Source organism: Lynx canadensis, chromosome B3 (assembly GCF_007474595.2).
Source record: "Lynx canadensis isolate LIC74 chromosome B3, mLynCan4.pri.v2, whole genome shotgun sequence".
Classification (NCBI taxonomy): domain Eukaryota; kingdom Metazoa; phylum Chordata; class Mammalia; order Carnivora; family Felidae; genus Lynx; species Lynx canadensis.
Window position 1 is genome coordinate 108,462,077 of NC_044308.2, and position 144,179 is coordinate 108,606,255.

Here is a 144,179-nt window from a genome sequence, read left to right on the forward strand (position 1 = left end):
GGGCATGTCTGTACTTACACGTTTCCATAAAAATATCTGCATTCCTCTAAAACCTCTTAAATGGAGCAAATGCTTTATTCATAAAAGCTCTCATAATAATTGCAAGTCTATGTTATTCTGGGCTGGCTGAATGAGGTTTAACAACAAGGTGACAGCTATTCTTTGAAGTGTGTGAAATTAGGAATTCCAGAAATGTTTTGAATCTTACTTTCTTAGTTTTTATACTCCGGGTCTTCAAAACAGTTCTCAATACTTAGGAACAATTAATGCCAGTGATACAGAATGAAATTACTATCTGCTTGAAAATTTTTCTTTTTTGTTTTTCCCCGGTGAGCAATGGCTATAGAATGGTAATTTACAGTTGTCATTCCACAAAAGTCTGAGCCACTTATTGCAAGACAGGGTGTTGGAGAAAACCTTACCTTTAAGGCATCTGAATGTGTATTATTTTAAAATTATCTTTAAACAAAAAATAAATCATGGCATTATAAGGCACATTACAGAAAGTATAGTGAAATTCTCAATGTCTTACCTGGACTCCTTGGCAGAAAGCTCTTTTAAAAAATAAAGCTTTTTTTTTTTTTAAATCTTCCCAATTCCCTCCATCACTTTTCTGCCCCTAAAGAAGTAATGCTTACAAAGCTGTACTCAGTAGCTCATCATTCTATATTGGAAAGATGTCAGACCTTTAAAAATTTGTTATTTTTCTCATGGGTTGGCTTTGTGTCAAAGACCTAAGTTGGTATTAGTTTGAAGAACATCTTAGGGCAAGAGTTCCATTTAGAATTTCCTCCAAAGAACCTAAAACTAACCAAAATGTGTATTTTGTGTGGCACTGTGTTTAGAAATGGGATCCCAATGTGAAATGTCATTTTCCATATCAGTTGGAGTTTTTTTTTTTCATTAGCTGCTCTATTGTAGGACTCCTATTTATACTAGTATGCTTTTTGGAATGAAATGTTAGTATTTCATTACTAGAAAGTAGACTCTCATTCATAATGGGTGATGGTAGTAAATCCTCATTGGACTAAACTGTGCTAACAGAAGACTGCGGGAGTATTTGCTAATCCTCAGCAAGCAAGCTTTCATATCTTTTAGTGAGAAATTGGAAGGATTGAAAGAGAAAGAGAAGAAAAAAGTAAAAGGCATTGTTGGTGTAATAGAAATATAACTAGCATTTTCATTTAAATGAAGAAATACAATCTGTGCAACTATATATAATGCTATAAAATAGATCACACGTGTATGTAGAACTAGTTAAGAACATTTGGATCCACTATTATGCTGGGAAAACAGTGCTTTCCAGTTCTTATGTGAAATTCCCTGCCAGTGGGAAGGGAAATGTGAAAGGAATGTTTTCAAATGTTCTTTGATTGGGGCCACTTTGGCCAGGCAGACCTGAGAGACATTGTGTACCACCCCCCTAACCTACTTGTGTTTGCAACCACAAACATCCCATTAAATGTGCTGCTTTTGATGGGCTCCCAGGGGGAACTGATTATTAATGTTTGTCAGACACAGAAGTATTGACATTGTTGTGTTATTAGCATTACTATTCTAACAGCCCAGTCATCAAGGACCCCAGGAGACCTTGTTTTGATAACCACTAATGAAGGAGATACAATGTGTGGCAGTAGTCATTTTTGTAATGAACAATTTTACTACCTACTTAGTTTGAAGGTTATGTAAACAAATGAAAAGGGAAAACATAAGGAAAAATACTGAACACTTGTTAGCATTGATTTAGGTTATGAATTACAACTCAAGACTATTGATATGTTCATTCATAGACAGAAGGGGGCCAATATAAATAATAATATGAGGCCATGTCCTAAGACCTAGCAGAAACGTGTATAATATAATAGATTAATAATTTGTTCTGGAATGGTTTTCTGGCTATATATGAAAGTTTTCTTAGATATGATTCATCTTTCCTTCATCACAAATATAGTGGGATCAAAATTAAAAGGTGTAATTGTTGGTTTCAGGGTGTCTTTCAGAGATGGAATAACGTCACCAATCTGTGCTGATCATAGCAGTGACAGTTGGGAGTTGTGGTTAGAGACCCTTCTGAGATTCTGCAAAAAGCGTATTCTGATTTTACATCTATTGATTGCCCGTTATATGGTAGTCACTCAACTAGATGCTGAAAACAAGAAAAGGCAAAACTTAACCTGCTACCTGATCTCATGGAGCTTCTAATTTCATGGGGAAGACAGATGTTAAAAGAAATAATTACATAAGTTATCAATAAGCTACAATTATAACCCTTTAAGTCTCCACCAAAAGACTGGAACTGAAAAATGAATTTAGTAAAGTTTCAGGATACAAAATCATTGTACAGAAATCGGTTGCATTCATATACACTAATAATGAAGCAGCAGAAAGTGAAATGAAGAAAACAATCCCATTTACAATAACACCAAAACAATAAAATATCTATGAATAAACTTAACCAAAGAGATGAAAGACCTGTACTCTGAAAACTATAAAATATGGATGAAAGAAATTCAAGATGATGCAAAAAAAAAAAAAAAAAAAGGAAAGACATTCTGCACTCATGGGTTGGAAGAAGAAATATTGCTAAAATATATATACTACTCAAAGCAATATATGGATTTAGTGTAATCCCTATCAAAATACTAACACCATCTTTTTCACGGAACTAGAAGAAACAATCCTAAAATTTGTATGGAACTACAAAAGAATAGCCAAAGCAATCTTGAAAAAGAAAAACAAAACTGAAGTATCACAATTCCAGATTTCACGTTCTATTACAAAATGGTAGTAATTAATACAGTATGGTACTGGCATAAAAATAGACACATTGATCAAGAGAATAGAACAGAAAACCCAGAAATAAACCATCGATCATATGGTCAATTAATCTTCAACAAAGGAAGAATGGATGTACAATGGGAAAAAGACAGTCTTTTTAGCAAATGGTGTGGGGAAACTGGACAGCTACATGCAAAAGAATGAAACTGGACCACATTCTTTCACCATACACAAAAATAAACTCAAAACAGATTAATGACCTAAATGTGAGACCTGAAACCATCAAAATCCTTGAAGAGAACACAGGCAGTAATCTCTCTGACGTTGGCCATAGCAACATTTTCCTAGGTATGTCTCCTGCAGCAAGGGAAATAAAAGTAAAAATAAACTGTTGGGACCACATCAAAATAAAAAGCTTCTGCACAGCAAAGGAACCAGCCAATAAAACTAAAAGGCAACCTATAGAATGTGAGTAGATATTTGCAAATTCTATATCTAGTAGAGGGTTAGTATCCAAAATATATAAAGACTTGATACAACTCCGTACCCAATAAACAAATAATCCAATCAAGGAATGGGTAGAATGGGGTACCTGGGTGGCTCAGTCAGTTAAACGTCTGGCTCTTGATTTAGGCTCAGGTCATGATCTCACAGTTTGTGAGATCAAGCCATGTGTCAGCCTCTATGTGCTGACAGTGTGGAGACTGTTTGGGATTCTTTTTCTCCCTCTCTTTCTTGCTTCTCCCCTGCTCATGCACTTTCTCTCTCTCAAATATAAATAAATAAACATTAAACAAAAAGGGCAGAAGATATGAACAGACATTTCTCTAAAGATATTCAGACAGCCAATAGACACATGGAAAGATGATCAACATCACTCATCATCAGGGAAATGCAAATCAAAACTACAATAAGATGTCACTTCATACCTGCCAGAATGGCTAAAATAAAAAACACAAGAAACAATAAGTGTTGGTGAGAATGTGGAGAAAAAGGAACCCTTTTGCACCATCGTGGGAATGCAAATTCTGCAGCCACTGCAGAAAACAGTATGGAGGTTCCTCAAAAAGTTAAAAATAGAACTATCCTATAATCCAAGAATTGCATTACTGAGTATTTACTCTGCTAATTCGAGGAGATACATGACCCCTATGTTTATTGCATCATTATTTACAATAGCCAAACTGGAAGCAGCCCAAGTGTTCATCGACTGATGAATAAAGAAGATGTGGCATATATATAATATATAACATATAATATGTAATATATATAAATGAATGAATGAAAGAAGATTATTCAGCCATAAAAAGGAATGAAATCTTGCAACAATATGGTAGAGGTAGAGAGTAAGAGAAGTAAGTTATTCAGAGAAAGACAAATACCATATGATCTAATTTATATGTGGAATTTAAGAAACAAAACAAGCAAAAGGGGAAAAAAGGAGAGAGAGAGGGACAAACCAAGCAACAGACTTTTAACTATAGAGAACAAACTGATGGTCACCAGAGGCGAGGTGGGTGGGGGAATTAAAAAAATAAGTTATAATTGTAATACAACAAGTGTTAATAAGAAGGAATCAGAGGTGTTAAGAGAGACTATTTTAGGGGTGCCTGGGTAGCTCAGTTGGTTGAATGTCTGACTCATGATTTCAGCTCAGGTCATGATCCCAAGGTTATGGGATCCAGCCTCGTGTCAGGCTCTGTGATGAGCATGGAACCTGCTTAAGATTTTCTCTCTCTCTCCTGCTGCACCTCTCCCCTGCACAATCAATCAATCAATGAATAAAACAGACTGTTTCAGGGGGACATAACTGAGGCTGGATTATGGGATGCTGGTTATCAGGCTGAGCCCTGAAAGTGGATGGATGGACTTTGGGGGACAAGGGAAGGAAGCCTGGAGGGAGGAGCACAGTCTTAGCTAGTGGGAGGAGCCTGTTGAGGTAAGATGCTGAAGGGAGGAGGTTAGATACTGAAGAACAGAGAGCAAAAAGAGAGTGGTTAAAGACAAGAAGGGATCAAATCATGTATGGCCTTCTAAGTCCTGTGGAAAATTTTGGACTTTGAAGCAATAAGAAGTAATTGTAAGTCATTTCAAACATGGAATGACATAATCAGATATGTTTCTTAAAAAATCATGGAGGCTGGGGCGCCTGGGTGGCGCAGTCGGTTGAGTGTCCGACTTCAGCCAGGTCACGATCTCGCGCTCCGTGAGTTCGAGCCCCGCGTCGGGCTCTGGGCTGATGGCTCGGAGCCTGGAGCCTGTTTCCAATTCTGTGTCTCCCTCTCTCTCTGCCCCTCCCCCGTTCATGCTCTGTCTCTCTCTGTCCCAAAAATAAATAAAAAAACGTTGAAAAAAAATTAAAAAAAAAAATAAAATACATTTAAAAAAAAAATCATGGAGGCCATTCCATGGATATAATAGATGGTCCAAAATATTCAATGGGCTTATGAAATTTAGAGAATATCTTAAAGGTGCTATTTGTTACAATAGCAAAAACATTGAGCAATTTAAAACTCTTGTTGAGCCAAGATCATCTTTTTAAGATCTTTTTGATATCATTATTTATGCTCAAACACAAAGCTGTCTGTTGGATAGTTTGAAAAATATATTTAAAAATAAGTTTTCCTCAGGGGTGCCTGGGTTGCTCAGTCGTTTAGGTGTCCAACGTCTGCTCAGGTCACGATCTCGTGGTTCACGAATTCAAGCCCGCGTCAGGCTCTGTGCTAACAGCTCAGAGCCTGGAGCCTGCTTCAGATTCTGTGTCTCCCTCTGTCTCTATCCCTCCCATGCCATATTCTCTCTCTCGCTCTCTCTCTCTCAATCTGTCTCAAAAATAAATAAAAACATTTAAAAAATAAAAAAAGTAAGTTTTCCTCAACTTAAGCAGTAGTTTAGAAATTTTTAAAACCTTTATTATACTTACTTTGGAAAAGTAATCCCAATAATTTTAATTTTTAAAGGTTTCATTAGTGAAATAGGTAGGAAAGGTGGAGTGGAAACAAAATGAGAATAGACTTTGGAGTCAAACAAACCTGAATTTGAACTCACATTGGCCACTTATGAGGAAAGTACCTTTACATGTTTTATTTTGCAGGTTTCTTATTGACATTTTATGAAGATTTGGAGTAGTGGTTAAAGCAAGAATTTGGAATTCAAAGGAGAATTGGAATGCTAATTCCATTCTTTATTATAAGCATGAACCTTGAGGCAAATCACTTGCCCTTTCTAAGCCTCAGTTTTTTCAACTATAAAATGGGAAAGCTAGTATCTTTCACAAAAAGTTTTTATTGATAGAAGTTGTCAGAAAACATTGCATGTTGTAAGATTCTTGGCAAATGTTAGCTATAATGATAGTATTGTGTTTCTGGGGTCTTGGCGTATTAGGGAAAGGATTACAAGAGTTTAATATGTTTTTACCTTTTAAAATAATAGATTTAGTGCTCGCTTCAGCAGCACATAGACTAAAATGTCACAGATTTGGGTTTAGTCATGAATAACTGATATGAAGTGCCTGTTGTGTACTAGACTCTGTTGTAGGTGCTTTAGAACTGTTGTGTAATTTCATTTCCACAGTGAATTTCAAAACAGGGGGTTGTGCTCCCCATAGTGCAGATGAGGACACAGGTGCACCCCGTTAACATGTTTTGCCCCATGCCGTGGTGTAACTGAGAGATTATCCAACACTGAGCCTTGTTTTGTGTGATTTCAAAGCCATTGCTATTGCTTTTATTCATGCAGTCTCATTTTTCTCAATATCTACTGATGAAAGTATATTTTGATTATAGGGCAATTTCACATTTAGCTTTAAGCTAATTGTCCCCTACCAAAGCCCAATGGCAAAGGGTCTGTTGTATTGCACATGCCCCAGTAATAAAAATATGGCTGTATTATATCCATATTGTTTACATAAATAATCCTCAGTAGTCCATTTTTATATTTAAGATTCCAGCATTTAGAAAACATTTTGGACAAATGCTGTAAAAGTTATTTCATCTCTACCCACATAACAAATTTTCTCTTAACAGAAAACATATTCCTACCCACATAACAAATTTTCTCTTAACAGAAAACACCTGTAGTCTCTTTTGAATCATTTAAAGATGGATTACAGCCCATTTTATAGTTCTTATTTTGACTCCATATATTATTCAGGTTTATAAGTTTTCTTGCTCATATTGTCATAAAAATTATAGACTTAATTAGCCTCATGACCACTCTAAGAAGTCAATAATAAATAACCCACATTTAATAGATGACACAAGGAAGTTAACTGATGGCTGTGAGAAGCCACTTTGAATAAACCCAGTATTTAAAAAAATTTTTTTTATTATTGAAGTATATTTGGCATACAGTGTTATATTAATTTCAGTGTATATTAATACAACATAGTGATTTGACAATTCTTACATTATCTAGTGCTTACCTTGGTAGGTGTAGATGCCATCTGTCACCATACAGCATTATTACAGTATTATTGATTTATTATTGATTATATTCCCTAACTTGTACTTTTCATCCTTGTGACTTACTCATTTTACAATTCGAAGTTTGTACCTCTTAATCCCCTTCATCTATTTCACCATTCCAGTACTCTTGACTTTTATTTATGACTGCCCTACTGATCTTGGTAGAAAATAAGAAGAGTAGACTTTCCAAGGTGATTTCTCCATTAAAAATGGCTAAACATTAACACACTTCAGTAGATGAACTTGTGTAAGATTTTGATTTGGGGCTAGGTTACCTGGGGACCATATTATTGGAAACATTTTCTTTTCTCCCAGAATGTGTTTGACTCTCTCCAGGAGCTCATAATCCTTTAAAAATCACACACGCATACAGACTTCCACTTTTTCTTTCACCAAAATAACATCCATTTTTAAGGCATATCTCCCAGAAGCCAGTATTTCTTCTTAGGTGATAGCTTTCCTCCCTCCCTCCAAACATCTGTCATTAGATAGAAAATGGGGTCAGAAAGATTTAACTAACAGCCTTTAAAGGACCGTGAGCATTATTATTCTGGGTATGGAACCACTCCTTTTCTGCTCACAATTACCCTTGGTGAGGATGGTCAAAATACATGACAAAGCATATGACTCAGGAATTTGATAGTTTCCCCCCCTACAGAAACAACTCTTTACTGTTTAGTTACTTCCTATGTTTAAAATGACCTTAATTAAACACTTTTATAATTAAAATTAATAGAGAAAAATTCTAATTAAAATGCTATTTAAAGAAATGTAATGTAGCCCTAGGAATATATCAATGGTTTTCCTTTCACTTTTATTTATTGGTTGTTACTAATTCTTTAAAAAAAATTTTTTTGGGGGGCGCCTGGGTGGCGCAGTCGGTTAAGCGTCCGACTTCAGCCAGGTCACGATCTCGCGGTCCGTGAGTTCGAGCCCCGCGTCAGGCTCTGGGCTGATGGCTCGGAGCCTGGAGCCTGTTTCTGATTCTGTGTCTCCCTCTCTCTCTGCCCCTCCCCCATTCATGCTCTGTCTCTCTCTGTCCCAAAAATAAATAAAAACGTTGAAAAAAAAATTAAAAAAAATTTTTTTTTGAGTAGAGTTGACACATAATGTTACATTAGTTTCAGGTGTATAACATAATGATTCAATTTCTCAATACATTATGCTATGCTCACGACAAGTGTAGCTACCATCTGTCACCATAAAATGCTATTGCAGTATCATTGACTATATTCCCTATGCTGGACCTTTTATTCCTGTGAGTTGGTTGTTAACTAATTCTTTATTAGATTGCCAGTTTATTCTGAGTATTTTGAGAAGCTGTAAACTAGCCTTGATTATGTTTATGGTAGGAGCTTTTATGTTACACACACACACACACACACACACACCTTTTTTTTTTTTAATACTTGGAATAATGAAGTATCATGAACTTTCAATTTGAATGGTGAGCCTTCTCAGATACCACAGACTTTATCTGTATTTTTCCTTCTAATCCAAGGACCTGGACTGTCTTTTCTTTACTACTTTTCCTATGTGTTTAAAAATAATTATTGTGACACCACACGTCAGTTTGTCTTTTCAGCTGTAAGAAAGTTCCTGAAGAACTAGGATACGAGGTATACATCTGCTATTACCTTTGGTGTGCTCTACCAAGCTAGTTGAGATTTACCCAAGAAACAAAGATATTTCCCTGGTTACTCTGCTAGCACTTAGTTCTTTTGGCTTTATACTGCTTTAGTATAAAATGAAATGTCTCCAGTGTTGCTAAGTAGGTAATTTTTCATGTTCCAGCTTTAGGTGCCCTTTCTTTTTTAGTATTGTAGAATATAACAATTGGACACTGTTTAATATATAGATGGATATTGGATATTTGGCCCCTTTCTAATTGCTCCAAAATCATCTGACAGTGGTTATTGACAAAGGTACAGAACCAATCTTTGAAAAGGCAACTTAATGCTGAATATATCCAGGCTCAATATTATAATGCTTTTTGGCCCACACTGGTAAATTCTTGGGTCTCAAAGCAGAAAGGAACTATTAAGGGTTATCTAGTGAGTTAACTCCACTTTATAGATGAAGAAAATTGTTCATTAGTAACATTCATTCATTCATTCATTCATTCATTCACATAGCAAACATTAGATAAAGAGCCCTTACCCTGTGTGGGTCCTAGAATTATTAATTCTAAATAGTGTCCATTGGAAGAGGAAGATTGACAAATAATTACCATATCCAGTGAAAACTTACATCATAAAGACACATTTAAAGTACTCTGAGGCCACACCTTTGACTGTAGAAGTGTTGACATATGCAATAGGAGTTTCATTGTAAAGAATGAGTAAGTATCTACCAGGCAGGCCAGGGAGAGAAGGCATCTGGGCAGAGCAAACAGAAGTCAGGGAAGAGCACAGTTACTATGACAAGTGCTTAGTGTGTTAGTGTGACTGGAACATAGGACTTTACAATGAGGGGTGGTGAAGAATAGCCAAGTTATCACTGTGGGGCAGTGTTATTGGGAACAGCTCATACAGAGCTAGACATTCTGTCAGGACAAGAGGGATGGCTTTGTGAGTTGTGAAGCAATTGAAATACTTCCAAACTGGTTGATAAATAGCCACTGATCTGAGACTCCACCTCCCAGAAGTCCTCACATCCAGTGATTCATCAGTTAGAGTTGGCAACTTACAGGAGGTCTCTAGGACCCCTCCAGTACTAAGGTTAGTTAGGTAGTGCTGATTGTTCTTTTTTTTTTTTTTTTTTTTAAATTTTGGATAAGAGAGAGCATGCATGTGAGCCAGGAAGAGAGAGAGGGAGAGAGAGAAAGAGAAAGGGAGGGAGGGAGGGAGGAAGGGAAGGAGGGAGGGAGGGAGGATCTTAAGCAGGCTTACACCCAGCTCGGAGCCCTACCCAGTGCTCCAACTCACGAACCCATGAGATCATGACCTGAACTGAAATCAAGAGTCAGATGCTTAACTGACTGAGTCTCCCAGGCACCCCTGATTGTTCATTTTTTGAGCATCTCTTCTCTTGTATGCCATAGTAAAGAATGTGAACTTTATCCTATAGGGTAGGACTTAAAAATTCAGATGCTTCCAGGGGGTCAGGCAGGCTACATAAAAATGAATAAAGCAAGTAGGTACATATAACAGGGAGAGATGAGGACTGTAGTGAATTGGAGGCATCAAAATTAATTTTTAAAGAACTCTGCATCAATAAACACAGAGTTTGGTGATTTTGACAGATGGGCTGCCAATGCTCAAATTCTGCACTATAAGTAATAGGAAAACCTCAGTAGGGTTTCTTTTTTGATTTTCCTTTTAAACTAGGGGAGTGATATAAGCTTTATTTTTTTTAGAAAAATTGCCTAGAGGCTTTGATAGACAGAGATTACAAAAGAAAGAGATATGAGACCCAGAACATGGGCTGTTACATTTGCAACAACGTGGATGGTTCTACTCATGTGGAATTTGAGAAACTTAACAGAAGACTATGGGGGAAGGGAAGGAAAAAAGTAGTTAGAAATTGAGAGGGAGCCAAACCATAAGAGTCTCTTAAATACAAAGAAAAACTGAGGGTTGATGAGGGGGGGGGCAGGGGTGAGGGGAAAATGGGTGATGGGCATTGGGGGGGGCACTTGTTTTGATGAGCACTGGGTGTTGTATGTAAGTAATGAATCATGGGAATCTATGCTGAAATTAAGAGCACATTGTATACTCTGTATATAAGCTAACTTGACAATGAATTATATGTATAAAAAATTATCCTATGGACGTAGAATAAAAGGCTGGTTATCTTTGGGTGATGGAGACTATGCCTTATTACCTCTTTTATTTTTGCTTATCTTTTTTCCCTAAAATTTCTAAAATAAACCTATTTTGTGGGAAAAAAAAGAACAGAGGCTGTTACTAGTTCAAAGATTGGATGAGAAAACCCTGGCTTAAATTAAAAGATTTTGGATTGAATATGAAAATAAAGTTTTCTCTGTGTAATAAAACAATAGAAAGGATTATTAAGGAAGATATGCAATCTCTGTCTTAAAACGTTTCAAGTACTGAAAGACAGTGTTAGAAGCTAAACCCAGTGATTTCTCAGGGAACTTTCTAGGTCTGTGATCATCTGAAGCACAACTGAGGCACAATATTTGTGGAGGAAAAACAAAAACTGTGTGGGTGGTGAAATGGAGTGGAAGAAATGCTGAAAGAACACTTTTATAATACCCTGCAGGGGATTTGTGTGGTGATGTTAAGATGTTTTCAACAATTCTGAGGTCTATTCATCAATTTAGTGAATTTGAGTACACACTTTATGCTACACACTGTTCTAGGCACAATATTAAATAGCACTCATTAGTTCATTTCTTGAGAATTGACTACATACTTAGCACACTTCTAGACATTGTGGATAAGCTAGGGAATAAAACCTACAGTCCCTGCCCTCTAGGAATATCTATTCTAGGGGAGGAGACAGACAATAGACCTGATTGAAGGTCAGGTTATGGTGAGCAAACCTCAAGGGATGGATTGAGGCTGGAGAAGATTTGAGATGGAAACCAACTAGGTATGTAATATCTGGGAAGATTAGAGTGTAGGAAAAGTGATCACTCTACAAACATAATGGAAGAGTCTTCATAGACCTAAAGCTAGCAGAACTTGGAATGTAAGGAATGTAAGGGAGCAGAGGTGAAGAGAGAAAGTCACAGATGTGAGTCTAGGGTGTTGAACCCTTATAGTAGCAAAAGTTATGTGCTAGTTTTGACGGCTGAATTTGAGATTTTGGTGAGACCCCCAAGTGTCGCTCTTTCCTCAGATCAGCATCTCTCAAACTTTGGTGTGTGTCAGAGTCACCTGAGAAACTTGACAAAAATAAAAAGATCCAGGGTGTATTCCTTCAACCAGTCTGAGACTCTTTTCTTTTTTTTTTTTTTAATTAGATTACCAGGTTATTCTCCCACAAAGTTTGTGAACCACTAGCTTAGATAACCAGGGACACAAACCTGTATAGAGGGATTGAGCTAAGGGCTGGAGATGTATATTTTGTATTCAAAAATGTTGAGCCTTATTGGATGGATCAGCTCTCCCAGGTGATGAGTATTGTTTATTGATGAATCAATGCATGTATGAATGGCTATTACAAAAACTAAAAAAAAAAAAAAAAGCTAGAAGGAAAATTTTAGGAGAAGGTAGGCAATCCTATCAATTGCAGTAGCCTGAGGTCAAGAAGACTGAAATATACAGGAGTGCTGGTAGACTGAGTCAGAAGGAAGCTATTGCTATAGAAGAGATGGGGTAGTTAAGCACGATCAGTGAATTTAGGCTCTGCCATCATTTATAGCATTCATCCTGAGCTGTTGATGAGCATTGTTAGGGCAATAAGATATATATAAATATTCACACACATATATATACATAAATAACATATATATATACACACACATATATATATGTATATATACACACATATATATATACACACACACATATATGTATATATACACACATATATACATATATATGTGTGTGTGTATATATATATGAATATATATATGTGTATATATATACACTATATATACACACACACATATATATGTGTGTATATATATACACACATATATATGTACTATATATACACACATATATACATATGTACACACATATATATGTACTATACATATACACACAATACACATACATATGTATATGAATTTATGTATATGTTTGTATGCATGCATGTGTATAAAAGTATAGATGTTTAGCTCTAGAATCTTCGTTGTGCCCTGTTGCTATGTTGATGTCCTTATAGCCCCCTCCTTCAGGTTGTGAATCTTATGGGAAGGAAGGTCTCTCAGGAGTCTTGCAGGCTGTAGAGGGGTGTCTTGGGGAGGCTGGAACACAGACAAAGGCAACCAGATGTGAGGATAATGTCTCCAGTAAGCTGCATACTCCACTTGCCACTCTGTTTTGCAGTGGTTCTTTGCTCCCCAAGAATATAAATGATTTCTAGAAATTGCACAAAAATATAAAATCTTACTTTAAGATCTGTTAAAAGCTTTTTAATTCCAGGCACACATCTCCTTTGAATGGATAAATCTTTGTGTCATGAAGCAGAGATGCTTATTAGCCTGCTCACTGGGATCTGCAGGTTCGTAGATGAAGCATCCAACCTTTCTTGTATTTTGAAATGTCATGTCCAACTGCCTCTTAATGAAGATTCATTTATCCTTTTCACATTGTTAAGTATGGTCTATGGGGATAGACTTCTCTCAGTCCACATGAATAGAGCCCATTACTGCTGATGGAAGTTTTGCACATGCCTGAGTAGGTGAATAGGCATTGAAATAATCTACATTTAGATTTCCACAGTCATTTTTATTTAGCTACTTTCAGACTTCAATGATGATCTCTTTTTGTCTCCAAATGTTGTTTGACATTGATTATAGGTTATCTGGTAATGGGTCTGAGGTTGTTACTTTAATAGGTGTAAGTATTTCTTTCCTCTGTTTCAGCTGAGAAGTTTTGAGAGTGAACTATTCACAGCCATTAAGAGATCTCCAATTTAATTTGTCATCATGCTTATTCTGTAGTTCACATTAAGTCCAGAGTACTGAAGGAACTGAACAAGTGGACTTGTAGACATCAGATAGCTGGCCATGGTGTTGGCCATGGCATCCCAGGATGGTCAGAACTTCTTCCAGCCTCTCTCTTCCTGGATATCCCGGGTTTATGAAGCTCTCCAGCAAGCAGGAGATATGTTATCTGCTTCGCTGGTTAACTTAAACAAGCAAGACTCTAAATTAAGTGAAAAGCTAGACCAGGACTTAGATGATATTCAGATTCAGGAAGCTTACTTTGAAGATGAAGAACAAGGCAATGATTGGCGTCAAGAGGATGAAAATCCCTTGTTTCTTGAAGTGGATCATTTCTCCTGTTGTAATAGTGATTTGCAGGACTCTGCTCAAAGTTCAAGCCCCAGACTTAGCCAACCTGAAAAGGACTCCTGTTCCATAATGTCCCAGTGGCCCAGTCAGACCCTTGACGACCAAAAGCCACCACATATGGTCTCTTCTATTGCTGAGGAACAACGTCACCTTGAAAAGCAAAGAAGTGGTCTTCAGCACAGCTTTGACAGCCAGCTCTCTGGTATTTTAGAAAATGTTAATGGAAAAATGCAAGGTAAGGTAGCCAGTGATTATTTTCTCTGGGTTCTGCCAAAGGACATTTCTACAAATTTTATTTTGACTTGTTTTAGTTATCATATGAATTTTATTTTTCTCTCTCTTTAAACGTTTCCACATACTGGCTTCTTATTGAGAGATATACTCCTTAGGAATATTTTCAATGTATAAAACGTTGGGAGATCTGTATTTGTGGGTTCCATACTCCAGAACAATAGTTCAGAGCAAGCAAAATGGTGAAAACAAGTTTGTGGGCTCTGTTTGAGAAGCCCTTGTGCATATGTCATGCTTTTTAAACGATCTTTTAAAATGTTCTCTTTTTTTCACTTGGTTAGGAATCTCTAGATGTTACTATATTATTCGGTGTGAAATCCTGTGCAAAAAGCCATACTTGTTGCAAAATTTTTAGTTGATAACACTCCAAGAACACTTTTCACAGCGTTTCACTGAGACGTGATGTGAGATGACAGTAGATAGGAAATCTCTGAAATAAGAATAGCTTGATTTTCTTTAAGCCCTGAGTGGAAAGGACACATTTACAACAAACTGTCTTTAGAGCTTTATCCTGTCAGATATGTTGAATATAGTGAAAATGTAATTAACTCTGTAAAAGTAGCTATAGTATGTCCTGGCATGAATTTCTCATGTTTCTAACGCTCTAAGCCTGAAGTAAGAACATTCGACTTGGTTGAGGGACTGAGGTACCTGACAGGCCAAGAAAGGTGTTGGGTGTGTATATGTGATGTGTGCTTGTAATGCATACATATATCACCAAGATTCTTGGATCTTTTATGTGACTTAAAGGTGATGTCACTAATTCCTTTCTTTTTGGGGGAAGCAGACTTTTCTGGAATACTTCACAGCCTCTTCATCCATTTTCAGTGATTCCTCTTAGTTTTATCTTTTTAAGGAAACATTTTATCCAGATACATGAAATCTTAGAAAATGAGGAAACATAATTTCATATTCTTTTTATAGTACTTTCTTGATACTCTTACTTAAATTAATGTTGAAATGCTAGAATAAATTGGTAAAAACAAGGGAGGCTGATATTCTTTCTGAATATGACAAACTTATAAATAAATTCAATTTCAAGCTTTTAAAAATTATCTGTAGAGATAATTTTAGAAACATCTGGGCAACCAATAGGATTTCTTAGATTTGACTTGAAATTTCTATTCCTAATTTAGAAAATTCTTGCTAAAGTTGAACTGTATTTAAAATGATTAACATGAATTTGGCTTAATAGTTGCTTGAAATTGGATTTTTAAAATTTGTGTAATTGTTGTAATAATCTAACGGCAGTAAAACAATGTGTTTATTGGTTTATTCAGGGGATGTTTATTCTGTGGATCATAGCCTCCCAGAAGGCAGGAGCCACATCATAGATTAATTTTTGTATCCCTAACTTCAAGCATAATGCTAGGTATATAATAGGACACCAAATAATAATTAATGATGGAACATCATTACAACAAGGTAAGCTAACAACTCTAAGACATAGATACTATTATTTTTCTCACATCACAGTTGAGAAGATTATGCTTAGAGAACTTGAGAATATACCCAAGATCCATATTTAGAAAGAGGCACAGCTCAGGAAGTCCAATTAGAGAGTTTATACATATTATTTCTCTTTTTTTTCCTCTCCCTTTTTCAAGTTATAATTTGCATATAGTAAAATTCATCCTTGTTAGTATATGGCTCTGTTTTAATACACAGTCTTGTAACCACTGCCACAACTGAGGTATAAACCATTCCATCACCTCAAAAAAAATTCCCCCAAGTCCCTTTGTACTCATTTCTCTACCACCAGCTCCAGGAAATTGCTGGTACATTTTCTTTCTATCATTTTGTCTTCTCCAGAATGCTATATAAATGGAAATATGCAGATGGTAGCCTTTTGAATCTGGCTTCTTTTATTATGTGCCTACAGTAATGCATTTGAGATTCATCCATGTTGCTGTGTGTTTCAGTAGTTTGCTGCTTCTTTTTTTTTTTTTAATTGCTGAGTAGTATTCCACTGCATGAATGCACCACAGTTTGTTGATCCATTCATCAGTTGAGGGATATTTGGGTTGTTTCCAGTTTTTAGCAATGTAAATAAAGCTGCTATAAACATTTGCGAAACAGGTTTGGGTGCAAATGTAAGTTTTCATTACCTAGGAGTAGGTCATATGGGAAGTATACGTTTAACTTTAAGAAATTCTGCTGTTAGCTGAATACCACTTCACATTCCCAAAATTAATGTAGTCACTCATTTTCACTTTACCATAGTGTTATCATAAAATGTTTTTCAGCCATTCTCACAGGTGTGTACTGATAGCTCTTATTGGGAGATCACTCTCCTCTGGTCTCCAGTCTGTCCTATGAGCAAAGTCACAAACAGCCTCTTATTTTAGACTATCTTTTCAAGGATGTTTGTATGACAAAGAGCCTTGGAAGATAGAGATAGCATCTCTCTTCAGAGCAGAGAGAAGATTTGTTTGCCTTTCAGGCTAATAAAGATAATGTCTCTCTTCAGGGCAAAGCTTAGGCAGATTTGCTTGCAAATGGTAGAGATTTCACAAGCTGGGTCTTCCTTGGCTGTGACATGGCTTCCATGCTGGGCATCTATCTGAGCCTGCCTCTGCATCGCCCCCATAGTACTTGGAGAGTGGGGGACTGACGTGAATGTGATGTTCATGTTGTATGTGGTGCTGTAATAAAACATCCTTTGTCTCTGACTCAAGTCTTATGACTTCTGCCAACATCCATAAAAATTGTAGCAGGCAAAGTTGTTAGTGTGCAAGTAGGATAAAATCTCAAGGCCTTTCATAGGTTTTAACTCTTGTTTTGATTTTAATTTTCATTTCCCCAATAACTAATGACTTCGAGCATCTTTTCATGCAGTTATCTATCATCTGTGTGGCTTCTTTAGTAAAGTCTTCAAATCTTTTGCCCACTGTTATTGAACTGCTTTTTAATCTTCAAGACTTGAGTGTTATGTTTATATTCGGAGTATGAGATACTTTTCTGGATCTTTTCTATTGGTCTGCAATTTACAAATATTCTCTCCCAGTTTTGTGGCTTGTCTTTTCCTTCTCTTAATGGTGTCCCTTGAAGAACAGAGATTCTTAATTACATGAAAGCCATCTCATCAAGTTTTTTATTTTTATGAATTGTGCTTTTGTTATCATATTTAAGAAATCTTTGTATAGCCTAAGGTTACAAAGACATTTTTCTGTGTTTTATTCTGGAAATTTTAGAGATATGGGTTTTACATTTAGGGATATACATTTTGAGGTAATTTTTAAATATGATATGAAGTATGGATGAAAGTGTTTCCCTCCCACCCTCAATATAGATGTCCATTATTCCTATCTCATTTGTTGAAATGATTATCCATTTTTCATTATGTGCTTTGGGATCTTTGTCAGAAATATATTATCTATACATGAGTGGGTCTATTGCTGGACTCTATATTTTACCAATAATCTATATTTGTATTCTTTCTCTAATATCACACTGTCCTGATTTCTATAACTTTTTTTTTTAATTTTAGAGAAAGCATGTGAGCAGGGGAGAGCAGCAGAGAGGAGGAGGAGGAGGGGGGAGAGAGAGAGAGAGAGAGAGAGAGAGAGAAAGAAAGAAAGAAAGAAAGAAAGAAAGAAAGAAAGAAAGAAAGAAAGAGAGAATGAATCTTAAGCAGGCTCCATGCCCAGTGTGGAGCCCCATGTGGGGCTCAATCCCATGACCCTTGGATCATGATCTGAGCTGAAATCAAGAGTCAGATGCTTAACTGACTGAGCCACTCAGGTACCCTTGATTCCTATAGCTTTATAATAGGTCTGGAAATCAGGTAGTGTGGGCCATCCAACTTTATTATTTTAAAACATTGTTTTGATTATATTTGCTTCTCCATTTTTTATTTTTTTATCATTTTAATTTAAATTTTAGTTAACATGTAGTGTAATATTGGTTTCAGGAGTAGATTTTAGTGATTCATCACTTATATATAACTTCCAGTGCTCATCCTAACAAATGCCCTCCTTAATACCCATAACTTATTTAGCTCATCCCCTTACCCACCTCCCCTTCGAGCAACCCTCAGTTTGTTCTCTATCATTAAGAGTCTTTTGTGGTTTGATTCCTATATACATTTTAGAATAAACTTTTGATTAAAAAATTATGCTGGGAATTTGATTGGAATTGTGTTGAATCCACAGATCAGTTTGGAGGGAATGATATGTTGATAATATTTGTTTTTCAATTCATGAACATGGTATATTGCTTTATTTAGTGCTTGGATTTTTTTCCATCTGTTTTGTAGTTTCCAGAATAAAGGGTCTCATACATATTTTGTTAGATTTATACCTAAGTATTTCCTCTTTGGGGATGCTTTTGTAAAGAATACTTTTAAAACTTTAAATTTAAAACTGCTGCTTGCTAGTATGTAAAAATGCCATTGACTTTTGTATAATGGCCTTATATTTTGCAATTTCTCTAAACCCACTGTTATTTCTAATTGTTTTTTGTAGGTATTTTGGGATTTTCTACATAGAAAATAATACAGTTAGTGGGAAAAAGGACAGTTTTATTTCTTCCTTCCCAATATCCCTTTCTGTTATTGATTTATCTTAACTGATTATGCTCTATTGAGCACTCTGTTGAATAAGAGTGATGAAAATGGATATCTTTGCCTTGATCTTGAGCTTACTAGAAAAACTTTGTCTTTCACTGTTACTTAGTATTTAGGTGTAGGTATCTGTAGATGCTCTTTATTTTATTGAAGAAGTTCCCTTCTATAGGTTTGCTATGAGTTTTTATCAAAAAGGAGTTCTGTAAAATGCTGTTTTGCAAATATTGAGATGATTATGTGATCTTTCTTGGTTAGTCTGTTGAAATGAATTACACTGATTAATTTTTGAGTGTTGAGGTTGTCTTGCATACCCAGGATAAAATCCACTTGATCATGGTACTGTTCTTTTCATGTATTGCTGGATTTGTTTTGCCATTGTTTTGTTGAGGATTTTGTTTTCCTTCTGTTTTCATTAGGGATAGTAGGCCTTCATTAGGATAGTAGGGATAGTAGTTTTCTTTTCTTGTACTCTTTGTGTAGTTTTGGTATCTGGATAATGTTGGCCTCACAATGAATTCACAATGAATTCTGAAACATTTTTCCTTTCCTGTAGTCTAGAAAAATTTGAATTAAACAAGCATTATTTGTTTCTCAGAAGTTTTCTATAGTTTTCCAGCGAACCCATCTGAACCAGGAATTTTGTGTGTTGAGAAGTAGAGATGGGGAGGGGGAATATTTTCAACTACAAATTCAGTTTCTTTAGTATGTATAGGATTATTCAAGTTATATGTCTTTTTTCTTGAGTGATTTTATGCAGTTTGTGTTTTTCAAGAATTTTTAAAATGTCATCTATGTTGTTAAATTTATAGACATAGTGTTTCCTTGCTATCTTTTAAATGTTTTAAATTTCCTGATATTGGTGATTTTTGTCTTCATATTTTGCAGAGCGTGTGGTCTGTCCGAGTAAATTATTATCTAATTTATATATCTTTTTTTCCAAAGAACTAGTTTTTGGTTTTATTAATTTTTCTCGATTGTTTCTCTGTTCTTGATTTTATTGCTTTCTACTATTATCTTTATTATTTTCTTCTGCTTGCTTTCGTTATAATTTGTTCTTACTTTTTTCTAATATAATTATTAAATGTATACATTTCCCTATAAGAACTGCTTTATGTGCATCCAATAATTATTAATAACTTGTCATTAGAAAATATTTTCTAGTTTCCCTTTGACTTTTTTTGATACGTGGTTTACTTAAAAGTATGTTGGTTATGTTCCAAATATTGGAAATATTTTAGATAACTTTCTGTTACTAATTTCTAGTTTAATTCAGTATGGTCTAAGTATATATTTTATATAATTTTGTGGGTTTTTTTAATTAGTTAAAGTTTGTTTTATCGTTCTGAATATGTTCTGACTTGTTGAATGTTTCCTATGTACTTGAAAAAGACTATGTATTTTGCTGTTGTTGGGCACAGTGTTCTATAAATTACTTCACGTTTTTTGAGGATGTTTTTCTCAGATTTTTTTTTTATATACTTATTTTATCCACTGATTTTGCCAACTGATTTTGTCTTGTTGATTACTGAGAGAAAAGTATTGCAGTTTCTAACTCTTCTTGTGGATTTGGCTATTTTTCTTTCCAGTTCTAGCAGTTTTTGCTTCATGTAGTTTGAAGCCCTGTTATTAATTCCATATACATTGTAGAAATATGTGCTTCCTTGATGAATTGACTTTTTGCTCATTATGTAATACACCTTTTTTATCCCTGAAGTCTATTTTGATATTAATATGACTATTTCAGCTCTTTCTTTTTTTAAATGTTTGTTTGTTTGTTTATTTATTTATTTATTTATTTATTTATTTATTTATGTGTTGAGAGAGAGAGAAAGAGAGAGAGAGAGAGAAGCATAGAGAGGAAGAGGAAGCAGGCTTCGTGCTGTCAGCAGGGAGCCTGATGTGAGGCTTGATCTTACCAACTGTGAGATCATGACCTGACCCAGAATCAAGAGTACAATACTTGGGGCACCTGGGTGGCTCCATCTATTAAGCTTCCGATTTCAGCTCAGGTCATGATCTCTTGGTTCATGGGTTCAAGCAAACATTAAAAAAAAAAAAAAAAGAATATGATACTTAACCAACTGAGCCACCCAGGTGCCCCTCCAGTGTTCTTTTTTTGTTTTAATTTTTTTTAAATGTTTGGTAATATTTGAGAGAGAGAGACGGAGTATGAGCAGGGGAGGGGCAGAGAGAGAGAGAATCTGAAGCAGGCTCCAGGCTCTGAGCTGTCAGCATGGAGCCTGATGTGGGGCCCAAATTCAGGAGCTGTGAGATCATGACCTGAGCTCAACCGGCTGGGCCACCCAGGAGCCTCCCAATATTCTTTTGATTAGTGTTGACATGTATATTCATTAACTTTAAATTTATTTTTATATTTATAGTGGTATTCTTGTGCATGGCATAAAATTGGGTCTTTTTTTTTTTTTCATCCAACCTAACAAATTTTCAGTTAATTGGTCTTTTTTTTCACTGTTTTGTTTGTCTTAATTGTTTATATTTAATGTAATTTTTGATATTGTTGAAATAAAATCTGTCATTAGATTATTCCTATTTGTTTCACCTATTCTTCATTTCTTTCATCCTATTTTTTTTTTCTGCCTTCTTTTGAATTGACTATTTTTAAGATTCCATTTCCTCTCCACTCTGGGCTCATTATTTATATCTCTTTTTTTAATTAAAAAATTATGTATCTTTTTAAAAAATGTTTAATGGTCATGCTAGGATTTACAACATATATCTTTAATTGCACTCTACCTTGAAAAAATGTTTTACTGCTTTAGGTATAGTTTAGTGATGCTACAACAGTATATTCCCAATTTTTCCCTCAAGTCCTTTGTTTTATTGTGATACATTTTACTTTTATACATGAAAGAAATACTCAATACATTGATGCTGTTTTGCTTTAGATGGTTGTCTCTAGATTGGTTGTCTCTCTGATTAAAATAAGAATGTTTGCCTCATTTATACTATTTGAAGTCTTTAGCTTAGGCGTATATGCTGCTAATGAATTATCTTAGTTGTTTGTCTGAAAAATATTTATTTTTGAAATAGATTTCAGCTAAGTATGGAATTCTGAGTTGACAGTTATTTTTTTCCCCAGCACTTGAAGGTTGTCATTTCACTGTCTCATGGCTTGCATAGTTTTCATATGAGAAGTATGCTGTAATTCTTACTTTTGTTCTTCTGCATGTAATGTGTCTTTTTTTTTTTCTATTGGATACCTTCAAGATTTTGTGTTTATCTGTGGTTTTCAGCAGCTATATCTAGGGGTGTGTGTGCATGTGTCCGTGTGTGTGTGTGTTCTGGTGTTGATTTGTCTTGGTGTTCTCTGATCTTTTTGTGTCTGTAGTTTAGTGAGTTTCATTACTTCTGGAAAATTCTTGGCCACCATCTCTACAAATATTGCTTCTAATACATTCTTTTTGCTCCTCTCTCTAGTATTCCAATTGCACAAATATTAGACCTTTTGATACCGTCTCACAGCTCTTGAATGTTCTTTTTCCTTCACTCTTTTTTCCCTTTTTGTACTTCAGTTTAGGTGGTACAATCTAATGACATCTACAAGTTTACTTTCTTTGTGTCAAGTCTGATGATGAGTCCACTGAAAGTCTGACGATGAGTTCATCTCTGTTACCATATATTTTTATTTCTAGCATTCTGATTTGACTTTAAAAAATAATTTCAGGGGCGCCTGGTGGCTCAGTCGGTTGAGCATCCGACTTCAGCTCAGATCATGATCTCACGGTCAGTGGGTTTGAGCCCTGTGTCAGGCTCTGTGCTGACAACTCAGAGCCTGGAGCCTGCTTCAGATTCTGTGTCTCCTTCTCTCTCTGCCCCTACCCCGCTCACACTTTGTCTCACTCTGTTTCTCAAAAAATAAATAAATGTAAAAAAAATTTTTTTTAAATAATTTCAGTCTTATTTGCTGAAATTTCATATGAGTTTATGCATGTTCCCCCTTTTCCCACTATGACTTTTAATATGTTAATTATAGTTACTTTAACTTTCCTGTCTGGTAGTTCCAACATCTGAGTCATCTCTGAGTTTGGGTTTTTTGATTGCTTTGTCTCTCGATGGTATATTTTTCCTTTCTTTTTATTTTGCTTGTCTTGTAATTTTTGATTCAAATCAAACATCATAGGTAGGGAAAGGAAATAGTATTTCCATCTGGAAGTAAGATTAGCCTTTTCTTAAGCCATACAGAGAAAGACAGATACCATATGTTTTCACTCTTATGTGGATCCTGAGAAACTTAACAGAAACCCATGGGGGAGGGGAAGGTAAAAAAAAAAAGAGGTTAGAGTGGGATAGAGCCAAAGCATAAGAGACTCTTAAAAACTGAGAACAAACTGAGGGTTGATGGGAGGTGGGAGGGAGGGGAGGGTGGGTGATGGGTATTGAGGAGGGCACCTTTTGGGCTGAGCACTGGGTGTTGTATGGAAACCAATTTGACAATAAATTTAATATATTGAAAAAAATATTAGCCTTTTCTAATGCTGGGAGAAGGTTGGGTCAATTTAGTCAGAATTTGATCTGGGTATGGGTTTTGCTGTTATTGTTAACCTCAGTGTTACATAGGCTTCAAAATTCTCTATTATTACATTGTGTTTAGGGTAGGGGCTTGTTTTCTACAGATTTTTGTGAAAATCTGCTCTATCTTCAGCTTTGAGTCTCCTCTTTTTGCCTGTGCCTCAGAAAGGGTCTCTCTCTTTAGGCTTTTGTCCCTCTCCTTAAGGAGACTTCTTTCTTCTATATTACTTGGTATTTGCTAATGTGGTGTGGTTGTGTTGGAAATTTCTGTTTTTTGCTGTTTTGGAGCAGCCTATTTTAGGCAGTTCTTATGTCCCTGTGTCACAGGGTTAGGGCCTTCTCAATAATTTTGCCCCTCCCCTGATGGTCTGACCCTAAGAATTCTTTCTGCCCTTTTCCTAAGGTGGAATTTTTAATTTTGTTTTATTCACTCATGTTAATGTGTTTTTATCTGTGGTTTAGGAGTGACAAAATTTGCTTCCCTTCCCCAAGTAGCTTAAAGCCTTTGTTCCATAATATAAATATCATAGAAGAATTTTGGCAAGACTTCTTACCTCTGCTATAGTAGCCACTCTTCCCCTCTTCCAGGACTGCACTATGAGAGAAACTTTCTTTACTCCTGTTGTGCCCTGCCTCCAGTCTTTCTTATGAATTTTGTGGAGAAGAGCTTCTAAATGGGTTTCGATTTTCCTTGGATTTGTGACTCCTATGAGTTCTGTACACTTGTGCTTGTCCATAGTTGGCCTTTAGAAATTCCTTGAAAATATTAGCTTCTTCTTACCATCTTGGTAAGAAGAGTGGAAGCATTATTTCCAATGTTCTACATCCTAAGTAGAAACTGAGACTTAGAAAATACACACTTAAAACTATATTCTAAAATTGAATTGGACATTCTTATTAATAGAGTAGCATGTTTGGGCTGGGAGATAAATGTACAACTAAGATATTGGTTTTCCTATAATGAGTTGTGTAATGCCTAAGAGTTACTCATATGTAATGAGTCCTATAAAAAAAGTTTTTGTAAAGTGACAACAACTAGGTACATGGTAACTCTTGAGATAATTTTATCAGAGATGGTCAGAAAAGGTTTCACAAAGCAGGTGATATAGGACTACAAACTGTAAGCATGAGTCAGAATTTAACAGGTGGATGGAGGGAGAAAAGCATTCCTTTTAGAGGAATGGCATGAACACAGATATGTGGACAAGCCTGACATTTTCAGGGATGGAAAATGAGGCTAGAGCTTAGGTTGCAACCGGGAAGGTCTTTGTTTTTTCTGTGTTAGGGATTTAGCTTTTATTTTGTAAGCAGTTGGGAATCTCAAAAAGATCATAATCATAAGTGACACCAACAGAGCCTTGTTTTAGAAGGATAACTCTAGCATCAGTTTGGAGGCTAAATTGAAGGGAAGAATGTATGTTGTCTCTCTAGGGAGCTACTGTAAGAAGAAATGGTATCTAAAACAATATGAATACATATAGAGAAATAGTTATCATTATTTTCATGACACAGTGAAGTCATCAAAAAGGCATCTCAGAAAGAGACTCTTTGACAGGGCTCTGAGAGAGCAATGGGGGCATTGGCTTATTAGTGGAGGCAGAAGTCCAGGTTTCCCTCTTGGCCTCCTTAACTCTTGAAGGGGTGGTCCTCATTAATGTTGGGTGAGGATGGGAGTTCTATCTTCCCATGTGAGTTCCACTAACATTGAGTTGAGGGTAGCCTTAATACTGTTGGGTGATGGTGAAAATCTTGTCTCCACTAGAGCTCCTCTGATACCCCCCAAGTTGGGAGGGCAGGAATGCCTCAATTCAAGTCTGGGTCCAAGTTCCTCATGTGGCATATTCTGATAGGGATAGAGGATGCTTATTATTGGCTATCAAAAATGAAATTCCTGGATCCCTACTTTGCCTTCTTTGGCACCCTCTGGTGGGGATATTGATCAGGGTGCCTCATTATAGCCTGGTGAGGATGGGAATGTAGGCTCCCCATTTGGACTTTGCTGGCATGGATGAGGGTAGGGAATAGTTTTTTTCTTTCTCTTTTTCTTTTCTTTTTTTATTTTTTTACTGTGCTGTTTAGCTAGAGTAGAACATTGATTATCTGAGTTTTCTGTTTTGCTAGGCTGCCCCTTCCCTGGTCCTTTGCATAGAAAGAGCAGGCTTTTCTTGGGAACTTTTTTGTCTGTGCCTGTTGGCATTTATGGGTTTCCAGCTTCTTCGGCTTCATGTCTGGGCTATGTGTGGCAAAACAACCCAAGAAACTCACCACCATGCTGTTCCTTGAATTTCATGGTCCCTGGCCATTCTACCATCTTCTCTGTACCTTTTAGTCTTCCTATCTTTGTTTTATATACAGTGTCTAGGGTTTTTGATTGTACTTAGGGGGAAGAATAGGGAAAAGTACATCTATTCTATCTTCCTAGAAGTGAAAGTCTTCCATTTAGTCCATAACAGTATTATGACTAAATCTCACTCACTTTTTTTGATTTCACAGTGAAACTAAGAGCAATAGAATATGACAAAGGGAGGCGTGAATGTATAGATCAATATGGAGAGAAAAATTTCTCTAAAAAGAGAGGTTTTGTATGATGGCTTTTCTCACTTAATCAAATGCTTATTGAATGTCTACCATGTATACAAAGCACTATGGGGAGTGGACAAGTATACACACGTATAGATCATGAGCCCCTCCTTCAGATTATTGCAAAGCTTAATGCCATTTGTTTAATATGTTCCAGAAGATGCACAAATGCTTTCAATGTCCTGGCTGTTGGTGGTGGTGGGAGTTGGGAATGCAGTAGAGACCTAAAATGAGACAGTCTCATTGGCCAAACTCACTCATGACTTTATAGGTGGGGGAGCTTTACTAAGTTGCCTTTAGGGAGTTTCCATCTTTGTCTCTCTTCCTGATGTGATATAGCCCACTAATTTACTTCAAATGCCTCTTAACCAGTGAACAAAGACTCTTGTTCCTCTTTCCTCAAAATATGTACATACCCTGAGCCCTCTATGAAACCAGGATAAGGGACTGGACTCTCAGCTGTATGACTATTAAACACTTGGTTTTTTTGGGTCTACCTGCTGGCTAGCAGTCTTAAATTATCATCAGTGCTCAGTTTTCTTTTTATTCCAACGGATCACGGCAGCTGCAGTACATGGCTGCTTTGCAGTCTATTAAAGAGATGTATTTGGAGATACACTAGGAAAAGGCGGCATTTTAATCAGTGATTTATATGCACTTTTTAAAAAGCCTTGTCAAGTCTGCTTTTCCCATTTAACCTTGAATTATTTTCATAACATTGTATCTTGATTTTATGTTCCTTAATGTGCCATATTTTTTCTCTACAATAGATTTTAAGCTAAATTGGCCCAAAACAAGAGGGATGCTGAATGCTTTTTGTAACCATGGAAACATTTCTGGGCACTTACTGAGGATCTGGTTGCCAATAGTAATGTAACAGAGAAAAGAGATACACTTCATTTAGCAGTTGCCTATGATTAAGAGGCAGATAGACTCCTTATAGTGATATCTCAAGATAGGTTTTTTTTGGTTTAAAGACCCAAATCCAAAACACCAACTTCTCAGTCAAGAAGCAGTTATGACACTTTGATATGTGATGGGAAAGAGTTCTAATTGCATTTGAAAATCATCTTTGTTTTCAGTTTTTCACCTCATACTTTTTTTTTTTTTGAGACTGTTTTTTAACCACATGTATTTGTTTCCAAGAAATATGCTCACTATTTCCTGAAATAGCCTGCTAATGGAATTAATGTGTTCCAAGTACACTGGCATATAGAACTTTAGATACACTCCTTGGCTAGATGGAATGAATTAAAAAAAAATAGAACAGCAGGCTTTGAAATCATGGTGACATAATTTGACTTTTCGGTCAGATTATGAGGCTAATATAACATGAAAGGGAAAATCCTACAGTGTTCTTAGTTACTGGTTGGTCTCAAGATTTTATGGATTGGGGGTATTTTGTTCTGTCAATGTTGTTAGGATTGCTTGTGGCAATTGAGACTAAATGGCATCAGGTAATATAATGCAATTGATTTATAAATCATATGGGCTTTATTTCTTTTCTGTAGGACATGTTATGGCACATGAGATGTTGCATCCTGCCTTTCCTTTGTTTGCAATACTTGAACTTTGCTTTTGCATTGACAAAGTGCTTTCTTGAAAGTAAACTTATCTCTAGTTAAATTTGTCTTCATTCATTAGTCCTTCATTTGATAGCATATGCCATCACATTCCTTGGTTATCAAGAATTGGTCATAAAAAAGTTTAGTATTCTGCAAAATCTTCAGAATTTGTTTTCTAAAAACTTTTTGAGGTTAATTTTCTTGATATGTTGACTTGCATGTTTTAGAAAAAGTAGGTATTAATGAACATGCTAGGAGCTGATGTACAGTATTCAGAGTCTTGACATTGAAGGCAAGGAGACTTATTGCTACTGCAATGTATTTTGCAATTTTGCGTCATTTTTAAAGGAAATTTTAGGCATGTAACAAATTCCTGCATGGACAGAAGTTGGAACATATGACTTATTCAAATGGTCAGAATGTGGATTAAATTTTTACCTTGATTTCTGGGTATTATTATAATAGAATGCTTGAACATTTTTAAAGGCAGCTTTAAAATGAGAAAATAAAGTCCTTTTTTCTTTTCCTATTCTTACCATCATTAGGAATGGATTAGAGAGATAGGAGGTAAATTATACTACAAATGAGCTTAAGTTCCATTTTTCCAATTCCCAAGGAACGAGGAATTTTTCTTTAATAATGGAATTACTTGATAATGAAAAAGCTCAGGGGTCTTCTCTGCCCTGAGACTCAGACGGTAATAGAGCCAGGTGATTCTTTTTTGCAATTATCTATCCTATTAGGGAAGAAGCTGGAGCCAGGTAGGAAGTACAAACTTAATAAGACCTTTTCTTCATTTACTATCTGGTTTTCTCTTGCTGAGCGAGATTTTTACCTGTGTGTTTGTGTGTTGTTTATTCATCTTTTAAAATGCCATAGAGATACTATCTTTTTTTCCCTCTTGTATTCTCCTTCCTTTGGGAAATCCCCCTTCTCCCTCCCCTGGTATTCTTGTTAGATATCCACCTCTGAGGAGAAATGGTCTTGTTTCTGAAAAGGAGCCTTATAAATAATGGAGTTTCTGATTTGTGATGATGAGTTCCTTTTCCCTTTGAGCTCTTGTTAAGTATGCTCAGGGGTGGTCTAGGCCACTGCTAATGGAGTTTTTAGTGCCCTTTACATTTCCTAGTTTTTAAATTTATGAAACATTTCAAAACACAGAAAAATATAGCATGATATAACAAACATCAACAAATCCACCACTTAACACTGCCACATCTTAAAGTTTTGCCACATTGAACTCCAATTTATTTTAAAGACGCCATCCAGGACCAATATGATTGGAACCCTCTGTGAACTCCTCCTTGTTTTCTTTCTCTTCTCTCCTCTAGGAGTAAAACAAGTCTAAATTTGGGGGCGTGATTCCCAGCGTGTTTTTATTCTTTTGCTGCAAGTATTTGTATCTGTAAATTTCACACAACATAATTTTGCATGTTGGAAAGCTATCCAAATGATATGATATTAATCATGTTATTCTGCAACCTGTTTCTGTTTACCTCTCAATGCTATGCTTTTGAATATTCAGACCCATGTAGATTTGATTTATTTTAACTGATGTATAATAGTCCACTGTATTAAATAACATGCCATTTATCCATTTACATGTTGATCCAATTTATCCATTCTTATTAACACCTAATTTATTTCCAGTTTTTCACGATAATGAATAATTCTGCCATGTAAACTTATCTATGAGCACATATACCAGAGTTTCTTTAGATGTCATATATGAAGGAGACAGTGCTATTGTGAGCCCCTTGCTTTAACTAGGTAATTTCTTCCTGGGTTGAGGCACCTTGAATAGATTCCTTGGTCCTCCCCCAGTTTTTCTTGAGGTGGTTCCAATTGGTTCTGTAATCAAGAGAGTTATAACCAATGGTGTGCTGAAGGCATTAAAAGAATCTAAGAGTTGTCTGTGCTTTCCATAGCAAGTTTAAATAATGAATGAAAACATGGGCAGTGACACCAAATTTTAGGGGACTTACAGGCTCCTTTGAAACTTTAACAAAAGTTATGAACCTACTTTTTCAGAAAACACATGCAGGATATACCAAAACATTTTTATAATGAAATTTCATGGGTTCATGGACCACCCAAAGTATATCTATAATATTCTAGATTAAAGTCTACAAGGTGTACAAAAAAAGCTAGTGATGATACAGTCAGGAGTCAACCACTGTACCATTTCATTTTAAATTTGACTTTTTTCCTAAGAAAATAAAATTGGAGAAATACATTAGGATCTCCATTGGTCTTCAGGTATTCTCTCTCTGCTGATGTCTGTTCTGCTTTGTCCTGCTTTGGATGTTGAGGCTGGTATTCTGCAAACTACAGTTTTCTTTTGCCAGGGGTATTCTCCTATGTTGTGCCAAAAGGAGCAGTGGAGGGATACTGGAAGATGGAAGGAAGAAAGAAAGGAATTCCTTTTTCCTGCTTTTCCTTACTGTTCTGTTGCAGGCACCACAGTAGAGCCTTCCTTATTGCTACCAGAAGTTTGGGTTCCAGTATCCACTTTCTTTCAGCATTCCAAAACCAACCTCATAGCTCCCACTTAGAGGTGACTACCCTGTCTAGGCAATTTTCCCTCCCCAGAGTCTAGACTCCGTAGAGCTCCTCTTCTGACACCCTGAACCACCACCAGCAGCCTGACCCACTGTCTGAGCCTCATATCCTTGAAGTCTTGTCTCTGAGCTTCTGGTTTCGATAATCTTGATTGCTTCCCTTTGCTTCTCCAGCTTGAGGGGTGGTAGCTGCTTCCTGCAGTTACAGTCTCTGAGTTACTTCCTGTTCCTCTTTCTATTCATTCAGTACCCAATAGCTGTAGAACCAATTTTCTATATTAAATTCCCTCTATTGAAATACCTATTGTGGTTTTTGTTCTTCTGATTGGATGTTGATGAATATAGTAATTAAAGTGTTGTCCAAGCAGTTGTATAGATTTTGAAGTGGTCCAGACTAATTGTGGAAGAGCTAGAACGTCCATGTGGACTGAGGCTTTCTGGAGGAGATAGGTAACTGGTAAAATGGGCATCTAATTCTTACCCATATTTGATATTCACCAGGCAAACAAATGTGATATGACAGGTAATAAGTACCATGAGGAAAATTAAGCAGGTTAGGGGGGTAAAAATTAATCAGGTGAGTGGAATTTTATATAGGATGGTCTTATATCTTATATACAATGACCTGTATTTTACATAGGTGGTTTTATACTTTGTATATGTGGTGCTATATTTTATATACTATGACCTCTCCAAGAAGGCAGCAGTTAAGCAGAGCTGTGAAGGAAGTGAGGGAGTGGGCTATGCAAATAAATGAGGGAAGAGCATTGTCAACAGAGGGAAAAGTAATTGGGCAAGCCATGGTATGGGGTGAGAAGTGTGTTTGGCAGATTGATTTTAATCTTTGTTTATTTTGAAGGGAGAGAGATTCACAGAGTGTGAGCACGGAAGGAGCAGAGAGAGAGGGAGACAAGAGAATCTGAAGCAGGCTCCAGGCTCTGAGCTGTCAGCACGGGACTTGATGTGGGGCTTGAACCATGAGATCATGACCTGAGCTGAAGTCAGACACTTAACCTGCTGAGCCACGCAGGCACCACTGGCAGATTGATTTTAAAATGTGGCTTTGCCCAAGTTTATCAGCATCTGGCCATTGGTAATACTGTCCATTTGTTACTCCAGAATTTTTGCTGTTTGTGAAATTTTCTGATGTTTCATAAATCTTTTGCTTAAAGAGGTCAAGTATGAGATTTTCTTAGGACACATTCTTGTTCACGGAAAGACTTCAAAAACTTTTATATCATCTCAAAAATCAGTTTATTTTCAGGGAGAAGGTGGGAAGAAACATGAAGTTGAAATTTTAAGCATTATCTTCTTAAGCTGTAATGTAAGAGCATATTTCAAAACCAAATTCAAACTTCAGGTTTTCCTGTTTTTTATTGTGTTTTGATCTTGCAATAAAGTAGTCACTGCTAAACTTATGTATGGATAGTTGGAAAATTGTTCTCTTGGTTTTAGACCCATAATGACACACAGTTATTTTTTTAAGTATGTTTATTTATTTTGAGAGAGAGAGAGAGAGAGAGAGAGAGAGAGAGAGAGAGAGAGAGAATGAGCAGGAAAGGGGCAGCCAGAGAGGGAGAGAGAATCCCAAGGAAGCTCTGCAGTGTCAATGCAGAGCCCAATGTGGAGCTCCTTCTCACAAACTGTGCAATCATGAACTGAGCCACAATCAAGAGTCTGACACTTAACTTACTGAGCTGCCCAGGCACCCCCACACAGTCATTTTTATGTGATCACTTTGCATATAAACTATTTCTGACCCTTGATACTTCCCTTTGCAAGGCTGGACTTCCTCTTAACCATAAAATGGCATTGAGGCAATATTGCTTGTGTCCCAGAAACCATGCTATTTACATAATTGAACCAAACTAAAGTTATACTGTGAATTTCTCAATTTCTTACAAGCAAAGAAAAAGAGGGAGTGAACTCAAGTAACTGATAAATTTGGGAGTAAATCTGGCTTTCTGAGTTCTATCCAGGAGTTCAGATGTTATCTTTGGGACCTGATTTTTCTTCCTCTACCTCTGGTCTTGTGTCTCTGTCTCCATCTGGGCTCCATCTTTGACTCCCTGTGTAGTGATATGGTTGTCAGAAGCTCCAGGTTTGTATCTTCGTAGGTTGTAATCTAGTGGAAAAATAAATTCCACTTTCTGGCAACTTGAAAAAGAGTTTTGGGGTTAGCACTAATTGGTTTGATTTGCTTGTCTTGTCTTGGCTGGGCTGGAATTATGTGGCAAATCTTGGCAATCACTTAGAAATCAGGGAAGTGTGATGCTCTGATTGGACAGACCTATGTCACATGTCACTCCTGAAGTTGGTAGAGAGAGACCTTTACCAGAAAAATGGTCTGAGCATGGAGGAAAGTGGTTTACCAGAAGAAAAATCAGAATTCCAGAAGTTGGAAGAATAGATGATGGATGGCCAAACAAACAAAAACCCAAGAGCTTTATTACAGGAGTCAGTGTCTCATGGATCTTTCCACTGTCTGTATATTGTACATTGATGATAAGTCTGTTCCAAGGATGAACCTAGATTCCTTTCATCACCACATATGCCTTATGTCACCACAGGTGCTGTGGATACCTACTTCTCAGTGCTTAGGGATGCATGTCTGCTTCAAGTCAGAAAAAAAAAACCAACAATTTTTCATTTGATGCTTCTTTTTTTTATTTAATACTTTATTTTTATGTTTATTTATTTTTTAGAGAGAACGAGGGAGCACATAAGCAGGTGATGAGCATAGAGAGAGGGGACACAGAATCTGAAAAAGGCTCCAGACTCTGAGCTGTCAGTGTAGAGCCCAACACTGAGCTTGAACCCATGAACCATGAGATCATGACCTGAACTGAAGTTGGATGCTTAACTGATTGAGCCACCCAGGCGCCCCTTTCATTTGATACTTCTGAACTAGATCATGGCTCCTCTCCTGGATGTTAGCAGATCTTCCTAACTCACACTTTTAGATTGGCTTAGCTACACAATTAACTGTATGGGATCTGTATTCGTTATCCATTGCTACATAATAAATTATCACAGACTTAGTGTCTTAAAATGACATGCATTTATTATTTCAGGTTCTATGCTTTAGGGATCCAGATATAGGTTAGATGTGTCCTCTGCTCAGGGTCTCACAGGCTCAAAATGTCAGATGGGCTACATTCTCATTTGGAGGTTGGACCTGGGAAAAATCCACTTCCTAGCTTTCTCAGGTCATTGGCAAAATTGGTTTCCTTGCAGATGTAAAACTGAGGGCCCCAGCTTTATGCTGGCTGTTGGTTGAAGGCTGCTTTAGTTCCTAGAGGCCATTCCTGGTTCTTTGCTACATGGGCTTCCCCGTTGTGGTTGCTTACTACATCAAGCTAGCAAGGAAAGCCTCATGGCAAAGGAATCTTATATTATGCAGTGTCATTATGAGTGTGACATTCCATCACATTTGTCATACTCTACTGGTTACAGGCACATCATAAGTTGCAGCCATACTGAAGGGGAGGGGATCATACAAAGGTATGAACACTAGGAGGCAGGGATGGGGGTATAGATGACCACCATTTGGGTCTGACCCACCACAGGATCCTAGGTTGGCTATTTAAATAAAGTAGATAAATTACACAAAAGGTGGGAAATACTTACATGCCTTCTTTTGAGTTATTTGAACTTACAGATTTTTTTCAAATGGGGAAATTGTATTTTTATCTTAAAAGGCAACTGTTCCTTTCTCTTGGCTGCTCTGCAAATGGTTCACCCAGGAATTGTTCATAAAAAGATTTTGGTTAGAAGCTAAATCTGTAGACCTGAATTGATTTTGAAATGGTAAAGAGTGTAAAGGGGATGAGGACTTTGCAGGAAAACTCTCCACTGGCACATATTCTCTCATGGGAAGTGCCCAAGATACCTTGCCAAGAGTCTTTATTGATTTTGTAGATCACCCCAGGTGAAGAGTTTCTTGGTTGCTAATATCAATAATAATAAATGTAACAGTTATAGGTATTCAGTAAAGTATAATCTTGACTATGGGTTAGATATTTTATAAACATTGTATCTCATAATCATCATTTTGTGAAATATGTCTGTGGGTGGGTGGGTGGATGGATTATTATTATTTTTAAAGAAAAGACAAGACTTCACGGGAGGCTCAGTTACTTCTTAAATGTCCCTAGCCTGTAAAGAAGCTCAGATTCCAAACTGCACATGTTAACTGAAAACATCAAGTTTCTTTCCTCATGTAGCCACTGTCCCAAAGTAGGTCAAAGTGCTCTTACTTCCATCTCACACCTCCAGCCCCACATCGGTGACTGGCAGCAAATTGCTGGGCATTACAGTTTCTGACAGTGGACTCCTAAGTTGAGCTGAAGGAATTAATGGGAGAACAGGCTATACTTGAGTCTCCATTTCCCTAGCTTCTGCTTTCTTTTTTACTCACTGCAGTTTGGCTTCCACTCTACCACTGCAACAAACATGCCCTTAGTTATATAAGCAGCACCTCCCCTCTCCATTCATAAGTCAAAATAATAATTTGACTTATTTTGGCTGTGAACATTGCTAGATATTCCTCCCTTGAAACTCATTCTTCACCTAGGTTCTGGATTCCATGAGTTCCTTTTCTTCTTACTACATCTAGTCCCTCCTTTTCTTTCACCTTCCTCTGCCTGTCCCTAGAGTATTGGTTTCTCTCCTAACACAGTCCTCCACGACGTCCACTTCAGATCTGTGTCTCTAGTCTGGACCTTTCTCTCTTGAGCTCTGGGCTCATGTATCTAACTGCCTTCACCTGAATGGTATCAAACATCCCAAATTCAACATGTTGAAAAACATGACTAATCATCTTCCTTTGCTATCTAATTTATGGACAGCTAATCATAAAAGTAAGATAGAAGTTTCTCTCAGTTCCTTATCCCTCTCAGCTCCCCTACCCGACTTGTATTTTTTTCAGTATGTACTAAATCCTATTGATTCTATTTCCAACTTCTCTTGTGTCTGTCCAGCTCTTCTCTATCCATCTACCTTAATTCAGATATATAGCCTCTTCTGCTTGGTTTATTTCTTTTCTTTTATTTTTTTTTACATTAAATGTTATTTCTTCTCTGTGAACCTGTCTTCATTGATAATTTTTAGGCACATGATACATAATCACAGACTGCAGAACTAAATGAAAAATTAGGCAACAGTGAGAGCCAAGTTCATGAGTAAATATTTGCACATTGACCCTATTCTATCTTCCTCTTCTTGATCAGTTATTCATTTTCAGGTGTATGAAGTTTTGCAATAAGAATTGGAATTTTTTTGTCAGTCATTCATAAATTTTAATATTTTGCTCATGTGGAATCCTGGAGTTGTTGTTAATAATGGCAGGGACTAAACACTGGAATTTGAACTAATGTGATATAGTAATGCTTTTATTTCTAGTCAATTCATGCAAACTCTGCTGAAGACTGTGTAATGTTTGTGGGTTGTTCACTCTTGAGCAATGAATAGATCACTGGTTAGGTAAAAAGAATTGACCTCTTACCACCAGTCATTCCTGGATTCCGTTATCTAAGAACAATCTTTCCATTCTAGAGAAGGAGACTTTTGCTTTCAGTTACCAGATCTGGAACTAGATGCCTTTTTAACAAAAATCTGTTAATAAAGATAGCCAAATATCTGTTATTACTGGACTTACTCTTCAGTAGAAACTTTCCTCTAATTTTATTTTATTTTTTTTTTATTTTTATTTTTTCTAAACCAGACCACTTGAATATATTGCTAAAATGCAGATTTGTGATTTGAGAACACATTTTGTCATGTTGAATAACAGTGATGAAGCATTGTAACTTATCATGCTTGGTCTATTTCAATAATGTGGTAACTGACCTTTCTGTTTTATGTTCTTTCCATCTCTCTCTATTCTCAGGGTTCCCCTCTGGATGTTCATTCTGGACTCTGCATCAGATTTTACACCTTCTTATACAAAAAGCCTTCCAGGACAATTTCTTTCCTTTGAAAGATGCTTAGTTTTCAGGGATTTGGGCCCACTGTCTTCCAGCTTCTGGAAACACTAAGTCCATTTCACACCTAAACATTTGGTTTCTTTCTCCCTACTCTTATGCCTGCTTAGTGAGCATTTCTTGTCTTTCAAGAGCTATCTCAAGTATCATTTTCTCTAGGCAGCTCTCTTAGTCCATTCAGGCTGCTATACACAAAATACTATAGACTGAGTGGCTTAAACAATATTTACTTCTCACAGTTTCAGATGCTGGGGAGTCCAAGTTTAAGGCACCAGCAGATTCTGTCTGACAGGGAACTTTCTGGTTTATAGATAGCCATCTCCTTGCTGTGTCCTCACATTACAGACTCTCTGGGGTCTCTTTGCTAAGGGCACAAATACCATTCTGAGGGCTCTACTCTCATGAGCTTATCACCTCCCAGTGGCCCCACCTCCTAATACTATCACATTGAGGGGTTAGGATTTCAATAGAAGGATTGAGGGGAGTGGCACGAACCTTTAGTTCAGAAATGAATCCTTCCATTCTAAATTCTGTTCTATATTCCCCACACTACCTCCCCCCTGTGCCCCTGCTCCCTACCTTTTTTCTGGCAGTTAGCTGCTTCCTCATCTGTGTTCTAATAGCTTATTGCACTTGTCATTAATATAGGCTTTATATTATATGTAACTTTAAAACAAATAACTGTACTCATCAGAATCTATAGGCTCTTTGATGGCAAAGCTTTTTAAAATCTTTACATTTGTAGCAGTTAGCACACATCAGTTTCATCAAATGAAAAAAAAATGACCTAATTATTGAACATAAGCCTAATTGTAGCGGTCACTATCACATCTCTTTACCTTCAGGAAAATGATCAGCCTGTAACTATCCTACCATTAACTATTGATGACATATTTTTGGAAGACTATAGTCACTGACACCCTCTAGGTTTCTTAACACTTTTGACACTGTATTGAGAGATACAGGCAAAAAGACAGTATCTCAAGATTTGCCTTGACCTTCTCCATCCAGCATTAATGTAAGTGAATGCCTTTCACAAGGCAAGTGAAAATGAATTCCAAATGTTATTGTGTTAGCCTTCACTTGTAGTTGTTAGTTGTTTCTCTGAGATACAAGGCAGGACCCATGAGCCATGCCTCTGCAATCAAAGTAGGGAGCTCTAGGGAGGCTACTATGGCATCATCATGCAAAGCAGTTGTGAATGGACTGGCTCAGACAACTTGGCAGTAGTAAAGCCATTACAGTGGAGAGCCAACTGATATGTCCTGGCAGCATCTTCTGAGCACGCACCAGGGACAGAAGATCAAAGAAGCACCAGCTCTTCTCTGGCACTCCAGCTGTGGAAATGAAGTCATGCCATTTCAGTTCTCACTGGCATGGGCCCAAGTCACTTTTATAAGAGGTGTCTTCTTGTCAAAAGATTTTTAGCTAAGATGAGAGAGATGTTATATATATATATATATCTCATACATATGTACATATAACATACATATAACATACATATGTATATATATGTTATATATGTATATGTATGTTATATATATGTATATATATATATATATATACATATATATAGAGTTCATTCAGTATTAGTAAAGAAGAATATTTATTTTGCTGGTTATGAGCTGAGTCTTTGAAATATTTCAATTATATTTTTGGTTTATAGTTATGCATTGATGACAATGGAATTCTTGTTGAACTGTAAGAATTTGACCCGCAAATGTTTTTTCTGAAACTGCTGTGATTTTGTCCACGTTAACATTCTATCGTTATTCTGATATCATGCTTGGGACCTTCCACTAGACTGTAAATTCTTTAGAACTTGGACCATGTATTAATCATTCCTGTATCCCATCAGGACTATATTCAGTGCTGTGACTTGCATATTCTAAAGTCCCAATAAATGTTTCACAATTAACTTAGTGGAGATGTTAAACTTTGCCAAGGTTCTGGCATAGCTTTGCAGGCAAAATAAAAGACTCTGGGGGACATGTTGAAAGAATTCTTAGTGACTTTATCTTTTGGTCTGTTCCATGTTCAGAAATTTTTTAAATGTTGGGATTTTAAAAAAGAAAATTGTGGAAAACTGATATTCATCAAACACCTGTCTTATTAATGATTCTTTAAAGATCCAAAAATTACATTGTTGGTGTAGGAATGTAAGTGCTTCCTTCTACTTGACTGGCTGGTTTCTCTTCATCTCCTTGATCTTCAAAATCTCCCTGACATCTAAATGTCTTCTCTCTCTTCCTAATCTCATCATATCTCAAGGTTTTAAATAACATTCATATGCTAATCAGCCTACACTCTAGTCTTGAACTATCTAAGTGCTTGCTTGCAACTCTACTTTGAGTCTAATGGACATCTCAAATCTAATACATCCAAATCTGAATTTCTGGTCTCCTCTCAAAATCTGGTACTTCCCACAACATTGCCTGTCTCTAAATAGCAGCTTCATCATTCCAGTTTCTCAGGCCAGAAATCTTGTAGTCCTCATTCACACCTTTCTCTCCTTTCCTACATATCATCCATCAGCAAATCCTATTGGCTCTACAATAAAAATATATCTAGAATCAGGCTGTTTCTTCCTACCATCATTGCTACCATGGTGATTTAAGCAGCCATTATCTGTGTTACTGAGTTTATATCCTGATTTCTCTGTATGCTTTCCTCTCCCATGGCCTGTTTTCAACACAGTGCTCAGTGTTCCTTTTAAAACTTAAGTTTCCATCTGATTTAGAGTGAAAGCCAGAGCCTTTTCAGTGGCTACATTGTCCTTAGGAATCTAGACCCATGCTATCTCTCTGACTTACATTCCACTATTTCCCCCCTTGTTTACTCTGTCCCAGCAACTCTGGACCCTCAGATCTTCTTCTAAGACACCGAGTGTGCTGCTACTTCAGGGCTTTTTCATGAGCTGTTTCCTCTGCTTGGAAGGCCTATCCTCCAGGCCCATCCTCCATCATGTTTGGTCCCTCATTTCACCCAGGTCTTTACTCACATGACCCCTCTCAGAAGCCTCTCTGACCACGTGAGTGTAGTCTGTACCCATCCTCTTTTCTATGCTATTTTTTTTCTTCACAGCATTCTTCACTCTTTGACCTGCTTTGCTTATTTGTCTCTATGAGGACAAGCATTTTTATCCATTTCATTCACTGATGTATCCCCTGTATCTAGAAGTGCTTGTCTTATGGTGGTAAGAGATGGATACTTGTCAAATAAATGGATGAATACTTTTTGTGTGTGTTTGGCATACCCTCTTTTCAAATAGTTTGTTCTGACAGCATTCACAAATTGAGTGGTAGAATTTGGCATGAGATGCTTTTAGATTTGTAACAGGGGGAACAATAAGCTATTGAAATGTAAGGATTGTAGTTTTTATTTAGTTTTTATAAGTATTAGAAAGAAGTAAGCTAAAACTTTAACAACAGAAATAACACTGTAATATAAAGACTTTATTCTGAGGCTTACATTTTTAACAGACCATCAAGAAGAATTAGAATGTGCTTATTTCTTTTTTTTTTTAATGTTTTATTTTATTTTTGAGACAGAGAGAGACAGAGCATGAGCGGAGGAGGGGCAGAGAGAGAGACACACACACACACAGAATCCAAAGCAGGCTACAGGCTCTGAACTGTCAGTACAGAGCCTGACACGGGGTTTGAACTCGTCAACCGCGAGATCATGACCTGAGCCGAAGTCAGACGCTCAACCGACTGAGCCACCAAGTGCCCCTGAATATGCTTAATTCTTAAAAGAATCTAGGAATGTGGAAAAAACACACAAATGAAGATATTTTATACCTTTATCCTCATGAAAAAAATCAGTTCCATTTTCTGAATTATCACATTGAGCTGTGTCTGAAGACTTTGGTCTTTGGAACCATTTGGGTTCAAATGTCAAACTGCTACTTCCCTGTGTAAGAAGGAAAGATTACTTAACCTAAGGAGGACCTTTTTTTTTTCATCTGTAACAGGGGAATGCAGTATCTAGTTAAATGTGAGAACTCACACAAGACCAGGCACAGAGTTGGCCATGTAACAATTTTCTTTTTCTCAAATATTCTTGTCTTCTCTCTCTCTCTCTCTCTCTCTCTCTCTCTCTCTCTCTCTCTCTCTCTCTCTCTCTTTTGGTCTCTTTATGATCTTTTTCAAATAGAATCTTGGAGGAGATACTCCATTCTTCCACGTGTTCATTTCATGTGATACATTTGCAAACACAGTGAGTCCTCTTTTGCTAGCTGGCGATGTAATCAGGCAGTATAAGGAATAGAATCTAAGTCATGGGAAACACCCTTGTTTGGTCTTCGGGAGGAGCATGCCAAGAAGAGGGGACATTAGCCTTTTTTTCCTGGGGCCCCTGTTGAAGATGAGCTGCCAATTGCATCATTTCAAAGTGCTGGTCCAATGCTGTATTCTAAATGGTAGTCAGATCATAATCCCATCAAAGACTGTTATTGCAGTGTTTGAAACCTTGGAAATAGGATGCAGTGAAAATTAGTAAAGGGAATTCTTTTTTTTTTTTTAATAAAGAAAACCTTTTACTTTTTCACCCCTAACTTATTAGTTAGAGAATACACTTGGATTAGCAAAGGCAGTTGGTTTTATCTGGGTCATTTCATAAATCAAACTTAATGGTTCCTAAGGAAATTGGCCTGACAATCTTGGCATTCTTGTGTTGAATTCTGAAGATTTCTTTACTTTGCGATTCTTTATTTTATCAGGCTGGAAAGAGCTTAGAGATTCTAAGACCTTTAAAACCCTCACTGCTGTCATTTTCTTAAAGAGTTTTTCCCTCTACCTAGTAGATAGGTAAAAGTAAACTAACATAAGACCTCACTCAAGTTTGCATATTTTTTTTTCCTCTATTCCTATTACCTTATTTCTTTTTTAGGAGGGTAGCTATAATTAAAAAAAAAAAAAAGAGTAGCTACAACACTAGCACCTCTCTCTAAAATGAAAATGAAAACAAAAACACTTCATTCTGGGGAGCCTGGGTGGCTCAGTTGGTTAAGTGTCTGACTTCAGCTCAGGTCATGATCTCGTGGTCCAGAAGTCAAGCCCCACTTTATGCTGACAGCTCAGAGCCTGGAGCCTGCTTCAGATTCTATGTTTCCCTCTCTCTCTGACTCTCCCCTGTTCATTCTCTGTGTCTCTTTCTCTCAAAAATAAATAAACATTAAAAATAATTTTAAAATTAAATTAAAAATTTTAAAACAAAAAAATAAAAAGAATTTTAAAAACCCACTTCATTCTATTCTTCTTTGGAGAGTTCTGAAATATACCTATAAATCTGCCAAGGAAATGTTGAATTGAATTTAGAGAGCTCACTTTCAAAGCTGTCTACATTTTATAAGGGATAAGGCAGGCGGGAAGTAATTGAGATTCCATGTCATCTCCCAAAAGCCTCCATGTTTTTTTTTCCCCTCTACAATTCATTTTCACCAACCAGCATCCCTGGCTCTCAGCAGGAACCTCAGACCCCAGCCTTCCTGGTGGTGGGTTCATCAACCCTGAACGATTTTTTGTTCAAGCACACAGAGTCTCTGCAAAACTTAGCTGAAATTCCCAGTGAGCACCAGGAACCTCCCAGGATTATCCTGGACATCACTAAATGAGCTGGGAATTGGGTCCTCATAGGTTCAGCAGCTAAGAGGGCCATCATGCTGATTAGGGAAACCCGTATCCCCAGAGCCTGTGTGTGTAGCTTGCATCTTTTGGCGGTGGCCCCAGGTGCAGAAATTCATGTGGACATGGCCAAGGAGGGTTTTTGCTGGAAACTCTAGTCCAGAGTTCTCAGGCTACAGGTGGTAAAAGAAAAAAAGAAAAGTTGTGAAGGTTCACACTCATGGGAAGTGGCATTTTGTTCTTTCTTGGAGTGTGAACTGTTTGATTTTTATTTTTTATTTATTTTTAATTTTTTTAAACATTTATTTATTTTTGAGAGAGGGAGAGAGAGAGAGGGAGAGAGAGAGAGGGAGAGAGAGAGGGAATGAGAATGGGAGAGGGCCAGAAAGAGGGAGACAGAGGTTCCCAAGCAGGCTCTGCACAGTGAGCATGGAGTCCCATGGGGGCGTGGGGTCTCCAACTCAGGAACAGTGAGATAATGACCTGAGCCAAAATCAAGAGTCGGCGGCTTAACCGACTGAGTCACCCAGGAACCCCTGATTTCTAAAAACTTGTCTACTGACAGTCCACATAGATGCCCTTCTGGTGGTTTTATTCTTTGTTGGGGGTTTTCTTCTTAAGTCATCCCCTCCTAAGAACTCATCCTGTCATAACTGTTACACTTTTGTCATATTTTGCAAATACTTTTCTAATATGCCTTTATACAGTGTCAGTTGGCCATTTTGGGGGAGGTGCCTGTTAATTGTTTTTGTGTTCAGTATCATCAAGAAGGAAGAATAAAATCCCAAATCAGTTTTCTATAAAGTCCTGTTTTTTAAGGTATCATTCTGAGGCAGGAAGTTGCCATGGCATTTCACCGTCTGAATTTGAATTCTGGTCCAATCATTTATTTCTTGTGTGATGCTGGGTCTGTGTTACCTCCTAGTTGTATTTTGTGGGGGCTGTGTGCAAAGCATTTACGGTGGTTCTGACCTGCAGTAAGTTCTTAATAAACATTAACCATTTGAAGTTCTGTCAGCTGAATATTTACCTACATTTTCTTTCAGCCTCTTTGTCCATGGTTGATGGGAAGGGGGTTGTTTTACATTTAACTTTGTGATCCCTTAGGAGTTCATTTTGGTATATAATATAAGGTGAAGTTCTAACTTGAGGCTTTTCTGATGGGCTATATATATATATCAAATATATATTTATATTTTCTGATGGGCTGTATAATTCGTTGAGCAATTTCTTACTTCCCTGTTGATTTTTGTTTTTGTTTTTTTCTTCAAGCTTATTTATTTTGAGAGAGAGAGAGAGGGAGAGAGAGCATGTGTTCACAAGCAGGGTAGGGGCAGAAAGAGAGGGGGGAGAGAGAGAATCCCAAGCAGGCTCGGAACTGTCAGCGCAGAGCCCAATGTGGGGCTCATGACCTGAGCTGAAATCAAGAGTCAAATGCTTAACCAGCTGAGCCTCCCAGGCACCCCTATTGATATTTGTAAAGTTAACTCCCTTTATCATTTATCACATTCTTCTGTCTGTTAATTTGTTTTAGGGATGCCTTATCTAGTCCATAAGCTGTTTGTCAACTCTTGTTCTAGTATTGAGGGTTTCAATTTTTTAAAAAGTTTGTCTTTTTATTTACTCTTTTATTGAGGTATAACTTATATCCAATGAGGTGCATGTGCCTTGAAGGAGGTTTATTTATGTTTCCACTCTTGTAATTGCCATACACATCAAATTAGAGACCCCAGACGGCTCCTTCATGCCTGTCCCTAAGGCAACCACTGTTGTGATATCTATCACCATAGATTAAGGAAATCTCTGTCTATTCCTACTTTGTTTAGGGATAGGACAGGAGATAAATTTTATTACATGCTTATTCTGCATCTATTGAAATAACTACATGATTTTCTTTCCTCCTTTATTCATTATTGGGTAGATTATGTTGGTTGATTTTCAAATGTTAAACTAACTTTGCATGTTTTGAATAAATCCTACCTGGTTATGATATATATAAATTTTAAATATCAAGGGATTTGAATTTCAAATATTTTGGCTATGGTTTCTACATCTTTGTTCATGAAAAATATAGACCTAACATTTTCCTTTCTTGTAATGTCCTTTTCAGGTTTTAGTTTCAGGGTTATACCTGTCTCATCACATGATTTGGGCAATGTTTACCTCTTTTTCTTTTCTCTTATTGTGCAAGTTTGGTATTATTTCTTCTTTAAAGTTAGTCAGATTTCACCAGTGAAGCCATCTGGGACTGCAGTTTCTTTATAAAAAGAAATCAAATAATTGATTAAATTTCTTTAATAGATAATGAACCTTAAAAATTTTCGTCTTCTGTGACATCTTTTCTAACATATAACTTTTTTTTTCTTAGTTTAAATTTTAGTTCGTTAATATACAGTGTAATATTGGTTTCAGGAGTAGAATTTAGTGATTCATTATTTACACACAACATCCAGTGCTCATCATAATAAATGCCCTCCTTAATACCCATCACCCATCTATCCCATCCCCCCACCCACTTCCTCTCCATCAACCGTCAGTTTGTTCCCTTTCATTAAGAGTCTCTTATGGTTTATTTCCCTCTCCCCCCCACCACCATATGTTCATTTGTTTTGCTTCTTAAATTCCACATATGAGTAAAATCATATGGTATTTGTCTTTCTTGATTGACTTATTTCACTTAGCATAATACATTCTAACTCCATCCACATCATTGCAAATGACAAGATTCCATTCTTTTTGATGGCTAAGTAATATTCCATTGTATAGATATACCACATATTCTTGATCCATTCATCAGTTGATGGATATTTGGGCCACTGGCCATGGTTTGACTATTGTTGATAATGCTGCTATAAACATTGGTGTTAATGTACCCCTTTGAATCTACATTTTTGTATCCTTTGGGTAAATACATAGTAGTGCAATTGCTGAGTCATAGGGTAGTTCTATTTTTAAATTTTTGAGGAAACTCCATACTGTTTTTGAGAGTGGCTGCACGAGTTTGCATTCCCAATAGTGTAAGAGGGTTCCCCTTTCTCTGTATCCTTGCCAATACCTGTTGTTTCTTGTGTTGTTAATTTTAGCCATTCTGACAGATGTGAGGTGGTATCTCATCATGGTTTTGATTTGTACATCCCTGATAAAGGGTGATTATATAACTTTCTTATAATATATGCATATAAAGTTATGGTTCCTTAAAAACACTATGTTAGCTACCTCTCACAGGTTTAGTATGTTGTATTTTGCTTCTAATTAAGCTCAATATATTTTCTAATTTGACCTAAAATGTCTTCCTGGTTATCTTTCTTTTGTTGATTTCTAGTTTAATTGCCCTGTGGTTAGAGAATATACCCTTGTGATTTCAATCCTTTGAAATTAGAAAATTGTGATGCTTTCTTTATGGCACAGCATATAGTCTATTTTTTTGGATATGGTCCATTTTTGGTAAATATCCCATGTAAATGTGAAAAGAATGTATATCATGAAGGTGTGTGTGATACATATATATATATATACACACACACACACATATGTATACATATATATATATATATCTCCTATATTAGGGTGATTTATTTAATCATGTTCTATTTTTATATACTTTTATTTATTTTCAGTTCTATCAGTTTTAGAAGAATGTTAAAATCATGAAATAAAATTACAGATCTTTTTTCTTTATATAATTTAAAATTATTTAGGGTTGTTATGTCTTCCTATTAAATTGACCATTTTATTATGAAATATTGTTTCTTATTTTGAATACTTCTTGCTCAAAGTGTTTACTCTGTTTGATATTAGTACAACTGCACCATATTATTTTTGGTTATTATATACCTGCTACATCTTTTTTTCCCCCACTTTTATCAGATTTAAAGTGGGCCTCTTATAAATAGATACAGTTGGGTTTCCTTTATGTTTATCTAGTATGATGATATTTATATTTTAAGTGGAGTATTCAGCCCATTTACATTTCATGTAGTTATTGATACAGTTGGATATAAGGCCTCCTCCTCTTTGTTTTCTGTCCTTTTCCTATATGTTCTTTGTTTCGTTATTTTTTTCCTTCCCTTTGGATTAATCAAACACTTGCATTAGTCTAGTTTTCTTTAGCTTTTTTAGTTATATATTGTTTTATTCTTTAGGTGGTTACTCTAGAGATTATAATATTCATCATTGACTATATAAAATCTACTCTAAATGAGTACTTTTATCACTTCCTGAAAAATGCAAAAACTTTATAACATTTTAATTTCACATATACCCACCTTTGTACTTTTGTGTTTCTGTTGTTGTATCTTTTACTTCTACACATATTTTAAATTCCCAAGGGATTTTAATTAATTTTGTTTTTTAAAGTGTAATTTAAACGTCTTTCTCAGACTAACTGACTTTGCTTAGCATAATACACTCTAGCTCCATCCATGTTGTTGCATGTGGTTGTGTTTTAAACTAAGTGAAATAAGTCAGTCAGAGAAAGATAAATACCATATGATTTCACTCATATGTGGAATTTAAGAAACAAAACAGATGAACATAGGGGATGGAAAAAAAAGAGAAGGAGGCAAACCATAAGAGGCTCTTAGTTATAGAGAACAAACTAAAGGTTGATGGAGGGAGGTGGGTGGGGAATGGGCTAGAGGGGTGATGGGCATTAAGGAGGGCACTTGTGATAGGCACTGTGTGTTATGTGTAAGTGATGAATCATTATATTCTACTCCTCAAACTAATATTGTACTGTATGTTACTAACATATGTTAGTTGAATATGAACATAACTTGAATATGTATGTTCCTATTTACTTCCTCTTACCATTCATCATCATTTTGCTTTAACATATATTCGGAATACCCAAGATATTGTTATTATTTTTGCTTTAGGCAGCTATATTTTAAAAAATTAGAAATAAGGAAATGAATTTTTAAATATCCCTTCATTGATGTCACTTCCAGTACTCTTCATTTCTTTATATAAGTTCAAGTTTCTATCTGTATTTACAGTTCTTTACTCTGAAGACTCAGTCTTTAGTACAGGTATGCAGCAAATGATTTCTCTCTGTTTGTTTGACAATGTCTGTATTTCTATTTCATTTTTGGTAGCTATTTTCATTGTTTGGTAGTTTTGTTTTGTTTTGTCTTTTCTCTCCACACTTAGATGCCATTCCCATTGTCTACAGCTACATAGTTTTTAACAAAGAATCTGTCAAAATTTTTATCTCTGTTCCCCCGTATGTAATGTGTCCCTTTCTCTCTAAGCATTGGCAAGAAATTTGTTTAACCTGTTCTTCAGCAATTTGAATATGAGATGTGTGTGTGTGTGTGTGTGTGTATGTGTGTGTGTGTGTGTGTGTGTGTGTGTGCATGTATTTCATTTATCTGGATTCGTGTTTTTTAGGCTTCTTGGATCAGTGTGTGGCTGTCTCTTGTGCCCTAGGGGAGATAGAAAGGAAGAATCTGCATGGACTTTTCCACAGTGGCTGCTCTTTGCTTCCATCAAGATTGCACCAACAAAGAGGTTTTCTCTAGTTTCTCCCTCTGCCTCCAGTCTTTCTTATAGGATTTGATAACCATAGTTAAGAAGGGCCTCTGAGTGGGTGTAAATACCTTTTGTGTCTGCAGCTCCTAGAGGTTGTAGGCTCCCATGCTAGCTCATACTTGGTTTTTAGCAATTTGTTAAAAGTTTTAGCTGAATTATTCATAATGGTTTGATTGGGATTCAATGTCTATCTCAGGTAAGCAAGTTTTGGTCTCTTGAATCTTTTTGGAGGTTCCTGTCTTTCCTTAGTCAGTTGGATTAGTTGGTTGTCCTGAAAGATAAGCTCTCTCTAATGGATTCAAGAAAAGTTGTAATTTTGCATTGTCTTTTTTTTTTTTTTTTGCAGGAGTAGGGAAGAATCTATTCTAGTGGAAAGAATATTGTAGTATTATAGTTATTGTCAAAGAGGCAAAATTTATTCATCCATTCCTTTGTTTTTAATTCCTCTCCATCTCCGTAATTCCATATGAGATCATTTGCCTTTAGCTTTAAGAATTTCATTTAGTATTTATTATAGTGCCAGTTCACTGGTCATGAATTTTTCAGAATTTATGTATTTGAAATGTATTTTCCTTTCTTTTTGAAGTTTATTTTCATTGGAGATAAAACTCTAAATTGGTGTTTCTTTTAATTTTAGTACTTTAAATATGTCATTCTGTTGTCAGCTTTCAATTTTATTTTTTAATGTTTAGACTTTACGGGTGCCTGGCTGGCTCATTTGGTATATAGCATGTGACTCTTGATCTCAGGGTTTTAAGTTTGAGCACCCAACCTTAGTCTTAATGTTTCTCCTTTGAAGCTAATATGTTTTTCTCTGACTGCTTTTATGAGTTTATTTGCAATTTTACTACGATATGTTTAGTTGTGGTTTGCTTTTTCTTTATTCTGCTTAGTGTATAGAAGGTTTCTTGAATATGCGGTTTGATGTCTTTCATCCATTTTGGAGGATTTTGAGCATTATTTCTTCATATGTTGTTTCTGCAATATTCTTCTAGGATTTCAGTTACATATATATACATACATACATGGTATGCATTATATATATAAACAAATAGCATATATATATATATATATATATATATATATATATATATATATATGGTACTTCGACTTTTATTTTGTATTTCCAGTCTATTTCTCTATGTGTTTCAATATAGGTATTTTCAATTCACCTCTGTTTTGCTTTGTCCAGTCTGCTATTGAGCTCATCAATTGAATTCTTAATTTTAGTTCAAATTCAAGTTCTAGATTTCCCATTTCATTTGCTTTTTTTTTCAAGATTTTTCTTTTCTTTTTTTTTTTTTTAATTTTTTTTTTTCAACGTTTATTTATTTTTGGGACAGAGAGAGACAGAGCATGAACGGGGGAGGGGCAGAGAGAGAGGGAGACACAGAATCGGAAACAGGCTCCAGGCTCTGAGCCAGCAGCCCAGAGCCTGACGCGGGGCTCGAACTCACGGACCGCGAGATCGTGACCTGGCTGAAGTCGGACGCTTAACCGACTGCGCCACCCAGGCGCCCCTCAAGATTTTTCTTAAGTTTATTTATTTTGTGAGAGAGAAAGAGAGAGAGAGAGAGAGAGAGCAGGCAGGGAGGCAGGGAGAGAGGGAGAGACAGAATCCCAAGCAGGCTCTGCACAGTGCAGAGCCCAACATGGGGCTTGAACTCATGAACAATGAGATCATCACCTGAGCCAAAATCAAGAGTTGGACACTTAACTGATTGAGCTACCCAGACACCCCCTATTTGACTCACTTTTTAAAGAAACAGATTTCAGGTCTCTGTCTAAATATTTAACCTTCATATTCTCAGGCATATAACCTTAAACATTTTAAATTTCTTGTTTGATAATTCCATGATCAGAATCACTTGTGGTTCTGTATCTATGAACTGATTTTCTCTTTGTTTTGGTGTCATTTGGTTTTGTATGTTGTATTTTAGTAAACCAGATAGGAACTGAATACCAAAATTATGGATCCAAAATTGTAGAGACTCTGGATAATTTTTTTTTCTTCCAAAAAAGGCACATTTTTCTGCTGTCAGGCAGCTAGAGTACTGGTGGATCATCTTGATATTTGTAAGAATTTATTTTTAGGCATTGGGAGACAGGTTTTTCAGTCTTAACTTTACTTCTTGGAATGTTTCTTATTCCTAATCTGTACTGCCTCTAAGGTCTCACTAAAAAGAGTGTTTATCAAGTTTACTCTGCCTTCATGGAGCTTGATCTCCAACCTCTGTCTCTCCTAAGACATGAAGCTGATAAAAATCTATGTCTAGCTTTTTAACCTCCCAGCTATAAGCTGTCTTAAGTGCATGTACAGCTTAGAAATTGGCCAACAACTTGAGGAGAATTTTTTACACAGATTCTTCTGAGACTAGTTTCTCCCTAGGATTTTCCCCAGAGCCTCAGCTGCTTTTGGCTGCTCTAAATCCTGACTTTTTTCTTTCCCTCTAGTTCCCAATCCTGGGATTTTGAAAAGTACTCTCAAGGAGGTAGTAGAGGTGAATGTGTAGTTCACCTTCAATGCGTCCTTACTTTCGAGAATCATAGACCCTAATCCTACCTATGTTGGTTGTTCTTGAAGAACTTCAAACATTTGTTCAAACAGTTGTTTTATGTGCATATTTGTTCATCTTTTGTAGATGGTTTTTGATTAGCAAACTATTCCTTTCCCTTAAGTCTCACATAGTGTGTAGGGGGCAGACACTCCATTGACTCATGTTTTTCTTATAAGGAGGTATATTTCAAACTATTATAATTACTCATTATTTTCTCTTCCTTTCACAAGCTCTGTGAGAACTCTGTGGAGGCAGGCATCCTATCTGCCTTGTTTACTTCCGTAACACCAGAACTAGCACACAGCCTGGCATGTCGTAGGTGCCAGATAAAACTTGATGAACAAATAATCTTTATTTCCTTCTAAGAATGTGTTAGGGTTTTCCTTCAGGACCAATTATATGATCTGTTGTAAGTTCTTTATTGACATTCGAAAATAAGGTGTCTATTCTGCTTTTAAGGCGTGGTGTTTGATGTATTGGAGTTACATTCATAGTTTTGACTGCTTTTTGCTTGCTTGATCTGTTAAAGACTGGGAAGTGTTTTTCATCTGTATGTTAAAATATTTTTTACTTAAATGCTGTGTGTTCTCTACAGCATTGTTCATAATGGTGATGTCTTCATTGTAGATTTCCTCTTTTATCGTTTGTAAAACTAACTTCTCTGTCCATTTAATGCTCTTTGCCCGAAACTCATCTTTTCCTGAAATTAACCTGTAACTTATTTCATTAAAAAATCTGTGGGAAGAATGGGGAAAGTTCCCTGAGAGTGTGTTGAGCATTTTACTTTTCCTGTTTTCTCTTCTAGTGTCTGACTTTACCCATAAGATGCAGTACACGGCTTAATATACCAACTCAGCCTTGGCCATGTTGCATTCTTTCTGGAATGAATATAGACCTAATGGTATCAATGTGGGACCAGGAAAGAGAAATGATTTTAGTCACCTCAAAAGTACAGCCCAGGTTGTCCAGTTTGTTGGCATATAATTTTTCATAGTATTCTCTAATAACAGAAGACCATGGGGGAAGGAAAAGGGAAAAAATAGTTTCAAACAGAGAGGGAGGCAAATCATAAGAGACTCTTAGATATAGAGAACAAACTGAGGGTTGTGGGGGGTGAGGGAGAGGGGAAAATAGGTAATGGGCATTGAGGAGGGCACTTGTTGGGGTGAGCACTGAATGTTGTATGTAAGTAGTGAATCATAGGAATCTACCCCCAAAACCAACAGCACACTGTGTATACTGTATGTTAACCAACTTGACAATAAATAATATTTAATAAAATAAAATAAAATAAAATAAAATAAAATAAAATAAAATAAAATATATTTGAATAATAAAATATGTAGAGCCCAAGAAGGGGGGACTGTGGTCTGAACTGGAGAGAGAACTTCTTTTCTGGTTGGTGGTTCTAGACCTGTGTTTCCTAAGAGTACATGGCAGGGATGGGTAGAAGAGCTTTACAGCCAGAGATCCCTCTGATTGGTTGGTGCCAATGTATTATTGTCTGTTAAAAATGTTCAAAATCCTTCTTTCACTGTAATATTCTGCTTTTTTTTAGTTTGAAGCATGAGTTTGCCATCCATTGTATTTCAATCCAGCCTTACATGTACTGAATTAATACTCTCAGAGGTAACATTTCACGGATCACTGTCCTTTGATTCCTGCAGTGTCATGACCTTGCATGTTTGATGTTATGTTGGGAGTTGATTTCTCCATGACCTTCCCATTGAGTCAGGCTTGGGTACCTGATTGGAAACACAACTCGGAAGTCTCAAGACAGCCATGTTAGAGTCTTCTGTTCCTTCTGTTACCTCCCCCAAACTGCAGAAAAGGAGCCTTTGTATTTCAGAGGGAATCTTACACTTTATGCAGTCAGTGCATCCCTGAAAAGTTGCTCATCTTTATTGCAGATTTCTTCACTGTTGGGGTTATAAAATGTGCAATATTACTCCTTAGGTAGGAGAAATCTCCGGGTTTTGTGATTGCTTTTTTTTTTTTACACCAAAAAATGTTGCTGTATCCTCCTTGTCACTGAAAGCTTTGATGTTCCACCTGAACGTCTTTTTGTTTAGGGACCATGCCTGTGCTGTTTGTCTCCTGGTGGGGCTTTGGAAGGTAGAATTTGCTCAATCAGGGGGCATCTTGGTGGCTCATTTGATTAAGTGTCCAACTCTTGGTTTCAGCTCAGGTCATGATCTCATGGTTTGTGAGATTGAGCCCCATGTGGGCTCCATGCTGACAGCACAGAGCCTGATTGGGATTCTTTCCTTCCTCTTTCTCTACTCTCTCTCTCTCTCTCTCTCTACCCACCCCCCCCAAATAAATATATAAAATTTAAAAAAAAAGAATTTGCTCAATCGGCTTGTGCCACCATGGCATGCCCTGAATAGTCATTTATGTTTTGCCTCTGCCTTCAACTGGTTGTCTTGAAACTGTTTGATCAGAGCCTCAGATAAATGGATGACACACTTATTAGACAGGTGTTGATGGTGATTAAATAGATATCATTTCCCGAAAGCTCACTGTGTGCCACGCAGTTCTAAGTGCTTTAAATATATAATTCTATACGTACTATTATTGACTCTACTTGACAAAAGAGAAAACTGAGGCACAGAGGATTTTAAACCCAGAGTCATATAGCTAGTATGTGGCAGAGGAGAATTTGAACACAGGCATTCTGACTCTTAACCACAATGTTATGCTACCTCCATAAATAGTTAACCCATAGCATCTCTCTGTTTAAACTTTTAGGTAAGTTGGGGGATATGTTATAGGAATGCTCACATTAATTATTGTCAAAATAGAATTAAGAATTACTTGAAAGGACTGATTAAGAGCAGATTTTATTATTGAAAAGTCACCAAAGCATAAACATCTGAATGGCTGAAGTCTTATGTTATAATTACAACCAGTGTTGAAATATGTGTGTATGTGTATTGCAGTGAATTACACGAATATTTTCAATTGAGCTTAAAAGGCAATTTTAAAAGGGAACTTGAAAATTAATTTATAAATGCAAATTTGAAAGTACTAAGTATATAGACAATACCTTGAAGTATAATCAAGGAAAAGAAGCAGGTGAAACTTAGTGGAATTTACTAGTATAATAAAAAAAACCATAAAACCTTTCAATATCAAACTCTGGGAATTATTTCTTTAAAGCAAAAGTAGCTATGTCTATTCCTCAGTGAAAAATTCAGGGGCCAGAGTTTCAGGCAGCATGTGATGCTTTGCACAATTACCTTTCATCTGAGTGGCTCCCATAGGGACAGTCTGAATATCACAATTAGGAATGAAGTGGCCCTTTTAGAGCAAAGTCTTGGTTGAATGTGAGGTGAAAAGGAGATACAAAGAGCATCTATCACAGTCTTCCAGTACTTATGGCAGCCATAGTTCACACGAGGAACAGACGTCAGACTTCTCTGCTGCACCTGTGAGAACAAATAGTGATGCCCACCGGTGGTTTTACCATGATTGTGAAGATTCTTGATGAGTGTATGGAGATCATGTGGAACTCTAAAAATGATATGTTACACTCCCTTTCGGGAATGCTATTCCCAGAATAGCATAGTTCTTTGAAATCCTCATTTGAATAAGCTTCATGATTTGTGGAAGGTGAGAATGCTCACACCTGCTTTGCAAATTGATAAGCTATGCATGAGTTTGTAACAGGTGGTTTGCTTGAAGTCGGTGATGAGTCATCAGTGGGACTACCAACAGAATCCAATTATTCTGTTACCCAACGACTCTCTGATCTCCCTTTTTTTTTTTTTATTTTATTTTATTTTTGGGACAGAGAGAGACAGAGCATGAACAGGGGAGGGGCAGAGAGAGAGGCAGACACAGAATCGGAAACAGGCTCCAGGCTCCGAGCCATCAGCCCAGAGCCTGACGCGGGGCTCGAACTCACGGACCGCGAGATCGTGACCTGGCTGAAGTCGGACGCTTAACCGACTGCGCCACCCAGGCGCCCCTCTGATCTCCCTTTTAATTACTGTTAGGGTAATTAGGGGGAAAAAAAGCTTAGTAATAGGGTTGTTGGTTTATCAACTTGAGGGCATTGCATTTCTGTGTGTGTACACACTGGTGTGTTTGTGTGTGTTTCTGTGTTTGCCTGTGTTTTCTGAAACATTTTTGCCAAGTGGTATCTTCTTCCCACTTCCCAGATGGTAGTTGTGATTTTTTTTTTCTTTTGGAAATTGCTCACAAATCAGGAGGCTTCATTTGCCAGTTGACAGATTTTAACAGCAGCTGGTAGGTGACCACCCTCCACCACCACTTCCTACCCTCCTCCATGGCTAGGCATCAGCAGTTAGCACAGAAAAGCTAGGGGATGTTTAGCTCCTTTAGGGAGGTTTGGACAGTGGGAAAGTTTGACCATTATTGAAAAGACTTAATACAGAGTCAAACTGAAGTGTATCTTTCTGCTCAGATTAAGACCATTTTTGCCAATCTCTCTTTCTTTTTAAATCTATTTTCTTAACAATAGAATGGTAGCTTTGTCCACTTTATATTGTGCTGCTCGGGGAAAAGGAATTTTGAAAGTGTTATAAACAGCATCTTCTCATATAATATTGAAGATTCACCCATGGCATAAAGTGATGAATACCTTGCATAGAAATAATTTTGAAATGCTTCTGGTTGATGAGTTGTACAAGACCAGTGTGACTCTGATTTACCTTAATTTGTTGGAAAATAAAAGATCCACAGAGGCCATCTCCATACTAGTTCAAGTGCTGTCTTGTTTGGTAGACAAGTGCTGTAAATTCTTTTTTTTTTCTCTCACTTTCTCTTTCACAGTTACAGTTGAACTACCTGTTTCACTTCCTTTCCAGGAACAAAATATAGCTTTAATCAGTCTGCAACAAGGTTACAGAGATTTTAATTTTGCTATTTGTTAGTCAGATTCAAAGGTGGCTTGAACCTTTCTCTCAGTTAGTGAATAGAGTGTTTTATCATTGATTGAAGCCAAGCATAGATGAAAGAACATGGATTTTTAGACGGTGGCCTTTTGTATTAAAAAAATGAAAAGCTGCAAAAAAAAAAAAGAGAGAATTAAGGCCATGATTTATCTATTGCATTTGGTTATTAATAACCATCAGAGATGCCGTATCACTTGATTTCAAGTTGAACTTGTGATGTGGAATCAAGCCTAGGTGATTTTAGGCATGCTAACCTATCACCTCTGTGCCTTAGTTTTCTTATCTATAAAATGGGGGAAATAGTAGTACCTGCCTCATAGCCTTGTTGTGAGAATATCATGAAATACTGAAAAGCATTCAAGCTACATAGAACAGATTTTCTTGAACTATTAACACCTACTTAGTTTAATATTTTAAAAGTTTGCTTTAAAGCCCCTTTGAAAATATATGCCATGTGTTAAAAGATGGAAGGTTTGCACAATGTGCAAATAAATACTTGCCTTCCTGTATTAAACACAACCGTGTCCTCAAAACTGACTCCTGTTCAGTTGAGTTCAGAGAAAGAGACGTGCCGATTTGGGTTTCAAGTGAGCTACACTGCATTAATTTGCAGGTCTATTCACATTTAGCACAAACACTATAGTTAGAAAAACACTGTGGAGCTGTTCAGAAATGGAGATGATGTTCACAGTATATTTTGAAGGTGGGAAAAAATAGTTCAACCTCATTTGAAAGGCAAATGGCTACTAATCTACATGAACAGGTAGTTGAACTTTTGGGCATCTTTTCTACTAATCATGAAACCAGGAAAGGCAAATGTGAGCTTGCAAGTGAGAAGAATTGTAGTGAATTAAGGCTAAAAGTGACTTAGAAACCAGAAGAGTCCCCTTATGTCACAGTCCAGGAAACAGACCTGGAGGATATAGTGAACTTGCTCTAAATCACATGAAGAGGTGGTGACAGGGGACACATGTCATGACCCATGCAATGATTCAGTATCAAAATTGCCTCCCTGGGTAAATTGGAAAATCTTGATGAAGTGGTAACTTCTAATTCAGTGATCCTTGACATCAGGAAGCCAGCCCCCATACTGAAGATACGAGTATGTGAGATACTTCTGTGTAGCCTGAAGAGGAAGGCTTTGGATTTATCTGGCACTAAAAGACTGTTAGGACATGAGGAAAGACCTATATAGGAAAGATGGACCTCATCTGAACCCTAAAAGCAAGAGACTGCAGACAATAAAATCTGAAAAAGGCAGCAGCATGATTTTCAAATGATAAAAATGGAAGGGAATTTAATGTAGTGTAGAATAGCAGGTGAATTACCTTGGCAATGGCTGAAGAAGTTAGAAGGGAATTGGTGGTTTGGATGAATAAAGCAGGAGTGACAAGATAGTTGACCCAGTAAGCTGAAAGAAAGGTAAGCATGGGAAGTAGAAGAAAGTCAACGTACAAAAGAAACATGGTAGAAGCCTAAAAATAAAGAGGGTGCATGTTGGCATTATTGCTAGCAACTGAACATCTTAATAAAACTGAAAATTTCATAGAAATATAGGATGCTATTAAGATGACTTGTCATTTTCTTTATTATGTAAAAACAATTTAATCTTTCTGGGTTTTAATTACTTTTTCTGTAAGATAAGAATTAAAATAACATGCCATCCTAAAGTTCTGTTTTTCTAGGACATTTAGAAGAACCAAGGATCGTTTATTTAAAAATTCCTTCAAATAGCGATAATTTCAATTCTTTTGTAATACCTATTGGCTTGAGATGCTTTTGTTTATCCAATATATGGCAAATTCTAATGAATTCATAAATATTTATGTATTTGAGTTTATAAAAATGAATCTACATAGGGTAATGATATTGAATCTACATAGAATAATGATCTTTTGGCTCTAAATTCCTGTTTGGTTTGCAAGCAATGCTCTTATTATTATCCAGAAGTTTTGAAAATCTGATTAAACATAACATTAATGGATTCAGGAGCTTCTAAACTTAGTAAAAAAAAATTAAGATACATGTATCTTAATGATATATGATATATGCATCAAAAAATTTAAAAACATTTCATTGAGGGGGCGCCTGGGTGGCTCAGTCAGTTAAGTGTCCAACTTCAGCTCAGGTCATGATCTCACAGTTTGTGAGTTCAAGCCTCATGTCCAGCTCTGTGCTGACAGTTCAGAGCCTAGAGCCTGTTTCAGATTCTCTGTCTCCCTCTTTTTCTGCCCCTCCCCTTCTCACGTTCTCTCTCTCTCTCTCTCTCTCTCTCTCTCTCTCACTCTCTCTCTCTCTCAAAAATAAATAAACATTAAAAAATTAAAAAAGCATTTAATTGAGAAATGTTGCAAGTAGGGGTGGTTGATGGTTTTCTCAGGAAAAGAATATTTTGGTAAACAGAAAATTTTAAGCCCAATTACCTAATGAAAGTGTCATTGCAATGGATGAAATATTTGTCCCTAATTATTTCAGGTGTACTCATATAAGTTGGTTCATTTTGAGTTCTGTAGTTTTAGAAATACACCAATTAAATATGAATCTAATTCTAGATCACAAATTAAGCACAACCCTTGACAGATATTACATTTCGTGAAATAAAAGTGTGTATCATGTAAAATTAGCATCATGAACTTAAGAAAAATACTTTTCTGTAAATATTTTATTTGAAAATATTGAGGCAAAAGTACATCTCAAAAACCATGGGGCAATTGAAAGGTAGGTGCTGTGAGACATTTTATGAAATCAGAGATAAAAATACATCTTCAGATTCTGTTACTAATGAAATAAGTTGAACTTTCTCCTTGTGCACATCAAAAATAGAAGTAAAATGTTTGACAATATGAAGAATATACTAAGTATAAGTTTTGGTTATCAAAATTTGTGCCCCAAAGCTCAAAGCATAGAAACTAGCATAGCGTACCTCACTTTTTAATTTTCAAAGTAAAGACACACATTCTGGAAGAAATTTAACAATCCTGTGTCAACTGAATTGTTTAACAAGAACAAGTTCATTAGCCATTATACAAAAAGAGTGTATTACAGCATGAGCAAAGTGGAAAATAAAAGATGTAGAGACACATTGTAAGTTGTAAATATACAACTAACATCCAATTAAAAAACAAAACTAACGTATAGCACAAGCAAGAATTAACTCTAAATGGGTCATAGACATAACTCTAAAGCCCAAACTATAAAACTCTTGGAAAAAAACCTGGGAATAAATCTTAGGATGTTGGTTTAGCCAAAGTCCTATTAGATATGATACTAATATCTAATTAGATTAGAAGTGACACACACATAAACTAAATGCATTAGATTTCATAAAATGAAAAACTTCTGTGCTTCAAGTGATATCATCAACAAAATGAAAAGACATCCTAAAGGATGAGAGTAAGTACTTGCAAATTGTATATTTGGTAAGGGACTTATATCTAGAATATATGAAGAACTCTTACAACTCTTACAATTCAATAAAATGAAAATATCCCACTTAAAAATGGGTAGGGACCTAAATAAGCATTTCTTCAGAGAGGATGTATAAATCGCCATCAGCACATGAAAGGATGCTCAACATCATTAGCCATCAGGGAAATGCAAATTAAAATCACAATAAGACACCACCTCACACCCACCAGAATTGGCTATAATAAAAAAGATAGGTAATAACAAGTCTTGGTGAGGACATGAAGAAATTGGGACCCTCATACACTGCTGGTGGGAACGCAGAATGGTGCAGCCTCTTTGGTAATGGGGAGTTGTTAGCCTATGACCCAGCAATCCCACTCCTAGGCATGTATCCAGTGGAAGTGAAAACATATCTCCACACAAAATCTGACCCTTGAATGTTCATAACAGCATTATTTGTAACAGCTAAAAAGTGAAAACAACCTAAATGTCCATCAACTGAATAGATAAACAAATGTGGTATAGTCATACAGTGGAATATATTTGGGCATAATGAAGTACTAATTCATGCTACAACAGAGTTAAACCTTGAAAACATTATGCTGATGGAAAGAAAGCAGTCACAAAAAACACATTATATGGCTCCCTTTATATGAAATGTCTGGAACAGGCCAATCCATAGAGACAGAAACTAGATAAATGGCTGGCTAGGGTTGGGGAGAATAAGGTGATTGGTGGTGGAAGGGTGATGGGAAAGAGAGTGAAGGTTTTCTCTTGGGGTGTTGAAAATGATCTAAAATTGTGATGGTTGCACAGCTCTGTGAACCCCTGAACTGCACACTTAAAGTTGGTGGATTATGTGTTATGTGAATTATATCTTTGTAAAGTTGTGTAAAAAATAACCCTCCTCACAAACAAAATAAAATGAAAACTACTCCACATAGACATCTTCTGGCAAATGACAAAAGTTTTGCTGTCAACGGTGGGATTGACTGAACGTCATACCTGCAGACCACAGGTTTTTTTCAGTTTGCCTTGAGGCAATTCCTTTTTCAGCAATGACAGATGCAATGTTTTTTGAAGTGTCCTGTGTGTGTATGTGTGTGTGCATGTGTGTGCGCACACATGCATGCACATGTGCTTTTCTTGTGTAGACAGTGGATAATTTTTGATTTGAAGATCAAATCTTCAAGGGCACTTTTGGCATCTGGTTCCCCATGTAGGTTAGTCTGCATATTGCTAGATGTGGTAGTCTCCTTAAATCCAATTTGCATCATGATCAGTTTTAGCATATGTTCTAGAACTCAGCATTAAGTAGTTCCAAGGGCCCATAACCCAAATTCTTCAGTATCTTATTTTTGAAAATATGAATTCTTTCCATTTGTGCTGTACACAGCCTTGATTTTTACCTTGTCGTAATTATTTAGTCAGATGATTCTGTTCATTTTTTAAATCACATAATAGATCCTAATAAGGTTGAATCCATTTAATTAAGAAAACACCCATGAAGATAAAGAAAGGAAGGACAGAATACAGGGAAGAAATAATGAGAGAAAATATTTGCAATTCCATTAAAGATACAAGTAGCTGTCCATTGACAGGTTTAGTGAAATAATTATTTTTTTTAATGTTTACTTATTTTTGAGACAGAGAGAGACAGGGCATGAACAGGGGAGGTGCAGAGGGAGACATGGAATCTGAAGCAGGCTCCAGGCCCTGAGCTGTCAGCACAGAGCGCCACGCGGGGCTCGAACTCAGGAACTGTGACATCATGACCTGAGCTGAAGTCGGACGTTTAACCAACTGAGCCACTCAGGCGCCCTGGTTTAGTGAAAAATTAAAATAGATTAATAGAAGCTAACTTTTATAAACAGTGTGTCCCTATTGTACATACGGCTCCCACTTCCCAAGGAGGTGTGTTCAAAGGGGGCCTTTGTAAGCTGTTTGGAACCTGAGAGACATTTTCCTTTAAAAGTTGGGGCTCAAGTCCAGATCACAAAAGCTCATTTAATCAATACAAGACAGAGTCCTATAAATGCTAATAAAATATACAACTAATTCATTCAGCACATCTGTGTTAAGCACCCACTCTGTGCCTGATTATGGTGATAGGTGCTTTTGGGGTTCCAACTCCCCCACCACCACAGCAGTGGGATGGGGCTAATTAATTACTGCTCTCAATCAGTAAATAGTTATTGAGCAGTTGTTTTGGGCCTAACCCTACACTGTCATGGTTCTGAGGATGCAGACATAGGGACTCTGCTCCCACTTTTAAGGCGGCACCAGGCTGGACGGAGCACATACAAGTAAATGGAGAGTTTGAAATGATTTTGAGAAGTGCTTCCATAGGGGTAAGCATGGAGGGCAAGGAGAGCAAGAATAAGAGAAAGGTTCAGGTTTGTCTTTTGGGGGGTGGGAAATAGATCCTGCAGGATATGAAGCCGGAAGCACTTTGAAGAATGAGGTTGAATTGGGCATCAAAGTTGGGGGCAGGCAGAGGTCATTGTGGGCACAGAGGCAGAAGGTTGAGAATAAAGGAAAAAGATAACAGATTGGGAAAGACGCGAGCAGGATGGGCAGGGCAGGGGTTGTGGGGAAAGCCAGCCTAGAGGCGGATGTTGAGTACGTTAATGTAGAGCTAGTAAAGAGGGCTGACGGAGGTGTTTTACTGGTCATCATTGTGGATGTGGTAGCTGCAGCTATGGGGGGGTTGCAGGGATAGCATGTGTACTGAGCAAAGTGCTCAGGGTGGAACCCTAAATACTGGTGCCCAGAGATGAGCAGGAAGGACCAGGGTGGAGGGTGGGGGTCTTGGGGCTGCTTTGCTGTGGAAGACTAGGGAAGGAATGTCCTCAGTGGTGTCACATTCTGTGGGGGAGTAGTCAAGTAGGACTAAATAACATCTGTGTGTGCAGCAACAGGGATAAGTCAGTGCCCTTCTTAGACACCTTTGCCTCTGAGCTACAAAGGCAAGTGTGAGATGCTTTGAGAGCACTAGTCCCTACATTAAGTGATTTTTCAGGAGCATAAACTTTTTGCTGCTCCAGCCTAGTTATGGCAGGAGCCCTGTCCACAAAGTCCTTTCAATTTTCTAGGATTTCCTTTGTGTTTGTGAAATTTCCTTACCTCCTCTGTGCTATCTCCAGACCTAGAACTGGATATTATCCTACAAATGGGCTTCTTTAATATTTTAAAATAAGAATTTTAGAATTTCTGAGGTTCTGCATCTTAAAAAAATACTAATTTATCAATAAATCTTGTGGGAGAAAAGATTTCCATAGCTTTATTAAATACCAACATATGTCTTGTGATGTCTCTTCTAGAAATTAGATACGTAAAATTAGCTTTTGTCTTCAACTGATATTTTCAACATTAGCCTTCATACAAGTGTCCAAGCCCTTGTCCTAAATTCTAAAATCAAAAACATCGGAAACTGGGGTTGTTTCATAAGGCTGAGGGTGAACTGAGGTGATTTAGAGCCTTTACTCATCTCTCAGAGTCAATATTCACGTTTTAATTATTAATGCATTTTATTACAAGGTGTTGCTCCAGACTCCACTGCATTGTTAAATGGTATAGTGTATGTGCACCATACTGGCTTTTTAAAATCCAAGCAAACCCAAATTCTGAAATATACCTAGCCCCAAGTGTTCCAGCAGTGGACCTGGCAGTATCAATACTGACCCATCGAGGCCGTTTCTGCTTGCTTGATTGAGCCTACTTCTTCTGCCTGCTTCATGGGCTTCCATGCCAGGTGAGGGCCAGCATCTGGGTTTTTGTGTGTGTGTGTGTATGGCTTTTTATTTTAATTTCAGTTGATTAACATACAGTGTCATATTAGCTTCAGGTGTAGAACATAGTGTTTCCACAATTCCATACATCACCCTCTCATCATGACAAAGTGCTGCCATTACCGTAATCCCCATCCCCTACTTAACCCACCCCCCTCCCCCCTCCCCTCTGATAACCATCAGTTCTCTATAATTGTCTGTTTTTTGATTTCCCTGTGTCTCATTTTCCCCTTCACTCACTTGTTTTGTTTCTTGAATTCCACATATGAGTGAAATCATATGGTGTTTGTCTTCCTCGGACTGACTTATTTCACTTAGCATTATACTCTCTAGATCCATCCATGTGCAAATGGCAATATTTCATTCTTCTTTTTGGATAAGTAATATTCCATTGTATATATAGCACATCTTCTTTATCCATTTGCTGATTGGTGGACAGTTTGTTCACCATTATATACTGACATCAGCCCCAGGGCCTGGCATGTCATAGGGTCCATACTGTTTATTAAGCAGATGGACTTTTAAATGAGTGAATTTTCTTCCATACTCTTTTTTTTTCTATCGTGCTTCCAGGCTTGGCTATAACTCTGCTCTGCAGTCTCTGAACATGATAGAGGCCGGGTCTTTACAGGGCCCAAGTATGGCCAGTAGTTTCCTCTTGCAGGTAGCTGTGATGGGTGGATTTTGCTGTTTGAAATGATGTTTGCAGATTCTGAAACCACACACAAGCTTATCAGGCAAGAGTGTCGCATCCAGTGACTATCCTCTGCTCTGGGTAAGGAGGAAAAAATTGTAATGGCACATGCTCCATGATTTTGCCAATCCTACCTACTATGCATAAGCAGGGACTCTGGGTCCCACTTTGATTTTCTTTTGTTCTTTCTCATTTTGGTTTTGAGGCACAGACTATTGTATTTCATAGTTTTCTGACACCTAGGGAATGGAACACCTGTTATTTGCATATAACTTTTGTATTTACCAAGTAAAATAATGTGATGGAGGGAATATGGACTTGGGAGTCAGAGTCTATACATTACTTAACAGTTGGGGACATTCGTAATTTTATCTGTCCAGTGACGATACCATAGCTACCTCCAAGGATATTATGTTTTCAGTGAGATATTATATGTAATGTAATGAGTGCATTATAATGTTTAATAAATGTTGTTTGGAGTCCTTATTTGCCTATAAATTATTGCTTTTGCTGCTCACAGTAACCTTAAAAAGTAAAGAATCATTGTTTCCATTTGTATGGAAAAAAACAGAAGCTCAGAGAAGTTGAGTAACAAGTGGTAAATCACAGCTAACAAGTGGCAGAACCTAAAACTTGGGTCTTTCGTTTCTAATTCTCTGCTCTTCACTTCTTTTCTTCTTCTGTGAAAGAGAATACATCTGGATGTAAAGGGAAATTTGAATAGATTTCAGTTCAATTCAAACAATTCTTGCAGTATGTGGATGGTGTCAAGGCCCCTATGCTCCATTTTGGGGGCTATAAAGTCCTAGAGTGGACTCTGCTTCCAGTAACTCATGGTTTTTCAGGAATAAGCCATGAGACAGCTTTGTCAATGTGAGTAAAATGCTGTAGAATCAGAGAACAGTCACGATATTCAGGGCCACGGGATTCTTATAGAATCATAAGTTTGTTTTAAACTGAGAGAGCCCTAAAAGATCAGCTGACTCATCTTAGGTGTGCTCTGTGTGTATTTGGGTTCAGGGGAGCAGCATCAGCTATGTGTGAGGAGTCAAGGACATATAATCTGGTTGGGGAAGCAAGACTAAATAAATAAAATATTAATAAGGACTTAAATAGCTAGCCAAGAGAGAAAACCTATCATGAAGCAGTACATACTTATTTGCTTAATGAATTATGCAGATAGCATTTATTGTAGGAATTCAGAGAAGAGAGAGATAAAGTTCCTTGGCCAAGATTTTATAATTTTGCATTGAAAGAGGCAGATCCAAAATGGAGATCTCTTCACTGTCACCTATAATAGTCTTTACACTTTACTAATGTATTAGGCACAATCCTTCTGAGTGAAGTAACAGAAAATTCAAAAGGGGCTTAAACACACACATGCATGTGCACACAATAGTTTATTGGCTCATATGAAAAGGCTAGTGAATTATTCTGTATATAGGAATGATTGGCTCCTGTTCACAATAGGTATTAGGAATGTACAACTTTTGGTTCTGCTTTTTTCTGCATTAGCTTCTTTCTGAGGTGGATACAGGCTTACATCCTATTAGATTATCAACTCCAGCTGGAGGAGTAGGAGTGCTCCTTTTCAATATTTCCAGCAAAGTCCCCAGGGCCAGCTGCCATTGACCAAATTCAAGTTGTTTGCCTATGCTAAAATGAAGGAATATGGGATCATCCTCACTCCAACCTCATGGATTGAAATTTGGAGAGGAGTGGTTTTCCTCAAAAGAAAATCTTTGGTAAAGATGTCATTACCAAAACAGAGGGAAATATTCTAGAAGGTCAAAACACCTGTATAGTATAACACATATAAAAGTGTGTTACTTCTTTTTAAAAGAAATTTTAATACTAAGAACCCAAGTTTTTATGTATTTCCCCACATAGCGGGTGCTCGGCTTTTCATTTTGTTGTATAGATGCACATTTATATCCCTTTTCTGTTTGAAGGACTTCTTTTAACATTCTTGTTTTGTTGTGATGAATTCTTTCTGAAAAGTCTTTATTTTCCCTTTGTTCTTGAAAGATATCTTATCTGGGTATAGAATTCTGTCAGTGTTTTTCTTTCAACCCTTTAAAACTATTTCTTCACTGTGAGATTTCACAGTGAGAACCCTACTGTCCTTATCTATACTCCTCTGTTCAAGTGTCTTTTTTTCCCCCTTTGACTACTTAAACAAAATTAATAGACTATTTTTAGAACGGTTTTAGGTTGATAGAAAAATTGGGCAGAAAATAGGGAGAGTTTCCATGTACTCTCTGTCCTCCTGCCCTGCTTTTCCTATTATTAACATCTTGGATTGAGTTGGTGTGGTACATTTGTTACAACTGACAAAGCAATATTGATACATTGCTAGTAACTATAGTCCATAGTTTACATTAGGGTTCCCTCTGTTGTTTTGTTCCTGATGATCTGTCACTGGTTTTCAGCTATTTGATTATGATGGTGTGCCTTGGTGTGGTTTTCACCATACTTCTTGGTCTTAGGATGTGTTGACCTTCTTGAATTGGTGGGTTCATCTTTTTCATCACATATGGAAAACGTTGTTCATGCTTCTTTCAGATTTTTTTTCTGCTCCTCTTCTTCCTTCACAGTCTCCAGTAACATGTATTTTATGCTGCCTGAAGGTGTCTCACTGCCCTCTGGTCCTCTGTTCATGTTTTTGCAGTGATTATATTTCTCTGTTTCATTTTGGATAGGTTTCTATTGCTGTTTTCAAGCCACTAGTCTTTTTTTTTTTCTGTAGTGCACAATCTGCCATTAATTCCAATCAGTGTATGTTTTCATCTTAGTGTAGTTTTCTTCTCTAAGTTTTGTTTGAATATTTCATATTTCTATTATGTTCAATCTTTCTTGTAGTTTCTTGAATATATGGAATACAGTGATATTTACTGTTTTAGCGTCCTTGCCTACGAATTCTGTTGTCTGTACGATTTCTTATATCATTTCAATTGATTGAATTTTCCCCTCATCATTCATGATATTTTTCTGCTTCTCTGCATGCGTAGACATTTTTGATTGGATAGCATACATTGTAAATTTTACCATGTTGCATGCTGGATGTATAACTGTTCCTTGAGCTTGGTTCTGGGATGTGGATAGGTTACCTGGAAACTGTTTGATCCTTTCAGGTCTTGGTTTTAAACTTTGTTAGGTAGGGCTGAAGTAATGTTTTATCTAGGGCTAATTGCTCTTTCCTAGGAGGCAAAACCCTTCTGAGTAGTTTACCAAATGCCCCACTAATGAGGATTTCTATGCTTGCTAGTTGAACCAGGCACTCACTGTTCCTGGTTCTGTGTGAGCTCCGGGTACTGTTACCTCCAATCATTTCCATTAGCTTTTTCCATGGCTCCAGTATTTTTCCTCACATGCCCTTATCAGCATTCATCTGAGACTTCAAATACAGCAGGTCTGTGAGTTCTTTTTGTGGCTCTGTTCTTCCAGACTGTTTGGGCGAGCCCTGACAGCCTTGGCCCCTAGATCCATCTCCTCAAATCAGGGAGACCATTAGCTTTGCCTCAAAACTTTCTCCAGGCAGTCAGTTTGGGTAAGCCTAGAACTCACTTGCTTATTTCTCATCCCTCAGGAATCCCTGTTTGGGGTTGCATAATGTTCAATATTTTCAGAAACATTGTCTATGTCCAGGTTTTTAATTGCTTCACAAGTGAGGCTAAATTTGGTACCTGTTATTTCATCTTGATTGGAGGCAGACGTCCCCTTGATGAACCCTTAACAATTTAAAGGTTGACCTGGGCTTCTCATGGATTTTTTTTTAACCTGGAAATTTCAATCTCTTGGCATTTCATTTCTTGCATTACAATATACCCCCTTCATTTATTTTTTGTCTTATAGTGCTTTTGAGATCTCCAATACAGAATTGCAAGGAAGTGGTAACAGCAAGTGTTCTTGTCTTTTATTGTCTCTAAGGAACGTTAAAATTTACTTTTGAGTGTGATGCATGGTATATTTTCTTTTTCAAGTAGAGCAAATTTTCTTCTATTGCTAGTTACTGAGAATCATTGTCATGAATGATGTTGAAACCTCTTTAATAATTTTCCACATCTGGTGAGATGATTATGTTTTTGATCTTTAATCTATTAATGTGGTTAATTACATTTAAGAGATTTTCCTGATACTTAAACTTCATTGCATGTCTGTTATAAATTCTTATTCTCAATGTGTTTGTTTTTGATATATCACAAATTTTATTTGCTGCTTAGTTTACAATATTTGCAAGTAGCATCATAAGAGATTGATCTACTATGTAAATTACCTTACTTGAGTTTATGCTATCCTTAAAAAATGATACAAGAAGTTTTTCCTTCTACAATGGCTTATATAAAAGAACAATTACCTGGTCACTGAAAGTTGGAAAAAGTCATATAAAACTGTCTGGATAGATGTGTCACTTTTTGAATTTTTTCTATTATTTCTTTAGTAGTTACTGGTCTATGTTTTATCTATTTGTTCTTTTTCAAATTGTTTGGACTGGTTTTTGTTCTTTTCAGATTTTTAAGTGTCCATTATATATGTAAATGTATTATTTGTCTCTGTCTTGCCAATGGCTTATCTTTAAGAGACCATTTTCATCTTGTCTAGTTTTAAATGTTTTCTTTATATTAACATTTATATTAATATCTGCTTTTTATCTTCTCTATTTCTTCCATGCATTTTGGTTTGGTTTAAACTGTTGATCAATAACATCTTAAATTGACCATTTATCATATTAATTTTTCAGTCTTTTTCTTGATTTCTAATATATACCTTAAATGAATCCATAAATTTCCTTCAAGTACCACTTTAAATATATCCCACAAGTATATGATATATGATGTGTTCATTATTTTTCAGCTATAAATATTTTATTATTCCAATTAGGTTTCTTCTTTGACCCATCAATTATTTAAAAATGTGGATTCTGGTTTCCAAAAGGCATTTTTATAATTTTTAAAAAGTATTTTATATCTAACCATATTGAAATTAGAATGTGATATAATGTTTTTGAACCTTCTTCTGTGGCCTAATACATGGCTAATTTTTGTGAATCTTCCACATAGGATTTAAATTACTGTGTGTTCTTAGATTGTTTTCCATTTCACCTCAAGCTAGTTTAATTCCTCTTGTGTATTATATTCTGTGTGTTTGTGGTGTTAACTCATCTTTAGAAGGGGTGTGTTTTTGCTTGGTGAGGGGTGTAATCCTGTGTATGTTGGGTTATGGAAATATTCCTATAGAGCAATTTTGCATTTGCTTATACTGGGTCTCCTGGATCTTGTAGATGCTTACCCATTTCCCTTATTAATTTCTTACTTTCAGATATCTGTGCTTCACTGATACTATATCTCTGAGAGAGGTAAAGACTTGATGTTTTTATTTGTCATAGGGTAATTTTTTTCTCATTCACAGCCCCAATAGATAGTAAGCTTCCTTGCTACTTCTCTAAGTCCAAACTGTTAGATGAAATTTACTAGTCCTCTTTTCATAGAAAGGGCAGCCTTTATTAAAGAGTAGTAGTTTTATGCTAGCGTCCTTATTCTACCCTTGCATGAACCCAAAGCCGTTGATATCCTAGATATCAGCCAAACAAGTTGGTTACTCCTCTGGGTTAATGCCAGGTGTCTTTCTAATTTTATCAGCGTTTCTATGAGTTTGTGGCAGAAAGGGGCTCTATATGTCCTCAGGCTTCCATATAGCCAGAACAGAAAGTTGGTCTGATTTTTAAAGGTGAATAAACTAAGGTTCATGCAAGATCACCCAACTGGGAAGTGTCAGTGCTGGGATAAAAACCTGTACCTGACCTGCTTCTTTTTGGCATTCTTCCTGCTTTGCATTTGGCTTTTATCTGATATTTGTGATGGTTAATTTTGTGTGTCATATGATTGTGCCATGAGGTGCCAAAATAGTTGATCAAATATTATTCTGGGTGTATCTGGGAGGATGTTTATGAATGAGATTAACATTTGAAATGGTAGACTGAGTAAAGCAAATTGCCCTCTCTAATGTGGGTGGGCCTCATCCAATCAATTGAAGACCTGAATAGAAGAGAAAAGCTGAGTAAGAGAGAACTTTGTCTGCCTGTCTGCTTGAACAAAAACATTGGTCTTCTTCTGGTCTTGGACTAGAACGTACACCATTGGCTTTCCTTATTCTTAGGCCTTCAGTCAGCCTGGAACTAGACCCCTGGTTCTCCTGGGTCTCCAGCTTGCCACTTGTAGATCTTGGAAATTGTCAGCCCCATAATTATATGAGCCAATTCCTTATAATAAAAATACAAATAAATATAAATACATATATAAATAAATATAAATATAAATACACATATCTCCCCTATTGGCTGTGCTTCTCTAGATAACCTGCCCAATATACTATTGTATTAATTTAAAATTCATTTGTTTATTCATTTTTGAAGGACCTTTTATTCCTAGCAGTATGTTAGACACTAAGGGGATAGAGTAGAGAACAATGAATTAAGACCACAAATTCCTTGAAACATGTTAGAGGAACTACAGCTACATAAACCCACTTAGAAAATGTAAGTAAGATAAATATCAGAAGGTAAGCTCTATGTGACAGTTAAGAATATGGATGGAACAAGGGACATTATTATACCCAGGGCAACATTTCTAATTCAGTGGTGCCAGCTTTGTTCAGGTGGTTCAATGCCAAAAATGGATGTGATTTTTGTGGCACCCCATGAAATTTTAATGTATCTATTTTCATCACAAAGCAGGAATTATTTTGCCAATGGAACTATGACTAGATGATGTAAGCCATGTAACAATCACAGGCAGGAGCATGCACATCCATGACAAAACAAGCTGAGGAAAGAAGCATGATTAACTATTTCCACTTTTTTTTTTTTTACTTGCTTGTGCTTGTCAGCCTATGTGTGATAACAGGAACCCAAGGGACAGAACCTTTATGGGAAAAGTCAAACATTTAGAAAATTTTCCATCAACTGTTCTGCAAATGGAGAAAAGTTATTCATTATCTGATTTTATCAGTGGCATCACTGAGGGCTGCTATTCCAATATATGCATACCACCACTGAATATATGAGGTATGAATTATGTGACTTTTCTTGGAATATGGCTTTTAGTTTTCTTCTAAGAAAGCTCTTAGCCAAGTGAGCATTTTCAGTCCATGCCTTTTAGTTATCATGATATATTTGGATATATTTACTGTAGATTCGGTGCCGGGGAGAGTTTGAAACTGCTTTATAGATATTATCCCAGTAGCCTGACTGGGCTCTGTTGCAAGATAAAACAATAACTTTGGAAACTGCCTTGAGAATGATTTGCAGCATGGGATAAGAAGAAGAGTGAGTGGAATGAATAGCTAGAATTTCAAAAACTCACAACACCTGCACATCTCAAGATCTGTCCATTATTTCTCTCAGCCTTGGTTATCCATCCAGGCCCTTAGTATCCATGGCAATGGAATTTTTTTTTTTTGTCTTCCTAATCAGAACATTTGTGAATTGTAATGTAGGTTCACATTTGCGTATAAGGATTCATTGGAGTGATAGAGAGCTCTTGGGGGTTGGAGAAAAGAAAGCAAGAGCAGCCATTCTGGTTTTATGTTTTCTCTGCATGTGCAGAAATTTAATTACCAGGTCACCGCACTTCTCAGCAGAGTAAATTATAGTCCTGGCCATTAATTTGTATGTAAATGCCACTGTAGCAAGAAAACAACACAACACTTGGGTCCTATCAAGAAATTCCCTTGTTGGAAGCATACAGATTAGAGAGCAGAGCTAAAGAGTCAGGGAGATTAACAGTTTAGCACTTGCTCTTGTCCGGATGAGCCCTGTTGTAGTCATGAACTTCAAAGTGATTGTCAAAGTCAAGTGTTCAGGAAACACTTGTAGTTGAGAGAGTCAGATAATGAGAAATCAGGGTCCAATGAGTACGGACACAGGTCTGTTTAGAATACCACCTATTATAGTGCAGCCTTTGTGTAATCCCCATAGTCTGAGCTAATCACCCCACCCCTGATGCTTTCATGGTGCCTCCTCTCTATCTTGGATGAGAACAGCCTGGTGGGGAAGAGAAATAAGTTCCTTTTTGTTTCAGCCCACAATTAATTGTTGATTCCTTTGATCTGGTGGAGTATTGGCTTCATACTTTGTTCTGCTGAGTTTGTTTCAGTTTTACATTTAGTCTTAGCTCAAAGGTTGCTCCTTCTAGAGTTTTAATGGAATACCTGAGGTGTGTACTAAGCCTCTCTAACTTGGCCAGATTCAAACTCCTAATTCAGTCTCCTCTGAAATAGTCTGCAGCCAAAATGTCTGTGTAGATTTTTAGCCCTCTAGCTGTGACTTTTAGGGGGTTCCTTGGATTCTTCCCTATGCAATCATATTTCAGGTTGCAGTCAATTGTTTGAGCTAAATTCACATGCAGATTTTGGAGTTCTCTCTCTGTGGTTCCTTCCTTTCTGGAGTTTTCCCCTATATTTCTTTGAATTCTGTCCTCCAACATTTTAAGTCAATAAGGCTTCTGATTTCTTCTGAGTCCTAGATGCCCTGTGCTTCATGGACTTGGTGGTACTTTTAACAGAAAAGCAATGTAACCATGTATCTCATCCAGTGAAATTTCCTTCTTTCAAAGATTGGATCCTCTCCAGATAGTCCCTGCTCTTGCTCACTCTCTATGTCTTCAAATAGTTTGTTTAAATTTTTTTTTCATGAATTTATAACTGTTATTCGTAGGTGAGTTCAAATCACTTATTCTGCTGTTATCAGAACTGGAATCTTTTTTTTAATTTTTTTTTCAACGTTTATTTATTTTCGGGACAGAGAGAGACAGAGCATGAACGGGGGAGGGGCAGAGAGAGAGGGAGACACAGAATCGGAAACAGGCTCCAGGCTCTGGGCAGTCAGCCCAGAGCCCGACGCGGGGCTCGAACTCACGGACCACGAGATCGTGACCTGGCTGAAGTCGGACGCTTAACCGACTGCGCCACCCAGGCGCCCAGAACTGGAATCTTTATGGGGTGCCTGGGTGGCTCAGTTGGTTAAGCCTCTGACTTTGGCCTAGGTCATGATCTCGCCGCTCATAAGTTCGAGCTCCATGTCAGGCTCTGTGCTGACAGCTCAGAGACTGGAGCCTGCTTTGGATTCTGTGTCTCTCTCTCTCTGCCACTCCCCCACTCGTATTCTGTCTCTCTCTCTCTAAAAAATAAATAACATTAAAAAAAATTTTTTAACGAACTGGAATCTTTGATATTGTAACTTTTCCCTAGTATAGTGATCTGTATGTTATCAACTTTAATCTTTTATTTTTGACTTACTCATATCTGTTACAAGCAGCATCTCTTTGTAGGAAATAGAGTTGTCAAAATATCTCGCAAAGGTACAGGATAACAAAACAAGTGTGCACAGGAGAACCCAATGCTAATTCTTCCTCTGCCACTAACCAGCTATTTGACTTTGGTGAGTCCCTTAAGTAATCCCAGACTCAGTTTCTGTTCTGTAGAATGAGGGAGTTGGGTTATATCAATGTTTTTCAAACTTTTAAAAAGTGTTGGGACTTCTATTTTTTTTTTTCTCAACAAAATCTCACAAAAATGTAAACCATATTAGGGCAAAATATCCTTGACTGTAGAGGGTGCATAGCTCAACCTGCTCAGTGCAACCACCCATATCTCCACGTTGATAGTGGTATTGAAGCTCCTTTGTGGAACCCTAGACTTCCACAGAACATAGTCTGATAATAGTTAAGGCTGGATGATTTATAAAAAATCTTTTTCTCTCCTGCCTGAATCCAATAATGGCTGGATTGTGCTTCCAGAAATGTGGCCCCTTTCTTAGGATCTGAAATGGGCAGTTGTCTCATTTGACCTCCTTTCTGCTTTTTCACTTTAACCAACTTCTTATTCTTCCAATCTTATCCAGCCACCATGGGCAGGCATTCATTGTGGGTATTTGAGAAATCTAGTATGTAAGGGATTTCCTGCAATTGTAGCTAAAAGTAACACCCAGGTACTGCACTACTGAGTGCAACCCACCCCCACCTGTCTCCACTTCCCATCCAGAAGATGTGAGCCGTACTTCCCTCCACCTAATTGCTCTTGTGTGGGTGGGAAGGAATTAATAAGCTTGGAGCTACACTGATCATTTATAAATTCTAACTCCATCTGTAAAATAGCAGCAGACAGGCTTAAGAAATCCTCCCTTTGTATAACCAGTTGGTAGTTTTGTTGCCTTAAAAGAAACAAGAAAATGAGCAGGTGTTGAGCACTGCCCACAGCCAGACAGCATTAGCAACTCATAGAGTGCTCCACCTCCAAACTTGGGAAAAAGGATAGTGAGGAAGGAAAGCGACACAACTCCTATTATCAACTTAATCTTTTCCTCCCCCAGCCCTTGTTTCTTCCACCTTTCCCTTACAAAACCCTGATGATGAGTTTCCAAGTTAGACCCTGCAAGAACAGGCACATTCTTTCCTTTGTATGTAAATGGAAGGCTTCCTGAAAGGGTTTCTACCTAGGGTACTGCCATGATGGGGGATAATAATAATAATAATAATAATAATAATAATAAACAAGTTTGAGCATATCAAATACCAGGCATATGCTAAGTGTCTTTACATGGCTAATCTCATTTAGTTCTCTCAACAGTTGTAAGAAGTAAGGAATCTCAATAAGGACACTGAAGTTCAAAAAGAATAAGAATTTGCTTCAGTCTCAAACTAGTGAGTGGAAGATCCCAAATTCAAACGCAGGCAGCTTGACTCCAGACTTACACTCTTAACCAGTCTAGCCTTGACTAATGTTATACCTGACAGCAGTTTCTGTGGCCCTGCCCAAGCCCCCCTTCTTTACTTAAATGTGGAAGATAAAGATGGCATTGGCTCTGCCCCTTCTTACTTAAACAAGAAAAAAACCATTACAAATTAGAGTGAGGGACATTCTGACTCCATTGTGGTAGGGATTCAATATTGATGGGTCATCAGTTAGCTCTCTGTACCTGTCCAAGTCATGAACTTGCTGTCAGTGCAAGAAGCCCACAGTAGCACCTTGATAATGTATGAACAAAGGGGTGAAGCCAGGTGGCCATGCATCAGAAAGGTTGCAGAAGAGTCTAACTTCTCTGTGGGGGTGGATATTTGGGTGCTTTCTATGGTCTATCTGAATTCTGTGATTGAGTAAAATGAACAATCTCAACTTCAAGATGTATCCACATCCATGGTAATTGTGCAATGTTTTCCTATTATTTTAGCAAGCTAATTGGATGAAGAGGTGAAGATTTTAATACAAATGCCCATTGTGCTGTTTCACAGGGACTTAGCTTGAAAGGGGTTTAAAGTTTATGTTTATACAGTGTTTCAGAGAGTACTATATTATCTCTAAAATAAGCAACACAACTTAGATGAGACTTTGCAATTTTAAAAATTTAAGTTGAATGAAATCCAGATCAGCTATTTAGTTGTTGACATAGAATCATTACAAGGCAAGTAGCAGGGATCTTTAAAAACGATGTTCGTGAAAATTCTTTCTAACTCAGCCTGTGTAATTTTGTGTTCTTAGTGATAAAATACAGTTGTATCAATTTTGACCAGGAATTTAAAAAGTTGTTTTTTTTTTTTTCCCTTGAGGCAGCTGATGGTAGAGGGAGCATCATGTCCATTAACATTGACTTTGGAGCAATACAGCCTGGGTTTCGATCTTGGTTCCACTATTTACTAACTGTTATGACTATGGCAAATTACTAACCTCACTTTGCCTCAGTTTTCCCATCCAGAGAATGGGAATAATAACGTACTTATTCTTTGGGTTATCGTAAGGAGTAAATAAATGAAAATATGTAAAGTTCTAGAACAGTGCCTGCACATGATGCATGCTCTATATGGGATTGCTTTTATTATTGTTGTAGCACCACAAGGGACTTCTATTGCTACTCAGTGGTTTTTAGGATGGATGGCAGGTTTTGTTATTAGGTGGAGAATTCCCTGAGATCCTTGGGGTGTAAGACTTAGAATAGTATGTGCAGTTTTATTTATAATCCCCCAAGGATCCATAGGCCACTTATACTGCAGCCTTCCTGTATGTATTCACTCCCATGTGGACTCACTGCTCTTCTCTCCTTTCAAAGGAAGCAACTTCCTGGGCGGAGGCAGCCGGGCACCCTGGCCCAACTCTGACAACTAGATATGGCGCGAGTATTCTCACGCAATAACATCTGCTGATATCCGCATTGGCTAAAAACATAAGTTCTATGTTCAAATCCCACTGTGTTATTTTGCTTACTTTGTTGCCCAGGGCAAGTTACTTAACTGCTTTGTGCCTCTGTTTTCCATCTCTATGATGGGAATAAGAATCATCCCTACTTCCTGGTATTGCTATGGTGGTTAAGTGGGATAATATACGCAAACTCAAGAAGATGCCTGGTATATAGTGTATGTTGAATGAATTGGAAATCTTTTCTCTGTGGATGATTGATGACTCACTGGAGAAAAAAATCAAGAATGAATTATGGTTAATAATGGTAAATTAATGAAGTCTAAAAAATATTAATAATTCTAATTATTGATTTTATAGATGAAGAAAGATCCATGGACTAACTCAATTTGAAATTGATGACTATGATTATTTACATTTTATTTATTTTTATTTTATTTTAAATTTTAAAATTTTTCTTTAAATGTGAAGAATTTAGTCATTTATTACTTATATATAACACCCAGTGCTCATCCCAACAAGTGCCCTCCTTAGTGCCCATTACCCTCCCCTACAGCAACCCTCAGTTTGTTGTCTGTATTTAAGAGTCTCTTATAGTTTGCCTCCCTCTCTCTTTTTATCTTAAAAAATGATGTAGTGATACAGATGGAATGGAACCTCACACTTGGAAAGAGCTCCCATGTACACTTATTCCAACCACCCCTCCCATGCACATATCCTCCTAACTTTTTCTCAGATGCTTAGATGGTCCTATGCTCTAAAGGTGAAGGGAATTCAATTTTGCTCCACTGGTCTCTGGGTCTCTCCCATATGTGATGGTCTATCCCACAACAGGTGCTTTTCCCAGCATTTGAGACATGGGAAGACTGCCCCTTATGATCATTTTCTGTTGAGATGGTTTTTTAGTATTGGCATATCCAGTATGTTTTGACACTTAGCTTTTCAGGTCTTACCATGTGCTGGTCACGGCCAACAAAATTGAGTGAACTGACAGCGATGTGCTCTTGTATTCTTGGGCCAGCTGCTCCATAAAAAGCAAAACAGATCCAGTATACGTGTTTGTTGGGTAGGAAGTTTGGAGGCAGAAAACAGATCTAGAGAAGATCTGGGAAATGACCCAGACATCAGAAATGATCCAGAGTGTTTAAAGGATTTGACCACAGGGATTGAGCTAGTTGATGTGAGCATAGAGAGTTCTTTCCACTCTCTCTCTCTCTCTGGTTCTTCAGCATAATGATTAGAAATGTAGCCTTTAGAGACAGGCTACCTTGATTCAAATCTCCATTCTACCCCTTATTGGAAGTATTATTGTCAGCCATTGTAGACATCTCTATCTCAGTTTTCTCACTTGGAAAAAGAGAACAATAATGGTGTTTCATGTATATTCTGTGAACTAATATGTGTAAGCACTTAGGACAGTTCCTGGCACATAAAAAACAAACAAATAAGTGTTTGTTATTACTACATATCTTCTTAACAAACTCAGAAATATCAATTCTTAAATAAGAGAATAAATGTTTTGATCAGGCTGGTACTTAAAGTATTTTCTCTCACTTACAAATGGCTTTATAATTTCTTCTTAGCTTCTGAATCAGATGGAATCTTCAGGACCCATCTGTGAATTAACAACCATACGCTTCCCCAGAATTACTATATGACTTTTGGATTGGAGGAGCAAATCTCTAAGAAATAATTCCTGTTATTTATTGTTTCCAATTTACTTTCAGCAAATATTTACAGAGTAGCCTCCCATGTGTCTGGCATAGAGACAGGGTCTTGAAGGATACATAGGTGGGTGGTCTGCTGTGCCCCTTACTCTCCTGATGTGTGCAGGCTAGGTGGAATGGTTGGAAATTAAATAGGTAAATCTGTCACAAAGCCGGAGGGAGCACTGATAGGGCAGGACTGAGCTCATGGAAGAAGCCGTGAACCTTATTTAAGGGATCAGTGAAGGGCTTTCTGGAAGAAGTGATGTCTATGGCAAGTCCTGATGATGAGCTAGATTCTTGACTAGTCTAGAGGGCTAGAGGAAACTAGTCCAGGCACAGGGAACCCTGGGTGAGTGTGGGGGGAGGGGAGGGGGAGAGGTGCTCAGGCTTGGAGAAAGCATTACATCTTCATCAGTTTATTCAATATTTAACAAGTGTTTGTTAAGCACTTACTATGCAACAGACATTGTTTTACATAATGAAGAGACATCAGGTAACAAAACAGGTGATGTCTTTATTTTCATGAAAGTCATGGGGGAGAAGAGAGAAATAAAGAGAATTGCTTAAGGTGGGGCAATGGGGAAGGGTTTAGTGGAGCTGACACCTCAGTGGTGAGAGGAGAGGAACCAGCCAGGTAAATACCAGGGCAGGAGAGTTCCAGGTAGAAGGAACACCAAAGGCAAAGAACTCAAAGGGAAGAACTATCTTCGCTTATTGTAGAAGCTGAAAGGACCAGTGGGCTGATATGGACAAAGTGGTATAAATAATTCAAAGGGTATTTGAGTTGGGTCGTTGGTGTTGAGAAAGGCATCGGAACACAATAATATAAGCTAGTTTTGTTTTGTTTCATTTAAATTGCATATACTACTATGGGTGTCTCTTCAAAACTAGGATACTTTTGGAAGATCTCAGTTGCAAGTAGGTCTGTTCTGGAGTGGGGCTTGGCTCTTTGTGTTTTAATAATAGAAATGAGGCTAAGAGCATATTTTCTGTCATCATTGACTAGAATGAATGTAAGTCAAATGTCCTGTTCCCAGTTATAAGCACGTCAGCAACACAAGAAATCAGCAGGGCCTCCCTGCTCAACAAGAGGTCTTATTATGTCAATTAGGGGCGTCCCAATGTTTCCTCCCGGGTTCTAGTCATATATTTCTACTTGCCCTCGTAAGCTTTCTTTTCCTGTTTTATTCCTTTGGGCTCAAATTTGTGTTTCGATAAATGCTCTAAAATCTTTCTGCCTGGTGTGGGCTTGCTTTATCCAGACTCCTCATCCATGTTCTTCTGTTTCTCCAAATTATGTATCTCTGTATTATTGTGGGCCCCCCATGAAACTCATGGCTCTTGTTTGCTCCCAGTTAACAGCTTTGGAGATGATGAAGAGCCATGCACATCTTCTGACAGTGACGAGGAGGTGATCAAACAATTTGAGATTTCCGTGTCCCGGTCCCAGAGTTTTCGTTCAGAAGCATCTAAGAAAGGCACACAGGTGGGATTGGAGCAGAAATCAAAATTCAGCCACCTGCTCTCTACCCATGAAGAGGATAACACAGAAGTGTCTGCCTGTGAAGGTATTTGCATGAAACCCTTCCTTTATCTAGAGCAGGGATGGACAATCGTAAGAACAGCTTTGAGTCACTTGATTACTACACTTGTATCTGAGGCTCCAGAGAGGAAAAGAAAAGGGGGAGAGACCCAGAGGCTGAAACAGAGTAGAGGGGGTCTTACCAACCTCACAGAGGGGGTGTCATGCAGGGAACTGGGAGGAATGAATAAGAAGTGCCAAAATCCTTACCCCTGATTTGTGGGACCCCTTCCTTCCTTTTAGGTTATCATTTTGTATATTTTGAACACTGATGGCTAGAATTAGAATGGTATTTATGAAGCTTTATAAAATCTTGTTCTCTTCTGATAAATACAAATATTCCACATACCTGTTTGCTGACATTGAGATTCTGTCATTTTTCTCTCATTTGGAATCCTAGAGTCTATTTTCTTTTTTTTTTAATTTTTTTTTTCAACATTTATTTATTTTTGGGACAGAGAGAGACAGAGCATGAACGGGGGAGGGGCAGAGAGAGAGTGAGACACAGAATCGGAAACAGGCTCCAGGCTCCGAGCCATCAGCCCAGAGCCTGACTGAGTCTATTTTCCATATATGTATATGACCTCAGAAAAATTTTTGGAAACTTTCTTTTAGTAGTTGATGTTCTTAAAACAATATGTGTGTTTTATCTTTCAAATAAATATATGTTTTACAATAATATCAAATAGCCTTTTTCAGATAACATATACCTTGTACATTTGTCCTCATTTTCTGTAGTTTCTTCCCTCCCCCCCGCCCCCCATCCTTCCCCTCTGTTTCCATCCTCTGCCACATGAGAATTGCTTGCTGGGCAAGAGCAAAGTGTTCTGCCATTCTCTGATGTCTTCAGACTAAGTACCTTCCACAAAGGGGAGGGAATAATACTCTGAAGTAGATCAGCACAGCCTGTGAATTGTTATAGTAGGTAGACCTTGTTAAGAGTCCTCCTCCTATCCCCCCACGTACACAAAATAACCTGGAGAAAGAACGGTGCATTATTTCTTAGTGCTTTTCTAGTGAAGGTCAGGGGTCTCTCTGAGTCCTTTATGCCTGGAACCCTGAATAGGCATAGGCTATTGAAACAGGGAAAGGTCTATGAATTGTAGTTGGTAAAAAGCTAGACAAAAAGAACATTGTCCACTTTAGTGACCCAGTCTAAATGACCTGAGTTCTCTAATCTTTTCCTTCTTTCCTTTGGACATGTGATTAGTCAAACCAATGGAGGCATAGTTGCAGGTCTTCCATATTTTTCCACACTTAGCAATAGAAAGAGAAAAACGAGAGCCTGGGATTGAGAGAAGGTAACAGAGAAGAAATTTCTGACTTGACAAGGTGGATAAGGCTGGCCAAAAAAAGAACAGCAACAAAGAATATACAGAAAAAACCTTATTCTTCAGCAGAAATATAACAATTTGCTATCCACCATGTAATTTTACTTACTGATATGAGCCACATAACATATTTTATTGCTATTCCTTTTAGCCCAAGGTAAGAGAAAAAATAAATGCGTGATGTAACCAAAGCATGGTAGCGGTAGCTACTGCCCTCCGTCATTTCGTTACTCCCTCTCTTGTTTTCTCTTTTGCTGGTGTTGCATCACAGCCTTCCCCTCTTCCACCAGGAGGGCAAATGTTAGCTAATGAAAGTTAATAGCAGTTGATTCCCTGGGAGCAGCGTGTTGCATTCAAAAGCTAATGGCCCCATTTCCCAGAAGCCCAAATGTCTAGTTTCTGATTTATACAAACGGCTCCTTTTCTGAGAGTTCTGACAACCATTCCAAACTTACCCTTTCTGGAATTAGCAATAACCTCAATTATAACTGGGGATTCTGAAATTTTTGACAGATAGTGACAGAAAAGATAAAATTACTTTCGCTATTGGAGGGAGGGAAAAGCACACCGCATTGGATAATGCAGTAAATTATTTGTAGATTTTGAAGAAAATCAGGATTTTCATAGGAAGGGATAACTGCATGCTAAATTTTAGGTTATCAAATGCCATGGAAATGTTAATGTAATTTTTATTGCATGATGTTTTTTTCTGTGTCACTTCTTTTTGTTCATCTTTAGATCAGTGAATTATTTTCCAGCAAGAAAGAATAAGGAAGAGATTAAGCATTCATCCCAGAGAAGATTTGTGCATTTCTTGTCTGTCCTGCATCTACTTAGCTTTTTTTTACTCTACCTTTTTTATTTAAAAAAAATTTTTTAATGTTCATTTATTTTTGAGAGAGAGACAGAGTGAGCAGAGGAGGAGCAGAGAGAGAAGGAGACACAGAATCCAAAGCACACTCCAGGTTCTGAGCTGTCAGCACAGAGCCCAGTGCGGGGCTCGCGGGGCTTGAACCCACAAACCGTGAGAACATGACCTGAGCTGAAGTTGGAGGCTTAACAGACTGAGCCACCCAGATGTCCCTTTCACTCTACCTTAAACATGATTTTCTAAGATAAAATTTAATTGTAGACAACTCTTACACTTTAAAAATATGTTCAAAATGTTCAACCAATGAAAGTAAAGGTTTCATGTTTCAAGTGAGGTTCTTTATTCTAGATGGAATAGTGAGGTTATTAGAACCAAGAAAATGCTATCTTCATGTTCCTGGCAGGTTCTCTCTTGTCTCACTTATCTGACTTAGTGTGGTACATTGATTGACACTGTCTCCCCAGTAATGTCAAAGAGGGTTTACGTGAAGTGATCCACCTCGGATCTGAGATATATATATATATATATCTCAAGGTGATATTGGGATGCCTGGCTGGTTTAATCACAGCATGCAGCTTTTGATCTCGGGGTCATGAGTTCAAGCCCCACATGGGGGATAGAGTTTATATAAGAATAATTTTTTAAGGTGATATCAAGGTGATATATATATATCAAGAGATTTATTGCAAACAATTGGCCTATGCTAATACTGAAGCTGGTAGAGAAATATAGAGCTCTGAAATCCACAGGTAAAATTTCTCTGTGTCCAGAGAGGCCTCAGTTCTCCTCTTAAGGCTTATGTAGGATAATCTCCATTACTTAAAGTCAACTGCTTAAGGGCTTTAGTCACATCTATAAAATACTTCCATAGTATCACCTCAATTAATGTTTGATTAATTAATTGAAGCCTATAGCTTGGCCAAGTTGACACATAAAACTGACCATCATCGTAGATGGTGAGAAAAAGTATTTGTATATGTGTGGGTGGTGGTGGGAGGGAAGGGTTTGGGAGTATAAAATGAAGTAACTGGATAATAGGGTTATGCCATGGCAAGGTGGGATATGGATTAAAAAGTGCAAAAAAGTTTTCTGCTAAAATATGGTTTATGTGACATAATTATGGCCTATAATTTCTAGGAAGCTAGGACACATTTCTCTGACAACAGGCAATTACTTTCCTGTATGTGTTTAAGGTGACATGATCTTCCTTAACTTACAGGATGGGAAGATGGCTTTATGTGATTGTGAATCCTCTTTCTTTCTCCTTCTCCTTGTGACTTGTACCCTAGCTTTGCTTTTCTAATTCAGTCCTTGCTTGTCTGTCAAAGAAAATGGTTTGTTACATTAATATGGTTCTTATGTTTTTCGGTTATGAATAGCTTTTCAAGGTTTAATGTAGCTTTTGAAAATTCCCTTATTACTGATCTAGGTATTATCACTGTAGGAGTTAAAGTCATGAGACAGTTTTATAGGGGTAATTTCTTGGCAAAGTTAGACTTTGTGCTGAAATCCTGCTGGGTGCTACACACGTTGATGGATGACCCACTGTTTAATAGGACATTTTAGTGTTCATGTATATGAGGAATGGATGTGCTAATTAGAGCCTTAGAAGAAAATTCTGCTTTATGTTGTAGGGTTTTGCATATGGAGTATCTCTCGTTCTGTCATTTTCTGTGGCCTTTTTAAAGTGTGTTTGCCAAATAACTGAGTGTGTGAATGTAAAAATGTTATGGTGTCCTATGAAAGTGTTTCCAAGGGGACTGCACTGAATTATTAAGAATAACAAGGCAGATAGGGGAACTTCTCAGTGGATTGCCATGGTGTTGCAAAATCCCAAATCAGGAGTCTGAAGTTGGGCTCTGAGTACCAAGACCACCTAAAGATGTTTTTGTATAGTCTGCATAGGGTGATAATACAATTTTAAGTTTGCATGTTTACTGCAGGTGAGTCATAAACTGTCTGGTAAACGACTGTCACCACTATTCCATATTGCTGCACACCTGAATGCTTCAATTATTTGTTACCTGCCTAGCCTGGAAAGTTGTTTGAGGGTTTAGTGAAACCCACTGGTGGATAAAGACTAGAACGTATTTGTATGTGGCTTAGTACCTTCAAGGAGCTTATATTCTCACTGAGGCTTTAAGACCAACAGCAGAAACGATTGCTACCACACAACATGTAAATGAGAGCTGAATTTATCATCTCTACTTTGTCATCCCACTCACTCATCCCATCTCTATCTCTAATTTTCTCTTATCCTGGGATTGTGGCTTCTGGAGGAGATTGGAGACCAAAGAGAGAATACGTCATTGAGAGGAAAGTCAGGGTGAAAACTATTGCTTTGGAAGACTCTGCGTTTTTCCTTACTGTCCGAGGGTAACCTAGACTTTAAAGAAGAGGAAGGGTATGCACAGATGATGCAGGGCTGAAAGAGAAAACAGAATAACACCAAGGTCAGGGGAAAACACTGAGTCCAAGGAGTCAGGGAAGAGTCAGGAGTTATTGGACTTTGGATGGAAAGGAAAGATGAGAGGAGAGGGGGTTTGGGGACCATCGTGAAAAGAAATACACAACTTGTGTTTTCATGAGCCCATGAGGCCACAGGTGACAGCAAGGTGGGAGGCAATAGAAAATTGGGGTTTATAGGGTTGGAGGAGGCTAGTTTGGGTCAGACAAACAAGCAAGGCTAATATTTATCGAAAACCTAGTGGCTGCCAGGTGGATATTATTTCATGTGCCCACATGACTCTGTGATGGCTCTTATCATCATTTTATGGATAAGAAAACAAAAGTTCAGACAGTCCAAATATTGTGTAAATTCTTAACACAGAGCTAGGTTTTAAACACAGATCATCTGAATCCAAGTCCAGTGTTCCATGGATCAAGTAAAGAATTTTTTACTTGAGAGAACCACTGAAGCCTTTCAAGGAGAGGGTAAGATGGTGAATGTGAAAGAGAGAAAGAAGAATCCTAGAGTCAGGAGACAGTATGATCTCCATAGTAGATTGTTGTTCTCGCTTTCTAGATCCATCCCCAAAGTCTTGTGTTCGTTAGTTCCGACAAAATGCTAATGTGTTTTTTTATATAAGCACACATCTTTTATATTCATATTGTTAGAAAGTATTAAGCCTTTGTATATTCCATGTAATGAACTAATGGTCTTTTTGGTTATCTAGACCAAGTTTATCCACTCTGTGGATACAATTATATTTCTGTAGGTGTTATTTGATGGGTTTTGTTTTTGAGATTTTTTTTTTACTTAGAGAGAGAGAGAAAGAGAGAGAATCTTAAGCAGGCTCCACACCCAGCATTGAGCCTGACATGGGGCTTGATCTCATGACCTTGAAATCATGAACTGAGCCTGGTGACTGAGCCACCCAGTGCCTCTGTTTTTGAGATCTTGATTTGTGTTGTTGCTACTGCTCAACTTCTCTAGGTAAAAAGGTGTAAAATAATAATACATTTGAAATAGTCTCCTTATTGCACATTTAGGTTTGGATGGAGCCAGCCAACCAAACTATTCTGAGACTCTGTCTTATGGTGAAGATGATCCCATCTCTGCCCACTCACAGTCCCCATGTGAGGTGGGAAACACCAGGCACCAGGGTGCATCTCCCCAAGAGACCAGTGTGCCTCGCAGCCTTAGTCGCCAGTCCACAGAAGGCAGCTTGGAATTGGAGACAGCTTTTAATAACCGGGGATTTGAAGACTCCTATGCTACTGACAGCAGCTCCATGTGGAGTCCAGAGGCAAGTTATTTGTTTTCCATTCTTTCTTTGCTTGAGTATTGGGTGCTCTCTAGTGAGTTCTTGCTTTCCTCTTCCTGCTCATGTCTTAAGGAAAAAATTTCTCCAGAAAGGAAGCAATGCCTTGAAAAACAAAGACCTAAAGAGCCTTTATTTATAAGAAATAAAAATTTTTCAGGTGACTAAGTCACAGCTCCTATGTATACCAATAAAAGAATAGTAAATAAATTTCTATCAAAGTGGGGGAAAAAAAGAAGAGTGGCAGAATGGACCCAGCAGCAATCAGGCTTCTTGTTTATATAAAAGATTTTTTAGTTCTTTAGAGAAGACTGGTTTATTTCCTTCATGGTTTCAATTAAGTGGAGTCGATTTTTATTTACCCCAATCTTGAGTTATAATTATTTGAATATGAGAATTACTTGAAAATTAAACTAAAATACAGTGGCCCTCCAAATGAAATGATGCAAAATATGATGAATATCTTGCAGTGTAAGTATGTTTGTTAGATTTGCATTGAATTCAAGATCTAGGAGATGGCATTAGTTTGTGATGACCCTCTTGCCATTGACTTTGCTTTTTGGAATAAACCTCTGATAAAAGATGCTCCTTCTAAATTTATTTTTTAATTAAAACTTACTCCAGAATATTCCTAACCACCCAGAGGTATGATTGGAGGTGATTATTACAGACACTACCATTTATTGAGCAATTACTATGTGCCAGGCACTGTGATAAAGATTTTACAAACATTATCGTATAGGCATTTATAGTTATTCTTTATTAGCTAGATGTCTTTTATTATGATTCTATAACATTAGGAGATATTAAATAATAATGTCTACTGCCTACTTTGAAATTAATTTTGATGAAATATGTAATATATGTATATAAAATATTCATATAATTTGTGGGGCAAGAGGAAGGAGAAAAGTGAATGGATTTTGTTAACATCGGTCTGCTTGAGAAAATAACCAGGTGGAAGCTCTTAGAAGGACCTGGGCTGTCATACACACCAGATGCTCATCAAGGAGGAGGAAAAAAAATCACAGAAAATAATGTTCCAAAGTCTTATAGTTGATGCACTGGGGTGTATAGAGAGAGCATAAGGAGGTGTGTGTGTGTGTGTGTGTGTGTGTGTGTGTGTGTGCGCGCGCGCGCGCGCACCCACATGTTGGTGTCATAGCTGAGGATGAGAAACAGTAACGCAGATACATGGTTTGTGGCTTGTCAAGGGCATTCCTACATATAGAGACACCCAAAGCTATTAACCGTATAAGTTTTGGGAAAAATTTATGCTTCCCAGTTGATTTGCTGCTGACAAGTCCTATCAAATCCCACACAATAACATTGAATGCTTAAAAATATTCTTTTTGGATTCTCACACAAAAACAAAACAGAAATCGTTTACCTGCCTATTGATAACTCTGTCCTCTTGAAAATTGCTCCCTCAGGCTTGGAATTGCCAGGTAACCTCCCATCTGCCTGACTCACAGAGCTGTAATAGAAGACTTGGTGTTGAGAGCACTAAATGTTCTCAGACTCCAAAAATACCCAGACATCTCTGTGTGCTCCATTCAACCTCCTATCTATTTTGAGACAAAAACTGTAATTTGGTGCTCCTACAGTAGAACCTCAGATGCGGCTTGGAGGCAGTTCCTGTAACTGCCTGCTTTGCAGGCTTAGCTTGCCTTTTAAGAATTGATTTATTTGCCTCTTAACTGTATTAAGAACCCAGTCTTCCCCTGTGTATCTGGCATTGGGAACATATTGCAGGTCTGTTTACTTTGGGCCACACAGATGACATCAACACTATCTTACTAAAACACAAAGGCTTTCAATTTGATAGAAAATCTTTAAACCTACGAGGGTTTTGACAACGTGGCACAAGTATTCCCATCTTAGAGAAAAATCAGGATCTTAGAGCTAAAGGAATCATTTCTTTTGCCTTAGAAGGAAACCAGTCATACAGTGTGACTACCCTTTAGGCTGATGGATTTTTGAGCACTGCTCTTCTCTGCTGGAAAAGGCCGTCAACTTTTTCCTGCAGACCCAAGGCTTGGCAGGGAAGACAATGGACGGGTGGCTGGTGATTTTGAGCACACAGGGAGGCAGGTGTCCCACTTTTCATCTCTGCTTTCTACTGATTAACTGGTTGGCCTTGAGAAGTTAATTAAAATCTGCCAAATGGGGATAAAAATGAAGAGATTTTTACCTTGCAGGAAGGTCAGATGGATTAGTGGTATTAACAGTACCCGCATGAGGAGAGCCTTTAGTTGCCTGGTGATAGGTAAAGTGTGTTGAAATAATTAATTGCTATAAAAATACCAGCCTTCACAAATCTTTGTTTCAGATCAACCCAGGAAGGGGCCACAGAGCCCAGTTTCCCTGTGCCACAGCTCGGATCGTCCCCGTCCAGAGCCTGGCTAGGGCCTACAGCTCTGTTTTATGCAGGGTTCTTAGGAGAGTTGTTTCAGAGACCTTCAAAGGGCTTAGTACAGACCTGCAGGTGGAATGAGCATTTGTCTGAATAGATAGCCCGATGGATAAGTGGAGAGATAAGTCACTGACTAGAATATTTTTACCTTGGCATTGAAGTTGCTGACAACTTCTGCTAACTATTATGAAGAGCAGGGACCTAAAAGGATGTGAAATTCAAAGTAGTATGTGTTTCCATCTCTCCTTTTACTCCCGCCTCACCCCACACACTTACTACAAATATAAATAGCTGTGGTGAGAGGCTTGGGGGGGGGGTAGAAGGGAGTCATCATGGTTCAGTCTAAGGTTTAGGATTTTGAGCATTAATATTGGTAAATCCTGCATAGCCTTGGTAGGGCATATGATGTTGGGAGCAGTGAGTGAGTTATTTAGTCTTTCTAAGCCTTAAGTTTCCTCCCTCCACAAAATGAAGATATTAAAATTCCTACCTTGTTAGGTTAATGTGAATATTTTAAAAGATAACATTTCTTAGGTAGATTCCCAAAAAACAGAGCCTGTTTTGTCAGGATGTATAATCCCTGAGAACAGGGATTCTCTGAGAAGAGTGAGGGACAAGGGGGGAATGAAGCAGGGTAGAAGGGAGAGCCAGTATAAGAATGTGTAATCAAGTTGGCCACCACTAAGTGTGGCTCATGGCTTGATCTTATGGGACTGCAAGAAGCTGTGCTAACTCATCTCAGGACATCTGTCCAAGGGGACACAAGTTTATTGCATGGGGCATTAACCTCCACGACACTCTGGACTTTATATACATGAATGCCATGCAGCATTCTGTAACATTCCAATCCTTGACATCAGTAGAGGCCTGTGGTGGGAGTTGAGAGTTGCATTGCCTGGACAAGCGGTAAGACTTTGTTGGGCTGTGCCAGGCTGAAGCTACTTAGAGCCCAACAGTCTGTGCCTGCTGGAAAAGGTGAGGCCGAGAAGGTCTGAAGTGCCTGAAAGTGGGCTTTTGCAGACCATAAAGTGTTTAGTATGGTACCTGGCACAAGAGACAGCTTAGTAGATGTTAGCCCTGATTACTTCTGATCCAGCAAGCAATATAGAGATGATCAAGAGGAGGCTAAAATAGATGGGAGTTTTAACAGAAGACTGTGACTTGATTTCTGAGTTAGCCTAACTCCTTGGAGACTTGCTTCTAATATTAAATCTACACTAGTCAGTTGTATTCAGAAGTCTCTATAGCAACCACTTTTATCACTTGAAACTAAGTACCTCTGAATAGAAGCACTCTCACATGAATGCATGCTGAGGAAAGAATATAAGGAGCTTCCCTTTTTTTGCAAAAGCCTAAATTTTCTTGGTAGACGAATGTGCATTTTAAAAGAGAAGACATTTATGCTATGTCTCCTGTTTGTCAAGTCCTTTAATTTTCGCAACAATCCTGTAATTGGTTTCATCCCCCATTTTACTGTTGAAGAAAGCCACAAGTGGAAAGATTAAATACCTTGTCCAATGTCATGGAGAGAGTAAGTGGTAGACCTGGGTCGCCTAAAGATGTCTCATTCCAGTGAACTGTGCACTTTCACCTCGACTCTGTGGGGAAGTTTTGATGATGAATGCACGTTTTTGAGGTGCTTTATCATATATTTTAAAGTAGTCTTTAGATTATCGAAGTCTGGTGTTCAGTCACATAAATAAGAATGGGTTCTGATTTATAATAAGAATCAGGCCAAAGTTTAGTTATGAGTAAGTATCATGCCTTCATAGAAAAAAATCAAATTATGTTGACATTCTTTATAGTTTGTTAGAGACTACTTCATTATAATCAGCTCAGTTCAGTGTTCTCAGTGAGGTCATCAGATCTGACTGGCTATGGGTGAATTGTTGTCGAAGGGTGATATTGTATAATGAGGGGGGCCATGTTTGAAAATAGGTGTCATCAGTCCATTGATGGGAATAGGTATTTATGGAGTCTGGTCTGAGCCAGGTGTTTTCCCATATCTCTTAAAACCTTGCTGTAACACTCCATCAAATAGGCATCTTAATGCTCATTTTTCAGCTAGACCACAGAGAGGGTGGCCTATTTGGCCAGGGTCAAAAAGCCAGTCCATGGTAGAGTTATGATTTCAACCCAAGTTCTGTCTCCACGTCTGGTATTGCTGTTTGCTAAGTGGCTGCTGAGGATGCCCTCCGAAACCCTCAGTACTCAGAGTGTGGTTTGAGGCCAATGGTGACATCCTTGTGACCTGAGAAATGCAGAGCCTCAGGCCCCACCCCAGTCCTACAGAATCAGAAACTCTGAGTGACTCAAGTCCACACAAACGTTTGAGAAGCTCCACCCTAGACATTTTCTCCCATGTAGCTGGAAAATCTACTGAAGAATCACCTGTCTGTGACCCCCATTAGGATTCTCATCTGCAGGAAGTCCTGGCTCTTGGAGCACAGGCCCAGGCTCAACCATTTTTTCTGGGAACTCCAGAAAAAGTTCTCTCTTGGAAGCTGTATAGGTGACTAATTTTAGACTTTAGACCTCGGTTTCAATGATAGTGGTCAGGTGTGCTTTTTGAGAGTGTATATGACAACACTTTGTAAAATATAAAAGCTTTGTTCATTCATTCCAGAAGCATTCGTGAAGATTCACCTTATGCCAGGCGCTGTACCCCCAAAGAATTTACAATCTAAGGGAGACGTACACCAGTAAACAGACCCTTCTAGTGAACAAGGATGTGTGCTAGCAGTCAAAAAGTACAGTGTTCTGATGGAGCACAGAGGGGCTCTATCTCACCAAAATGTATTTGGGCATTATCATTTCCATTCCTAATCTCTTCCTCTATCTGCAACAGGAACAGGATGGGGCCAATTTTCAGGTGCCGACTGGGGCCCTGGAGCCCATCTCAAAATGTGGTGACTTGGATGTCATCTTTGAATATAAAGGTTCCAGCCAGAAGCTCACAGTGACCATTGTGAGAGCGCAGGGCCTCCCAGATAAGGACCGAAGTGGTGTCAACTCCTGGCAAGTTCACGTAGTTCTGCTGCCCAGTAAGAAACAGAGGGGAAGGACAAGCATACAGAGAGGCCCCAACCCTGTTTTTAAGGAGAAGGTCACCTTCACCAAGCTGGAGCCCAGAGATGTGGCTGCCTGTGCTATCCGCTTCCGCCTGTATGCTGCCCGCAAGATGACCCGTGAGAGAATGATGGGAGAGAAGCTGTTCCATCTCAGCCACCTGAACCCAGAAGGGGAAATGAAAGTGACTCTGGTTCTGGAGCCAAGAAGCAATATCAGTGTGAGTATGTTAAATGGTGCTGCTAATGATGCGGTATGTTCAAGGATCTGGAATTGTCAGCTCTTGATTTAGTACATTCAGCCTGTGAATTCAAACACCTTAATTTAATTTTCCATTTGGCTCTCCTCATCCTTGTAAGCCATGATTTGCACTTCATGGTACAATGGGTTTTTTGTGCCCATCTTCCCTATAAGCTGATGGATGTATTCCCTGTCCATTTCTGGAAATGACAGTAACAGTGTGGGGGAAGGGCTTAACCTGTGAATAACTGACCTGTAGTCTGACGATGCTCCTCCTTTCCCACCCTTAATGTGCATTGTGATGAATCTCAGAGATGGGACTTTCAAGGGGAGCTCCTTAACGTGTGTTTGAGTAGGCTACAACAGTAGCCCTGATCTCCAGCCACTTCTAAGACCTGCCATTCATAGGACTGGCCTCCTCCCACGTATCTTATCCTCTGCATCCCTGCTGGGGTCTTGAGGAAGGACAGTGTGGTGTGTATGTCTACAAGATGAAAAACCCACTATTGATGGGGGTTAAGTGTCATCTAGTATGTGGGCCTTTGAAAAACCATGTAAAAAGATCACATAGCAATCTTGGGCTCTTGGGCCAATCCGTCATCCATTCAAAAATGTTTACTGAGTGCTTACTATGTCCAGTACTGTATAGGCAGAAGGCATGTAGGAAAGAACAAAACGGGTGATGCCTCTGCCCTCAAGAGCTTCCTGACTGGTAGAGGAGGGGAAACAATAGCAGACTAGGTACACAAGGGGAGAGAGAGAGTGATAGAGTTTGCTGTTGGTTTAGAAGGGTCAGAGAATGTGTCTTTGAAGTGGTGATCAAACACAGAACAAGACTGGTGACATGTGGATAAGCAAGGGTTCCAGACAGAGGGAATGGCACATGCAGGCATCAAGAAGCGGGAAGGAGCTTGTTCTCAGGATGAGGAAAGGAGCCAGAAAGTCTGGAGTGTAGTGATGGGAGACCCAGCCACTTAAATTTTTAATAGATGTCTCAAAATTAATATCCCCAGACTTGTCTCCCTAAATCTATTCTACCTGAAGCCTTCCCATCTTGGCTAAAGGAAATTTCATTCTTTTAGTTGTGAAAAACCTTCGAAGTCATTTGTGACTTCTCTCCTTTCCACCTGAAATCCCATTGACTCTATCTTCAAACTATAACCAGAACCTAACTCTGCTGGATTACTGAAATGACCTCCTAGTGACCTTCCTGCTTTGCCCCTTACAGACTATTCCCAAAACAGGGGCCAAATGAGCCTTTTAAAACATAAGCCAGATCATGTCTCATTTCTGCTTAAGTCCCTCTTTTTTCGTAAACTCTGAGCAAAGTATGTCTGAAACCATGGAAAACAGAAGCCAGAGGAGGTCAGAAGGAACATGCACTTGAAGGCATGAGAATAGGTATGATCACACCCCTACTTCTCTGTGCCAGGCCGTGTGCTGGGGCCACAGAGTTGAGTGGGGAAGATGTGCCCGTGTGAAAGAACTTTAAGGTAAAAATTCTTCCATTCATCAGTTACTTGTTGAGCATGTTTACATGTCAGACATTGGTCTATGCACCAGACTGAGTGATTTGTAAGGATTCAAAATGTGATGCGAGAGGCAAGCTCTGTAGTGATAGGTGCCTTGGTGGATGCTTCTGTAGAGACACAGAGGAGGGGCGATCCTTACCCCAGACTAAGAAAATATGTCGCTGTTGGATTATCATAAACCTGACAGCTGGGGCTATATGGTACCTATCAAAACCAGCTAGCCCTATAGTTTACAAATTGTGTTTTTTGAAAGCCCAGGGTTCTACCATGGCCTGGCAAATAGGATATTTTCCTACAGATGTGAAGAGTACTTAATTCCTTTTAACGTATTTTGTTGGGGTTTTGCTAAGAAGTTTTAGGAAATGATTTAAGATGTTGAGAAGAAATTGTGAGCTAAGTCTGATGCACTGGTTTCTGGTGGAGGTGTTGGTGGTTCTGGGAGGCTGGCTCTCTTGCCCTCACAGTGCCATGGCCCACTGCATGCTTCTTGAGTGAGAGTCAACATCCTGGCCTACTTTGCTCTTCTCCTCCCTATATGTCTGGTGTATAAATGTGGGTACTTTGGAAAAGCATGTGTGTGAATAAACAGGACCGAAAGCATAGTCTCTCCCCTAGGCTCACCTGGCACGTGCAATGTCTCTGAGATCCATAGTCAATGCATTGGCTTTTTTTACGAAGCAGTCATAAAAGTGCTCATTTTCAATGTAATTCATTTCCTCAGGGGGAAAAATGTAGCATCTGGCATATTGCTGACAACCCTAGGAAGCAGAACTAGGGGCCAAATATTCTATGTGGTAGTAGACAGTAGTGGTCATTTCTTTTTCTAGTGAAGACAAAGTGCCTCCTGTATTGCTACATTCATCAGGAAGCTGCAGAGAACAGAAACAAAACTCATGCCTAGAGTGGATGGGTTCCATAGAAACATTCAAGCACAAATTACACAGGAGGGAATTTTGGTCTATATTAAATGTATTATTGGCTCTTCACATATCTTAGAGGGTTTGATTTACACTGGTAATAACATCTTTGTCCGTTTTGTCTTTAGAGAGGAAATATTGAATGGAGACGGCTCTTGAAGCAACTATGTCAGCTAATAATGCAGGGAATCTCATCCATGACTGCGCTCCCCAGGCCCATTATCATTCACACCAAGTGCGCCGTTAGTAATCTTTGGCAGCAGTCGAGATTGGGCCGCCATTTCACCAAACATAATATCGGCTTTCTGTAAGAGAGTAGTACAGCGTGGGCCAATAGACTCTTTGTTGTTCTTCCCCTCCAGAGTGGAGAGTCTCCGCTCAGCCCATCTGCAGTTTCTCACAGTGATAGTGCTTCATCCACGCAGTCGCTGTCTCATGGAGGGGCGCCAGAGCTGTTGGTGGGGCTGTCCTACAATGCCACAACGGGGCGATTATCTGTGCAAATGATCAAAGGCAGCCATTTCCGAAACCTCGCTGTTAATAGAGCGCCTGGTAAGTGCATGTCTGTACCCCCAGCTCTGGGCCTTCCAGAGGCAAGTAGAAGGCTGTGTTTGCTTTGGTGTTAATTCTTCAACTTTTACAGAGAAATTATCCTGGTATGACTTAGACATTTTTTTACAAAGTGATACCTCTGGATATTGAAAATGCATTTCTATCTCATTAAATCGAAGGCTTCTTTGATATCTGGATATATCTTGATGCAAAATAGGCTGGCCTCTACATGTATATTGTCAAAGGGAAAAAAGTGGTATGTTTTCAGCAACGTAATGTGTATGGGCAATTAAAATCTGCTAATAGGCTCTAGGCCTGCAAATACCTTAAAGAGGCAGAGCATAGGCTTTGGAGTGAGGCAGATCTGGGGTCAAATTCCAGCTCTATCCACTTACCCATTGGCTTTGCTATGATACAGTACAATTTAATTCTTTTTTCTGAATCTCAGTAGACTCATCTGGAACAAAGGGATATTAATAGTACCTTCCTCGTGGGTTGTTTTGGGGTTTAAATAAAATGATCTCTACGAAGCAGTTAGCAAAGTGCCTAACACAGTGAGCATACAAGAAATGTTAGTGGTTATGATGTTGACAGAGGAGGAGGTGGACGAGAAGGATTTTGGGCAATACAAGTCTGACTTACCAAGAGAACTACCATTTTGGAGATTACCACTGGAAAGAGGGGCTCAAGACACTCCCCTAGCCGAAGTCCTGGGTTTAGAAAGCCAGAATAAAAATACTGCTGGAAACAGCCACAACTGCCTATCAGTACCCAAGAAGTTGGAGATTGAGCATTGGAATAATGCTGCTAAAAATTAGCTCTCCTTTCATGATTGTCAGCAAAAATAGCTTAAAAGAGGGCAGGAAGATGGTTTCTGCCTCACTTCTGCCCTCTAGATCTCATGCAAATACATATAACCAGAGGAACCTAATTTGTGTCTAGAATTCTAAGCCGCTAGAGAGTCTGAAAAATGTTGAATTTCCAGCCTTTCAAGTTCAGAGGGTAAACTAGAAGGAGTAGAGTGGAGGGCTAGTGAGCCTGTCTGCCCCAGGGACTGGTGTCTTACTGAAATAAGGATGAAGTGGATAACAGCGTGGGAGACTGCAGGAGTCAGTCGATGGACTCTAGCCTCACATGTGAGCATTAGGTGAGGAGCCAGCCAAGCTGGTAGAAAAGGGTCAGCTTCTGTAGCCAAATCTAGGCTCCTAGTCTTCTTAGTCTTTACCTGTGCTGCAGCTTTTAGTCAGTCTGTATTAAACACCATTAGAACAAGCTACTAAGGAAAATCCAGTCCTCTGGACCACAAGAGAACAGGTCCTTAGGCCATATTTTGTGATGATGCTCCTAGCCACGTGAGAGCCATTTAAAATGCATCATAGGTGCTGATTATTAGTTGCACTGCTAGTCTCTTTGCTAGACACAACTTTTCTTTTAATAGTTCTATCTGGGTTTACTGCTTTTCCTTTAGAGCTTTTGCCAGTTTCTTTCCCTATCCTCCTGAAATTTGGTGAGATCTGGACAATTACTTGGGAAGAACATGGTGGAGCTGCAGAGAATGATGGGGAAGTGAATCACACAGTTATGACCTTTTCCAGTCCATGCTGGGAAGCTTTCAGCTGTGCAGAGGGTAGCAGTATGGTGGCAGAGAAAGCATCAGCTGGAGGCTCACAAACTAAGGAGTGAATTCAGGCTCAGCCACTTACTAGCTGGGAGTTATTAAACTATCCTGAATCTCAGTTTCCTCGTCTGTAAAATGGGATTGTAATCATATACACTTTCTAGGTAGAAATACTACATAGAAAGCTGTGATGTTGAGGATGGTACTATGTATCATTATACATTTCTCTATAAAAGAAAACATGCCAGAGAGGAAATTCTTATAACAAATATTTAAAACTGAATCGGGAAAAAAAAAGGCAAGTCCTAATTTAGAAACTGATCTTATTCCAGGAGTTTAAGTCAGTTTGGCATTTCCTACATGATTTTTCATAGACATGGTGTCACAATTTAATTTAAACCCTAACTAACATGCTGCATCTTTTTAACCAAAGTAATAGGAGACAATGTTTCTGTGACACTATTCATTAAACCAGAAACCCAGTAGTGAAGACAAAAGGTTTTTTATGTAGAATGCTGGTACTTGAGGAAAAGCCTGTTTCATTAGGAGGGGTTGAGAAAGTAGAAGGTTCCTTTGTGGAGATTGTAAAAGGGATCTCTTGGTACTTTCAAGGGCTTCAGATGTTGATGGCACTGGTTCTTCATGATGTCTCACTTTATTATGCCACACACTACTTTGGCAGTCATCAGGCAAGCTTAGGCTACATTTTTAGTTCCCATATGGAAGAAAATAAGAGAGAGAACAGGAGTTTTATGAGACAACTGAGCAAAGTTGGAACAAAGGGAGAGAAAAGAGAATGCAAGCTGGGGGTGGAGGGTGGCCGAGGGAGACTGCCAAGTGCGCTGTCCCCACAAGGCAGAGGGAGGGCGGGAGGTGCCACCAGAGCCCTGCATCAGAGGTCAGAGTCTGCCAGGAGTTGCTGCCTGCCAGGGCAGAGGCATGTGTGGGAATACTTGTGTGAGGGTCCTAAAACCCTGTGCATGAGACTTTGGACTCAGGGACAGTTCCCTCTTCCAAAAAGAGGGAGCATCAACCCTGCTTTACAGACTAGCTGTGATAATCGAAGAATGGTCCTCCAGGAAGCCTGAAAGAGAAGAGGTTGAGCCTGAATATTGGGAGCTTTTCTTCTCTGAATACTGAAGTTTCTAAATATTGCTGGAAGCTGGGAGAAAGACTGGGATTTAAAAGTGAGAATCTTTTGCCTCAAAATATATCATAAAACAAAAGATAACTTTGAACTTGCCAACTTGATCCAGTTGATGACTGTTAAGATATTTTAAACTTTCTTCCTAAGCAACATAGAGGAAAGATGGGCAAATAGTAGACAGATGTCCTCTTCTCTATTGGGGCCTTAGAAGAAATAAACCACTGAAACGTAAGGCTCCCTTCTCAACTGCTGAGGTAAATCCTTGAGGGAGAGAAGTCAGAGAGGCAGGTTTTGCTTTCATGGGCAGGAGCTAGTGAGAGTATTCTTAGGTGTGAGTCTCCATGACACCTGCCAGAATGGCTGAAAGTAGTGTGGATTCCACTGAAGTGTTGCTGAGGATGTGGAGAATACTTTCTTTGTGGGAATGGAGCAACCACTTTGGGAAAAGTCCTGGAAGTTTCTTACACAACCAAATTTGCACTGAAAATCCAACAGTTCTATGTTTAGGCATTTACCCATACATTAAAAAAGAAGGAGAAGGAGAGGGAGAGGGAGGGGGAGGGGGAGGGGGAGGGGGAGAAGAAAAGACCTGGACAAGAATGTTTAGAGCAGATTCATTCATAATGATGAAAACTGCAAAGAGCCCTCATGTCCACATGAATGAATAAACAAGTTAAGATATATTTATATAGTGGAATACTATTCAACAACTAAAGAAGAATGAAATTAACATGGGATCTCCAAAACATACTGGATACCTACTACATGACTCCATTTATGGGGAGTTCTAAAGTAGGCAAAACTAGGGGCACCTGGGTGGCTCAGTCAGTTAAGTGTCTGACTTCAGCTCAAGTCATGATCTCATGGTTCATGGGTTCGAGCCCCGCACTGGGCTCTGTGCTGACAGCTCAGAGCCTGGAGCCCGCTTCGGATTCTGTGTCTCCCTCTCTCTCTGCCCCTCCCCCACTCATGCTCTGTCTCTCTCTCTGTCAAAAATAAACATTAAAAGATTTTTTAAAAATTAAATAGGCAAAACTCATCTATAGTGAAAACAAAAAGCAGAAGAGTGGTTGCCTGTCAAGATGAACTGGGCAGGGACATGAAAGAATATTCCATGGTGATGGACATATTCTATATTTTGATGGGAGTATGGGTTAAATGGGTGTTTGCATTGGTCAGAATTTACTGGACGGTACTAAGCTTTGTTCATTTTACTGTGTGTAAATTGTACCCTAAAATAGAAAAAACAAAGTATTGAACTCTGGTTAGTTAAATGCATGCTGAAATGTTTAGGTACAGGTGAAGAGCAAGGATGAATATGGCTAAGATGGATTGATGGGTAGATAAATGCAGATATGTGAGAAAGAAAATTGTCTGAGTTTGGGCTACTACAACAAAAATACCGTAGACCAAGTGACTTCACAGAAATGTATTTTTCACAGTTCTGGAGGCTGAAAAGTTCAAGATCAAAGTCCATCTGGTTCGGTTCCTGGTGAGAACCCCTCTGCCTACTTTGCAGACAGACACCTTCTTGCTGTATCCTCACATGGCAGAGAAAGAAATCATCTCTCTCATGTCTTTTCTTATAAGGGTACTATTCTCATTCATGAGGGATCCACCTTCATGACCTAATTACCTCCAAAGGTCACACATCCAAATACCATCACATTGGGGATTAAGGCTTCAGCATATGAATTTTGAGAGAATACACACATTCAGTCCATAACACAAATAAAGCAAAATATAACAAATGAAGATCCTGGGCATAATGTGTATGGGTGTCCACTGCACAAATATTTCAAATTTTCAGTGTATTTGAATATTCTACAATATTGGGCAGAAAGCCTAGTCTGGTCTGTAATAGTTCAGCTGGGTCAGGTGGGTCAAAATAAAATGTGAGCCTCAGCTTCTGTGTTTAGAATTACATTGTTTTTGGTTATGTTGATATCTCAAGGTCCAACCTTGTTCCCCTGACTCAACCTTGGACAGGATAGAGTACCAAGCACCTACACCTGAGGGCATCTTCTGTAACACCCTCCATAAACCACATCCATCCCAAGAGAAAGTATGTGGCTAAGGCACTGCTTGATTTCCAACGTTAACCTTTTCTCTGTTCATCCAATGGGTAGATGGATGGGTGGACAGGTAGAGCTAACTAGCTAGCTAGCTAGGTTTGTATATCTATATTTACATCTATCTATATATCTTTTTCTATCTTTCTGGAAAATGCCCATGTTATAAATTGCTGTGTTTTTTTCCAAATAATAGGTGGTCTAGGGATGATAAAATGGGCTATTTGAAAATCACTGAAACTATCCCATAGACCTCTTCAGAAACAACATATTAATGAAGTAAGAACATGAACTAATCTTAACAGTGTGGCAAGAATCATGCCAGGCATTTTCAAGGCAATACTTCATTTAGGATGTGTGGCCAGTGTTCAAAAATATTGTCATTATTGCTGTTAAGGTAGTATAGGCTAGTCTGCAACCTGATGGTAAGGAATAGTCTCTACATCTGTGCATGGAGAATGGTCCAGGTGAAAAAAAGCAGTTTATAGCATCTGGTGGACATAAGAAATCCTAATATGCATTTACAAATGATTTTGAAAAAGTTCCCATGGAGAATTAGAAACATTTGATTATCCTTCAAATTTGGCTTCATGGGAAAGCAATTCACTAACAATTTAGCAGCTCTGTTCTGCCTGCCACCTAATTACTGCATGGCCTCAACATTTGACTTAACCTCTCTGAATTTCATTTCCTTCCCTATTAAATGAGGTTAACAAGCTGATGTTACTCATACAAGTGCTATGTTAAAAAATATATTAGCTATTCTGTTGTCAGGTTCTCTTTCTCCAACTTTATTTTCACTTTGTCTCCTTCTACAGTGCATTACTGCATTGTGTATATGTGTGTATATAGACACACATATAATGGTTCTTGTCAAAAACTATCATTAAGATGTCCCCTCCAGTTAAAAACAACAAGTTCCCAGCCTCTCAGCATGTGCATGATTAGCCACATGTGATAATTACATCCCAAATGATAATACTTACAGCAGCAGCATATTAACCTTGTTAGGCACTCACAATAGCAGAGACTAGAGCAAAGAAAAACAAAAAAACATAGCAAGCCGCCTCATGTCGAGTGTGAAGAACACGTGGGATACGGGGGTGGGAGGGGGTAAGCTATACAAATGGAGTACAAGGGAAAAAGGACTAAATGAAAATAAACAGATATGGAGCATACCACCTTCTTTTAAAGTTCTGGTGCCAGTTTCAGCTAAATATAGTGTCTATTAGTAACCACTATATGCTCAGAATTATGGCCAATTCAAATGAAGATTTATATGTGGCCCTAACTTAGTGCATAGGTGATATTCCTTTACTTAATTCCCACGATAATATTTTTAAATTTTTAATGTTTCTTTTTGAGAGAGAGAGAGCGAGAAAGAGCGAGCAAGCAGGAGTGGAGGAGGGGCAGAGAGCGAGGGAGACACATAATGTGGAGCAGCCTCCAGGCTCTGAGCTGCCAGTAAAGAGCCGGATGAGAGGCTGGAACTCATGAACTGCGAGATCATGACCTGAGCCGAAGTTGGGTATTTAACCGACTGAGCCACCCAGGCGCCCCTTTTAAAAAAAAATAATAAATTAATGTTTATTTATTTTTGAGAGAGAGTTTTTACATTTTTTAAAATGTTTGTTTATTTTTGAGAGAGAGAATTCCCACAATAATACTAAAGTTAGTCAGAAAATCTAGATAGAAAAGCAACAAGGGGGAAATATGGTTACCATGGTATATGAATTATATCTCAATCAAACTGGGTTTTTTGTTTACTCGTTTGTTTTTCATTGCTTGGTTTTTTTTAACCAAGTTACCTGCAGAAGAATGGCAGTAAGACTGAGGAAAGACTTCTCAACAGCAATGACAGAAGCCAGAGGACAAGGGGACATTATTACCAAAGTCTCAAGAGAAAAACATTCTCAACTTAGTGTTCTGTTTGAGTGAAGGAAAAATAAAGATGTTTTCCACAAAGTTTGAAAGAGTTTGTCACTGAAATAACCACTAACTGATATATTTCAGGAAGAAAGATTGAACTTAGAAGGAAATAGTGAACTTTAGGAAAGAATAATGAATAAAAATTGGTGAACATATAGGTAAATATCAGCATGTATAAACTGCAAAAAATAAAACAACAGGAAAATTACTAATATATTTGGAGTATAACAGCAAATGGAAATAAAAATCTAGGTAGAAATAACATGAAGGTTGAGAAGGGGAAGCAAAAATCAAAGAATTCTAAGATCCTTATATTGCTTAGAGAAGGGTGAAAAAAATTGATTAATTTTAGATATTAAATCAAGGTACATGTTGAAATTTTAATCTAACTTTCAAATCAATAGAGGGAGTAAATTAGAATAAAGATAATTCAGTGGTTCCAATAGAAACCAGAAAAGAATATTTAAAGGCATAGAAAGTGTATGGGGCGCCTGGGTGGCGCAGTCGGTTAAGCGTCCGACTTCAGCCAGGTCACGATCTCGCGGTCCGTGAGTTCGAGCCCCGCGTCAGGCTCTGGGCTGATGGCTCAGAGCCTGGAGCCTGCTTCCGATTCTGTGTCTCCCTCTCTCTCTGCCCCTCCCCCGTTCATGCTCTGTCTCTCTCTGTCCCAAAAATAAATAAACGTTGAAAAAAAAAATTTAAAAAAAAAAAAAAGGCATAGAAAGTGTAGAATAAAAAGCACAAACCAAAACTATAAAAATAAATCAAAAGATATGTGATATAATCAATGTAAAAGGACTACAATTGCTGTGTAAAAGACAGATATAACACTGGATTGTTTCTCTTGCTCCCAATCTCTCCCTGTTTCCCCTCTGCACATCTTGCCACTCACACTGTAGTTTATGTTGGGCCCACCTAGCCTCATAATGTATAAGGAAAAAAAAATACTAATTACTAACACACTGAACTTGGCTCAAGAATACAAGAAGGATTTAACATTACGAAAATATGCTTGTGTAGTTCACCATATTAACTGATTTATGAAAAACCATTAGGATTATCTCAAGAGGTACAAAAGAAGCTTTTGATAAAATGCACTATCTATTATTGATAAAATTTCCTGAGGGGGCTCCCTTCAGGAAATCTAGAAGTATAGACATCACAGGAAAAATGCTGAAATGGTCTGAGCTGTGTGTGCAAGAAAGGAGTGATTCTCATAAGGATGGTTGAACACATGCGCAAAACCCCTACTTTGCCATCTGCTAATGCCTAGACACATGCCTCTGGAGACATGTGGCTCCCTTTTTCTTCTACCTTCCAGTCTCAGACAAGTAGCTTTCATTTGTGGGATCTTACTGGAAAAAGATTTAGGGAAGTGCAGTTTTAAGTTTTACGCCCCTTTGGTACAGGAAAGTGCTTAGAATGGTGGAAACAGTGTTAAATATCAACAACTAATATGCAATACAGAAGAGAACTTGCTAAACCTTGATAGTGGGCATTTAAAGAAAATCTGCACTAAGTGTCATTCTTAATCCTGAAATCCTTTATTAAAGTCAGGAACAAAATAAGGATTTCCACTGGCATCACTTTTACTTGATATTAGACTGGAGGCTCAAGGCAATTCAGTAGAATAAGAAAAAGAAATATAAATTTAAAACATGAGAGGAAGAAACAAAGCTGCCATTATTTGTAAAAGTATGATTGTCTACATTAGAAAAATCTACAAACTTAATAAGTTTTTCATACAAAACCAATTATTTTCTAATACATCAAGAGCAGTTAGAAAGTAGAGTTTTAAAACACTGCTACCTATGACAGTAAGAAAATATCTAAGGTACCAAAGGATAACATTAACAAAAGACAAGTAAGAAAATAATGGAAAAAAAATACAAAACTTTTTGAAAGACACAAGAGAATACTAAATCAATAGGTAAACTATGTTCATTGGTAAGAATGTTCTATACTGTGAAGACAACTTTTCCCAAGTTTCTATCGAGTACAATCTCGATCAAAATCCCCGGGGGGTGGGTGGTTTTTGTTTGTTTGTTTGTTTTTGGTATATTTTGCTTTATGTCTTTTAATAGAACTTTACAAGCTGATTATATGTTCATGTGCATAAGTCAGCTAAACCAAGCAAGAGCTTAAAATAATGAAAAATTTAAAAAAGACAACAGAAGGATTCTCCCTAGCAGACAGCTAGGCATATTATAAAATGATGATAATAACTATTATCAGGTGAGCCACTCAGGCTTGGAAATTTGATATCTGACATTGTATTACAAATCAGTTGGGAGATGATGGGCTATTTAATGAATAATGCTTCCAGTATGGAAAAAAAAATAGATCCCTACCTCACACCACACGCAAAGATCAATTTCTGGTAGATTAAAGATTAAATATGAAAAATAAATTCTTGTGACTCATAGAAGAAAATATATGAGACTATTGAGTTTGGGTAGGATTTCTTAAATAATTCTGTTAATGAATAAACTAAAAAGGAAAACATTTATAAACATGACTCCACAGAAATTTAAAGCAGTTACTCTACAAAAGTCACTATAAAATAAAAAGGTAAGCTACATGCAGAGAAAAGATACTAGCAATAAATATAAAAAAGATATTTATCTAGAATTTATAAAGAACCAGCAATCCACTCCTACATATATACTGGAAAAATTCTCAAATTTTGGTAGTGTAAAATATAGAAAAATATTCACTGAAATATTTTCAATTCTTGGTTATTACACACAAATATCCATTAATTAGGAGAATGGACAAGTGAGTTGTAGTTTAAACATTATATATGTTAAAATAAATGAGTCACAAGTATATATATCAATACAGATAATATAAAAAACTTAATGCTGAATGAAAAAAGGCATGTTTTCAGGAATAAATACAGTAAAATGCTAAGTACTTTAAATGTGCAAAATACTATTAAGTATATTTTGTGTATATTTATTTATGTCTATTATATGGTGAAAATCTAAAAATATACATGAAAATGATGAACTCCAAATACAGACTAGTAATTACTATTAGTGAGAGAAGCAATCAAATAGGATCAAGGAGGAATACTCAAGGATCTTCAATTATAATATTTTATTTCCTAAAAATCCAACAAAAAGCAAAAGGTCAGTGGTAACTATAACAAATGCTAAATACCACACATCTGTGTGATGGGTATTTGGGTATATGTAATATTGTTCTCTATTCTTTTCTGTATGTTTAAAATATCTTGTAACTATGATAAATTAAAAGAGAAGGGGAGGACCACTTTCTCACACCATTTACAAAAATAAACTCAAAATGGATAAAGGACCTAAATGTGAGACAGGAAACCATCAAAACCTTAGAGGAGAAAGCAGGAAAAGACCTCTCTGACCTCAGCCGTAGCAATCTCTTACTCGACACATCCCCAAAGGCAAGGGAATTAAAAGCAAAAGTGAATTACTGGGACCTTATGAAGATAAAAAGCTTCTGCACAACAAAGGAAACAACCAACAAAACTAAAAGGCAACCAACGGAATGGGAAAAGATATTTGCAAATGACATATCGGACAAAGGGCTAGTATCTAAAATCTATAAAGAGCTCACCAAACTCCACACCCGAAAAACAAATAACCCAGTGAAGAAATGGGCAGAAAACATGAATAGACACTTCTCTAAAGAAGACATCCAGATGGCCAACAGGCACATGAAAAGATGTTCAGCGTCGCTCCTTATCAGGGAAATACAAATCAAAACCACACTCAGGTATCACCTCACGCCAGTCAGAGTGGCCAAAATGAACAAATCAGGAGACTATAGATGCTGGAGAGGATGTGGAGAAACGGGAACCCTCTTGCACTGTTGGTGGGAATGCAAATTGGTGCAGCCGCTCTGGAAAGCAGTGTGGAGGTTCCTCAGAAAATTAAAAATAGACCTACCCTATGACCCAGCAATAGCACTGCTAGGAATTTATCCAAGGGATACAGGAGTACTGATGCATAGGGGCACTTGTACCCCAATGTTCATAGCAGCACTCTCAACAATAGCCAAATTATGGAAAGAGCCTAAATGTCCATCAACTGATGAATGGATAAAGAAATTGTGGTATATATACACAATGGAATACTATGTGGCAATGAGAAAAAATGAAATATGGCCTTTTGTAGCAACGTGGATGGAACTGGAGAGTGTAATGCTAAGTGAAATAAGCCATACAGAGAAAGACAGATACCATATGGTTTCACTCTTATGTGGATCCTGAGAAACTTAACAGGAACCCATGGGGGAGGGGAAGGAAAAAAAAAAAAAAAAGAGGTTAGAGTGGGAGAGAGCCAAAGCATAAGAGATTGTTAAAAACTGAGAACAAACTGAGGGTTGATGGGGGGTGGGAGGGAGGGGAGGGTGGGTGATGGGTATTGAGGAGGGCACCTTTTGGGATGAGCACTGGGTGTTGTATGGAAACCAATTTGTCAATAAATTTCATATATATAAAAAAAAAATAAAAGAGAAGGGGAGGTTAAATGACTGAACTCCTTTCCCTTGTCTGGTCAATCACGGTACCCCACCCCTGCCCCAAGGCAGAGTCTATGGTACTGCAAATAGGCAGTGTTTCCTATGAGCTCTATAAGTAACCAATAGGGTATTGTGCTGTTTCTTTGGAAAAATGACTTCTGAGTTTTAAAATGACACAGTTTTGTGCCATGATAAATTGAGGATTATGTACTATTATAATTTTTTTGGTATGCATGGCATCTTCCTGTATGGAGAAGGAAACAACTGGTAAAAGAGACAACTGGTAAAAGAGACAACTGGAAACAACTGGTAAAAGAGACAACTGGTAAAAGAGACAACTTGTAAAAGAGACAACTGGAAACAACTGGTAAAAGAGACAACTGGTAAAGCAGTGACACAGCTGAGTCAGAAGAGCAGCATCCAGTTCTATCAAGGAGTCATGACCCATTGAAACTTTCAAAAAAATTTCTTTTTAATGTTTATTTTTGACAGAGAGAGAGCGCGCGCGCGCGCGCACAAGTGGGGGAGGGGCAGAGACAGAGGGAGACACAGAATCTGAAACAGGCTCCAGGCTCTGAGCTGTCAGCACAGAGCCTGACGTGGGGCTCGAAGTCACAGACAGCGAGATCATGACCTGAGTCGAAGTCAGGGGCTCAACCGACTGAGCTACCTAGGTGCCCCAACCCATTCAAACTTTTGATGATGTTTTTGAGTTATTAGTGCCACTGTGGGGCATTCTGAATACTCATCCATCAGAAGATAAAATATTGCTTGGTGGTGTTTTGTAGCAAGTATTATCAATTCCAAAGAATTAAAACAATTCAGTTAAGTTGTATATTTACTTGACCCTTTCTTTGTTAATTCTGGCTGGTGCTCATTGGAATAAGTCATCGAACCCCAAAAACCCCAGCACTGTTTCTCACAGGTAGAATTTCCTGGGCACAGCCTTTGCTCTGGACAATTAAAAATAAACACATCTTTGGGGCGCCTGGGTGGCGCAGTCGGTTAAGCGTCCGACTTCAGCCAGGTCACGATCTCGCGGTCCGTGAGTTCGAGCCCCGCGTCAGGCTCTGGGCTGATGGCTCAGAGCCTGGAGCCTGCTTCCAATTCTGTGTCTCCCTCTCTCTCTGCCCCTTCCCTGTTCATGCTTTGTCTCTCTCTGTCTCAAAAATAAATAAACGTTAAAAAAAAAAATTAAAAAAAAAAATAAACACATCATTAAAGCTGAGGAGAGGTTCCCTGGAGCTGGAATAATCAGCAATGTTTCTCTTCTTTTGGTTAGGTGTCCTCAGACTGGATTGTTCATAAAATAATTATTGCCCTTTTTTGTCATACACATTCAATTCAGCTTCGGTGATGGTGGTTTAGGAGTAAATGGCCTTTCTTGTAATTAGAAAGGGATCTTGTGACGGGATAAAGATTGAAATTGCACTTTGTGAAATGAGCAAGTCTTTGTTTGCAAGGTGATCTCAATTCCCACTGCCATAACTGACAGCAGAATTGCCAGAGCAGTTCGGTGACTGGGTTGAACTTTTCCTGTAGGAATCATGTAGCTGTACAGCTGCGGAAACACAAATTCACTCCTCCATTGTTGGTTTTCTGACAGCTTTCTCTGTAGAGCAGTTTGAAGAGTGGAGAGCCCTGTTTCTGAGACAGAGAAGTGTTTTCACACCTGAAGTGTAATTTCACACCTTGTGTTTCTCAGCAGATAAGTGAATAAAATAACACATCAAACCGGAATAGAAAAAGATCAACATAGAAAGAAAACTGCAGGTTGTAATTTGTTTCCGATCTTACAATGCACTTGTAAGGAACTGTAAATTACAGAGATCTGGATTTACACTTTTAAAAGTTTGACTGGTTGGTAGGTGGGAAAGTGAGCAGTAAACACTAACCAGCTTTCAGCCTTCATTGAACAGAATGTACAGAATGATAGAATTGGGGAAACGCCCTAACGTTTTGTTTTGTTTTGTTTTCTAAAGAATAGGACACACAGAAGTTAGTGGCAAAAATCGTAGTTAAGGGGTGCCTGGGTGGCTCAGTTGGTTGGACCTCTGACTTCCGTTTGGGTCATGATTTCGTGGTTTACAGGTTCGAGTCCAGCATCGGGCTCTGTGCTGACAGCTCATAGCCTGGAGCTTGCTTCGTATTCTGTGTCTCCCTCTCTCTCTGCCCCTCCCCCCTCACGCTCTGTCTCTCTCTCCTTCAATAATAAATAAAACATCAAAAAAATTTTAAAAAATTATAGTTAAGAGAGGGTCAATAAATTGATAAATCAAGTGATTTTAATAAAATGTAATTGTAGGGATAATCTTTGTAATTATTCAGGAATTTTAGCAGAAGGAGAGACTATGTTAGTAAAATTTGGCTATTTCCTTTCCTTTATATAAGTTACTAAACATATGAGGCTAGTCACCATTTTATAGCATTCTAGTACAAGGGGGTATAAAACAAGGGGTTTATCTTCATTTTTCAAGTTTGAAAACCAAGACCAAAAGAAAAAAGAAAGTCAAGCCTCCTGGATAGTCATGTACATTCATTTCAAAATATTTAATATTTATTGAATGTCTACCATGTGTTAGACACTAGGCCAGGAACCAGGGGTACAGTCATAAACAAGGCAATTCCTCTCTCACACTGATAGCCTTGCAGATGAGTAAGCAAGCAATGACAATGCTGGGTGCTAAGTCATGAGATAACCTGAAGCTAGATTTTGATGGACCACACAGAAGGGTTATCCGGGCAGGGCAGGGGCTTGTGGTCAGCAAAAATTCCTGGAGACAGCCACGTCCAAACAAAACTAATGAATAGAAATCGTGGGAAGATAAATATCACATGTGGTATCAGAGCATGTAGAGTTTGTGCAGAAGTTGAAAGGGAGAGAGCAGGGTGGGTTGGAGGGGTGAAGGTACTTCAGTGTAGTGGGAATGCAGCATATAAAGGCAACAGTGGTGCATAGTAAAACTGGAAGGTAAGAGGGTCAGAGTGTGTGATTTATACCAAGACATTTAGTTTTGATCCTGTGACTAGTGGGAAGTATTAAAGCCTTAGTCTTTGTCTATTAGTGAGTGACATGAACAGATTTGCATTTTACAGAGCTCCTTCTGGCTGTGGGATTGGGCAGCCCAGGGATGGGAGATGAATGAAGAGACCTGCTGTATTGCAGGTTCTGATAGAGGCTGGTGACCCAAGCTTGCAGTGCATGCAGAGTTCAGTGGCTTCGGGAATGGAAAGCAGTGGGCAGAGTTGGGAGCTATTTAGGACATAGAATCAACAGAACTTGGTGATTGCTTGGCTAGACTAGGGGCGAGGAGCCAGTCTTGCCAAAAATGTAGTCCAGTAGTATTCCATTGTGTTTATAAACCACATGTGGTTTATATGAGAAAGAATGAGATCCTGCCGTTTGAAGCAATATGGATAGAACTGGAGGGTATTATGCTAAGTGAAATAAGTCAGTCAGAGAAAGACAGATACTATATGTTTTCACTCATATGTGGATCTTGAGAAACTTAACAGAAGACCATAGGGGAGGGGAGGGGGAAAAATTTACAGACAGGGAGGGAGGCAAACTGTAAGAGACTCTTAAATACAGACAACAAACTGAGGGTTGATGGGGGTGGGAGAGAGGGGAAAATGGGTGATGGGCATTCAGGAGGGCACTTGTTGGGATGAGCACTAGGTGTTGTATGGAAAGCCAGTTTCACAATAAATAAATAATAAACAAACAAATAAATAAAAATGTAGTCCTGACTCCTGGTTTGGGTAATTTAGTGGATGATGCTACTGTTCACAGAGATGGGGAATACTGGAGCAGCAAGTTTTTAAAAGCTGGGGACACAATGAGTGAGAGGTGTGTGGAATGTCCACAGGAAGAAATGTGGTATTGAGCTGGATCTTGAGCTTGGGAGAGAAGTCTAGGCTAGAGATACAGATTTGGTACTTGTCATTGAGTGGATAAGATGGTCCAAAGAATATAGAGAGAGTGAGAAGAGAAGGCAGTCTGTGATCTTGGCATAAAACAGTATTTTGACTATTAAAAGAAAACACTCCTGGAACAAAATGTATATATTTATCTTGTTACATAAACAAAACGTGGATGAAGAACCATGCATGTCCACAGACACCATTGCACATATACTTAGGCATGTATACACCTACGTAAATGTAGAGCTTCTGATGAACATCAGCAAGGTGCCTGTCGTGGGCTGCATGAAACATTCAACGTTGAAGCTAATAATCCCTTTCCTTAATAATTCATGGAAAATATGTTAGCCCTGCAGCAAACACCAGGCCCAAGGATGCTGATCAATGTGTTAAAAAGGAAAAACTTGGAGCCCATGTAAGTATTACAACACAACTAGCAGAACAGAAAGTCCTGATGTTTTCTTATTTGTTTTGTTTTTTTTTCTTAGATACATACGGGAAGCTCTTTCTTCTCAATTCTGTGGGTCAAGAGATGTCCCGCTGTAAGACATCCATTCGACGTGGTCAGCCCAATCCTGTCTATAAGGAGACCTTTGTTTTCCAGGTGGCCCTCTTTCAGCTCTCTGATGTCACGTTGATGATTTCCATTTATAACAGGCGCACTATGAAGCGTAAAGAGATGATCGGTTGGATTGCTCTGGGCCAAAATAGTAGTGGAGAAGAGGAACAAGACCATTGGGAGGAAATGAAGGAAACAAAAGGTCAGCAGATCTGCAGATGGCACACCTTGCTCGAATCCTAGTTCTGCCAACAGGCATTTGTGTGCTACGTATGGCCCGGTGACCCGCATTTTAGCCACTCATACCAACTCCGCATATGCTGGTGGGCTTTTTAAAGACAGGCTTACAAATAGGGATTAGGGTCTTCTAACCTCTGGGACATTCTGGGCAGGGTCTTTGGGTCTCTCGAAGGTTTGATTTGAATTTAAATATTGTAATTAAAAAAAAAAAAACACATACACATGGTCAAGTGTACTTGATGGAAAATTAACCATAGTTGAGAACAGTGATGAGTCAATTTGTGTTCATAGGTTAGTGTATCTGGGTTCAGCCTATGGAATAAAGCTTTTCTTGCTGTCTCTGTTTGCTTGAAGAATAACCTGAGATTTCAGGGGAGCTGTTAAATCTTACTATTTGTACCCAGGTATGTGTATGAACCAGAATTTTGTTAATATGGTGCCAAAACCCCCCAAATACAGAAACGAATCAGATGCTGAGGCTCATTAAAGAATGTAACTGTCATCTATCATTCCCTATTTCACATTTTTGTCTTTATGAAAACACCCCTCATTTATTTACCTAATAAATAAGTGTTATAAACGTGTAATTATACAACACATTTGTATTCATTATATATATACCTTTCTTTATCTCACTTATACATTGTGGTTTCCTGTGAGATTTTGTTAAATGAATCATTTTGAAGGTTAAAAAAAGAGTTTAAAAACACTGTTGAAAGACAACTTGTCTCCTTTTCATTTGTAAGATTTCCAACTTGTAATTTTCAAGGGTTTTCTGCCATTTTTCTTACCTAATATATTCTTAACAGAATGAGAAGAAAACCAAAAATACCTATTGAAGTCATGGATTTGCTGATTTTCTGAATCAGGCGTTTTCCTTTAGATTACACTTTTTCTATATTCATTGGAATATACCCATACATATATTTTGAACATACACCTGCATGTAAACCATATTCTTTTTCATGCACTATTTTCCATGATTAGAGCATAGTAAGTGGTACACAGTGGGTCTTTAATAAATGTTGATTTGATTGACTCTTAGAAATGAACATGTTATGACACCTGTGAATGAAGAAATATTTGCAGCTTGTATGAAATGACACTGAGTTCTTTTTCTGAGCATTTGAAGTGCCTATAATTGTCATTTCTCACGGCATTTGCGGTAGCATATATTAGTCACTCCTTGCATTCCGGGCATGTGCCATTCGGAACGCTGATCTTGTGTGGTTATGAGCATGAAATTTTATTTCCCACTTTGACATATTTGTGCAGTGCATGTTTCTTTTTCTTTTGCTTATGTCTGCATCCTTAACTTCAGTTACCTTAAATTGTCAGTAATAAAGAAAGGGAAGGAATGTGTGTCCGTGTAGAGCCGGTGCCTGTCGCACGGCTCTTCTGAGCAATTGCTCAGTTGATTATTTTTAGCTTTTATGTTTCATTGTTGACTTTTTGCTGTCTGTGGGGAGAGTGATAGCTAGTGATGGATGTATACAGTGAAAAACACAGAACTCCTCCTCAGCTCTACATTTTGACAGATTGTAAACGTAGGCTGTAACACTTGAAGAACATATTTATCCCTCGCAGTGCAGTGTGGAATGGTTATCCTGACAAGAACAGACTAGGGCACTGGCTAATTCTACTGTGATTTCACATACCAACTTGTGAAAGAAGTGATTTCCTATGGAAGAATAAGAATTAGCAAAATAAATTAATACCTTAATTTCTTTTTAGGTCACGGGAGTTCCATCCACAATACTGCTTCGTTATTGGGAATAAGTAATAAAACCATGCTCCTTTGGGTTTTTACCCTACCTTTCTTTGGAAGACCTCAAAGTGCTTTTCCAACATTATATCCATTAACTGCTGAGTGGTCTTTGCAGTGTGGCTGTGTCATCGAGTAGAACTGAGTGCAATTGATTAAGTAGCGGCACAAAGAATTGGCTTTTCACAACCCTTACTCTCTTCATGCGCTTGTGTTTAAAAGGGAAGTAAAGCAGCCTTGTTATGCTTTCCTTTATGCAGAAACATAAAAGCAGCATTCACTTTAAAATTTACATTTGAAAAAAACCTGCATATATTGTACTGACAGTCCTGGATCCCCCCCACCCACCCCACCCCCGCCTCATATTTTCCTGTTCTGTGTTTTGCTGCGTCCCTTGTTTTATGGTGCCCAATAATCACCTAGACTTCATTTTCTGCCTTGACCCACCCACTTTTAGGGCTTTCTGCTGGTGTAGTGAAGATATCCTTGTGTGTTTGATCTTTTTTCCAATAGTCTGTTTATGAGACAGTTACAGGAATGTGCAGCATTTTAAGGGATGAGATGCCTGAAAAGCATTTTTAATTTTTTGTAATTTTACTATGTGGGTGCTATTCACCATGTAGGATGCGTGTACATCTTGAATATACAGCAATCTGAGGCTGATTGTGTAAATATGAAATGCTAATGACAAGATACATTAAAATATGAGGCTGAAATTTTTTTTACATTGATTCGAAATTCTGGTGTAGCAAGATCTTTTGATTTTGTACGTTTTCTCTCCCTTACTTGCTTGGCAAAGTCTAGACACAATGCACTTAACATGTTTTTCTTTTCACTAGAGCTCTTACATCTACCTTCGCTTTTTAAGAGTTATAAAAGGTAATTAGTTGGTTCAGCAGTGAAAAGGCTGCTTTTGCCTGTTTTATCTAGCTAACAGTTAATATCCCATAGAGACATTTGAGAGTGAGGAAGCACCAGTGTTTGTTGCGTGAGTAGTTCCTTCCATGATTTTTCCTAAAGACAGTGCTTTTTAAATAACAGGGTAGAGGGTAAATGATGCTCTAGGTTTATGGTAATCTGCTTTCTAGCCTGTCTTCTTTCAGGGCATTGACTTACACTGGATCCAGAAGTGCTGGTGTCACCAATCACGGTGGTAACTCTTGTGCCCCCTGCTCCCCTCTGACTATTGTTGAGTTTGTAAATGGGCCATTCACCAGGCAGGGAGGCATCTGCTCTGGCTTCCCTCTCCTTCACTGGCTCCCTGTGTGATGCAAGTTGTTTGGGACCATTTTGGCTGATGTAGTGTAGCTGTGGAGGGAGGTCTTGCCTTCCTTAATGGAAGAACTTGTACTGCCATTGGATGTATTCTGCTTGGCATCTGCCTGCACAAAGTTGGAGAAAGAGTCCGTGCCATGATGGCAAGGGGGAGAAGAGAGCAAGCTCCCGCGTCGTTGTTCACGTTAGGCACCGTGTCCTCTGTTCCTTCTTCAATGACAGTAACTGATTGACTTCAGCACTGATGCTCTCCATAGTGTGAGGTGCCTCAGCGAGCCCGAAATGGCCTCTGTCTTTGCAGGGTGGGGGCTTGCGCGGTATTGTGCAAACTGTTGGCACTTCTCAGGCAGTCACTGTACTTTACGTCCTGCTTGTCCTAGATGGTCTTATCTGAGAACCAAAGTTCTTTTCTTTGCAAGTAAAGCATCATTTAAGTTGCAGCCACCATCAGGTTAAGAGAGAGTGCTTCTCTGATGGCCACAAATTTTATGAAACTGATGGTTCAGTGTGGACATTGAACTGTGAGTTGCCCCAAGGCCTGGCTCTCCTCTTGCAGCAGAGAACTTAGTACAGTAAGATCAGAAAAGTGACAGAAAATAATTATTTGTAGATGACATAAAACCACATGGAGGAATAAGCTTTAACAATAAACAGGACTAGAAAACACATGCGGTATCTCCTCCCACTTTAAGGGAACTGTGGCCAAAGCACATTCTGTTCCATTTGATCCACAACAAAAACATGATAGATAATCCGGAAATGGCAAAAGCATTTTGTCTTGAAAAAATCATGCATTTGTTCAAAAGAAAAGCTAGGCAAAACTGTAGAAAACAAAGAAATCATATAGTTTGCGTAGGGAAGAATTAAAGAATAAATACATATGCTGGATACCTTTAGCCTCCACTGGCATATTTTCAAGAAGAGTAAAACCAACAAACCAAAAGACATTTCAGATTAACTAGCTATCATTTTTTCACAAGTTGTGGGATTCTCAAAAACACTTAAAGATGAGGGAAATGAGACTGGTCTAACATAGCTCGAGGAAGTTGGCATGGGCTGCGGTCTCAGCCTGGGTTTGAATGGAACTCCACTAGCTATGTGGCCTTTTGAAAATTAGTCAATCTGTGTCCCTGATTCTTCAACTGGAAAATGGAAAAGATATCTACCTCATGAGGTTTTTGAAAATATAGTAATGAAATAACAGCATTGAGCCTGACATATAGTAATTATTCAATATCCACCCCACCCCAAGCCATACTTAAAAAAGAATAAAGCATTTAAGATTTGTTTCTCTGTCTAGTGAAAGTAAGAGTAACCGTAGAAAAAGACTAAAAACAATTTTCAGATTCTTTAAAAAGGATAGACTCATAAAGCTGGTCTGAATTTACAAAGGAAAGTAGTCTTAGCGGGTAACCTAAAAAGAGATAAGCCTGGTATATTGAGTCTTAATAAATCCCAAATGAGATTTAATAACCAAATATTTTTGTCTTTCACCCCCTTAGTCTGGAGGGGATGCAAAACCTTGGTGCTTGTGTGCACATCTTGCTAAATTAGACACCAGGCCTCTCTTATGCCCATTTCTTTTCTACAAGACATACATCGACCATATACCCATGAAAAGAGTGACAACTTGAGTATACATTTCAACTTTGGTATGAAAAAGAAAATAAAAGAAAAAAAAATAGTGTGGCAATTTACTGACACGCATTTAAAAACAGACAATTTTTTAGCCCATGTTATACACCCTTGTAATATCTTCATAGGCAAATTTTTAAAACTGATCCAATAGGGGCGGCTGTGGGGCTCAGTCAGTTAAACGACTGACTTCTGCTCAGGTCATGACCTCACGGTTTGTGGGTTCGAGCCCCACATCAGGCTCTGTGCTGACAGCTCAGAGCCTGCAGCCTGCTTCAGATTCTGTGTCTCCCTCTCTCTCTGCCCCTCCCCAACTATTACTCTGTTTCTCTCTCTCTAAAAATAAATAAAAACATTAAAAAAATTTTTTTTAATAAAACTGATCTAATAATGCAGCTGTCAAGTCATCTGTTTGGAAAGTTCTTTCCAGGACCGATTATTTACCACTGTGTCCCTTGGGAGATCACGATGAAAGGAATTCTATCAGAGTTCATACTGACTCCTTTTTGAGAAGGGCTCTAAAGAGTGACTTGTTGATGTCATAGAAAGCATGTTGCGTCGCTCTCAAGTGTTCAAACCACGAGTAAGAAGGAGAGTTCCCGGAGAATTTAGAAGAAGGTTTGTGAACATTTGGTCAGCAGAAGCGGTCAGGAACACACCATCTCCCGTTTAAGGTAACCAAGTGCCAAGAACCAGTCATGTGCTACTTGCTGTTTTAAACCGAGTGTGATTCTGGGATGGGCAAGAATGAGCCTGCATTCCCAATATTGCCAGATCGCCAAAGTGCTGACTCGGGTTCTAGGATTCCCAATTAAGGAGAAATGGGAAGAATGGAGAAGAATCACTTAGCTTAGGGGTTTTTGTTAGGAATAATTCAGCAGGTAGGGAAGTTATGGGGGACGGATGTCTTTGGTCATGTGGGCACTAGTCAGAGTCACCATCTAAATCAGGTAACAAGAGTTTAACTTGGATATAAGGAGAAGGATATGAAGATGGTTTTGCATTCATTCAAAAATGTGTTCCTTGGATTTCCTTGTGTCTAGCACCTGGTGATTTGGGCTAGTGCAGGACCTAAAATCTTTTTTGGAGTAGTGTGATTATATACTGAAGCAATTAGTCACCATGATAAAAACAATGTTTATCAACAGTTACTCAGTTGGTCCGATCATATGACACAAAAAGCAGAGCTTCTTGTTATGGGTTATCGTTGGAAGGAGGTGAAATGTATTGACAGAATGAAACAGAGGCCGTGTCTAAGAAGCCAGGACCTGAGGTAGGTCTCAGTCACGTCGGAGGGGTAATTATCCAGGGAGAGCACAGAATCAGCTCTGGAAGGCTTTTAAATAGAAACCTCTGTGTGGGGTGTGGGTTCTGTCTGAAGGAGAACAGAAGGGCACCTGGGAAGACAGTCTTTTTAAAGTTCCTCCTAATTGTAATATTTTGTGTATAACCTCCAAACAGAATCAACAAAAACAACACTCTAGGCCTCTCCTCTCCCCCTTTGGACATTGTTTCCACATCGATTTTTCTGTGCATAAGAGGAGGTTTTCTGTGGGGAGTTCCTGTTTGGGCCTTGTTTAGGTCTCTGGGGATGCCTCTGGGTAGGTAGGCTCTGGGTGAGTTTCCTCTCCTACGGTGTTTTTGTTTCCCTTGGGTCACAAAGCAGTATCCTGAGCTGTATTTATAGCCACTGTGGAACCTGTAAAACAGCTTGCAGCTTTACAAAATGAACTCAGAGACAGTCATTGAGGCCCGTGGACATTCTTAGAATAAACCACCCCCGGATGTTGCTACCTGCTCACCCTTGCTCACTAATGCTGCCTCAAACTATCTTCATAGGAGTTTTTACTTCATGCCTTTGAGTAACAATGCTACCTACCAACTCTACTTTGAGGACTGTGAGAAGGCTGCCTTCCCACTGAGACCGCCATATTTGTACATTCTTTTTGTCTACTTCATTTTCCCCTTAAAGTATCTACTTACTGTTTTTTTTTTAATTTTTATACAAAATGTATTCATTCAAAAGATAGTTATCCCAGACTCTCGACTAGGGGCTGCAGAGTAGTAGATGAGTGAAATACTTTGAGTTCAACAATTACTTTTGTTTCTAAATATTCCATTTTTTTAAACTGGGTAAACAATAAGATCTTTTATTACTCTTTAATTTTTGTCTAATGTATTTCTGTAACGATTTCTTTCCTCCCTGTGGAAAGGGAGAAGATTTATGGAAAGTGGGAGTTATTATCCTGCCTCTAGTTGAGAAATAAACGTACTGTTTGTCGGTCTATACTTCCCTTCAAAATAAACAGATGCGTTTTACAACTGAGGGAAGAAATGCACCATTCCATTCGAGTAGTGAAATAAGTTCTAGCTTGAAGTAGAAGTTGGATATTTCCCATTTTTCACTTTTATAATTGAATATTGAATACCTTTTGTAAAGCAGTAAGCGGGTCAGAGCCTGGAATGCTAGGTCTGTACAAACAAATGTGACACAGTTCTTATAAGCTCCATGTTTTAATAGCTGAAAGGCATTGCTACCTTTTACTTTTTTGAAAGAGTGAACTGGAAACAGTAGCTGCCAGAAAAAGGGAGGATAAAGGCATGAAACAGAGATCCCTGCTTACCTCTCTGTTTCTTTGGATTAAAACTTGTCTTAGATATCACACACTAAACACATTTGGGACATCCCTGTCAAATGGGTAGAGGTCAACATTGGGAGTGTCCCTTCCTTGGCAGGCAAGCCAATAATTGTTTTCTAGTCTTAAATAAGTTTAAATTGGTCTGAATGTAACTGTTAATTTCAATTTTATAATAGGAGACAAAAGTGGTTTATCCATTGGATTTTTTGCTTAGTTACAAGATCATAGAAACTGATCTCACATATCTACTAAATATGTCTCAATCCATGATTCCAGGTCAGAATCTTTGATGGCCTAAAAATTCTTACTGAAGATGTCTTTTAGTGTTGCCCAGTTGATGGTCCATTATTAAAAAAAAAAAAGCTTATATCTCTTATTTGATGAAGACCTTGATTTGGGGGGAAAGATATTAAAAGGTTGCCATGAAGAACTCTGATTGGTGAGATTGGTACACTAACAGAAGGATATTTCCATGTAAGCTATTCTGTGTACTGTGTTCACATTCTAGGGCCACACGTCTCTCTTAAGAGTTTGTCAAGTTCCTTATAGGTGGCACTTGAGCAGTTTACTAATGTTGCCATTTTCCTGTGGGCCATGCTAATATTTATTAATTTGCAACTACACCAAGTTATATTACAGTCTTTTATTATGCCACCATACTAATGCAGCTATGAATTTTGTTATTGTGAAATATAAAATGTTTCCCAGAATTTAAAATTTTAATTTTATTGCAGTCTTTATTATTTTAAGTTTGTAAATAAGAAGTTAGTATTTTCATACTTTAGTGTGACCGAGACATTTCTGTAATAATGTCTTGAATTAAGGTTTGACCTCTATTTTCAGAAAAAGGCATAATGGCTTTTGTGATCTAATTGCTTTTTAAAAAATTAATAAACTTTTTTTGAGAAAATTTTAGGTTCATAGCAAGTTTGAGTGGACTGTAGGGTTCCTATCTACTCCCTGCCCCCATGCTTGCACAACCTCACCCACACTATCAGCATACCCCACCAGGGTGGGTCTGTTTGTTACTCTGATGAGCTTACACTGGCACATCATTACCACCAAAATTCCATATTTTACATTAGAGTTCAGTCTTGGTGTTTCACTACCCTAAGAATTTTCTGTGCCCTGCCTATTTATCCCTCCTCCCTAACCCTTGGCAACCAGTGATCTTTTTATTCTCTCCATAGCTTTGCCTTTTCCAGAATGTCATATGGTTGGAATCAGACAGTATGTAGTCTTTTCAGATTGGCTGCTTTCACTTAGTAATATGCATTTACGTTTCCTCCCTGTGTTTTCATGGCTTCGTAGTTCATTTCTTTTTAGTACCGCATAATAATATCCCATTGTCTGGATGTACTGGTCTGTTAATTATCTGTTTATTTTTATTTTTAGTTCTAATTGCTATTGTACATTTTGTTGATGTGCATATTCTCAAGAAAAATAGGTGGATCGATCCATGTGATGCAATAACTAAAATGTAGCAACTTCCAACCTAGCATGAATTTCACCTATGTGATATTGGGCTTGTTTCACCTTTGAGGAGAAGATTCCTGGAAAATATTACATGATTTCACAATTGGAATCTAAGCACAGAAAGTTCTGAAGGCAGAGAGGATATGATCCCCAAATTTAGTGATTCTGTAGTATTTTTTCCTGCTGAGCACTGATTTAAATACACATTGATAAAAAGTGCTAATTACATTATTACTGATTCAGGATAGAAAACCACCTTCTGTTACTGGTTTATATGACTTTACATTTACCACTGCTGCCAAGAGAAAGGCAGTTTCGGGATTGCACCCTGTCATAGTCAATGGTGCAAATGAGCTAAAAGTGAATATAATATCTGGATCATACAGGAACTCTGAATTTTGAATAGAACGATGACCCATGGTAATGCATAGGCTGAATGAGCACGTAGTAGATATTGGAGTAGTAACACTGATAATCACGCTGGGTGAATGGGGAGATCTGACTGATGATCAATATCTGGGAAACATTTGACATTTTCACGTGCACTGACTGCCCTTTGCTTTGTAGCTGCAGCAACCTGCGGAACCGGGGCATTGTTGCGGAGCTGAAGGTGTGGTTGCGGAAGGAATATTGGGTTAGATTAAAATTAATGAGGACTGTGTTCTATACCAAATCTTCCCCTAATGAGCTCTCAGATCAATGTCAAGTCACAAGTTCTCTCAGCCTTCAATGTTGCGTCTGGCAGATGGTAATAGTAATACTCATTTTACTTATTTTCACCAGGTTATTATAAGATTCATTCATTCCTTCATTAAAACCACAAACACTATGTACCAGGGCCATAGGCATGACAAGGTAATAGGTGGAAATCCACTCTGCAGAACTGAAGAGTTTTTGAAGGCTGTGAGATATTTTATTATTTTTAAGGCCAAATCAGTTCTTTGTGTCAGTATATCAAAGTAATTGACACTTCTAGATCTCTGCCAATCATTGAACTATATCCATAGACAGTTATTTGACTAAAACTTACAGTTGGGATGGTCTTTAGCCCTTCTGCCTCTGAGAAGATAGAAATGAAGTATTAGGCTCTAATTCTTTTGTTTAGACACCCTGACCACAGAACAAATTGTGAATCCATCTTTTCAGCAGGCTTGCCAACCTGAGTTGAACGCAGACCATTCTCCTTCAGAACAATTTAACTTCGAGTACCAAGAAAGTATTAAGTTATGCATTTTTTTCACAAAAATGGAATTTGAATATAGCATTTGGAAAGATGTTTCCCCCAGCAGAGAAGGTCCTGCCATCTACATTATTGTATTTCTCTTGGAGAATCACACTTCTCCAGCTTTCCCCTCCCAAGTGACTTTCCTCACCGACATAACCATTCTTTTCCTAAATACCACTTATCATCTCCCAGAAAAAAGTAAAGATTAAAAAAAAAACATGTTCAAGGTACATCCAAGATTTCATAGCAATATTTGGTGTTCACAGTGCAAGATAAATCTGACTCTCAAGTTTTTTGGTCTTCATATGGCATCCGAAACAGTTGTTCATATTCACACATTTATGTTTTACCATATGCATACTGTGTGCAACTCTGTTGTTTTAAAATATTTTATTGGTTTTCCTTTATATCTTAAGTTTTGATGGGTGTCCTTGAAGAACTTGCATGCCAAAAAAAGTAAATGTGAATGATTCATTCATTTTGAATATATGAAACTATTTTGGGGAGTTTTTACCCTTACATGGAGCACACTGTTCTCAGCAGAGAATGTACTTTGTATTTCTGTTCAGTTCACAGCTGGATGCTAGAGTTGTATTAATATTGTTAGCCTGTACCTTCTACATCCCACGTTTACTTTCGTGAGTTATTTATATGTACTAGACTGTCCTGAGTTTTTGGTGCTTGTGAATGGTGGTCAATAATTTTACAGATTTCACTTATGGGGACAATTTAATGTAACATGGCTTACAATCTGGTCTTCCTTTAGAAGACCTTTAGTCACAAGAAGGCTTTCATGGGCTAATTCATTGTTTCAGGCCAGACTTGTTAGTTGTAAGGTAGGAGCTGCCCCAAACCTGTCCCATCACTTCATGGGCATTTCTAGATCTGGCTGCTATTATATTTCTTCCTCCAAAGTTTTCCAGCAGACAGTCAATCCCTGGGTGGTCCAGAATTTCAAGAGAGAAGAAACAAAAAGTATTTTCTCCTACAAAAGGTTGAACTCTCATTTTAGAAACTTTGGAAATCTTCAGAACATTCCATGTAGGTGTCCCTGTGTTCCTCACAGTATGACTTATTGACTTATGGTGTCTTCTATTTAAGAAGCATGAATGTATCTCCAGCTGTTACCAAAACAAACAGCTATAGAATGTAATGACCCACCCCATTTCTAAAATTACTTCTGTTGATGGATAGTGTATAGGAAGACGTTTGGAAATTTTTTTAATTGTTAAACTTAAAAACTAGAATACCTTTCTACTTTTTGTAATGTCCCAGATTTCATAACACTGGTTTTAATGTATTATTGCTGCACTGTTACGTCTGTGTTTTACCTGGGCAAACTAGTGAAATATTTAATGTCTATACTCTTGTGATACAAACACCCTTGGAAATACATTAGAAAATATGAAATTGTTTACCTGTGATAGAGAATAGGTTTGTGATTAGAAGAATTATACTGTTTTTCTTATACAAAGAATGCTTAAAGTGGAATTTCTGTCTCCCAGTGATGTTGGAAGCATATTTTATGCAGCCTAAAAACTCTTTCTGTATTAAATATTTAAATGCATGAGGATAAATTCGAATTGCTTTTTGTTTAAACCAGAAACATAGAAGAAGTATTAGCCCCAGTTTGTACAAAATGTCTGCTGCAACTGAACTCATGATAGTTCAAAACTGAAAATCATTCTAATTTTGTAAAACTGGTTTTATCAATAAAGTTTAAGCAGATGGCTTATATGTATATGTGTGAAATTTTTTTATGCTAAAAAAAGATACAGTTTTGCAGCATCAACATGCAAATTTTATGGGCCTGAATGATACTGCTTAATTTAGTATATACAGAAACCATTAACTCCAAAACCACGCCAACTGCAATATATATATATATATATATATATATATATATATATATATAATGATAAATGTTATATTTATGACCCCTATAATTTATTTTGGTTTTAGGATGCTCTAGACTTTTATGTTAAACACATATATGAATCAACGTATTTCAATTCAAATGATAAAGTGTTGAATATTGGGTAACTAAGGAGCTATATATACGTAAAGATCACCTGAAATAATTAAATTGCATCTGAAGAGGATTCTGAGAAGGGAAAATGTAAGTATTGCTATACAAAAGGGTAAGTAATTGTTTATCAGAGAGGCTTTTGTTTGGAGTTCTGGCTTCTCTGTGTATAACCAGTTTGAATAGGTTTATAAGAATCCAGTGCAGGAAGCTAGAAATACCAGGGCAGGGCTATTATGGTCAGACCTCCATAGCTATAAAAACATTGTTGATGTCCCCTAAACAAACAAAACAAACAAACAAACATTCTCTAAATGTTACAGGGAAAATCTATTTTTACCATTTTTGCATATTGTATTAGTTGAAGTAATTAATGCTACTTGTTATAATAAACAACTCTAAATGTCAGTGAGTCAGCATAAGATAAATTTATTTCTGACTAACATGCTTTTGCCCGTGCAGCTTTCTTTATTAGCAGCATTTTGGGGACCGAGAGCCATCCCAGAGTTCTTAGGGCCTCTGAAGGACTATATGGCCAATCAAATGAAGGAGGAAGAAAAAGCACGAGAATCAAATGTACGTTCAAGGAACCAGGCTTAGAGGGTGCTCACCACCTCTGTGTAAACTCCTTTGGTCAGAACGAGTCACATGGCTCCACCTATATTTAAGAAGGCTAGGAATTGTTCATTTGCATGTACAGGAAATTGAATCCATTAGGATTCTTCTACACAGTATCTAGCACACAGTTTTCCTTTTTAAAAAACAATTTTATTTCAAATGTTGTAGCAGTGGTGATTATTTAAGGAAAACCTGCTAACTGTAAGCTTATCTGTTACTTCCTAACCCATGGTGGCACTAGAACATCATGGGCTGATTAAGGATTTTAGTTGCTCACATTAGCCATTGTAGAGCATTTCCACACTGTTTGGGGGTGCTTCTGCAAATAAAGATCACTTGAGTTCACATTTCCAGAGCCACAGGGCAGAGTTTGAGATGACAGCCTGAGTATGGCGGAGCCTTTCTACATGTGTATGTGCACTACATACATATGTAACCTGTTAAAAACACCAAAGCAAAGCATATAAAACTGTGAGCAAAAACAGAATATTGCAGAGGGAAAAAAAGAGTTTTAAAGTAAATCATTTCTGCAGAACCAAAAACTTGACAAAGGATTCCTATTTCTAACATTCCTTCAATAGAGATTTACCCATCTTTAAATGTTAAAATAATTGAGACAGTTATCTAGGACTATGGTTCTTAAAGTCTTTTGTAGTAATTTAAAAAAATCTTGAGTAACATTTTATTGATGAATCAAATCACATTATCTGTCTTATAAACTACATAGTGTCTTGACAGTTTCCCTAGGGTTTCTCTAGGGAGATTCAGAGACATGGCTCAAGAAGAAACTTGGGTGACAGTTCAGAGCACTGATGAATTTTAATGTGCATTCTACTACATAATAAAACATCTCATTCTTTTTACCAAATAGATAAGGAGTAGGAGACAGGATTAGCATAACATCTGTGGTCGTCTCAAGGAGGGACAAGATTCAAGGGTTGTCTTGAGGTGAGACGATTACAATTTAGATTAATTCTAAGGTGGACTGTATGGTATTTAAGTATTTAATTTTAAAATCCAGAATGTTTAGTGAAAGATGTGCTCTGATCTCCTGCCAGGAGGATTGAAGAATTTGTAAACTTATATGTGCAGACATAAGTAGTCCAGTAAAGATTAAACTCATACCTGTGCTCTATTTCTGGCTTTGCCACCAAGCAATTCCGTGATCTTGAGATTTCCCTGACCTTTCCATCATGTTTCCAACATCTGTTATTTTTCTTGAGGTGGTCCCAGATGAGGAGGGGATTCGGCAATTATTTGGAGAGTTCTATTGACAATAGAAGAAGGTTTCCTGGTCTCTTCTGATCAACTAGACTAGAAGTACTGTCCATATTGGTCAAGTTATCTAGCTGCTCCCCAGCGAGGTTTTTTTTTAACTTTTAATTTTTTGCTCCATAGAGATACAGCCTGTGATGATGAAGGCTCCTTTTTACCTGAGGTAGAGAAGCATTTTAAGGAAAGATGAAACACATCAGAGGATCCTACTTACTTTGGAGGACACAGAGAGAACAGAATTAGGAAAATATATAAAGAACTTTAAGGTTACTTCCCAATGCCAGTAAAATCCAGGTTCAGAAATTTATAAGATGCTGTAAGAAGAAAAAGAAGTTGCTGTAATTGACATAATATCTCATTAAGGGGAGAAAACAATGTTCTATGTAACAGGCTTTCCCCTCTCCTTTACAGGACAGCAACTAGCTGCTACCCTCAGGCTTTGTAAGTTCACCAGCTGATAGCTACATAGCTAAGGAAAAACCAGGCACCTTGAGCCAGACAGGGTGGCTCCATCCATTCACATGTGCCTATGCTTACCTCTGATGGACGAGGCCCTGGGTGCTCAGCACTGGAAACACAGTGTTAACAAGGCGGCACTAGCCGGAAACCTGGTGTGGTGATTCTGGTGAAATGGGGCCAGTAAGGTGATTTGGGAATGTAATTAGGAGGCTAACCTAGCCAGTGGGAAGCTGTGAAGGAAAGCCACTGACGAGGAAATGGTGTTTAAGCTGTGACTTGAAAGCTGAGTAGCAGTAAGCAGGTAAGAGGGAGGCACGTGAAGGAAGCAGAAACAGCATGTACAAAATACCTGAGACAAGTGAGAGCCTTCCTCATTCAAGGGAACAAGAAAACTAGTGTGACTGGACCTTGAGGTGTAACTGGCAAATAGAATTGTAAGATATTTAAAGGGCACCTGTGATGATTTGATCTACATCGCTGTGGGATTCCTATAGTCAGGTTCATCATTAGCGCAAGGTGATTGGCTTTTCAAATCTTTGGGCTAACAGATTGTTAACTCTAAGTTTGGTCATAGGTGTTCAGTTGGTAATGGGTGCCTGAGGAAGCAGGGCCAATGAGATATGTAGGGCCACTTTGTGTAGCCCCTTCAGCCTTGCAAAATATCTGCCATTGCAGAAGTCAACATGACACTGCACGGCAGCCCTGTCCTAGCTCTGAATACAGCAACTTTTCTTTTTAATTGATTCCCAAGTGGTGCTCTCTTCCTTCCAGGCCCTGGCCTGACCCTATAGGGAGTCAGGGAAGTGGTATATATCCTTCTTCAATGAGATTCCCTCTCTGAGGGATTGCCTATCTGCTTTGGGAAAACTTTTTCTACTGCATTTGTCATTTTCCCTTCTTTAATTTGGCTCACTGGCTACCTGAATTTGTCCACTTTGACCTCATCATCCCTCCCTGACCAAAGAATAACAACTCCATTGAAAAACAGCAACAACAACAAAAAGCCATGATTAAGAAAGAAAGAAAGAAAGAAAGAAAGAAAGAAAGAAAGAAAAGAAAAAGCTTACCTTGAGTGCACTATCAGAGATGATACAATCAATCCTTTGGGTGAACTTATACTAAAGTGTAAATGACTGAAACATGAATACCTTCTCCAGTCTCCTTTGTGAAAGGTATCTTCTCTTTTGTATATTTTTAAAGAAGCTTACAAATTAGCCTGAGGTTTTAATTAGCCATTGGAACAAAAATGAAGACTTTCTAACTCATAAAGGGAATATCTGAGACCACAGGGTCATTTTTTCTGAAATCCTTGGCACAGTACCAGTAGGCAGTCATAGCCAGTGCTATAAGGAATGAGACTCTTGTCTGATTTTCATGGATTAGATTCAAAATCTATCAACTGTTCAAACCTGAAGACACAAACTGCAACACGCTGGGGAGGAGAGCCCCAGAAGGCACAAGTTCCTATTATAGTCCCCATCCCACACCCCTCACCCCAGGCCATACACATACTCCTCCATCTCTCCCATTGCCAGGGTCCTGCCCCAGGGTGCAGAGCATGCCGGTGGGCCTCGGTGTTTTAAAGGCACCAACTTATGCTGCTTCCTCAGCCACTGAAAGCACCGCCCACTCCCATTCCCAAACCTGATCACCTCGGGCGACACCCAGCTGTGGCCTGCACCGAGTGCCCTGCCTGGGGAAGAGCGGCCCCCATCACCTGCCCAGGCCCTCGGAAGCAGGGCCCCAAGGCCCAAGCGCAGAGCTGCGGCTCTCACCGACCCGCAGCTCCCCAGCCTTTCAGGACCCAACGTCGGCAAGGAAAGGACCCCCCCCCCACCCCCCCGTTTGGGACTCTTTGTTCGCTACGCTTCCTCGTTCCTGTTCTCAAATCTAGCTCCCAGCAGCCCCCGCCAGCGCATCCGACCTACAGGAAAGTTGCTCCTGAGCTGTAGAGGGGCGTCATCGCCTCCTAGCAACGCTCCTAGCAACCGGGTAACATCTGCTCCCTCTGGTCCAATGCGAGCGGAGAACAGCTGCGCGCCCGCCTCGCGTTCCGAACCCGGAGCCGGAGGCGAGAGGCGCTTCAGAGACTGGAGGGACGGACCTGCAGGAGCCAGGGCTGCCCGCCGAGCTGCAGTTGCCGCTGCTGCCGCTGTCGCTGTCGCGCTGCCGCCGCCGCCGTTGCTGTCAGCGCTCGAGTGAAGAGTGACAGCGCCGCAAGAGCGGGAGGGAGCGCCGAACCCCGCGAACCTACGAAACAGGTGCATGCGCCGATCTCCTGGCCAGTGGACCCAGCTCGCAAGGTACGTCTGGACTCATCCAGCCATGTGCCTTTCTCTGAGGCTCAGAAAAGACCCGTTTCCTTGAGGGTGAGGATAGGGACTGTTCTGGGATCCTACTCCGCTCCCGGTCATTGAAAAGCGGCCAGGTGGTGGTCCCGAATTACCTGGCTTCATATTTTAAAAATCATGGAATTGGTTCTTGAGGATTCCCCTGCCCATCGATACTAGGTTTGTGTTCGGAAGTTTTCAGCCCTCCGTGTTTTTCCTTTGACTTCGCTGCTCGTGTGTGTGGCGAGGAGAACGGGGAGCAGTAAGCCTGCGGTTAAGGCTAAAATGCCATCGTGCAGCATGGACTAATTGAATCAACACGTATGGAGAGCAACAATCTTTTTAGGTCCTGCTCTGGAAAGGGTCCATTTGGCCGGGAGCAGCCGTTCACTGTTACTCAATCTCCTGAAAAGTAACCATAGTAACTCACCTCTCTTTTGATGGGATCCTCCTCATTGGCTGCCTATCTTCCTTTGGAAAGCTCATCTCTCTAAATATAGAAGATGATGAGATCTGTAAGCATACATCCATGTAGAAAAGGTGCAGTTAAACATGGCCCTTTAAAGAAAAACTATCTTCAAAGAAGAAGTACCATTTGGCTATTTCAAATCTTGCGAGAAATCGTGTGTAGTACAGAGAATGATTGAGTTGCTGTTTTGAGTTAGCTGATGGATTGCAACTTTAGAGAGAATGTATCTTGAAATTATACAACATCTGGCATTTAAAAACAAATTAAGTACATCTGACCCCAATTTCAAAAGAAAATCAACCTACCGATAACATCCCCCAAATAATCTGCCAGTAAATAATTGGAGAAATTGGTTATTCACTTTTTTCCAAATTTCTTAGGATAGCTAAGACTCCTTCTGTTTAAAATGAAATCTGGAGAACACGAAACTAATGGTATGTGCTTGAAGGTTAATCTAGTTAATCCATCTGGTCCAGAACAGCTCCACCTTGAACATCTTGCATAGTATCCCCCTGCTGCATGCGTTCTCCTGACTTGATAACCAGTTCAAATCAGCGCAGTCCTGGCTCTCCCCATGTTATTTTGCATCTGTCTCCGTTGTTTCACAATCTCAGGTTGCCATTCATGAGCCCGAGGCTGTGAGAAATGCTCGCTGTGCAAAGGGGAGCTCTCACCAGATTCTCTGAAGCTGTCCTAGAAATACACTTTTCAGATTGATTCAGCTTTACCAGGTAATCACTAGCTTAAAAGAAATTACTGTTTAAATATGTATCCAAAGAAATAAATGCTAATGTAGCATTACCATAACTCACAAGATCAATGTAAGGGGTTGTTTATATAGATGGTTGCTGGGTAAACGTCGATAGAGGTTTTCCGTAGAGAGGACATTTGTGGGCTGGCAGATTTTCCTAAGACCCAAGTGAATAGGGTGGGCCAAATTAGGTAGCCTGCCTTGGGGAGCATGTCAAGCGGAAGCCCTATGAGCAAACTGGTGCATGTCTGAATGAAAGAAATGAAAAGGAGTCTCCAAGTTGCAAAAGGAGATCTTGGTGATTTTTTAAAATTTAATTTGCACTAAGGTCATGAGGATAGAAACTTAGGAGTATTAAGCATCTGAAACCAAATTTTCAAGTCAGAATACATTTAATGAGTGCTAAGCTCTCCAGTGCTGTGTTTAACTTTCACATGTACAGTTCCTGTAGGTAACCGGCCTAGCAAATTGCAATCAAATTCATGAAAATACAGCAGGCTGCATTTCTTCCCTCATTTTACGTCTCTTTGTAAAAGTAAATAACTGAGCGGTTTTATTTAGAAACCTGTTTGAAAATTTATTCTGGTCTAATTGTAGGTTTTTTTATGATTATCATGAGACTTTAAAAGTACTGGTGTCCATAGTCACTTATTGAAATACCTTTGGTAATTTTAAACATTAAAGATGACCACTAACACTATCATTTGCCTTTAGTACCATGACACCTTTTTCCTTTCTCCATTATAATTACTTTATTTTATGGTAAGCAGCAAATCCAAGGAGACCAATAAGATTTATTGTCATCTGCGATGAGATGTATGTAGAATTCTAGCCATGCTATCAATCTGAGGAAAGTTTGAATAAGCCACAAGTATTGGCTCATGCATATGCATTAGTCTTGTGCATTCGTAATTTATACACATCCTATCTCTTATGTAATATGCATAGGAGTTTAAAATCATTCAGTGCCCTTTAATTTACATGAAAAGGCCTGCCCTTTCATTGAGACCACTATTGCAATCAAGAAGGTCAAGTGAAAAGGGTTCTTAAATTTTAATTTTGACTCTATCCTGAATGTATAATGTGCAGAATATATCCTGTACACTTTTGATGAACATATCTGTTTGAAGTCATTCACCAGAAAATTTTATCATGGTAATTAGCTTTAAATAAATGAAACTAAATCAAATGGTATCATTATAATATAAATGCTTAATTCTAGAGCTATTGGTAGATCCTAAGGAAGAGTGTAAAAAAAAATTCCACAGCTTTGTAGTTCAGGATATAGTCACTCTTGTCGATGGGAATGCCAGCTGTACTTGTACGTACAGTGAGTTCTAAAAGGGGGATGTCATTCGGGCTATAAGGCTTAGATCAAGCTGAGATCAAGCAGGTTAAAACTGAAACCATGTTCCAATTTCAGTTTCTCCTCATATATTCTATTTGGAAGTGTTTATGTGTCTACGAACATTCCATGTTTAATTTTATGCCATGTTGCTTTCCTGGGATTTAGAAGATGCTTTGAAACATGGAGAAATGTTGAAAGGTTTGATCAAGATGCCAAAGCCCTGGGCTCTGCACTGAGGACTCATGCCAGCTGGCTTTAGCTGTCAAAACACCGACACCCTTACAATAGCTCTAAAGCTGAGGCATAACCAGTTTGGATTGCTCTATTTGTCAAAGCAATATGCTTCAGAAACCTAGAGAAAGGTGAAATAAAATAATATTTCAGAAGCAGAGGGGTAAACTGACCGTAGGCATTCACAACTAAAACTGAGGAAGAAGTGCACCTTCCATTCTGGGGGGAGCAGCTCCGTGTCAGTCCCCCCCCCACCCCCAATCTTTCTAAGAAGTTGTCTGTTTAGCTAGTGTCAATACATTACTTTAACATTTCCCCTTTTTGGGCTAACACAAGTATTTCTAAAATTTTTCCTGATTACATTTATGTTAACAGACTAATAACAGAGCCATCTAGTTTGTTGCAATATTTCTCACTGGGGTCATAAGGGGATATTAATAAAAAGGACTAAAGGCTTGCTAGTATTATGTTCAGCATTATGATATAGCTTTATCACTAGAATTTTTTTTAGAAGTTTTTTTTCATCTTATACTGTGCAGCAAAAAGTCTTCTTGGCAGGTAGATACAAGAGTCTTCTAAATATCAGTGATGCTTAGAAGGGGAGGAGGGGCAGGTTTGAAGGTGGGAAATCCCCCCTGTGGTGATGTATCAGAGTATTTATTCTTTTAGAAAACCATTATTAAAAGGGAGCATGGGCTACAAACATCAAGAAAAGTTGGGGATGTTGCAAAGAGAATCACAGCTCAAGAGCCTCAAGTGTCTATTTTGTCTGCATGGGCTACTTGCTTTACTGCTCTGTGGCTCGTCTCCCCATATCTGATGTGGGGCATAAATCTAGCTATTAACTTAAGCAGAGTGCTGGGGTTGAACACAATTCAATTTAATGAAGCACCAAAATTTTAGAGGAAAGGGAACCTGTGAATGAGGGACATTTCACCACCAGAGTAACTCTGGGTGGTGACACAAATTAGGCAATACAAGGGAAGGCAGAGAATCACCCCACTCTGGGACAAATTGTCTTATATTCTTAGTAAAGTTAATGATTAGTCCATCTTATGTTTTTCTACAACCCTTCTGGGGTACCTGGCTAAATGTTGTTGGCGATATACTCAAACCTGGTGGTGGCATCGAAGTGGAAGACAATGAGGGTGATATAGATTAAGTATTTCTTCATAAGATCTCTGCAGTCCACATGTGGGGGATTGAAAAGCCCTCCTCTCTGAGCAACAGACCTGGGTATCTAAGGAAGTTATAACATCTCCCGAGACATCTCATCAGTAAGATATTTCTTGGAACCTATATCTAGCAATGTGAGTGCTTTGCCAATTTTCTTTCTGATTCATTCCCACTTTCCAAGGTGTAGTAAAAGGGAGCATCATCCTTTAAAACAAGGAATGGGGGTGCCTGGGTGACTCAGTCAGTTAAGTATCCAACTTTAGCTCAGGTCATGATCTCGCGGTTCGTGGGTTTGAGCCCCATTGTCGGGCTGTGTTGACAGCTCAAGCCTGGAGCCTGCTTCAGATTCTGTGTCTCCCTCTCTCTCTCTCTGCTCCTCCCCTGCTTGTTCTCTTTTTCTCTCAAAAATAAATAAACATTAAAAAAATTAAATCAAGGAATGCACTTCTGAGGGGTGGTAAATCACTAAATTTACCCATGGAACTTCTTGCACTTGGTGTCTGTCAGTAGGGCCAGATCATGGCAAAAATTAGGCTTTGGTGCAGCAACTAAGGTAACTTCATGAAGGTAACTTATGAAGTGGGATATGACCAGCCATGTAATAATGCTCTCTTTGGTTCAGAGGTCATCAGCAGCGGAACAAGATAGGCTGTGGAAGGGTGGTGTTTTATTTATTATTCCATATGTACACTTGGGGCTATCCTGAGGGACGTGGAATCCAGTCCCAGACACTGCTTCTGGTCTTGGGAAACTTCTCTTTCTTGTTAGTATCCCTGGAAGTTCCTAAGAAACTTTGCCAGGAGCTACAACTTGTTGGTAATTCTAAACTGCCAGCAAAGTCAATCTTGTGCTTGGAGTGGGTGATAAATCTGTAGAAACAGATTGTTCCATTGATTGATTTGGAGCTAAAAACTGCCACTGAGTTCTGCTCCATAGAATATATTATCTAGAAGTGTGCCAGGCAAGGGGTTATAAGGGACAAAACTGATGGAAAATTGCTATCACAAAACTCAAGGTCTACAAAAGGAGCAGTATTGCAGCCTTGAATGTTGCTTCCATCTACCTCCTTGAGCGCACTTGTGAATGTTTCATGCTACTGTGCTCAACACAAAAGAGAGGACAAATGTCCTGCTTTAACACGGTACTGCTTAATAGGACACATATTTATGATTTCAAAAATGAGATCACTACACTCACAACACCTAAAATTTATTGAGTAGAAAATGTGTGGAAATGTGACAAGCCCTGGCTGAGTAAGTGCTTTTAAAATATCATCTCCCTTAATTCACATACAACTCAGTGAGTTTGATATTGTTCCTCCATTTAATTGATGAGGAAACTCAGGCTCTGTGAGGTTAAAGTCACTAAGCAAATAAATTGTAGAGTTGGGATTTGAACTAGTGCTGTTTCACAGCACTAGAAAATCCTGTTGAAATATTTTAAGCCTTGTAGCAAGACTGAAGAATGCAGCTAACAGGGACAGATGATACAGCTCTTTCTAAACAAAAATGGTTGTTGCCTTTAAGGAAGGACGTGTTCTAGCTCTGCGACTAGCAAAATATTAGGTAGTTAGGTAGGGACATGTACTTTCTAAGGCTCACGCCAGGCTAATGCCACGCAAAGGGAAATCAATGAGGGACCGGAAGTCGGGGCCCCGTGATTTGTACACAAGTCAGCTGTTGATCAGAGGCTAGACCCCACCTTAGTCTCCCCATTGATCAGACTGTTCTTTTGTCTGTGGCTACAGAGGCACATCTACTAGGAGGATCTCAGCTCGGGTTTTGCAGTCTATTGATCAAGGTGTTGTGGGGAAGAGAATGGAAACGTGGTTAAAATGAAGATATGTGAAAGCCATCACTTCTTCACCATCTCTCAGGCTTTCCAGGCTCAGACAAAGAATGGATCTCCATGACGGCCTTGTTCTTTTATTATTGTCTGTTCTCTCAAAGTGTTTGTAAATTAATTTGCTGATGATCTTTCCTTAATGTACTGCCCCTGGGCCGTGTACCTAATGAAATCACTTGTGCAGTAATAGGATTCCAGATGTCTGGAGGCAGGGGCAGAACAATAGGAGGAGCACTTGAGCAATCGTTTGTAATTACATTTGAAACATTTATTTTAAAAATGTGTATAAATTGTGCTGCTGGAACCCTAATGACGGGGGCGGTCATTCTGTTGCCTGACTTCTCATGTGTTGCTTCTTGAAGTTTTACACTGTGAAATGCGTTGGGCTGGACACAGGTATTTTATGTGTGAATATCCAAGCCAGAGTTAACCCTTTTACCTTTGGAGATAAATTTAGGTGCAGCCTAATTCTGTTTTGTAATTCATATGCTGTTCTCAGACCTCAAAACTGAAAATGAACACATAAAATCATTTTGATTTTTTCCTGCGTATCTCAACTCTCTGGATTGAGTTTGGCTTTTTAGTTACGGGAGAATGATATAAACAGATCTACGTGTGCTTGCTGGATCGTAACAGGCAAATTTCTTTGGATATCTGGAGTAACTTTAATTCTTCAAATGGCTATCTGGATGTTTCAAAAACAATTGACATTTGTTTCACCCCAAATGTATGACCAGTGGCAGTAAATTCAGAAACATTTTCTTGGAGTCATCATAGCACCTGTACCGTATTTTTTTTTTTCTCACTTGATCATTTGAAATATTCTTTTGTAGTCTTTTAACTCCCAAATTACCATCTAGTATCTCTGGGAGGAAGGGTGGTAGAAAGAGTCTTAGGGTCAGAGCTAGGAGGCCAGGCTGGCATTTGTGTTTGTAGGATAGGTCTGTGCCTGTTGGCACTAATAAGAGTTCAGATTTGATTGAGTGCTTACTATATGCTTGGCACAGTGCCAGTCCCTTTCCATGAATTATTTCAACAATCCTATGAGCCAGTGATATTTCTGTCCCCACTTTAAAATGAGACTTGTAACATGTTTATATGATTTTCTCAAGGCCACACAACTAAGAAAAAGCAGACCTGGAATTCAAACCCACTTCAACCTGACTTCAAAACCCAAACTCATAGCCACATAACTGATTGTAAATCACAGAACCCTTCTGAGCTACAGTTTCTTCATCTGTAAACTTTGGAGGCCAAATCAGGTAGTCAATAAATAAATTTCCAGCTCTGAATTTTTTGAGTTTCAATCCAGCCAAGAAAACAGATGTAGGAACTTATGTTTGCTATATATTTTAGCCTCAAAGTGGCTAAAAGCATCCTCCAAAAACATTTATGCCAAAAACATTGCAAATAGCTAAACAGCCTGCAAGGAGGTAATTGTCAAACCAATACCAGCTGTGAAAGCTTTTCAGCATTTCAACAACCCTTGGGGGTGTTTTTTAAGAGCAATAAACTAAGTGGCTAAGTGTGTTGCCCATGGAGCTGAGACACAAATCTGGACCCCTGAGAATTTACTGTGTTTTCAGGGTGTAATACATTCTGTATCTGAGGCTCACTTCTCCAACACATCCAAACTAGATCTTAATGAACCTTGGAGACATTTAGTATAATTTTCTGGTCTTGATCTATTAATTAAAAGTACCTTCCCCAGAGCATCACTTGGTTTAGTTGATGTTTGGTTTTCCAAAGCTGCCACCGGCCTTGCCTTGTGTCATTCACTCAAAAGTTTTCATTTGGTCTTAAATGCTACAGGTATTGCATTCCTTTGGAAAATAAAATGAGCAGATGTTAAAAAGCAAAACATACATAGACAAAATGTTTGCTATGGTAAAGTCGTTCTTCTTCTTTCCAAGTCTTTCATCTATCCTTTCCTACTGTAATAATCCTTTGGGCCTTATTTATTTATTTATTTATTTTAAGTGACCTGTCCAGCTTTAATGCTAATAACAGTCATTGATACTTCTTAATGTGAACCCAGAATTTATGTTGAACAGTGACCTCATTCTTCCTTGACTATTTAGTTAAAAGGCACTCTGGCTTTGTTCATGATGCTACAGCATCGAAGCCAATGTAGCCAATGTTGCGATAGCAAAACCACCACCAACAAAAATCAATCAAGCTGATTGCTTGGCATTCAGATGATAAGGCAATCAGTTGATGGGCCGAATGTTCTGCCTTTCTACTTGCTGTTGTAGTGCAACTGCCATGCCTGTCCAGTGTTCTCAAAATGTGGTCCCCACCCCTGCAGGCTCAGGGTCACCTGGAAATTTGTTAGAAATGTAAATTTTCTGCTCCTGGTCCAGAGCTCCTGAATTAGACATTGTGGGGGTGGGACCCAGCAATTTGTGATTTGAAGAGCCCTTCAGATGATTCTGATGCTCTCCAACACTTGAGATCCATTGTAGCGTCAACTAGTTAAACAGTTAAAAAAGAATTCAGTCACAATAGCTAATTGTCATCACAGAATATCCCAAAGCTTCACGTAATTCTTTGGTTAAATGCTTTCAAAATACATGAAAGAAAACGCAGTCTACTAAAAAGAAACAAAAACCCCCAAACCAAAAAACAGCCCCTGAGAAAACTGGATTCCTTAATGCTTTTTGTTTTCAATACAATCCATTTTGTTCTTTTTTTGCCCCAACCTTTTGAAATCTGTGAATACTCCATATAAATTGAGTTCTGCTTATTGAATTCAGAGACCACGTACATACAGTGGCAACTGTTGTTTTTGCTTCAGTTGTGAAAGATCATCGCACATTTGTCTCCTTTTAGGTCAGACACACCAGTGTTTAAAATTCTTACTGCCCTTACAGATCATGCCCATTCTAATTGAAGACTCTTGGGTTTACAATTCACACTGGTATCAATGAACATTTGGAATGCTTTAGGTGTGATTTTTGTAGCTTTACCTACTGGTTTAGGAAAACCATCCAGCAGCTACCAAAGTTGCAGGAAGTGTTAAATAGATGTCACTAAATTGGAAGAAAAGTTAGAAGCAGCAGGTTCTTGAAGTACACATTCTTAATATATAAGATTTTTTTAAATTTAAAATGTCAGAGGTAAAACATCAAAAGTCTTAATGGTAAATTTATTTAACCAACACATTAATAAATTACTCATTTTGTGAGTCAAATGGTTTCAATACCTAGCAGTATTTGAAGGTATGGATTAAAAGTAAAATAGATGATGTATAAATATGAGCATTTATTTTGGTTCTGCCCCCTGAGGTTGAATGAGCATGTACTCACCAGGACTCAATTTGTATTCTAAATTCATTCAGTGTTTTCACTAGGAAGCTACTCGTCCTTTGCTTCTAAAGTTGAACTTGCCTCTTTTGTGTGATATGAGCACCACCTACAGTACATAGTAGGAACTCCCTTCAAACCAAATGCTTTCTGAAAATCCACTTCCAGAACACTACTGTCCTTCCTTAAATAAGGCAGAATCCTCAATTTTTTTAATGTTTATTTATTTTTTATTATTTTTGAGAGAGAGAGAGAGAGAGCTAGAGAAGGGGAGGGGCAGAGACAGGGGAGACACAGAATCTGAAGCAGGCTCCAGGCTTTGAGCTGTCAGCATAGGGCCTGACATGGGGCTCAAACCCACCAACCATGAATAGTATTTTAAAGGAGAGAACAAAGTTTTCACGTTCAGATATTATACCAAGCTCAAGTTTGCTAGTCAAGATGCTATTTAAACCTCTCGTTTCCATGTGATTAACCTCTGTGTTATCATAGGGTTTGTCTATAGACACACATATCATAGGGTTTGTCTATAGACACATATGATTGCTTCTTTAAAGCGTAATTGGGTTACCAACCATTTTACACCAATTGGATTAACCTACGTTAACCTAGCAACATTAAATTCCCTTTGTAAACTAGGGAGTTTAACTAAAAGAATGATGAAAAATGACTTCCCTCTTTCCATTGATTTTGTGAATCAACTTCAAATTGGGGAATATTTTGACATTAAATGGCATGAAATTAAATAGAGTATTGGTAAGTATTCATTTTTGAGGACCAACATAAGGAAATACATATAATTCATCAACGCGGAACATCTATTTTGGGTCTGAGTAGTGGCTATTACCTACAAACAGGCTTTTTGGTCACAAGAGAATTGCTACGGATGACTTTTAACACATTGCTTAGCAAATTCTTCATTTACTAAGAATTTTCTTTTCCAGGGTCAACCAACAGTTTCTTCTTATAAGTAGAATGTATAAAATGCTGTTTTGCACAATAAAATCTGACTTTTCTCTCATTATCTTATTTTGTTTAGCTTATCCAACAAAAGTATTAACATATACATTAACAACGTCGAAAGTAGCCTACTTTAAGAGAAAATATGCAGAAGAAGAAGATTTACATCAAGATTACCATGGGTATTTTCCAAAAGTAAGGGTTTGCTTATCATTATTTGTTCCTTTTTATGAGTCTTGTCAATAGCAAAAAGCTCTAGTTTTCTTTTTTTCTAAAAATAGATAATGATGTATTTGCTTTCCAGCACCTGATATTGCCTGAGGACAGGACTTGCATTCTCAAACTTTCTCTGGAGAAGCTCAGGTTTCTTGAAGACCCAGAAACCTACTTAAGAAGGTCTGTGTTAATTAACAATTTGCTGAGGAAGATACATCTAGAGACGGAGAAAGAGAGCTATGAATACTTTAAAGAAGCTCCCTGTTATAAGACTGCTTATTCTGATACAAGAAAACGGCTGAAGTTCATGGTACAGGAATGCTGTTCTCAGTCTCTTTATTATGAAGAGCTGCATTCATATCATATTGTGCCTTATGCTTCGGAGAATGCCATTTATGGGATGGGCTACACTAGCAGCCACTTGGAGCAAAATTCTCAGTTGCTTATTTATAAAATGAATTAAAGTAACTGTTAAGTTCATTGATACTTTGTTTCTAAATGCCTGACCTGTTTTAGTGAAGATATTGAAAAAAGGCACTAATTACCAGTGCACTTGAGATCAAAGATGGCATGCACGCTGAACTGAGTGGAAAGAACCCTGGTTATTACTCGGCAGTCCTTAGTATCGTCCAAATTGAAGCTATGTCCACATATTATAAAGCAGCAAATAAGTGCTGTAAAGGCAAAGATTTTTATGTTTTTTTTTCTTAAAGATAAGATGATGTGTACAAAGGGACCTATGTCAAGGTCTCATGTGAATTTAAACTTTTAAGCCCCCGTTTCCAAATTCTGCCATTCCTAGTGGAAAGTGACAAAATGTGACCCTGAACTGACAATGCAGGATCCCTGAATATTAAGGGTGGAATGAATTTACTTTTCCGTAAATGATGAGGGGAAGATAGGCTCTTTCTGAAAAGTTTTGGCTTGTCAAGCATTGTGCCAAATAATTGTTTGACACCATTCTCCTTCTATGGTTTGTGGCAATTTAAGATGAGGCAAACATATTGCAACTTAACTGCTGAATGTAACAACCAGATTACTCCAAACTGATCCATTTTTTTTGTTTTGTTTTATACTTTTGGCTTGATAGACATTTATCTTTTAAAGTAAAATTTATTAAAATGAGCCTTGCAGATGGGCTTATCTCTGAGTTCTAGAGGTCATTTAAAATTTGTGGTTGGTCTTAAGGGTTTAAATTTAATTTATGATGTCATTTTTATAGGCTGTGAAGCTCAGGAAAAGGGTAGGCAGGTCAATTTGTTTTAATAGCTTGACAATTAAAAAAAATCTTATCTGCAAAAATTAGTGAAAACCACAGAAATTCTACATGATGTTATTTCTTCATCGAAGAGTACTTTTAAGGCTGCCTGGACGAAACTTGCACTGATTTTTGTATAATAGTTGACCATTCACTATTTGACAAAATGTATCAGAATGCTTTTGGTGGTGAAGTTTAGATAAGTCCCTATATTTTGCAATTTGAAAGATAATTATTTAACAAGTTGGATAGTTTCCTGAAATTATTTGAAGTGGTTCATAACGTTCTTTGAGGTTTGAGTGAGATGTCTGATTTCAGTGTCCAGAGTCATGTCCTATGGAGCATATCATTCAAAGAACTGTCATTAACTGATAAAACAGATTGGGAAAACTAGGTGCCAAAGGTATATTCAAGAAAATACCAAAGACCCAAAGATGAGTGTTAGAGAGACTATGATAATGAAGGTAAGAGTCTAAAATAAGGATTCCACAGGACACAGAAGAACATTGTTAAAGGGTTTTGGAACTATGTGCTTACTAATGTGCTTTCACAGCACTTTATACATAATAGTGATAATCAAGGACACTGCTTTAAACAAAGATACTACAGGCCTTCGGTGATCGTATGTTTTCACAAATCTAACTATGGTGATTTGTCAACATTGTACCTTCCCTAGTTGAACGCCGTCTTGTAACCAGGAAGTCCTTTTTTTATTCAGGACAATTTTGTTCTTAGTTTTGATTTACTATGTGTTCCTTCTAATGAATCATCAGGTGAGTCACATGAATGTGTTTGGTATAAAGATTATTGGCACCCTAATTAGCATGTGTTGTTGAAGATTCTATAGATCTATAACTGATAAAAGTATCAGGTTTGTTTTTAATTGCTCAATTAGAATTTGTAGAAAATACTTTAGAAAAAACTGAAAAATTATAATTGAGGCTAATTTTTAAAGGCAATTTTGTATGAATGGTAGGATAGCTTTGAAACAAAAATAAATATTTAAAAATTAATTTAAGGATAAAATTTGGCACCAAAGTTCAAAAACTTTATTTCACTGCTTATAAAATATCTTATTTCTAACAACACTTCTTTTAAAATGTAGGTTTCTTAAACAATGAGGATATTAATTGAATAGGCTCCAAATTAGATGGGATGATTATACCACATATAATTTAAAAATAGAATTAGCTCTCTAACAGTTTTAATTTTTTTTACTGAAAGAAACATTTGGTTTAGGACAGTGTCTATAAGAAAAACACACCAGTGTGAATAGATGTGACTTATAAAGCTGGCACATACTGAAATTGAGGATAGAAATGCAACTTTGGAATAGAAAAGAGAAGGACGGAAAAAATTACCAAGAAAGTGTGAAATTATAATAGTTAGGGTATGTCACAAAACTTAAACAAAGTAACAGCTCTTGGGCAATGAACCAGTAACAGATGTAAAGTCTGTTTTATTTGGTGACATCATTAACTGAGCTCTCTGATCTATACACTCATATGTAGACAAGGAAATGTCTTAGAAGCCAGTGGTATTTGTGAATATGGTTTTTTTTTTTAAGTTGATTTCAAAACAAGTTATTTAAAACTATCTTTAAGAGCATTTAATCTCTTGTCCAATAAACAATTCATAGATAATGAGTGGACTAATGTTATCTTGACTTTTTAAAAAATAACAATTTGTATTTAAATGATGTAAACTTGCCTGAGTCGACCAATAGATTGCTGTCATTTTACCATGGCAAACTGATATAGAGAGAGACTCTATATAGACCTGCTTTGTTGACCCCATCCCACATGCTGTATTATGGGAGAAGCAAAAGGTGAGAGACCAGTGTCAACTTTTTTGAACCTGGACATCCTTTCTCTGGTAACAAAAGCCATCCTTAGATAAGAAAGACAGGATGAGAAATCTGAATACCTTTGGTAATACTGATCATTCTTGTAGGTGCTCAAATGGCCTGAAGGCCTAGTAAAGAAGAAGACAATTTAAAAAAAAAATGAGGAGAGGAAAATGAAGAGATGAGGAAGGAAAAAGGGGGGGGGGCATAAAAATGAAAAAACATTATTAGTAAGTTAAAGGGAAAGTTGTTTCATTGTGAGGGTGGGTTGCTTACTTGCTATACTTATTTTTGCTTCCCTGTGTCTCTGTACACTTCCAAAAGTGGTAGCCATAATATATTGATATTTTCTTTCATTCATCAATGATGTGTAAGACTAGATTTTATTCAGCGTATATTATTTGAAATGTGATGTGACTGTTAAATAACTCTTAAACTGAGTTCCCTGGGTAGATGAATAAAGGAAAAAAACAGAAAGTAAGGTAGGGGAAAGACTGATGGTGAGCCTGTATATACATGGATAAGCTCATACGTATGATCAGCTTTTAAAAAGTGCAACCCAAGGTTTAACAAATTAAGTGCTAGAGGACTTGGGAAAAAAGTCTACATCCCCACCATTTATTAAGCAACTACTATGAGCCAGACACTGTGCCAGGGTTGGATATGCAGAGGTGAAGAATACACAGTCCCTTTGCTCAAGCAGTTCACTGATGGAGAAACTTGGAGATGTTTGGTTTTGTTTCAGAAGTAGTGAGAGGAACACCTACATTTCTCCTTTCTGGACTACAGGATGATTATCAAATGTGTGTCTCCAAAGGGGTTTATAGCTAAGAAGATGCACAGGGAGAAGGGAAGTTCTACTCATTTAGATCTTAGAGTGGAAGCAATGTACATTCTATTTTGTAACATATTGTATGCTTGGAAGCATAATAGAAAGCCACTATTGTGAGAGGAAGTGAGGCTGGCCTTGGCTTATTCCTGGAGCACAAGGATTGTAGGAGAGGTGGGGAGACAGGTGCAAGTACAGAATAATTCCTTCTCTCCTGCTTCTCTAGCTTTCCTGTTCTTTTACAGGGGAAATCAGGCTAATATTAAAGTGAAGGACAGACTTGAAGGAGAAGCAGAATTGGGAAATCATAGCCTAAGAGTTGTGTATAATGTGGTCAAAGTTAGAAGGGCAGCTTTCTTCGATTTGCCTTGTGCTGGTGAACTGCTTGAATGCACCTCTGGATTTCTTAACACCAGCTATGGAGCCATCTTCTTTCCCTCCACCCTGAATCACTCCAGATTTTGCAGTTGGCTGTAAGCAGTGATTATGGTTCTAATTCTGCACCCTCCCATTCCCCGCCCTCCCAGCATTGATAATGTGTTTGCTCAAAGATCCTTGGAAGAAGACAACAATTTTCAGTACTGGTTGAACTCTTTTGAGAAAGGGTTTCCAAAGTATATCAACCTAGAATTCATCAGTTTCTTGATACAATTTTTATAAAACTATTGTACTTAGTCATTAAATAATTGACTACTAAGGTATTCTTCATGTTTCTAGGGTTCAATGTAATAGTTATCACTTGTGTATGCTTTGCTAAAGAAAATACCTGGAGTTGGAAACAATGAAAGATTGTGTGTGATTAATTCAAGCAGTTCATGATCATTTATGTAATTTTGGAATTTTAAGCATCTTCTCATTCGCGAACTTCATTCTGCACATCAGCAATGTGACATGTTTCAGGTGTTTTTGTCTTTGTTTTTTTTTTTTTTTTATTAAGTGGATCATGTCTCAAAATTGTTACATTCGTAGTTGAACATTTTGAACAAAATTTTCCTTAGAGTAATTCTGTCTTTTCCCAGGGATTATTCTATAGTTGGGTAGATAAAGTCCATTCCTCTACACTAGCACTTCCCAAATCCTCTTGTGCATGTAAGTCCCGGGAGATCTTGTTAAAAATACAAATTCCTTTTAGTAGGTCTGGGACAGGGCCTGAGATTCTGTATTTCTCAAGTCTCCTAGATGATGTGGGTGCTGCCTTGTCTGCCAACTACTCTTTGAATAATGAGGCCATACATCACTTTGAGAAGCAAGCCTGTATTCTGGTTACTTTCAAAGAATACGTGTTCGTGTCTGTTTTCTACAGAAGTTGTTAATCCAAAGAAATGAAAGATAAAAAGCAAATGCCATAAACTGGTTCCCAAATTGGCCACAAATGTAATATTTTATACAGCAAAATACATACAAAATGATTTCTCATATAGATTTTATCTGCATCAAGTGCAAAAAAGGGACACGGACATAGCCATGTACCACTCTTATCAGCCAAGAAATGACATATGGTAAATTTCTCTTCTTGATTTTCCCCCCCTTGATTATACCCAGATAAGTGAGCTGTATTTGGTAACACTAGAACAAAGATGAAATGTTGTTGACAGTTAAGAAGAATTTGGCAATTTCTTGTCTGGCCGAATGTGAGAAAACCTTATAAAAACATTCTATATTAAATTCAAACTTGTAGGTGAATGCATGGCCTGAAGAATTTGAGAAACATAAGCTGGAAAATGGCACCTGGATCTTCAGCTTCTTGTTTTGAACTCTTTATTGAGCTTTATTCCATGAGAGGTCCTCCCCTTGTTACGGACTCATTGTTCCTCTTCAGTTGTCGGTGGAGGGTTGGTGTCGATGAGAGAGTCGCATAAATTGTCTAATTTGAGCATGCCAAGTGATTTTGTCAGGCTCTCCTTTGGTCATAAATTGTGGATATAGCTATTGTGAAATAATGCTGTCATAAATTTGTTATACACCATTAATGAAGGGTAAAGAAGCAGAAATTTAGTTCTGTGGGAATGCACCCAAATATCAAGCAGATGGTGTTCTACAACATTTATTTGGGAAACTGTGCGTCTGTTACATAATCTAAACTATGTCATTTTCACATTTAAAAATATCTGGGTCATGATTTAGAGTTTTTATTGGATTGTTTTTTAAACTGAGAGGAAGAAGAAAGGTAACTGTATTTTAAATCATATTTGACACGTTACTAATAAAATTTTATTTCTGGTGAAATAAAGGTGCCTTATTAAGTGGGGGGAGGGGGAGGTCATGAGCATGTGGCAGTTGCTTTATGTCCCTCGATTGCAGAGGCCTCATTTTAAAAGCATATGGTTATATTTCTTCAGCAGTTTGCTTTCAACACAAAATTTGCTTAAGTATTTGGAAGACAGTCCTAATCTTCTGGCAAGTTCTCTTCACTAAATCTGGCCTCAAAATGGTTTTTAGGTAGCATGAGTCAGAAGAACATGTGACAGAACTCACTCTTGTTTAGGCCTTATTCAAACAATGTAAGTATCAATCTCAGAGTCAAAGATAATTTCCCATTAGACTAGAATGGCAACAGATGTCCCCATCAGTTCTCCAGAGATTTGTTAGGGGGAGGAGAGGTGGAACACACAAGGAAGGTAGATTTCTTCTCTTTTTCTTGGGAGTTGGTATTTATCAATCAATATTGCGAACCAGTGATTGTGAAGTTCCCTATAACCCATTGACTTAGGTGGGACATCAAAGCCCAAGTGTAAGGTATTTCCAAGAACACAATATTTTTCGTGTATATCCAGCAAGATGATGGACTGATGAAATGTATAGTTATTTGAGCAACCCAGGAACAACCAACCCATATAAATAAAAGAGACTTACGTGTGTGTTAGAAACTTAAGCACATACAGATGGACACATCTAAGATGGTAACATAAAGATCCAGTTGATCTCTTCCAGGAGTCAAAAAACAACCTTTTATAGTATATAAGGGCATCAGACAGTTTCCAGTATATATTTGGTGGTAATGAATCATGTTGTCCAAGTGACTCTTAGCTTTTTCTTTCATAAATAAATGCATTTTTCATAATAAATGCATAATAAATGCATTTTTCTTTCATAAATAAATGCATAAATAAATGCACTTGTGCTCTATTTGTGAATCCAAAAGTAGATGGTTATGTTTTTCTTTCCTATTTGAAAGTTTATGGAACACATACACACACACACACACACACACACACACAAATATATACACGCAAACCACAGATTGCAGGTAGATGGGGTTTTTAAAAACCTATTAAGAAGTGAAAGAAATGAAAGAAAGGGTGGCATCGGGCTCTTTGCTGACAGTTCAGAGCCTGGAGCCTGCTTCAGATTCTGTCTCCCTCTGTCTGCCTCTCTCCCACTCCCACTCTGTCTTTCTCTCTCTCAAAAATGAATAAACATTAAAAATTTTTAAATAAAAAAGTAAAAGAAAGAGCAACTCAGAATGCTTCTCTCAGGAAGCTTGGAATCTACACGAGAATTTCAAGCCATATTGAGAAGCATGAATATAGTGGAGTTGTTGAGTAAGGACAACTTTAACCTCAAAACAAAGACCCACCACAAAAGAGGTTTTTTTCATCTTTTTTCCTGTTCCCTGTTCCTAACATTATATCTCCCCATCATTCTACCCTACCTCCAGCCCTCTATTTGTGACCTGATTGCTATCCCCAAAATTAATACACATGGCAAGCTCTACCAAGACAAATATTTATAAAGCCTTAGTTAAATCATCCCAGCCCCATGTCTTCATATTGTGACTATTTTCATAAAATTCTTTGATATGAGTCTTCTGAGTTAAATATATATTCCATAATGTGAGACCCACTCCCAAACTTTCACTTATCTGGAAGATACTTTTGCTATGGCCCCATGAGTTTTATAAGTAGAAATATTTGTAAACAGTGCTGTATAAACACAAATTATATTGAATTACCATGACTCCTCTCAAGGGAAAAGAAGTCCTATCAATCTATTTCCTATGTTCATATGGACAAGTAGAATATAGCACCACTTTGACCAACTGTAGTTGTAGTTATTTCTATAGTTTATGAGGAAGCCAAATATGGAAGTTTTATATACACACATATATGTCTTATATTTCCTTCTCATCAATTTGTGATACAAAATAGTTGACAATTTTTTATTTATCAGATTAAGACAACCTCACCCTCACCTGACCTCATTGGTAGGTCTTTCTGGTCTTTCTCCTAGGAAAATCCTTCCCAAGTTGCTCCAGGCCATTTCCACTGGTCAC

General features: G+C 38.1%; 1 protein-coding gene and 1 long non-coding RNA gene across 3 annotated transcripts; both read left to right on the top strand.

Moving 5' to 3' along the window:
- Window positions 1-13,756: 13,756 nt before the first annotated feature.
- On the top strand, window positions 13,757-113,799 carry SYT16 (synaptotagmin 16). Its single transcript, XM_032593366.1, has 6 exons — window positions 13,757-14,416; window positions 78,039-78,251; window positions 83,960-84,216; window positions 89,496-89,936; window positions 92,768-92,957; window positions 108,639-113,799. The coding sequence occupies exons 1-6, from the start codon at window positions 13,894-13,896 to the stop codon at window positions 108,950-108,952; spliced, it is 1,938 nt and encodes a 645-aa protein (XP_032449257.1). The 5' UTR covers window positions 13,757-13,893; the 3' UTR covers window positions 108,953-113,799.
- An 11,712-nt stretch (window positions 113,800-125,511) lies between these two features.
- LOC115516535 lies at window positions 125,512-142,043 on the top strand. 2 transcript variants are annotated; one of them, XR_003969573.1, is made up of 5 exons: window positions 125,512-125,645; window positions 126,756-126,872; window positions 135,837-135,952; window positions 136,062-136,153; window positions 141,585-142,043. It is a non-coding gene; the product is annotated as an uncharacterized LOC115516535 (long non-coding RNA). The 2 variants fall into 2 exon arrangements; XR_003969572.1 differs by lacking the exon at window positions 141,585-142,043 and having other exon boundaries at window positions 136,062-138,150.
- The last annotated feature ends 2,136 nt before the right edge of the window (window positions 142,044-144,179 follow it).

Coding starts and splice junctions, on each gene's coding strand:
- SYT16 (XM_032593366.1), top strand. CDS start 13,894: ATGGTGTTGGCCATGGCATCCCAGGATGGTCAGAACTTCTTCCAGCCT. Junction 78,252..83,959: donor AGAAGTGTCTGCCTGTGAAG/GTATTTGCATGA, acceptor TTGCACATTTAG/GTTTGGATGGAGCCAGCCAA. Junction 84,217..89,495: donor GCTCCATGTGGAGTCCAGAG/GCAAGTTATTTG, acceptor TATCTGCAACAG/GAACAGGATGGGGCCAATTT.